General features: G+C 38.0%; 2 protein-coding genes across 2 annotated transcripts; one reads left to right on the top strand and one right to left on the bottom strand.

Annotated features, from left to right (window-relative positions):
* Positions 1-19080: 19080 nt before the first annotated feature.
* On the bottom strand, positions 19081-21222 carry LOC140166703 (uncharacterized). The gene has a single exon (XM_072190203.1). It carries the CDS (start codon positions 21220-21222, stop codon positions 19081-19083), a length of 2142 nt encoding a protein of 713 aa, XP_072046304.1.
* A 28505-nt stretch (positions 21223-49727) lies between these two features.
* LOC140165504 (uncharacterized) lies at positions 49728-121873 on the top strand. Its single transcript, XM_072188794.1, has 27 exons — positions 49728-51965; positions 52472-53459; positions 62269-62526; positions 66980-67095; positions 67675-67745; positions 71316-71509; positions 72448-72533; positions 73341-73545; positions 77205-77345; positions 78835-79083; positions 88892-89047; positions 95412-95711; positions 96985-97195; positions 97880-98037; positions 99178-99431; positions 101123-101293; positions 102235-102439; positions 104528-104676; positions 105878-106090; positions 108420-108540; positions 109562-109792; positions 112203-112347; positions 113964-114137; positions 115433-115548; positions 116370-116630; positions 118173-118229; positions 119685-121873. The coding sequence occupies exons 1-27, from the start codon at positions 49728-49730 to the stop codon at positions 119807-119809; spliced, it is 7593 nt and encodes a 2530-aa protein (XP_072044895.1). The 3' UTR covers positions 119810-121873.
* The last annotated feature ends 4167 nt before the right edge of the window (positions 121874-126040 follow it).

Raw genomic sequence — 126040 nt, 5'->3', positions numbered from 1 at the left:
GGTTTCATTAATGCATGATAGGTAAGTCACAGCGATAGTCAAAGTTTAATAAGCTTCAAAAGAAAGTTGCTGAGCTTGCTGTGTAGTCAGTATTTTACGTTCGGTAAACTAAAATTACTTTCAGGATTCAAAGTTGAAACAGCTGCTTTTAACAAAAAATAAGATAATCAACTTGGTTTTGTTATTAATAATGTTATAGTAAGTTGCATACAAATTCCCACCTATTTATAGGGTATTATGATTTTACAGGGTTTTTTTCTCAATATTTTGCGGGAATCGAAAGCCTAGCCTGGTTCTGGCAAAGGTTCTCACAAAAGCCATTTGCGAGAACCTAAACTGGTTCCCGCAATTGATTGCGAATTTGAACCCCTGCATTTTTATTCTCTGTAAATCCCATGTTGTATAAAATCTATGTGGGGTGTATTCACTGATGCCTTAAAATAACCACACACTTGCCAACTGGAAAGAAAGAAAGAAAAAAAGAAATAGTGCGTCTTTGGTTTATTTCATAGTGTTGGTTTAATGTTCTTGCTGTTTGAGTATTGTTGTGTTGTTTGTTTTATTTGTCTCTAAATAGATAGTATACCATATTTACAAAAAGAAAACACAGTGTTGGGTCTTTGTATTCTTTTGTTTTTAAGTTGTTTGTCCTTCCTGTTTTCTATTTTAGTATGAAGTTGTTGTGTCCTATTTTGTTGTTGTTCGTTCCTTTATTTATCTGTATATTTAAAAAAAAAAAAGCACACAGTTTGGATAGTCTACCAGAGGTCTGCATGCCTTTTCGGATAACGTTGAATATCAAGTTGACATATTAAATTTTTAATTATTACATTTTAATGAAGGTTCACGCGAGAGTGGGCTGGTAGTCACCGAGATGTAATATTACAATACAGGACTTCACTTTACGTATAACATACGTTAACATTTCAGTTGGCGTACAATAAAACTACACAACCCGTCGTATGTAGGCTAAAACGACAGGCGACTGCAGTCGCCAAAATTTGACTTGCCGCTGATTACTCATAAATGGCTTCACTTATACGTCAAAAACATGCTGACATTTAAGTTGTAGTATCTTTAAAATACTTAACCCGTCTTATAATAGGTTAGCACGAACGGCGACTTCAGTCGCCGAAATGTTACTTGCTACTACTCTACTCAGAAATGACGTAAAACATACGCTATCAATCAAGTTGGCATACAATAAAACTACTCAAAACGTATCATGCGGACTAAAACAGCAGGAGACTACAGTCGCCGAAAAGTTCTGCACTGATTACTTATAAATGACTAAGTTATACGCCAAAATAATGCTGACATTCAGGGTGACTTTCAGCCTGCAGTACATCATGTGCAAAATACATGGCTTCAGCATTCCAGCATTCCTCACTCCTATAGGGCCTCACTAAAGACAATTTTGAGAAATATTATTTTAAGCAAAGGAAAATATAAAGGAAGATATAGAAATAAGGATCAAAGGCCTAGAAAGAAAGAAAGAAAAAGAAAGAAAGAAAGAAAGAAAGAAAGAAAGAAAGAAAGAAAGAAAGAAAGAAAGAAAGAAAGAAAGAAAGAAAGAAAGAAAGAAAGAAAGAATAAAAGAAAGAAAAAAAGAAATAGTGCGTCTTTGGTTTATTTCATAGTTTTGGTTTAATGTCTTGCTGTTTGAGTATTGTTTGTTTTATTTGTCTCAAAATAGATAGTACCATATTTACAAAAAGAAAACAAAGTGTTGGGTCTTTGTTTTCTTTTGTTTTTTTAAAAGTTGTTTGTCCTTGCTGTTTTCTATTTTTGTATGAAGTGGTTGTGTCCTATTTTTTTTTTTTGTTCGTTCCTTTATTTATCTGTATATTAAAAAAAAAATAAGCACACAGTTTGGATAGTCTACCAGAGGTCTACATGCCTAAAATTAGGATAAGTTGAATATCAAGTTGACATATTAAATTTATAATTATTACATTTTAATGAAGGTTCACGCGAGAATGGGTTGGTAGTCGCCGAGATAAGATGTATTATTACAAAATACAGGACTTCACTTTACGTACAACATACGTTGACATTTCAGTTGGCGTACAATAAAACTACTCAACACGTCGTATATAGGTTAAAACAACAGGCGACTGCAGTCGCCAAAATTTGACTTGTCGATGATTACTCATGAATGGCTTCACTTATACGCCAAAAACATGCTGACATTTAGGTTGTCGTATCTTTAAAATACTTCACCCGTCTTATAATAGGTTTATCACGGACGGCGACTTCAGGCGCCGAAATGTTCCTTGCTACTACTCGACTCAGAAATGACGTAAAACATACGCTATTAATCAAGTTGGCGTACAATAAAACTACTCAACACGTCGTATATAGGCTAAAACGACAGGCGACTGCAGTCGCCAAAATTTGACTTGCCGCTGATTACTCATAAATGGCTTCACTTATACGTCAAAAACATGCTGACATTTAAGTTGTAGTATCTTTAAAATACTTAACCCGTCTTATAATAGGTTAGCACGAACGGCGACTTCAGTCGCCGAAATGTTACTTGCTACTACTCTACTCAGAAATGACGTAAAACATACGCTATCAATCAAGTTGGCATACAATAAAACTACTCAAAACGTATCATGCGGACTAAAACAGCAGGAGACTACAGTCGCCGAAAAGTTCTGCACTGATTACTTATAAATGACTAAGTTATACGCCAAAATAATGCTGACATTCAGGGTGACTTTCAGCCTGCAGTACATCATGTGCAAAATACATGGCTTCAGCATTCCAGCATTCCTCACTCCTATAGGGCCTCACTAAAGACAATTTTGAGAAATATTATTTTAAGCAAAGGAAAATATAAAGGAAGATATAGAAATAAGGATCAAAGGCCTAGAAGGAAAGAAAGAAAGAAAGAAAGAAAGAAAGAAAGAAAGAAAGAAAGAAAGAAAGAAAGAAAGAAAGAAAGAAAGAAAGAAAGAAAGAAAGAAAGAAAGAAAGAAAGAAAGAAAGAAAGAATAAAAGAAAGAAAAAAAAAGAAATAGTGCGTCTTTGGTTTATTTCATAGTTTTGGTTTAATGTCTTGCTGTTTGAGTATTGTTTGTTTTATTTGTCTCAAAATAGATAGTACCATATTTACAAAAAAGAAAACAAAGTGTTGGGTCTTTGTTTTCTTTTGTTTTTTAAAAGTTGTTTGTCCTTGCTGTTTTCTATTTTTGTATGAAGTGGTTGTGTCCTTTTTTTTTTTTTTCGTTCCTTTATTTATCTGTATATTAAAAAAAAATAAGCACACAGTTTGGATAGTCTACCAGAGGTCTACATGCCTAAAATTAGGATAAGTTGAATATCAAGTTGACATATTAAATTTATAATTATTACATTTTAATGAAGGTTCACGCGAGAATGGGTTGGTAGTCGCCGAGATAAGATGTATTATTACAAAATACAGGACTTCACTTTACGTACAACATACGTTGACATTTCAGTTGGCGTACAATAAAACTACTCAACACGTACATGTATATAGGCTAAAACAACAGGCGACTGCAGTCGCCAAAATTTGACTTGTCGATGATTACTCATGAATGGCTTCACTTATACGCCAAAAACATGCTGACATTTAGGTTGTCGTATCTTTAAAATACTTCACCCGTCTTATAATAGGTTTATCACGGACGGCGACTTCAGGCGCCGAAATGTTCCTTGCTACTACTCGACTCAGAAATGACGTAAAACATACGCTATTAATCAAGTTGGCGTACAATAAAACTACTCAACACGTCGTATGTAGGCTAAAACGACAGGCGACTGCAGTCGCCAAAATTTGACTTGCCGCTGATTACTCATAAATGGCTTCACTTATACGTCAAAAACATGCTGACATTTAAGTTGTAGTATCTTTAAAATACTTAACCCGTCTTATAATAGGTTAGCACGAACGGCGACTTCAGTCGCCGAAATGTTACTTGCTACTACTCTACTCAGAAATGACGTAAAACATACGCTATCAATCAAGTTGGCATACAATAAAACTACTCAAAACGTATCATGCGGACTAAAACAGCAGGAGACTACAGTCGCCGAAAAGTTCTGCACTGATTACTTATAAATGACTAAGTTATACGCCAAAATAATGCTGACATTCAGGGTGACTTTCAGCCTGCAGTACATCATGTGCAAAATACATGGCTTCAGCATTCCAGCATTCCTCACTCCTATAGGGCCTCACTAAAGACAATTTTGAGAAATATTATTTTAAGCAAAGGAAAATATAAAGGAAGATATAGAAATAAGGATCAAAGGCCTAGAAAGAAAGAAAGAAAGAAAGAAAGAAAGAAAGAAAGAAAGAAAGAAAGAAAGAAAGAAAGAAAGAAAGAAAGAAAGAAAGAAAGAAAGAAAGAAAGAAAGAAAGAATAAAAGAAAGAAAAAAAAAGAAATAGTGCGTCTTTGGTTTATTTCATAGTTTTGGTTTAATGTCTTGCTGTTTGAGTATTGTTTGTTTTATTTGTCTCAAAATAGATAGTACCATATTTACAAAAAGAAAACAAAGTGTTGGGTCTTTGTTTTCTTTTGTTTTTTTAAAAGTTCTTTGTCCTTGCTGTTTTCTATTTTTGTATGAAGTGGTTGTGTCCTATTTTTTTTTTTTGTTCGTTCCTTTATTTATCTGTATATTAAAAAAAAAATAAGCACACAGTTTGGATAGTCTACCAGAGGTCTACATGCCTAAAATTAGGATAAGTTGAATATCAAGTTGACATATTAAATTTATAATTATTACATTTTAATGAAGGTTCACGCGAGAATGGGTTGGTAGTCGCCGAGATAAGATGTATTATTACAAAATACAGGACTTCACTTTACGTACAACATACGTTGACATTTCAGTTGGCGTACAATAAAACTACTCAACACGTCGTATATAGGCTAAAACAACAGGCGACTGCAGTCGCCAAAATTTGACTTGTCGATGATTACTCATGAATGGCTTCACTTATACGCCAAAAACATGCTGACATTTAGGTTGTCGTATCTTTAAAATACTTCACCCGTCTTATAATAGGTTTATCACGGACGGCGACTTCAGGCGCCGAAATGTTCCTTGCTACTACTCGACTCAGAAATGACGTAAAACATACGCTATTAATCAAGTTGGCGTACAATAAAACTACTCAACACGTCGTATGTAGGCTAAAACGACAGGCGACTGCAGTCGCCAAAATTTGACTTGCCGCTGATTACTCATAAATGGCTTCACTTATACGTCAAAAACATGCTGACATTTAAGTTGTAGTATCTTTAAAATACTTAACCCGTCTTATAATAGGTTAGCACGAACGGCGACTTCAGTCGCCGAAATGTTACTTGCTACTACTCTACTCAGAAATGACGTAAAAAACATACGCTATCAATCAAGTTGGCATACAATAAAACTACTCAAAACGTATCATGCGGACTAAAACAGCAGGAGACTACAGTCGCCGAAAAGTTCTGCACTGATTACTTATAAATGACTAAGTTATACGCCAAAATAATGCTGACATTCAGGGTGACTTTCAGCCTGCAGTACATCATGTGCAAAATACATGGCTTCAGCATTCCAGCATTCCTCACTCCTATAGGGCCTCACTAAAGACAATTTTGAGAAATATTATTTTAAGCAAAGGAAAATATAAAGGAAGATATAGAAATAAGGATCAAAGGCCTAGAAGGAAAGAAAGAAAGAAAGAAAGAAAGAAAGAAAGAAAGAAAGAAAGAAAGAAAGAAAGAAAGAAAGAAAAAGAAAGAAAGAAAGAAAGAAAGAAAGAATAAAAAAAGAAAAAAAAAGAAATAGTGCGTCTTTGGTTTATTTCATAGTTTTGGTTTAATGTCTTGCTGTTTGAGTATTGTTTGTTTTATTTGTCTCAAAATAGATAGTACCATATTTACAAAAAGAAAACAAAGTGTTGGGTCTTTGTTTTCTTTTGTTTTTTTAAAAGTTGTTTGTCCTTGCTGTTTTCTATTTTTGTATGAAGTGGTTGTGTCCTTTTTTTTTTTTTTCGTTCCTTTATTTATCTGTATATTAAAAAAATAAGCACACAGTTTGGATAGTCTACCAGAGGTCTACATGCCTAAAATTAGGATAAGTTGAATATCAAGTTGACATATTAAATTTATAATTATTACATTTTAATGAAGGTTCACGCGAGAATGGGTTGGTAGTCGCCGAGATAAGATGTATTATTACAAAATACAGGACTTCACTTTACGTACAACATACGTTGACATTTCAGTTGGCGTACAATAAAACTACTCAACACGTCGTATATAGGCTTCGGCGATAAAGCAGCACATCTGCTGAGATCACGGCTGAGATGTTATAATTTGAATGTATGACACTCTTCCATGCCAAATTTGCTAAGCGATTTTCACGACTAAGAGTTACACAAGAGTTACAGTGACGTCAGCAGCATCTTACTTACCATACTAATGATACGGATCAAAGGCCTAGAAAGAAAGAAAGAAAGAAAGAAAGAAAGAAAGAAAGAAAGAAAGAAAGAAAGAAAGAAAGAAAGAAAGAAAGAAAGAAAGAAAGAAAGAAAGAAAGAAAGAAAGAAAGAAAGAAAGAAAGAAAGAAAGAAAGAAAGAAAGAAAGAAAGAAAGAAAGAAATAGTGCGTCTTTGGTTTATTTCATAGTTTTGGTTTAATGTCTTGCTGTTTGAGTATTGTTCGTTTTATTTGTCTCAAAACAGATAGTACCATATTTACAAAAAGAAAACAAAGTGTTGGGTCATTGTATTCTTTTGTTTTTAAGTTGTTTGTCCTTGCTGTTTTCTATTTTTGTATGAAGTTGTTGTGTCCTTTTTTTTTTCGTTCCTTTATTTATCTGTATATTTTTAAAAAAAATAAGCACACAGTTTGGATAGTCTACCAGAGGTCTACATGCCTAAAATTAGGATAAGTTGAATATCAAGTTGACATATTAAATTTATAATTATTACATTTTAATGAAGGTTCACGCGAGAATGGGCTGGTAGTCGCCGAGATAAGATGTATTATTACAATACAGGACTTCACTTTACGTACAACATACGTTGACATTTCAGTTGGCGTACAATAAAACTACTCAACACGTCGTATATAGGCTAAAACGACAGGCGACTGCAGTCGCCAAAATTTGACTTGTCGGTGATTACTCATGAATGGCTTCACTTATACGCCAAAAACATGCTGACATTTAGGTTGTCGTATCTTTAAAATACTTCACCCGTCTTATAATAGGTTTTATCACAGACGGCGACTTCAGGCGCCGAAATGTTACTTGCTACTACTCGACTCAGAAATGACGTAAAACATACGCTATTAATCAAGTTGGCGTACAATAAAACTACTCAAAACGTATCATGCGGACTAAAACAGCAGGAGACTACAGTCGCCGAAAAGTTCTGCACTGATTACTTATAAATGACTAAGTTATACGCCAAAATAATGCTGACATTCAGGGTGACTTTCAGCCTGCAGTACATCATGTGCAAAATACATTGTTTCAGCATTCCAGCATTCCTCACTCCTATAGGGCCTCACTAAAGACAATTTTGAGAAATATTATTTTAAGCAAAGGAAAATATAAAGGAAGATATAGAAATAAGGATCAAAGGCCTAGAAAGAAAGAAAGAAAGAAAGAAAGAAAGAAAGAAAGAAAGAAAGAAAGAAAGAAAGAAAGAAAGAAAGAAAGAAAGAAAGAAAGAAAGAAAGAAAGAAAGAAAGAAAAAGAAAGAAAGAAAGAAAGAAAGAAATAGTGCGTCTTTGGTTTATTTCATAGTTTTGGTTTAATGTCTTGCTGTTTGAGTATTGTTCGTTTTATTTGTCTCAAAATAGGTAGTACCATATTTACAAAAAGAAAACCAAGTGTTGGGTCTTTGTTTTCTTTTGTTTTTAAGTTATTTGTCCTTGCTGTTTTCTATTTTTGTATGAAGTTGTTGTGTCCTATTTTTTTGTTGTTCGTTCCTTTATTTATCTGTATATTTAAAAAAAAATAATAAGCACACAGTTTGGATAGTCTACCAGAGGTCTACATGCCTAAAATTAGGATAAGTTGAATATCAAGTTGACATATTAAATTTATAATTATTACATTTTAATGAAGGTTCACGCGAGAATGGGCTGGTAGTCGCCGAGATAAGATGTATTATTACAATACAGGACTTCACTTTACGTACAACATACGTTGACATTTCAGTTGGCGTACAATAAAACTACTCAACACGTCGTATATAGGCTAAAACGACAGGCGACTGCAGTCGCCAAAATTGGACTTGTCGGTGATTACTCATGAATGGCTTCACTTATACGCCAAAACATGCTGACATTTAGGTTGTCGTATCTTTAAAATACTTCACCCGTCTTATAATAGGTTTATCACGGACGGCGAATTCAGGCGCCGAAATGTTACTTGCTACTACTCGACTCAGAAATGACGTAAAACATACGCTATTAATCAAGTTGGCGTACAATAAAACTTCTCAACACGTCGTATGTAGGCTAAAACGACAGGCGACTGCAGTCGCCAAAATTTGACTTGCCGCTGATTACTCATAAATGGCTTCACTTATACGTCAAAAACATGCTGACATTTAAGTTGTAGTATCTTTAAAATACTTAACCCGTCTTATAAAAGGTTAGCACGAACGGCGACTTCAGTCGCCGAAATGTTACTTGCTACTACTCTACTCAGAAATGACGTAAAACATACGCTATCAATCAAGTTGGCGTACAATAAAACTACTCAAAACGTATCATGCGGACTAAAACAGCAGGAGACTACAGTCGCCGAAAAGTTCTGCACTGATTACTTATAAATGACTAAGTTATACGCCAAAATAATGCTGACATTCAGGGTGACTTTCAGCCTGCAGTACATCATGTGCAAAATACATGGCTTCAGCATTCCAGCATTCCTCACTCCTATAGGGCCTCACTAAAGACAATTTTGAGAAATATTATTTTAAGCAAAGGAAAATATAAAGGAAGATATAGAAATAAGGATCAAAGGCCTAGAAAGCAGACTTGTAACGAGTCACGACTCGAGACTCGACTTTTCAAAAATGGAATGACTCGACTCGGATTTTCAAATTTTCCCCATAGAGATTGTACAGTGACTCGAGTCATTTGACTCGACTCGACTCGAGATATTGTCAGAAATGACTCGACTCGACCATGAAATGACTTGACTCGTTACAACTCTGCTAGAAAGGAAGAAAGAAAGAAAGAAAGAAAGAAAGAAAGAAAGAAAGAAAGAAAGAAAGAAAGAAAGAAAGAAAGAAAGAAAGAAAGAAATAGTCCCAAACAAAAATGTTTGGTAGACTCATAACCGGTGCGATCTTACCTTTCCGATGTTGATTAAGATACTTCTTGCATCGATCCCGAGATGCGGAAAAAACCAATAGTCATTTTGTCCCACATAAATGAATAAATAACAAAAACCCCCCGATCCCCCGGTGGACTCACCCAAAAGGTGACGTCACACCATATGATCGTCCCTTATCCGACTTGGGATCCCCTACTCGGACCAAACTTGTAGGGGGTGGCCGGGGTCCGGGATAATCAACATCGGAAAGGTAAGATCGCACCGGTTATGAGTCTACCAAACATATTTGTTTGGGACTAGACTCAGTACACCGGTCGATCTTACCGTTTCGATGTTGATTAAGATACTTCTTGCATCAACATCTGAAAGATCGATCTAGCAAGTAACCGACGGATGGAGGTACAAGATTGGTCAGCATCTGATCAGGGATCGGGAGCGGGTAACGATGGTTTTCGCGAGGTCAGAAAATATTTTCCCCCAACGGTCGGGAAACAAAAAAGACCACGCGATCACAGACATAAACCTCCTTACTTAATAAGTTTGGTGGTTAAGAATAGCGACACTGGTTCTTACCATGCTGAGTATTCTGTATAGTCTGAAAACCTGGTACCCGTACACCACCGTATTATGATCGCCCGAACAATGTCCCGGTAAACCTCCCGCCCCGTCTCTGATTACTAACGTAAACGGAAGTATCGTAGAGAAGGGCGAAGGTGGCTTCCGGGGACACCGCCTGCTAGATCTCCTCAAGGGACAACCGAACGGTATACCCAAGATGATGAGATAGCTCGTGTCGAGTGGATCGTGGGACGCGAAACCTTCGCGATCCCCCGGACCCCACCAACACCTGGACCAGCCATTGCGACAGCGGCTGGACCGAAAGGCTCTGTAAGGGTGATGAATGCGGTCGTGAGTCCCTCGCAAGGCTTGTGTTCGGAAGAAATAGTGCTGCAGCGCCTTATCGGACACCCCAGCCTATCTTTGGCTTCAGCCGAACCTTGCCCAACCCTGGGGATTGGAGAGGGACGAATGTCGGTATGCACCGCGCCCGTTCGTAGTCACGAGAACAGAGCGCCGAAACAGTGTCGCTCCAGTGTTTGTGAACACGGAAGCTAACCTCGAGACCGTGTGCAACTCAGCACCGCCGTCCCGAAGCCAACGCCAAACCGGAAAGCCATCTTGAGAGTTACGTATTTAAGCGTCGCTTTTGACGGAAGGTCAAAAGGGTGACCCTTAAAGTAATCTAAGACTGTGTTGGGATCCCTTAGGAGGATCACTTTCCTTTTGGTAGACACTCGTTGAACATACCGTCGTAGACTAATAAGGTAACCATCGGTTATGATAGTCGACCCGTCTCGAAACCTCGGTGAATGGAGAGGACAGCTGACTTATAGCTGGCCCCAGTGGCCTGCTGAAGTCTTGCTTGGAACTTTTCTGTCAGAAACTCCGGAACTAGCAGCACAGAGGCTCTAGCGGGAGAGCTATTTGTCTCATTGCACCAAGCGTAGTATGGAGCCAGACTCTGGCTATACGTACGGAGGGTAGACTTCCGTCTAGCCCCGGCGATGAGAAAAACAGCTTCTGATGAAAAGTATCCCTCCGCTGCGTGTTCCCTGGTAAGGGCCATGCAGCTAACTGCAGGTGCTCTAGTGATAGACTGGTACCTCCGCTCCGGGCATCCGGAGTAGATCTGGTACCTCGGGGAGTGCCAGCGGCCTTGCCGCTAGCAGAATGACAATGCAGTCTTCCCACCCGATCTTGGCCACCACCCTCATGAGTAGTGAGATCGGAGGGACTGCATAAGCTGTCATCCCTCCCCAGTCTATGGACAGAGCGTCCACGGTGAATGCTTGGGGGTCCGCGACCCTTGAGCAGTACACCGGCAGTGGATGATTGCGATGAGATGCGAACAGATCTTTCGTGGGGTGGTACATCCCCTTGAAGATCGTCTGAGCGACCTGCGGAGCAAGGACCATTCTGCTGGTCCCGACACCCTTCCTCGTGACAGATTGTGCGCGAGGATGCTGGTGACGCCCGCGATGTGTATCGCTCTCATCGTAATCTGCCTGAACTTGCACCACCCTATCAGGTGTCTTGCATGCAGGCTCAATCGTGGTGGCCCGGAGTCCCCTTGTCTGTTGGGGTAGGCTACCACGGTTGTGTTATCCGTCAGGACAACGGTATGTGATTCCACGATCACCTCCTCGTAAGCGAGGGAGGTTGATGTGAAACTCTGTCTCTATGGCCCCATAGGCCCGAGACGGAGTCTCCGTGGATGTGGACCCCCAGCCCCGTTTTGACGCTATGGTCGTCACTACGTGACATACCGGGGGTGCAGGAAACCTGACACCCTGGGTCAAATTGGGCTGATGGGTCCACCACCAGAGTTCCTCTCGCGCGATCTCCGACAACGGAACCGCGAGGGATATTGGGTGACGACTGGGCCTGCAAGCAGGCTAGAAGGTGTAGTTGGGTAAGCCTAACGTAGAAACGGCAGTACAGTACGAGGTCTACCATACTGGCCATTAGGCCTACCACCTTCATCCATGCCACAGCGGGTTTTGCCCGAGACTCGGCCAAGAGTCAGGCACACCGCACCATGTTCGTCACCCGCTCGGGTGAGAGCACCACGAACCCCTCCGTGAGGGTGATCTGGGCCCCTACAAATAGTGGTGTCCGCGTCGGGACCACGCTGGACTTTTTTGAGCTGATCAAAAAATCCAGGGTCCTGCACCCTACGGACTATCAACCCCATGAGACCCGTAGTCTTCAGTGGAGTGCGTCCGTATATGAGCCAAACGTCCAGGTAGCAACTGATGTTGACACCCCTGTGCTTCAGGTACGCTGCCACCGCTCTGACCAAGAGTGTTAAACACCCTGGGAGAGATGGACAGGCCGGATGGCCGGTATCAAAACTGGTCATTTTGATCCTGTACCTAGAAGCGCAGATGCCTCCGATCTTGAGAGGCGATTGGCATATGCAGATAGGCGTCCGAGAGATCTAGCGATGCTGTTCCCATGCCCCTGATGGGGCAGGCTAGCACCGAGGCGAGAGTCCCCATTCTGAACCTCTTGGGCCTGAAGAACGTGTTCAACAGCCTGCGGTTCCGGATGGGGCTCCCGTCGCCGGTCTTCCTTGGAGCCAATGGCTCCAAGATCACCCGTAGAACGGGGGGTAGACCGGGACAATCGCCCGCTTCGTGAGAAGCTGTGTGATCCCTGTCAGTAGTGCCCGACGCTGGGGGCCGTCTGACGGCACTACTGTGGACCTCTGAAATGTGCAGACGAATGTGGGGAGACTGGGTTGCCAGTCTGTAACCCCCACTCACCACTGACCATACCCAGGCGCTCAAAGAGATGGTTTCCCACCTCTGGGTGAAAGCCATAAGCGGTCGTCCACTGGGAGATCCCCCTGTGGAAAACCGCTGAGCCCCCCAGGAATGCTCTGCCTAGCTTCCCTTGGAAGAGCGCTTGCTCTTCTTCGGGGCTTGCCAGCTGTTCCTGTGCTACCCTTGCGCCTCCCAGAAATGGGTGCTGCAGAGGTAGTGGGCTCGGGTACTGTTGGTGGTGCACGGCCTGCTGAAGTCGGAGCTCCTACCCATGGTAAGGGCAGTTTCCGACCTCTTCAGAGTGCTCCGTTGGTAGCTTCTTTGCACGGTCCTCCACCGTAGCGCAGAAGCATCCAAAGAGAAAAAGGACCCTGCCTTTCCATCGCGTTGAGCGATTGGAGTGGCAGGCCCCCCCCCCCGGCGCTGAGTGGACACCCTATGGGCTAGGCCCATGGAGCTCTCGTTGAGGCTAGCTGTTAGCACCGCTAATAGGCTCACCTCGCGGAAGAGCTCAGATGTTGTCTGAGCGTGATACGCTTGACGACATCTGGGTCCCTCTCGGATCCCCTCAGGTAGGTCCGTGGTCCTCCGCGTTACACGCAGAGGAAGCGTGCAAGCACGCGGCGTCATAGCTCTACTGAGCTCGACAGCCCTACGATATCTACCCGTGAGGTTTGCCGGGAATGAGAGTGCAGGCGTCCCCTGTGAGGAAGCAGCAGCTGAGCATCCTACTGAAAGGATCCCTGGTCCTCCTCCATGGACTCCCCCTTAGGGGTGTCCGGAGGAAGATCAGTGCTGTTGCTCCCCTCGCGGGGCAGCGGGGAAGGAGACTGTAGTGATGTCACTACCGGACTCAGCTTCCGACTCCTTTCCCTCGCCCACAGTATCCGTATCATGCTCCGATGATGACGGTAACTGAGGACGGGCATCTGAAAGCGGGTAAGAAGGCATAACCACTGTGTGGCTCGCCGACTACCTGCCAGCAGAAGAGGGAGTACTCCCGCAAGACCCTGAGGTATCCGCCATGGCACCACTGGGTCCGCATGCTCTCGCAGCCGTCGTCCTAGCGCTAGCAGCACGGGGCCTACCCTGATCAAGATCTGGGTTAGCCCCATGCCGGCTGGCCTGGTCAACAGCTGATGTTGGTACTGCGTGGCCATCGCTAGGCGACACTTGCCACGGTGCTAGGCCGTGGAAGAAACACCCTGCGGCGGGTACCACGGGGCATACCCCGCCGGCAGCTGACCCTGAAAGGATCCGCCACCAGGGTAACCCCATGGTACTGCAGTACCAGCACCGCCTCCCCCCCCCTTGTTGCCACAGAGACTGTGGCGACTAAGGCGGGTGCTGCGGTACCGGTGCGGTATCAGCGTGGGTACCCGTGAGGGTTCCCAACTGTGGACCGCTGTACCCTCGCCACACTGCGTTCCCTGTTTGGGGGATCAAGCTGTGTGCTGGCGTGGTACAGGCGCGGTACTAGCGTAGGTGCCCGTGAGGGCTCCCGGCTGTGTACCACTGTACCCATGCCTCACTGCGTTCCCCGCAAGGGGATCAAGCCGTGTGTATGGGTACCCCGCTATACCGGCTGTCCCTTGGCTAGAGGGAGCTTGCCTAGTACCACGGGTAGCTGAGCGTGCATACCCCGATCAATCACCTCGCCACCTGAATAGGCAGCGTCAATCAATGGAGCTATGCCCTGTTGATTTGACAGTGATCGATCAAGAGAGGGTAATTGACCCATTGACGGTAATGGATCACCCACGCTCCGCTGGCTCTCGAGGACATAAGTGGGTTGTTGATCAGCTAGGCTGTTCAAGCTACTTACTGTACCCTCTAGAGCTTCGCCCAAGGTCGCTGTGTGTGGCGGACCACTCACGGCAGCTATGGGCGGGTGCATAGCGGCTACCACTGAAGTCAAGCCGTAGCTCGTCTTTGTAGCTGCCACCGAATGCACCTGGGTCGCTGTCCCGTGAGAGACTGCGAGCCCAACCCCTGAATAATCGCCAGCCAGTCCCTGTGGACAGCCAGCAGCTATTTTAGGGCCCAGGGTATCACTCGGCGGTCCCGCCATGGAACGCTGCCGTGTGACAACCCCAGTTGGTTCTGCTAAGACTACACCCACAGCGTTAGCCGCGGTATCGTCTCTGCTGAACCCATGCATGCTAGGGTTCAACCCAGGCAAGCCCGGGGTACCCTTGCATGCTGCCCGTCGCTGGCTACTACTGTGGCTGTTTGAGCCCGTAGACATGCCTGCAACAGACGGGTGTCCTCCTGCTAAAAACCCGTGAGGATTTTCGCTAGAGGGCTGGTATCCTCCTGCTACAAAACCCGCTAGGGTTTTCGCTGGTGGTTACCGCTCTGCTGCCTGCTACTTTGCTCCGACGTATAGTCAGTGCTTTCGCTGGCTGCTGAGCCTTTGGACGCGCTAGCAGTCCCCGAAGGAACCGCCTGCTTGTCCGGGGACCGGAGCTCCCTTAAGCAGACCTGCCATGACCCATAGGGGCTGTCACAGCAGAATCTACCGTATCGACTGGTATCCTCCTGCTGCAAAACCCGCTAGGGTTTTCGCTGGTGGTTACCGCTCTGCTGCCTGCTACTTTGCTCCGACGTATAGTCAGTGCTTTCGCTGGCTGCTGAGCCTTTGGACGCGCTAGCAGTCCCCGAAGGAACCGCCTGCTTGTCCGGGGACCGGAGCCCCCTTAAGCAGACCTGCCATGACCCATAGGGGCTGTCACAGCAGAATCCACCGTATCGACCTTACCAGTGCCCTTGGTAGATTTCTTCTTCGTCTTATGGCGATGACGGAGCCTATCCCAATCGTCAAGCTGGAACTCGGAGAGTCCTAAGCAAAAGAAAGACATCTAGAAGATCGTGAGCACTCCTGTGGGTGAAACAGAGCGGTGTGGGTCCCGCTCCGTCACCAGGGAAGGGCAAGCCCGACAGGGCCGAGGCGAAGCGAGGAGAAAGGGAGGGGCACTACCCCCCCAACACGCGACTCAAGCCCAGTAAGCAAACCTGAGCACGGAGGCTGGTCGCTAACGTTAGTGGTAAAGTAAGGACTGGCTAACTTTATTACTAAAATGTCAGACGGGTCCCTACCAATCCCCACCGTATGAATATCTGATTAACTCGTCTTTATTGGACGGTAATGAAGACATAACGATAGAGTAATCACCCTAACATAGCAACAATAACCTACCGTACATGAAATACAATGTGTATGTACAAACATCTATTGTAACTTACAGGCTGCAATGGTTGTTTTACGTGGGAAACAAAATGAATGGCGTCAACGAGCGGCCATTTTGAATTGCTCGTGTGTCCCGTATACAAACGGAGGCACGATATGTAGCTAAGTTTTGGATCGTTTGGAGATCGTTTTTTGTCACTTTTTCGCCAGAAAATGCCGTCAAAACTATCCTCAGCCGAACAATACCGGTTTGGTTTTACCTAAGGTGTGAAACTACAACCGTATATCTCGCCTTGGTCGAGAAATTGATACACAGTGCTATGAACAATCGATAGGCACGTCTGTGTCAGTCGGAGACCAAGGAGGATAAGGGACGATCATATGGTGTGACGTCACCTTTTGGGTGAGTCCACCGGGGGATCGGGGGGTTTTGTTATTTATTCATTTATGTGGGACAAAATGACTATTGGTTTTTCCGCATCTCGGGATCGATGCAAGAAGTATCTTAATCAACATCGGAAACGGTAAGATCGACCGGTGTACTGAGTCTAGTGCGTCTTTGGTTTATTTCATAGTTTTGGTTTAATGTCTTGCTGTTTGAGTATTGTTCGTTTTATTTGTCTCAAAATAGATAGTACCATATTTACAAAAAGAAAACAAAGTGTTGGGTCTTTGTTTTCTTTTGTTTTTAAGTTATTTGTCCTTGCTGTTTTCTATTTTTGTATGAAGTTGTTGTGTCCTATTTTTTTTTGTTCGTTCCTTTATTTATCTGTATATTTAAAAAAAATAATAAGCACACAGTTTGGATAGTCTACCAGAGGTCTACATGCCTAAAATTAGGATAAGTTGAATATCAAGTTGACATTTTAATGAAGGTTCACGCGAGAATGGGCTGGTAGTCGCCGAGATAAGATGTATTATTACAAAATACAGGACTTCACTTTACGTACAACATACGTTGACATTTCAGTTGGCGTACAATAAAACTACTCAACACGTCGTATATAGGCTAAAACGACAGGCGACTGCAGTCGCCAAAATTTGACTTGTCGATGATTACTCATGCATGGCTTCACTTATACGCCAAAAACATGCTGAAATTTAGGTTGTCGTATCTTTAAAATACTTCACCCGTCTTATAATAGGTTTATCACGGACGGCGACTTCAGGCGCCGAAATGTTACTTGCTACTACTCGACTCAGAAATGACGTAAAACATACGCTATTAATCAAGTTGGCGTACAATAAAACTACTCAACACGTCGTATGTAGGCTAAAACGACAGGCGACTGCAGTCGCCAAAATTTGACTTGCCGCTGATTACTCATAAATGGTTTCACTTATACGTCAAAAACATGCTGACATTTAAGTTGTAGTATCTTTAAAATACTTAACCCGTCTTATAATAGGTTAGCACGAACGGCGACTTCAGTCGCCGAAATGTTACTTGCTACTACTCTACTCAGAAATGACGTAAAACATACGCTATCAATCAAGTTGGCATACAATAAAACTACTCAAAACGTATCATGCGGACTAAAACAGCAGGAGACTACAGTCGCCGAAAAGTTCTGCACTGATTACTTATAAATGACTAAGTTATACGCCAAAATAATGCTGACATTCAGGGTGACTTTCAGCCTGCAGTACATCATTTGCAAAATACATGGCTTCAGCATTCCAGCATTCCTCACTCCTATAGGGCCTCACTAAAGACAATTTTGAGAAATATTATTTTAAGCAAAGGAAAATATAAAGGAAGATATAGAAATAAGGATCAAAGGCCTAGAAAGGAAGAAGAAAGAAAGAAAGAAAGAAAGAAAGAAAGAAAGAAAGAAAGAAAGAAAGAAAGAAAGAAAGAAAGAAAGAAAGAAAGAAAGAAAGAAAGAAAGAAAGAAAGAAAGAAAGAAAGAAAGAAAGAAAGAAAGAAAGAAAGAAAGAAAGAAAGAAAGAAAGAAAAAAAAAAAGCACACAGTTTGGATAGTCTACCAGAGGTCTACATGCCTAAAATTAGGATAAGTTGAATATCAAGTTGACATATTAAATTTATAATTATTACGTTTTAATGAAGGTTCACGCGAGAATGGGCTGGTAGTCGCCGAGATAAGATGTATTATTACAATACAGGACTTCACTTTACGTACAACATACGTTGACATTTCAGTTGGCGTACAATAAAACTACTCAACACGTCGTATATAGGCTAAAACGACAGGCGACTGCAGTCGCCAAAATTTGACTTGCATCAATACAAATTAATCATCATGCTCCAAATAGTGAGATTTGAGTTGAGATTTAAAAGTAGACTTGTTACAGGTGAGATATGAGTCTCTGACATCGGATGGAATTGAAGACCATAACACTGGGAAATTAACTAAAAGACAGTTTTTGTAAGCATCTGTTTTAGGAGTGATTGATTGTTTAAAATCAAAGCTTCATGTCTCGTATTAACACACCACCTGGAAAAAAGAAAGGGATTGGCATTAGTAAGACATGAACAAGCGAATGAAACAGACAAATAAGTCCTTCTAGTTTTCAAAGTTGTGAGATTTAGAGTTCTGAGTCTGTCCTCATATGATTGATCCCCCTACGTTGACAAAGAATTGACCTAGTAGCACGATGCTGTATTTGTTCCAATTTATCAATATTACATTTCTTGTAAACATTCCAAACAGGCGAGCAGTAATCTAATATTGGCAAAATGAGCGACTGGTAAAGTTTGAGTAGAACATAGGAGTTCTTACTTCCCGCGACAATTCTGGTAAAACCAAGTAATTTATTGCACTTTTTGACAATGTTGTTGACGTGAGAATTCCACGAAAGATCACTGGAGACTGTTACACCCAAGAGACGAAGGTTATCAGTAGTAGCAAGACTAGTATTATTGACGTGGTAGGCAGGAACAGGTTTGTTTTTGCGCCTGCTAATGCACATGACTTGGCATTTAGATGGATTTAATTGAAGAGCGTTATTGTTTGACCACCAGTTTAATTTATCCAGATCTGATTGCAATATAGTAATATCCGTGTCATCTTTAATGATCCTAAAAATGAACGTGTCATCAGCATAAGCGTACATGGGAGACTGAAGATGAAGATGAAGATCGTTAACGTATATATTAAACAAAAGTGGGCCCAAAACAGATCCCTGAGGGACCCCAGATAATACATTGGTCCACTCAGAACTAGCACCGCGAAACATGACACGTTGTCGACGGCCGGTAAGGAAAGATGTTATCCATTGCAATAAAGGTCCGCGAATGCCGTAGGTCTTATGAAGCTTTTAATGAGCACATGGTGTGAAATAGAATCAAATGCGCGGCTGTAATCCACGGATATAAGATCGATACGCGCAGTTGGATTAGTCCGACGATCAAGGGCACCAAGCCATTCTGTGGTGGCTTCACAAAGGGCCGTGGTGCATGATTTGCCTGGAGAGAACCCATGCTGATTTTCGAACATGAGACCATTTGTGAGCAGGTGACTTCTCAGCTCATCGCAAACGAGAGCCTCAAGCATTTTACCAACCACGGACGTTAAGGCAATAGGTCTATAGTTAGACAATGTAGAACGGTCACCCTTCTTGTACACAGGGACTACATGGGCTATTTTCCAACCTATGGGCAATTTGCCTAATGCAGCAGACATACTAAAGATACGCGCAAGAACTGGGGCTATGCTATGAGCACACATCTTTAACATACGGCCCGAGATGTTATCAGGCCCGACGGCCTTATCAGCAGCCAATTTTTTAATTCTGTTTAGAACCATTTCAGAATTAAACCTGGTGTTGGAAAAGGGTTCAACTATGAGTTCTGGAGATGTAATTTCCACAGTATCATCAGTATGTGTGAAAAAAAAAAAAAAAAGATCATTGAATCTCTGAGCGATTAAGTCTGGAGCAGTACATGGTAGGTTATCAATATTAAAAGAGATATTTTCAGGTTGAGAGCGTGATGACTTAACAAAACTCCAAAATCTTTTCATATTGTCATTTTTGTTAACCATGTTGAGCCAGTGATCTTGATACGATCTTTTGAGAGCGTACTTAACCTGGTTTCGGAGAGATTTATATTTGTTCCATAGTAGATTGCTATCAGACATTTTAGCTTTATTGAAAGCCTTGTGTTTCTTAGAAATTAGCTTTTTAATGTCAGGAGTAACCCAAGGTTTGGCTCTAGAACGCCTAACTGTACTAGGTATAGCTCTATTGACACAAAGAAAAAAGGTTTCAACAAAACCATTCCAAGTATTATCAATATCATTGTCAATGATGATATTGTCCCAGTTGGTTTCCAGAATAAGAGCATTAAGCAAGTTGCAATCGGCTTTAGCATATTGATAAACCTTGCGGTAAGGGGCGACAAGTTTCTTGGTTTTGATTTTAATATTGAATGTAACCATGTAATGGTCAGATGTGGCCAACTTTTCAGAGGCGGCAGCATCTGCTATATGATCAGGGTTGGTGTTGAAAACAAGGTCCAGGATTGAATCTGGATTATTTCGGGTGATGTCGTTTACATGTTGGTGTAATCCAAAAGAGTCGGCAATATCAGATAGGCGAGTAACATATATACTATTGTGATTTGATTGAGATTGGTCGACATTGAAATCTCCCATAAGGAGTGTGCCAGCATAGCGTTCAGGGTGTAAGCTGTACAAGGTTTCTTCAAGGCAGTCTAGTGATTCCATGTCATTTCTACGAGGACGATAGAACACTCCACATAGCCATCTTTGCTTACCAATAACTACTGAGGCCCAAACGGATTGAGAATCTGTTTTTGGAAAGTTATGATTTGGAACAACATGGATTGGCTGGAGTTCTGGGGCAAAAGCCAGTAAGACACCACCACCATGTGTGTTCCGATCATTTCTTATTATGGTAAAATCTTGCAAAATGCAACTACTGGGGACGTGATCTGCCAGCCAGGTTTCAGCCACGCCTATGATTTTGAAGTTGAAATTATAAACATGAGCTTGAAAGTCCAAGAGTTTGTTTTTGAGGCTACGAGTATTAACAAACAAGCATGACATCCCATTCTGAGCACGTAAGGAGCCTGAACTTGATTCAATGGTACTGAGATTTGATAAAGATAGGTTTCCATTCTGAGATGAACTATTTGGTGACGTCGTAGGTCCCGGGTTCAATTCAATGTCATTTGACAGAGCAATGTTATTGACATCGGGTTGAAAATAACAGAAATGGTTGACATATAGTAGGACAGGAGCAAGAAATTTCCGAGTTGGTGTTGAAGTAGGTCTACAAATTCTACGTAGATTTAAACTACAATCTTGGTTGGATGGAAGCCATAAAAGTAGAATAAAGAGCGACGCTAACACGATACAGTGACTGGTGTTGGCCATAACTCTCCCCATGATGTAACAAGGCCTATGAGCAGCTACGAAAAATAAAAAACGATCCTACCTCATAAAACCGACGAAAACGTGCTTTATTATAAGAAGAGCTGCTTCCTGGTTTCCCAAGTTATTTAGGATTGGTAATTGAGTAATTTAGCGAATTCCCTGGAATAATATAGACTGGTATAGACGGACAATAAAATATAAAACGATCTCACCTGTACAATCTGATGATATACGTGCTTTGTAATGGTGACCTTGTAGATCCGTGTGTATGTGGATACACGTAGTTGTACTACTGGTCCATAGCATGCCATGCAACTACAAACTGAATGTCCCGCCACTATAGACTGCACTATTACGTTCAGCATCAGTCAGTGGTTTTCAGTCAAAATTCTCGCAATTGGATGAAAAACATGCCCCAAAAGCAATATTAATATGATCCAGGTATCACAGTGTTCATCTGGTTTGAAGGATGCATGAAACAGATGATTTAATACCAACAAAAACGGTGACTTCTTTACGGACGATACGGATGTACACGAATTTGTTTGCCTTATTAAGAAATACAGTATAATATAATAGGTTTATCACGGACGGCGACTTCAGGCGCCGAAATGTTACTTGCTACTACTCGACTCAGAAATGACGTAAAACATACGCTATTAATCAAGTTGGCGTACAATAAAACTACTCAACACGTCGTATGTAGGCTAAAACGACAGGCGACTGCAGTCGCCAAAATTTGACTTGCCGCTGATTACTCATAAATGGCTTCACTTATACGTCAAAAACATGCTGACATTTAAGTTGTAGTATCTTTAAAATACTTAACCCGTCTTATAATAGGTTAGCACGAACGGCGACTTCAGTCGCCGAACTGTTACGTGCTACTACTCTACTCAGAAATGACGTAAAACATACGCTATCAATCAAGTTGGCATACAATAAAACTACTCAAAACGTATCATGCGGACTAAAACAGCAGGAGACTACAGTCGCCGAAAAGTTCTGCACTGATTACTTATAAATGACTAAGTTATACGCCAAAATAATGCTGACATTCAGGGTGACTTTCAGCCTGCAGTACATCATGTGCAAAATACATGGCTTCAGCATTCCAGCATTCCTCACTCCTATAGGGCCTCACTAAAGACAATTTTGAGAAATATTATTTTAAGCAAAGGAAAATATAAAGGAAGATATAGAAATAAGGATCAAAGGCCTAGAAAGAAAGAAAGAAAGAAAGAAAGAAAGAAAGAAAGAAAGAAAGAAAGAAAGAAAGAAAGAAAGAAAGAAAGAAAGAAAGAAAGAAAGAAAGAAAGAAAGAAAGAAAGAAAGAAAGAAAGAAATAGTGCGTCTTTGGTTTATTTCATAGTTTTGGTTTAATGTCTTGCTGTTTGAGTATTGTTCGTTTTATTTGTCTCAAAATAGATAGTACCATATTTACAAAAAGAAAACAAAGTGTTGGGTCTTTGTTTTCTTTTGTTTTTAAGTTGTTTGTCCTTGCTGTTCGGGATAGTTTCATCATTGTTTTCTATTTTTGTATGAAGTTGTTGTGTCCTATTTTTTTTTGTTCGTTCCTTTATTTATCTGTATAAAAAAAAAAATAATAAGCACACAGTTTGGATAGTCTACCAGAGGTCTACATGCCTAAAATTAGGATAAGTTGAATATCAAGTTGACATATTAAATTTATAATTATTACATTTTAATGAAGGTTCACGCGAGAATGGGCTGGTGGTCGCCGAGATAAGATGTATTATTACAAAATACAGGACTTCACTTTACGTACAACATACGTTGACATTTCAGTTGGCGTACAATAAAACTACTCAACACGTCGTATATAGGCTAAAACGACAGGCGACTGCAGTCGCCAAAATTTGACTTGCCGATGATTACTCATGAATGGCTTCACTTATACGCCAAAAACATGCTGAAATTTAGGTTGTTGTATCTTTAAAATACGTCACCCGTCTTATAATAGGTTTATCACGGACGGCGACTTCAGGCGCCGAAATGTTACTTGCTACTACTCGACTCAGAAATGACGTAAAACATACGCTATTAATCAAGTTGGCGTACAATAAAACTACTCAACACGTCGTATGTAGGCTAAAACGACAGGCGACTGCAGTCGCCAAAATTTGACTTGCCGCTGATTACTCATAAATGGCTTCACTTATACGTCAAAAACATGCTGACATTTAAGTTGTAGTATCTTTAAAATACTTAACCCGTCTTATAATAGGTTAGCACGAACGGCGACTTCAGTCGCCGAAATGTTACTGCTACTACTCTACTCAGAAATGACGTAAAACATACGCTATCAATCAAGTTGGCATACAATAAAACTACTCAAAACGTATCATGCGGACTAAAACAGCAGGAGACTACAGTCGCCGAAAAGTTCTGCACTGATTACTTATAAATGACTAAGTTATACGCCAAAATAATGCTGACATTCAGGGTGACTTTCAGCCTGCAGTACATCATGTGCAAAATACATGGCTTCAGCATTCCAGCATTCCTCACTCCTATAGGGCCTCACTAAAGACAATTTTGAGAAATATTATTTTAAGCAAAGGAAAATATAAAGGAAGATATAGAAATAAGGATCAAAGGCCTAGAAAGGAAGAAAGAAAGAAAGAAAGAAAGAAAGAAAGAAAGAAAGAAAGAAAGAAAGAAAGAAAGAAAGAAAGAAAGAAAGAAAGAAAGAAAGAAAGAAAGAAAGAAAGAAAGAAAGAAAGAAAGAAAGAAATAGTGCGTCTTTGGTTTATTTCATAGTTTTGGTTTAATGTCTTGCTGTTTGATTATTGTTCGTTTTATTTGTCTCAAAATAGATAGTACCATATTTACAAAAAGAACACAAAGTGTTGGGTCTTTGTATTCTTTTGTTTTTAAGTTGTTTGTCCTTGCTGTTTTCTATTTTTGTATGAAGTTGTTGTGTCCTTTTTTTTGTTCGTTCCTTTATTTATCTGTATATTTAAAAAAAAATAAGCACACAGTTTGGATAGTCTACCAGAGGTCTACATGCCTAAAATTAGGATAAGTTGAATATCAAGTTGACATATTAAATTTATAATTATTACATTTTAATGAAGGTTAACGCGAGAATGGGCTGGTAGTCGCCGAGATAAGATGTATTATTACAATACAGGACTTCACTTTACGTACAACATACGTTGACATTTCAGTTGGCGTACAATAAAACTACTCAACACGTCGTATATAGGCTAAAACGACAGGCGACTGCAGTCGCCAAAATTTGACTTGTCGGTGATTACTCATGAATGGCTTCACTTATACGCCAAAAACATGCTGACATTTAGGTTGTCGTATCTTTAAAATACTTCACCCGTCTTATAATAGGTTTATCACGGACGGCGAATTCAGGCGCCGAAATGTTACTTGCTACTACTCGACTCAGAAATGACGTAAAACATACGCTATTAATCAAGTTGGCGTACAATAAAACTACTCAAAACGTATCATGCGGACTAAAACAGCAGGAGACTACAGTCGCCGAAAAAGTTCTGCACTGATTACTTATAAATGACTAAGTTATACGCCAAAATAATGCTGACATTCAGGGTGACTTTCAGCCTGCAGTACATCATGTGCAAAATACATGGCTTCAGCATTCCAGCATTCCTCACTCCTATAGGGTCTCACTAAAGACAATTTTGAGAAATATTATTTTAAGCAAAGGAAAATATAAAGGAAGATATAGAAATAAGGATCAAAGGCCTAGAAAGGAAGAAAGAAAGAAAGAGAGAAAAAGAAAGAAAGAAAGAGAGAAAGAAAGAAAGAAAGAGAGAAATAGAAAGAAAGAAAGAAAGAAAGAGAAAGAAAGAAAGAAAGAAAGAAAGAAATAGTGCGTCTTTGGTTTATTTCATAGTTTTGGTTTAATGTCTTGCTGTTTGAGTATTGTTCGTTTTATTTGTCTCAAAATAGATAGTACCATATTTACAAAAAGAAAACAAAGTGTTGGGTCTTTGTATTATTTTGTTTTTAAGTTGTTTGTCCTTGCTGTTTTCTATTTTTGTATGAAGTTGTTGTGTCCTTTTTTTTGTTCGTTCCTTTATTTATCTGTATATTTAAAAAAAAATAAGCACACAGTTTGGATAGTCTACCAGAGGTCTACATGCCTAAAATTAGGATAAGTTTAATATCAAGTTGACATATTAAATTTATAATTATTACATTTTAATGAAGGTTCACGCGAGAATGGGCTGGTAGTCGCCGAGATAAGATGTATTATTACAATACAGGACTTCACTTTACGTAGAACATACGTTGACATTTCAGTTAGCGTACAATAAAACTACTCAACACGTCGTATGTAGGCTAAAACGACAGGCGACTGCAGTCGCCAAAATTTGACTTGCCGATGATTACTCATGAATGGCTTCACTTATACGACAAAAACATGTTGACATTTAGGTTGTCGTATCTTTAAAATACTTCACCCATCTTATAATAGGTTAGCACGGACGGCGACTTCAGTCGCCAAAATGTTACTTGCTACTACTCTACTCAGAAATGACGTAAAACATACGCTATCAATCAAGTTGGCGTACAATAAAACTACTCAAAACGTATCATGCGGACTAAAACAGCAGGAGACTACAGTCGCCGAAAAGTTCTGCACTGATTACTTATAAATGACTAAGTTATACGCCAAAATAATGCTGACATTCAGGGTGACTTTCAGCCTGCAGTACATGATGTGCAAAATACATGGCTTCAGCATTCTAGCATTCCTCACTCCTCGGGCTTCACTCAAGACAAATGTGAGAAATATTATTTTAAGCAAAGGAAAATATAAAGGAAGATATAGAAATAAGGATCAAAGGCCTAGAAAGAAAGAACGAAAGAAAGAAAGAAAGAAAGAAAGAAAGAAAGAAAGAAAGAAAGAAAAAGAAAGAAAGAAAGAAAGAAAGAAAGAAAGAAAGAAAGAAAGAAAGAAAGAAAGAAAGAAAGAAAGAAAGAAAGAAAGAAAAGTAAAAAAAAAGAAACAAAAAAAAAAGAAAGAAAGAAAGAAAAAAAAGAAAGAAAGAAAGAAAGAAAGAAAGAAAGAAAGAAAGAAAGAAAGAAAGAAAGAAAGAAAGAAAGAAAGAAAGAAAGAAAGAAAGAAAGAAAGAAAGAAAGAAAGATTATAAGGAAAGAAAGAAATAGTGCGTCTTTGGTTTATATCAATTAATGTTCTTGCCGTTTGAGTATTGTTGTGATGTAGTTCGTTTTATTTGTCTCTGGATAGAGAATACAATATTAATATTAAAACAAAATGTTGCGTCTTTGTATTCTTTTGTTATTAAGTTGTATTGTCTTTGCTGTTGTGTATTATTGTATGTAGTTGTTTTATCCTATTTTGTTATAGTTCGTTCCTTTATTTATCTGTATATTTAAAAAAATAAGCTCACAGTTTGGATAGTCTACCATTATTAGGATAACGTGAATATCAAGTTGACGTATTAAATTTATAATTATTACATTTTAATGAAGGTTCACGCAAGTGTTTGCTGCTAGTCGCCGAGATTTATATAGGACTTCACAGTTCACTTTAGACCCATTCCATGTCAACTCCAGGGATGTGCACCGCAGCACCTCATCAATTTCTTTCTTTTTCTGTGTGGTGGTAGATATTGATGAGAAAGTAAAATCCCGAAAATTTGAGCTTCATACTCCATTTCGTTTTCCCGTGGCATCAATTTGAAATTTAGGGGTTTCAGCGTAAAAAATGTGTCGCAACACGAAAGACGACATAATTATTTGAAACTTTTAAACTAATTCACACAAGCAAAATGAAAACTCACTCAGAAATTTTCGTGACTCATCCGAGTTCACTTCTTCAGCTGTTGTGACTGCTGGTAGACGTTAGCGGTACTGGAGTCACGAAAGACGACGTTTGGAGGTCCATAAATGTATAAAGGGAACCCTTTACAACTTTGAAAAGTATGTATCCTGGGGTACTTAGGGGCGCACCATTAGATTTCCAGGGGGGCATGGGAGTTTTTTGAAAAAAAAAAACTTTGCCCACAAGTGAGAAAAAAAAAAAAAAACTTTGCCCACTAGTGAGAAAAAAAAAAATTTTGCCTCACTGATGAGTAAAAAAAAAAAATTTCCCCACCCAACTTTGTATAAAATGTAAAATGTACATACGTTGACATTTGTCGTATGTAGGCTAAAACGGCAGGCGACTGCAGTCACAAAAATATAACTTGCCACCGATTACTTATGAAAGGCTTCACTTATACGTCAAAAACATGCTGACATTTAGGATGTCGTATCTTTTAATAGGTTAAAATAGCATGAACGGCGACTTCGTACTTGCAACTTTGCCATTATGTCAGCAGAGGATATGAAGTTAGACGCTAGCAGCATTAGACAGTTGACGTATTGTGCGCTGGCTGTCAGCAGTGGATTGTTGATGGAGTTGGACGCTATCAGAGGTAGACAGTTAAGTATTGTGCACTAGCTGTCAGCAGTAGATTGTTGATGGAGTAGGACGCTATCAGAGGTAGACGGGGAGGTAGACAGTTGAAGTATTGTGCACTAGCTGTCAGCAGTGGATTGTTGACGTTATCAGAGGTAGGGAGTTGAAGTATTGTGCGCTAGCTGTTAGCAGTAGATTGTTGACGTTATCAGAGGCAGACAGTTGAAGTATTGTGCACTAGCTGTCAGCAGTAGATTGTTGACGTTATCAGAGGTAGGCAGTTGCAGTATTGTGCGCTAGCTGTCAGCAGTAGATTGTTGACGTTATCAGAGGTAGACAGTTGAAGTATTGTGCACTAGCTGTCAGCAGTGGATTGTTGAAGTTATGAGAGGCAGACAGTTGAAGTATTGTGCGCTAGCTGTCAGCAGTAGATTGTTGACGTAATCAGAGGTAGACAGTTGAAGTATTGTGCGCTAGCTGTCAGCAGTAGATTGTTGACGTTATCAGAGGCAGACAGTTGAAGTATTGTGCACTAGCTGTCAGCAGTAGATTGTTGATGGAGTAGGGCGCTATCAAAGGTAGACAGTTGAAGTATTGTGCTCTAGCTGTCATCAGTAGATTGTTGACGTAATCAGAGGTAGACAGTTGAAGTATTGTGCCCTAGCTGTCAGCAGTAGATTGTTGATGGAGTAGGACGCTATCAGAGGTAGACGGGGAGGTAGACAGTTGAAGTATTGTGCGCTAGCTGTTAGCAGTAGATTGTTGACGTTATCAGAGGTAGACAGTTGAAGTATTGTGCGCTAGCTGTCAGCAGTAGATTGTTGATGGAGTAGGACGCTATCAGAGGTAGACGGGGAGGTAGACAGTTGAAGTATTGTGCGCTATAGCTGTCAGCAGTGGAGTGTTGACGTTATCAGAGGTAGACAGTTGAAGTATTGTGCGCTAGCTGTCAGCAGTGGATTGTTGATGCAGTATCAGAGGTAGACAGTTGAAGCATTGTGCACTAGCTGTCAGCAGTGGATTGTTGATGAAATAGCACGCTATCAGAGGTAGACAGTTGAAGTATTGTGCGCTAGCTGTCAGCACTCATGGCAGTAGACTATTGATGAAGTAGGACAGAGGTAGGACAGAGGTAGGCAGTTGTAGTATTGTGCGCTATCAGAGGTAGATAGTTAAGTACTGTGCACTAGCTGTCAGCAGTGGATTGTTGATGAAGTTGGACGCTATCAGAGGTAGACAGTTAAAGTTTTGTGCGCTAGCTGTCCGCAGTGGAATGTTGAAGTAGGACGCTATCAGAGTCAGTTGAAGTATTGTGCGCTAGCTGTCCGCAATAGATTGTTGGTGAAGTAGGACGCTATCAGAGGTAGACAGTGGAAGTATTGTGCGCTAGCTGTCAGCAGTAGACTGTTGATAAAGTAGGAAGCTATCAGCAGTAGACATTTGAGGTATTGTTGTGAGCTATAAAAATATTATTGTGGGCCAGATCAGAAGAAGGGTCAGTAGAGAAGCTTAGAGAGAACAGTTAGCGCAGGGGTTAAGGATATGTTGTCTCATATCCATGGTTTGCGTTCGTTGCTTTGATACAGCATTGGACATGAAGTGTCACAATCCACTCACTGTTTTAAAAATCATGTAAAGTAGTGCTTGAAACAATACGAAGACCTGTTTAAAATAAAAACCTAGCAACTGACAATAGAGGTTATCCACGTTACACATGTGCGACTTCTAACAAAAGGCGCTGGTTCCTGTAGTATTCCTCATTCAAACCAATTCAATGCACGACCTCGGAGTTACTTGCATGACTTTGGCGGGCTATTTTGAAACAGGCATGGTTGCACATGCAGGTACTTCTTTTGAAAATCCTAAACAAGGTATAGCAGTCGCTGATATGATATGCAGCTTATAGAACACGGATAACCTCTATTGTTTCAAAATGCACGTCCTTTGCAGTGTTTACAAAAAGATTGGTAAAATGTTATTGTGTAAGAAAAACATTTTTAGCTGTATATTTCAATATCAAATTTACCAGTTTTCCTATTTTGTTCCTGTACAAATTGAATTGAACAAACAAGTATGATTCTATTATTTTAAACTTTTTGCAATATCCCGTGCATGTGTCCACTTTTGACATTAAGTCCTTATCAAAAAACACACATCTACTCTTATCTATTATTAAATTAGAGCATTGATATTTTGATTAACATTGGACATTGCTCGACCTATATATCAACGACGCGTGGTCTTAACCATTGCTTTGGCTGGACCACAAATACTGTAGCCAAAAACAAAATATAGCTCAGCCGGGGTTTCAGCAGGCTCCAACGTTCCATGCAACGCCCCATCAGGACTAGGATGTTTCACCACGTCGACATCTTTACTGCTTTGGCTCGACCACAAATACTGTAGCCAAAAACAAAATATAGCTTAGCCGGGGTTTCAGCAGGCTCCAACGTTCCAGGCAAACGCTCCATCAGGACTAGGATGTTTCACCACGTCGACATCTTTAACGTCTTAACGATCACTGCTTTGGCTCGACCACAAATGTAGCCAAAAAACAAAATAGCTTAGCCGGGGTTTCAGCAGGCTCCAACGTTCCATGCAACGCCCCATCGGGACTAGGATGTTTCACCACGTCGACATCACCATGATCACTGGACATAAAAAAAACGGGATTTTTCTATAGTATAGTTGGTATATGAATAATTCAGCATTTGGTCCAAGAAGTATTGTTTACCAGTTTACAGTTATATAACGCAGTCTTTATAAACAATAGGTGTATTTGATATGGAGAACATGTGACTTCCTAACATCCCGCCTAACATACCACGTCAACGATAACGCCAATAATATGGAGGTTTTTAACATTACTAATGGAACTGGAACATGTGATTTGAATCTCACTGTAGAGGACACAATGGAACTCTTTGACTCACTGCCCTTCGTCAAATACTTCGTTGTAGTTATTGTACCTTTAGTATCTGGTTTGGGCTTATGTACCAATATCAGCTTTTTGTACGTGGTTTATCGCAATCATAGCATGAGAACTATGACCAATGTTTACCTTGTCAATTTAGCTATCGCTGATGGATGTCTGTTAGCGGCTGGGAGCTTCCAATGTCTATGGAGTTACATTGCTACATCGGATGAACTCTATTATGGACAGATCAAGACCTTTGTTCGACGGTCAGCAGGTTGTGTGATACCAAACATGCTAGTCTATATCTCTTATTTTGCTTCCGTATTTCTGATAACGTTTGTCACCACGGAACGATATCGTGCAATTTGCCATACAATGCGTTTTCGAAACTCATCAAAACGCACCGTTTTCTTGAATTTTCTTGCATGGTTTAGGGCTTTAGTACTTGCTGGATTTGAAATACCGTTTTTCGTTCGCCGGGAAGTTTGTATATCGTGGCCTCCTGAAGACGAATACAGTAAATACCAAACTGAAATATTCTTATGTGCCCATGGATGTGATTGGTGCCATAAAGTTATCATATATGCTGATTTAATTCAGTATCTTCTTGCAGTACCAGCAGTAATCTTCATGTCCCTGGCAATGGTACTACGATTGAGACAGAGCTTAAGACGCAAAAGACGTAAGGGTGCAACAATTGGGTCATCAAAAGTGATCCATTCACTTACTCACCTTGTTCGCATGTTGCAAATGAACGCTTTTGTATTTTTCATCTGTTTGACGCCTTTTGAGATTATGAACTTGAATAAGATTTCTGCAATGCACGATGCGGAGTACATTTTAAGCGCACGGCAAGCAGCTTTTATTACATGGACTGGAAGAATTACAATGCTTATTAATTCCTCAGTAAATCCTCTCATATATGGCATCGTTCACCCAGCTTACAGGAAGGCCTTTCAACAAGAGTTCTCTTGCTATTTTCCAGATCAGAAGAAGGATCAAGGGACAGGGTACGAGTTGGTCCCGGAGTTGGTTACCAAACGCCAAGGACGTGTTTGATCTGTGCGTTCATTAATTGCATGGATGGTGTTGAAATATATACTACACTCTCAGCAAATCGGACTCTAATGTGAGAAGAAAACACCGATGGGTTAATTCAACAGAGTGAACAGACACACAAAATGTTAGTGAAATTTGCCAGATATCGACTAGACCACTTTTAAGGGTAATTCCTAATTATGTTCTTATTTTAAGCAATGGATGCACTTGAATGAGCAAGTAAGATGAAATCTTTGTAAATTTATACAAAAACTATGCATACGACACATTTGATTTTAACTTATGAACCAATTATATACAACTTGAACCAACAAGTGCTTACCAGATCGAAGTCAACTACATGGAAAAGGGTCAATATGAAGGCTATTCTGAACATGTGTCGGTTTTGTTGTGCAAACTTAAGATATGATACCCAGTAAAACAGATTACTGTACAATCTGGAAGCCTTTGATATTGATTTATTATTTGAATGTAAATAAAGCAATAATATTTAATCATTTTCATAAATAAATCTGTAATGATTTCCACATAGATGTGGGCAACCTTTTTAATCAAAATTAGTCTTTCTTTTCAGACCATTTCTGACGAACCAAATCTGTATTCATAATATTAGTGTATTCACTTTAACCAACAAATCTTAACAATCAAATATCACATTTTAATCAAATACATGTTTTATTTTGTTTTGAAGTCCCAAGGCATGTCAGGGAGCTCAAATATAGTGTCGAGTTCTCGTAGCAATGGCAGTCATCTGGGTCACACGGGATTCTGCTTAGACTGTCTGCATTTGTATGTTTCTTGCCACTCCGATGGACTATCCTGAAGATGAACTGAGTCAAAATCTCAATCCATCTTGCCATTTGATCTTCTGGTTCCTTGAATGACATAACCCATCTCAAAGCACTGTGATCAGTTCGTACGAGAAATTCTCTGCCTAAGAAACAATGCCGAAAATACCACACATAGAATACCACAGCAAGTAATTCACGGCGAGCTGTACAGTAGCGTCGTTGAGTTTTAGTCATGGTTTTACTCAGCATATGTGCCAATATCAGCTTTTTGTACGTGGTTTATCGCAATCATAGCATGAGAACTATGACCAATGTTTACCTTGTCAATTTAGCTATCGCTGATGGATGTCTGTTAGCGGCTGGGAGCTTCCAATGTCTATGGAGTTACATTGCTACATCGGATGAACTCTATTATGGACAGATCAAGATCTTTGTTTCGTCAGCAGGTTGTGTGATACCAAACATGCTAGTCTATATCTCTTATTTTGCTTCCGTATTTCTAATAACGTTTGTCACCACGGAACGATATCTTGCAATTTGCCATACAATGCGTTTTCGAAACTCATCAAAACGCACCGTTTTCTTGAATTTTCTTGCATGGTTTATGGCTTTAGTACTTGCTGGATTTGAAATACCGTTTTTCGTTCGCCGGGAAGTTTGTATATCGTGGCCTCCTGAAGACGAATACAGTAAATACCAAACTGAAATATTCTTATGTGCCCATGGATGTGATTGGTGCCATAAAGTTATCATATATGCTGATTTAATTCAGTATCTTCTTGCAGTACCAGCAGTAATCTTCATGTCCCTGGCAATGGTACGACGATTGAGACAGAGCTTAAGACGCAAAAGACGTAAGGGTGCCACAATCGGGTCATCAAAAGTGATCCATTCACTTACTCACCTTGTTCGCATGTTGCAAATGAACGCTTTTGTATTTTTCATCTGTTTGACGCCTTTTGAGATTATGAACTTGAATAAGATTTCTGCAATGCACGATGCGGAGTACATTTTAAGCGAACGGCAAGCAGCTTTTATTACATGGACTGGAAGAATTACAATGCTTATTAATTCCTCAGTAAATCCTCTCATATATGGCATCGTTCACCCAGCTTACAGGAAGGCCTTTCAACAAGAGTTCTCTTGCTATTTTCCAGATCAGAAGAAGGATCAAGGGACAGGGTACGAGTTGGTCCCGGAGTTGGTTACCAAACGCCAAGGACGTGTTTGATCTGTGCGTTCATTAATTGCATGGATGGTGTTGAAATATATACTACACTCTCAGCAAATCGGACTCTAATGTGAGAAGAAAACACCGATGGGTTAATTCAACAGAGTGAACAGACACACAAATGTTAGTGAAATTTGCCAGATATCGACTAGACCACTTTTAAGGGTAATTCCTAATTATGTTCTTATTTTAAGCAATGGATGCACTTGAACGAGCAAGTAAGATGAAATCTTTGTAAATACAAAAACTATGCATACGACACATTTGATTTTAACTTATAAACCAATTATATACAACTTGAACCAACAAGTGCTTACCAGATCCCCGGGGGGCACTCCAACTTTGGCAGAGGTGACGCGTATGTAGGGCTGTTAAGACCCCCTTTTTCAGCATGGCTGTCACCCAAAGACCCCATATTTTTTTACGAACACATGTTCTGTCCACCCAAAGACCCCCTATTTTTTCATTTTATCTGTCACCCAAAGACCCTTACAAGTTCAATTTTAACAGTAACTTTCTTTTATCACTGATTTTGTCACTTATTTTGTTGTGCCGGTTTTGTTGTGCAAAAGATATGATACCCAGTAAAACAGATTACTGTACAATCTGGAAGTCTTTGATATTGATTTATTATTTGAACGTAAATAAAGCAATAATATTTAATCAATTTTAATCAAATACATGTTTTATTTTGTTTTGAAGTCCCAAGGCATGTCAGGGAGCTCAAATATAGTGTCGAGTTCTCGTAGCAATTGCAGTCATCTGGGTCACACGGGATTCTGCTTAGACTGTCTGCATTTGTATGTTTCTTGCCACTCCGATGGACTATCCTGAAGCTGGCGATCAGATTCTTTCACTTCAATTTGCCAGTACCCCTACTGCATGTCCAAGAGTAGAGAAAAATTTAGCATCTCCCAAGCAGTCAAGACACTCGCTAATTTTGGGCAAAGGGTACGCACACTTTTTACTCAAATCATTAACGCAAGCGCGAACTCCTCCGCATTTCTTCCGAACATAGACAAGTGCTGATGCCCATGGGGACGTTGAAGGTCTGAATACCCCTGCATCTAGTTGCTGTTGAATAACCTTTTCTTCTTCACCATTGGGGGTCTGCGTGGTGCTGATTTGACTGATAGAGCATCTCCAGCGGGATCTCCAGTGTCAATTTCATGTTGTATGACCGAAGCTCTTCCCAAGTCAGTAGGTGATTTAGAAAAACAGTCAATTTTTTTATGCAGTAACCTTGCCAAATGAGCTTGCTGTTCACTATTGAGATCTGTACAATTTCTCTTGTATAACTCTTGGAGATCCTCACACCATGAACTGATTTTGAAATCACAACTCTCCATATTATTACTCCCTAATCCCATTGCCTCCACTTCTGACTTGTCGGTTGGGTGCACATGTACATTACAATTCCATCTTTATTCGCTTCTTCTTCATGTGTGTTCTATTGACTCAACTTCATCAACATATCCCAGTGTAGTTCCCTTGTATAAAACAATATCCTCATTAGTCGGATTCATTACTCTCACCGGTATTCCACAATATCTTTCCTTTGGGTATCGATAAGGGAGTTGTCCAATTATCAGGCTTACATCATCATCATCCTTATACATCTTATTAACAGAATAACGAGAGCTAGGTTCGACCACTCCATGACGGGTTCCAAATTGCTTAAAATCGGATTTTCCTTCCACCACACACTCACTTAGTGCTGGTATCTGTGTCTGCTCCGACAGACTTACTCTTGTCGCTTTCGGGGGTCCCATCTCAACTTCACATGTGGTCCACTGACCATCTATTCGAATTCCTCTTCGTGCTTCAAACATACTGCAGTTACTGTCCGTTTTCCTATACACAATACACAGTGCTCTCACCATTGACGCGTGACCTCTACAAATGATGTATGTTGGAAGAATGGGCACTTGCCTAGTTAACATCACTGTGTGAAAAATAACCAGCCAATATTTAACTTATTCTCCAAACTTCTAGCAAATATATTTCTCTAACATGACCTAAAATTACAGCTAGGTTAGATGTTCAGAAATAGTCGCACTTTTGTAAAATATGAGTGAGGGCAAGGCATAGCTAGCCAACTCCCCGTGTTAATTGAATGGAGATTTGACCGAAAATATTGGTATCGGACCGCTCACTTCTGAAGGATGCCACAAAAAAACGGTACAAGCTACATTTAAACTATTCTCTGGCAATCATCATGATGAGTTTCTTATATAGTATGCCGAAATTGGGTACTGTAGGTGATTGACAAAGGGTCGCACTTTTGTGTTTTAGGAAGGATATGTAAACGACAGATAACACCAAAATATGAAGAAATTATTTCCAAACCGTGTTAAGTCAACAATCATTATGATGAGTGTCCATTAAGCATTGAAACATGCCAAAACTTGAACTCTTTGAACATATTGCGCAACCCATGTCCAATTCATAATAACTCGATGTCGCTGCCTGATTACAACGAAATTAGGAAGCAACCAAGAAGACGTTGGCGACATAGGGGCAGCAGAGGTGGCAAGCGTTTACATTTTAGACCTAACCCTGAGCTTCAAGAGGTTTTCTCAAACTTGTCCCAAACCACATCCCAGCCTTATGTTGTTGACTTGAACAGATACCTTCATCTGTCCGCTTGGAACGCTCGGTCAATTAGATACAAAACAACACTCCTTGCAGATTTTCTGATTCAAAATGACATTGATGTAATGTTCCTTACTGAGACCTGGATAAATGAGAACGATGATTCAGTCATTAGAGAATGTACACCACCATTTTACTCTTTCTCCAACTTTCCAAGAGGCACAAGCAATCATGGCGGAATCGGTATAATAAGCAAAGACTCTGTGAACCTTCGTACTGTACAAACTGGTTTTACTACTGTAAATTTTGAACATGCAAGTGTTGTTGATTTAACAAGTGGAATTCAGTATATTGTAATATATAGACCACCCCCTTCTTCCGTAAATCGTTTACGTACTTCAAACTACTTAACTGAGATTGATGATTTTATTGGTGAGGTATCACTTTTCCCCAATAAAGTGGTGTTATTAGGCGATCTTAACATACATGTAAATGAGCCTTGGAAGTCTGAAGTTAAGAGGTTCATTAGATCTTATGAGACTGCTGGTTTTTATCAGTATGCTGAGGGTCCTACACACATATCTGGTAATACCATCGACCTTTTCCTGGCTCGACTTGAGGATGGGATTATTCTTATAGATGTGAGTCCCAAGTAAATCTCTTTTCTGACCACTTCATGATGCATTGTTATGTAAACAGAAATAAACCTACTCTAACCAAAAAATCTGTCAAGGTCCGTAACTTCAAACAAATGCAGTGGCGTAACCAGTGGGGTGGCCGGGGGGAAAGCTGCCCCCCGGGCACAAAAAAACTGGGAAGAAGAAGAAAAAAAATTGGGAAGGGGAAAAGGGCAGAAGGAGAGAAAAAGAGGGAAGAGAAAGGGGAAAGAAGAGAAAAAGAGGGAAGAAAAAGGGAAAGAAGAAAAGAAAAAGAGGAAGAAAAAGGAAGGGTGAAGAGAAAAGGGGAAGGGGAAGAGAAAAGGGAAAGAAAGAGGGAAGAAGATCTATAGGGTCCTACTACTTTCATTGTGAAATTTGTTCTCGGAAACACTGATTTTTTAGCTTCTAATATGCCAAAAACCAGGAGCTTCAAGGGGCTCCGCCCCCTTGACCCCCGCCGGGGCTTTGCCCCTGGACCCCACCAGGGGCCCTAAGGCGGCCCCTGGACCCCACTAGTTTAATGCTTCGCGGCAAGCCGCTCGCACATAAATACTACGATTTTTTTTCAGAAATTGGGAAATTTTACAATCTTGCCCCCCCGGAAGGTCAGGTCTGGTTACGCCCCTGAACAAATGGACCAGGTAGCGTTTCAGGCTGATGTCACTAAAGCACTGTGTACTATCTCAGATGAGTTAACTTTAGATGAGTTGGTTACTGAGTATGACTCTAAAGTTCTAACAATTCTTGACCAACATGCCCCTACGAAGGTGAAGGTGCGTACAAATAGACCCCGTTTTCCCTGGTACAGTAGTGAAATCAAGACTGAAACACAGGTTCGCAGAAAATATGAACGTAGGTGGCGAAAATCTCGAACGTCTGAAGATAGGAAGGCGTACATTGATCAAAAGCAAAAGGTTAATCAACTTATTGAAACTAATAAAACCAAGTATTACAAAGACAAATTATCTGATGCTGACACAAAGGGTGTGTTTAAAACTGTAAACAATCTGTTGAACAAAGATAACCGTACCTTACCATCATGTGACTCAACTAAGTCACTGTGTTATCAGTTTGCAAACTACTTTGAAGAAAAGGTCTCGAAAATCAGAAATGATCTGGACAGTATTGAGTCTGAAACTAATGAATGTACTTTTTATGATGTTAGACCAAATCATAATGTTCATAGTTTTAATGAATTCACCATTATGTCCCCTGATGAGGTACGAAGACTAGTGAGGGATTGTAATAGCAAGTCTAGTGTCATAGACCCCATTCCCACATGGTTATTGAAAGAAAATCTTGAAGTATTTCTGCCAACACTCACCCGTATCATAAATTCATCTTTGAGTACTGATATATTCCCTAAATCACTTGGAAGAGCTGTGATATCTCCGATCTTAAAGAAGCCATCATTAGATCGGAATAATTTAAAGAATTATAGGCCAGTATCAAATATTTTGTTTGTGTCAAAAGTTATTGAAAAGGTTGTGACAAACCAACTTAACGACCACATGGCGAAATATAATCTGGGTGAAGTTTACCAGTCTGCGTATAAGTCAAATTGTAGCACAGAAACAGCGTTACTCAAAGTAAAAAGTGATGTACTGAATGCTGTAGACAGACAAGAACTGGTTTTCATGGTCCTTCTGGATCTGTCTGCAGCATTCGATACAGTGGATCACGGTTCGCTACTTGATCGTCTGAAAAATGATATAGGTGTGTCTGGTACTGTACTTAAGTGGTTCGATAGTTATCTGAGTTCTCGATGTAGTAGTGTAAGTATTGATAATGTTTTTTCTGAACAGTCAAAGCTATTTTATGGTGTCCCACAGGGTTCCGTCATTGGACCAGTTCAATTTGTTATATATACACAACCGATGGGAGCTATTATTCGTAGTCACAGTGTTTCTTTTCATTCATATGCTGACGACACTCAGCTTTATGTATCATTCAACCCAAAGATAGCAGGTGCTGCTGAAACAGCACTTGCGAAACTTGAGCAGTGCATCGCCGATATAAAGGAATGGATGAATCAAAACAAACTCAAATTGAACAATGATAAAACTGAATTCTTTATAGCCTTCAAAAGCTCCCCAAAGTACAGTTAAAGATCGCCGACATCCATATTGAACCATCATGTAACATCCGAAACCTTGGAATCATTTTTGACTCGAATATGACAATGTGTAAACAAGTTAACAGTCTGGTATCATCTGGAAATTATCAATTGCGCAATATCCGCCGCATATGCCGTTATCTTGACACACGTCACCTTGTCGTCCGAGCATTGTTTCTCTCCCGTCTTGATTACGGCAATGCCCTCTTGTATGGCGCAAACTCACAAGATCTCGTTCGCCTCCAGTCCCTTCAAAATCGAGCTGCAAAACTGATCTTCTATGCATCCAGACTCGATAGTCCATCACCTCTTCTGAAAAAACTGCACTGGTTACCGGTCACAAAACGTATTCAATTTAAGATATGTCTTCATGTTTACAAATGTCTCAATGACTGTGGTCCTGAATATCTTGCCAACTCACATGCTCACATAATTCGTCCTTCAACGCTCCGGTTACATGGTCTGCAACAGACAAGACTCTTCTTGCAATACCATTTAGTAAGAAATGTATAGGTGAACAAGCCTTCTCTGTTGCAGGCCCATCACTTTGGAACTCACTTCCGCAGCATGTAAGAAATGCCGGTTCAATTGCAGTTTTCAAAAAACTCCTGAAAACTCATTTGTTTTAATCTGATTTTGTATTTTTGCTTTGTATTATATTTCATGTGGTATTATTTGTTGTATTTTGTATGGCGCCTTGATCATACTGGATATTGCGCCTTATAAGAATTAAATGTATGTATGTATGTATGTATGCTCATTTTCAAGAATGCTGGTTAACAAAAAGCAGGCCATTGTCTCATTTCGTTAACAAAGGTCCACTACCATTGTTTCCTTGCGTTTCCTTTATAATCGGTTACCCAACTGAAGCTGTATTATAGCAGCTCATTGCTATATCGCACATATAAAACAGACACATGTGCACAGCCAGAGAAGATCCGATTTAATCAGTTGAGCTGTTTCAATGAGTATTATCTTGGTTTAATAGCTTTTAATGAGGTTTAAGTCCTGCAAAGGTCGAGGTGAATTCTACTGTAGACATGACTGCATGCATCATGAAGCACAATCAAAATAATATAAGAAGTCAAATCCCAATAGTCCCTATTTGCCACTGAGTTTTGGATTTTTTTACATGAATTGGAAACAAATTCCATTCCTCTGCGGTGACATCCCGCTATCTCTTAAGGTCCGCTGTCTCTAAGGTTCGCTATCTCTAAGGTTCGCTATCACTAACGTGTAAAGTCTATGGAGATCAGAATCCCGCTATCTCTAATAGAGAAAAGTGTTCGCTATACCTAAAAAAAGGTCCGCTACTTCTAAGGTTCGATATCACTAATTTAGAATAAGGTTCGCTAGTTCTAAGGTTCGATATCACTAATTTAAAATAAGGTTCGCTATCACTAATTTCGATTAAGGTTCGCTATACCTAAGGTTCGGTATCACTAATCTTAAATAAGGTCCACTATCTCTAATTTTAAATAAGGTCCGCTATCTCTAATTTCAAATAAGGTCCGCTATCTCTAATTTTAAATAAGGACCGCTATAGCGAACCTCATTTGAAATTAGAGATAGCGAACCTTATTTAAAATTAGAGATAGCGAACCTTATTTAAAATTAGAGATAGCGAACCTTATTTAAAATTAGTGATAGCGAACCTTAGAGATAGCGAACCTTAGAGATAGCGAACCTTAGAGATAGCGGACCTTATTTAAAATTAGATATAGCGAACCTTAGGGATACCGGGATTGTTAAAATTAGAGATAGCGGACCTTATTTAAAATTAGTGATATCGAACCTTAGAAATACCGAACCTTTTTCAAAATTAGTGATATCGAACCTTAGGTATAGTGGACCTTTTTCGTAATTAGTGATAACGAACCTTAGAGATAGCGAACCTTAGAGATAGCGGTCCTTAGAGATAGCGAACCGTAACCAGCTTTTGGTACCAAACAATTTGTTGCACTGACCCTGGTATGGTAATTGGGCCTCAAAAATTGTTTGAAAGGCGTAACATAAAAACAATAGAGTAGGTAGCAGGGTAGGTAGGGATTTTTTTTTATACTTTTAAAGCTGTAAAATGCTAGAAAAAAGCATTGGAACTTGTTTTCTTCAATTTTTTTAAATTTAATTTAATTTTTAACCCTACAGAAAAAAGTCATGGTCGAGGCCCAAAACGTTGAAAAACCACGACTTTTATAAGTTGAAATTATGCAAAGTTGAACGATTTTTGGTGATGGCAACAAATCTATGATGCCCATGAAGTTGAAAAAGAGGCGAAAATAGTAACTTTTTGCACAAGATTTGCAATTTAAACAGAATTGGCCATTGCTCATTGAAATGAAGCTAGTATAATGGACAATATAAGTGTTCTCTTTCATTTAATGATATAAAATCTGAAAAATATTGTAAGGATCACTTGAGGTTTTGACTTTCAAAACACACATTTTGATATATAATTAGAATTATTAGATCGATTGAGCCCATATTTATTGGTCGAGCTATGAGTTTTAAAATATTGGACGAGCCGTAATGGAGTCCAATATTTTAAAACTCATAGCAAGGCCAATAAATATTGGGCGTAAAGCATCCAATTTTATCACTATTATGTTTTGGATCCAATATTTTCACACACTTGGATTCATCAAAATATAATATTGGTCAAAAATTGTGGTTGGATAGGTCGTTTTTAACAGATTTACCACATTTGCCTTGCTATAAACATTGAATTGCGTTATCTATTGACGTAATGAAACAATGTTTTTTAGGGGGAAGTGTTAGCTTTCGTTCGATATAAAAAAATTCTGATTGGATGAAGGGAACACTTGAGGTTTTAACAAAAAACAATCACAGATGCCTATTTTCCACTAGTCACCAGCTAGAAGCTCAGACAGCTCTTATGATGCTATGCACTCAAAACCGTGTACACAAAGACTGTGTATAGAGATAATTCACTGCTTGCTTGGAAGCTCTTGGACGAAATTGTGTGCTCAGGTGTATCGAGGCGGAAACTGTGCATAGATGCGTTTATAAGAGAATCGTTTTGTAGCCAAACCTTTCCATATGAGGTTATATGTTAGGCCGTGTTAGGGTGTCCCTTATTGGGTTTACGGACTACTCCTCGGACTATCGACCTGTAACCATTCGTTTTTACAGCATGCAGGCCACTTATTTGCTCATACCATCTAAAGAAAACATCTTTTTACCTAAAATATTACTGGGGTTATGAAAAAAAATCATCTTTTTACTAATTGTACAGATACCAAAGTGTCGATGGACTGCCAATCGGATTACCCACCCCACCACATTGGGCTATTCCAGTTGAAATCCATATACCCCTTATGGAAGACATGCCCTTAACCTTCAACATGTCTTCCATAGGGGGTATGGATTTCAACTGGAATAGCCTATATCATATTTGGTTATGAACACGGAATACTAATAATAATGCATTATTAATTAAATAAGTATGTCAATTAACCACTATTTTTCGCAATTAATTATTTTAATAATAATTGTTAATTAAAATTACTCTAACAACCAAACTCGTTTCCGGAATGGGTAATGATATTTAATCAATTCAGAAAATTATTTATTCATTTACTGATTAATGATAGGCGCCTATGTAATTCTACATTTCCAGTATCCAATTTACAAACATCAGTACAAAATATTTATTCATACACTCATCTTTTATTTCCATAACAACATTATGCATAAAAGCAACATCACATTAGGAAACGAATTTGGAGAAAACCTTCTGTTAATAAAATACTATGCTAAGCCACCAGCCTGGGTGGCTCACGCTCCAGTAATACATCAAAGAATGTCTTCCAATTCATGAAAACAAATAGATAATCAGCTTTTCGGATTAAAAGCTTAGAGGGAAGGTCTTGCTGCTCAGCGAGTGTTTGTAATTATCAGAAGGTTTTCTCCAAATTCATTCTCTAATGAGCCACGTTAAAAATCAAAAGTACATAAGACATTAAAAATATTTATCATATTTATGGAGGAAAATGCTGAGTTGTCAAGCAGTTCCCTGAAAATATGAGTAGGCCTATTATAGACAGTGGTGAAGCCAGGACGAACCGGTTGGGGGCAAACTGAGCTCCACACAAATTTTCAGGGATGAAAATGGCGACGGTAATGGAGTGTCAAAAAATGACTAAAACTGGGACTACAAATTGACAAATGCGGACAAAATTTGGCTTTGCCCCCTCCTCACACTAAATGGCTGCTAAATTAAGACAACTGTAGTAAATGGTGACAAATATCAAAAAAGTACTGTACTGTATAGCAAATAATTAATTAATTAACACATGGTAGGCCCTATATAGGTAGGCTTACCGCTTATATGATGTGATTAAGGTGGTATTTGAGGCATTATGGAAGTGCTCTAAAGCATGTTTTAAACAGATTAATTAAGTAGAGCAAAGCACACTAGTCAATAGGCCTATGCCTTTTGTTTGAAGCAAATCGGACATAAGGTTTTCAAAATATATCAATTTATATTTTCTTTGTATCTTATTGTTTTATCAATAATCAATAAAGTTAATGAACTAAAATGACTGCTCATTAATATGTAATTTTTGCCAATATTTTGCTAAAACTCCATGCTAGTAATATTCAGGGTAGGCCTACTTTGATCATTGCATATACTTTTGCCTTGGAACTTGGTCAGTGTTTCTAATAGGCCTATATTCTAATGTCCCAGCAAACACAAAACGTTTTCGACATCATTCGCAAAAGGTTATAAAAGGTTGTCAGAAAACGTTTAAATGTCGGGTTATATAAAGGGTATATTAAGGGTATAAAACGTTTTCATAACATTAAAAATCATTTTTTGATAATCTACTGCTCAGCAAACAATAAATGTTTTAGAGAAAACATTTAAATGTCGGGTTATATAAAGGGTATAAAACGTTTTAATAACATTTCAAAAACATTTTTGAAAACTTGATACAAAACATTCTAAACAGAATGTTATTTTGGGGTTGAAAAAATATTTTGCGAAAAATGTTTGCCCAAAATATTTGCAATAACGTTTTAAAAACGTTTTCATAACCTTTATATAACCCGACATTTAAATGTTATTAAAACGTTTTGAAAAGAACATTTTAAGAACATTTCTTTGTTTGCTGAGTGCAAATATTTTAACATAATGTTATTTAAGTGTTGACAAAATATTTGGCAAAAAATGTTTGCAAAAATAGTTTACAATAACATTTTTGAAAACATTTTAAAAATATTGTTGTAGTGTGTTTTCATACAAAACGTTTTAAAACGTTTTCATGACCTTTATATAACCCGACATTTTAATGTTATTAAAACGTTTTTATGTAAACCAAAAGCCAAAATATAACTTATTAAAAACGTTTTTAAAACGTTTTTGTGTTTGCTGGGGTATTATATAGTGAAGCCGCCCACTAATTTGCATATTTTGACTAAATAATTAGCATTTATCTCATTAATTATGTAAATATGCAAGGGCAGCTTACAACACAATACACAGAACATAATTTATTACAAACACTTTGACCAAGTTTCAAGGCAAAAATATGAAAATAAAAGTACCCTGAACATTTATGCACCGATTTTCAGCAATATATTGGGAAAAGTTACATATTGATAAGCCTTTACAGTCATTTTAGCTCATTAACTACATTGTTTAGTGATAAAAACAATAAGATACAAAGAAAATATAAACTGATGTATTATAAAAACCGTATGTCCGATTTGCTTCCAACAAAGGGCATATTGATCAGTGTACTTTGCCCTACTCAATTAATCTATTGAAAACATGCTCAGAGCATTTCCTAATTTCCAGAAATATCCTCCTTTACCACCTTAATTACTTGCTATGTTAATCAATGGGCTATTACAGAAAAACAAATTGCCTCAGAGAAGATATATCTTACCCTTCCCAGAATCCTTTGCAACATGATACATCACCTCATTTCATGAAATGACACTCCCATTATATTTGTTACATGTTCCATTTATTTTCATTTTGAAACATACTTGGCAAGATCTCGATGTGCTCTGCATTTCGTCACTATTGACCCATGCACAGTGTCATCGCCCCGATATCTTCGTGTCAAAAATTGCCGTGATAGTACGGCGAATCCTCTCGTTTTTCAATAGCTACGCATGGCGATTTTGTTCGAGATAGGCCGAGCGACTCAGGCTAAGCATAGTACGACTATCATATGAGATACCACCAAGTTCTATTCTACACATTATTACGATTTGCGCATGCTCTAGTATCCCATATGGTGTTGCTATTACAAGGAAATTCGATTTGTTTTCAGGAAAAACCCAGGTTTTGTTTTTAATACACTAACTTGAAATTAAATACACTAATTAGCGGCCATTGCTGCTTGCTCTGGATACATTTTACTGCATTTTATGCGTAACGATTTTTAAATCGTAAGTTAAAATTGTGATATATTTAATTTTGAGAATTACAATTATATAAAGGAACACATTTAGCCCATTCACCTAAGATCCAGGTGCTTGTATAGAATATTCGATCACACGTGTATATCACAATGCATATGGGTCTTTCCATGAAGTTGAGCCACACACACATTATTGCTATGTGTAATCATAAAATTGGCTTTCTTAATAAGACCACACCAGCTGTGATAATGATTTTGAGTTTAACTTCCAGACTAAACCAGAGGCTTTCAAATGACACCAAACTTGGGGCAAATTATTTTTAATATATTTATTTTTTTTCCGTAAATTTGATGGTGTCCCGGGGTAAAATATGGTAAATTTTGTGACATGAAAAATGAACATTTTCCAAATAAGATTTAGAAATTGAATAAATGTATCTTTTAACTTCTACTATTGATTAAGTTGGTCAAAAACACATGTAAAATCATGGGAATAAATCACATTTTCAATATCTTTTCCCTATTTCATGTTATATAGCTAGTAAGTACAAGGATCAAGATGTAACGGTGCGGTGTCCCACTTTAAAAAAATTGTTACATCTTGCACATGTGTCTTGCTTCCATAATATCTTTCCCATGAAATCAAAATTAAATTAAATTCATAATATATGACTATGGTTATAATTTAAATACCCTTTAAAGACAATAGATTAGATCGTTTTTCAGATTTGGCACAAAATGGAGCAAGATGAGACGGCGGTGTCCCACGTTACATCCTGAAAATTTAAGGAACGTTCTTCCATAATTCACTGATAATCTGGATGCAAGATTTAAATACTATCCTGGTAAAAATACTTGTCCAGCACACTTTTCAAAACCCAAAAGAGATCACCCATTTAACTTCATTTTGTGTGAGTTTGCCACCTTTGAAATCATGGTGTCCCACATGTTACATCTTGATCGGTCGCCAAGCAAAATGTATTATTGGATGAAAATATTAATACATATAGTTAGCCAATGACAAGTTTGCAATGTGAGGACATTTCCTACCAACCATAAGGATTTGGATACTTTAAGCATGATATAAATACCATTATTAGCATGCATCAAATAAGATGATAAAACAGGTACACGGTGTCCCAGTTACATCCTGATTTTTCCCACACTAACTCTGTGGGAGTTGATGGGACTCTCTCCAAAATGTTCATTCACTATAATATTCTGTCAGAGTAAGTTTGGATAATGTTTAATAAAGTGTATGAAATCACTTGGAATGCAAGACATTTATTTTAATTCAATTTGATTTTTTTTTCATCATGTCACACTTTGTGGCTCAACTTCATGGAATGACCCATATGTAAACTTTCTTTATCTATGTCAATAATAGAATACCGTAAAATGGGGTAACTTTGGGCACTTTTCAGACTAAACCACTGCTTCAAAACAAAACCAATTATATTTCTAATTAACTCTTTTTTATGACATTAGGGTTCCCTTCGACACATTTGGGGCAACTTTGGTCAGAGTATTACATTCCATGAAGAAAAAAAAAATCAAAAAAATTGATCTTCGCTGTATATGGGCAAGTTGTTGTTTTTTGTTACCCCGCTGACCGAAGTTACCCCATTTTACGGTATTGATTTCACCAACGGAGTATGGAGCTGTATGAAAAAAAAATTTATAATATAGGGTGTTGACACTGTGACCCATGTGCACTAGATATCAAATCAGTACTGAAAATTGAAATGGGAGAAATGCATTATGGGAAGCGTAAGATATCTTCTCTAAAATTGCCTACTCCCCATCTCCGATGTTAGAATTCCAAACTTACTTTTAAGATTTGCCAATGTTTTTAGGTTTGAGGGCCGGAATGCAATAGATTCCCAGCAAACACACAAACGTTTTAAAAACGTTTTAAATACGTTATATTTTGGCTTTTGGTTTAGGTAAAAACGTTTTAATAACATGAAAATGTCAGGTTATATAAAGGTCATGATAACGTTTTAAAACGTTTTGTATGAAAACACACTACAACAATATTTTTAAATGTTTTCAAAAAATGTTATTGTACACTATTTTTGCAAACATTTTTGCCAAATATTGTGTCAATACTTAAATAACATTATGTTGAAATATTTGAACCCAGCAAACACAGAAATGTTCTTTAAATGTTTTTTCAAAACCTTTTAATAACATTTAAATGTCGGGTTATATAAAGGTCATGAAAACGTTTTTAAAACGTTATTGAAAATATTTTGGGCAAACATTTTTCGCAAAATATTTTTTCAACTCCAAAATAATATTCTGTTTATTATGTTTGTTTTCAAGTTTTCAAGAATGTTTTTGGAATGTTGTTAAAACGTTTTTATACCATTTATATAACCCGACATTTAAACGTTTTCTGTAAAACATTTTTGTTTGCTGAGCAGTAGATTATCAGAAAATGTTTTTAAGGTTATGAAAACGTTTTATACTCTTAATATACCCTTTATATAACCCGACATTTAAACGTTTTCTGACAACCTTCTAAAACCTTTTGCGAATGATGTCGAAAACGTTTTGTGTTTGCTGGGTTTTTATATTTAGACCCGATTTTCAGGTAGGTTTTTCCACCATTCCCAGCTTTTTTTTAAAATTTCCACGATTTCCTGGTATTAAAAAAATGACTGGACTTTCAGTACGTTTCATTTATATTTGTCCGCGGAATTCCAAATATATATTGCATCAAGTATTCACATCCTCTATGTGAAGTGGGCATCTTTTATCTGGAATAACCCAATTCGGTACTTGTACTTTGGATTTCAGTAAGTAACAAATAATATATCCTCTTTTTCCATTTGAAATAGTGTTTTAAAACAATAAATAAATAAATAAATAAATAACTAAATAAATAAATAAATAAATAAATAAATAAATAAATAAATAAATAAATTACTTAATTAATTAATTAATTAATTAATTAATTGTTTTAAAATTTCCTGGTGTAAATATAACAGGCCGTTTATATTCTGCGATTATCATGCATACAAATTTAGACGTCAAGTACAATTTTTTGCTGAATAATTTATGTCGTGTTAATAATATTGCTATTCTGGCTTGTTTCTGCTCTACTGGCCATGCAAACCATTCGTTGTTAGACTTTCTTTTTGTTTCATATCATTAATAATTTCTTTGTACTTCGTCTGTCCATTATAATCCATTATACCTTCACCTTCATACCGTTGCTATGCTTAAGGGCTGTGCAATAATTATGAGCCCCCGGGAGGGTAAAATTTCTGAACCCCGCCAAAAATCGCTTCCCCCCTCTCTCGGCCTGCCAAAAATGGTTTCCTCCCCCTCTCTCGGCCCGACAAAAATCTTTGCCCCCCCCCTTTGCACATGCCAAATATTTGGGATCCCCATTTGCAAACCTTAAATGGTCTAGGTATAAGTTGCGAGCGCAGCTAGCAGGAAAATTTGCATATTAAAGCGTTTCCGTACTGTTTTTAGAGCATTTTATTTAAAAGGCGCCCCATGAATGTGTGCCAAAAATCGCTTGCCACCCCCCGGGCTCCCTCTCGGCTGGCCAAAAATTGCTTGCCCCTGGCCAGTGGCGTAACTAGGGTTGGTAGCGCCCGGGACAAGAAACACAATTGGCGCCCCTACCACCCCCTCCTGAGAATATCTTGGACCGCGGGCAGTGACGTAGCTAGGGGTTGTGGCGCCCAGGACTAAGGATACATAATGCCCCCCCCCCCCATTCTTGAAACAATTTTGGACAAATAAGGCCTACCACTAATTAATTTTGGTTACTATATAGAAGTTGAATATTGGTCTAAAATGTTCTTTCAATTGATTTCGTGCTGAAATGCGCAAAAATTTTGACTTTCATCGCTTGGAGGGGCGCAGAATCGATGCCGAATTTGTCAATTTGGCGCCCCCCTAAGGGTGGCGCCGGGGCACGTTTCCCCCTAGTTACGCCACTGCTTGCAACCCCTCCCCTTCGGCTCGCCAAATACCCCCCCCATTCTCCCACCAGGGCTCATAATTATTGCACAGCTCCTAATATATAATGCAAGTACTTGGTTCAATAATGAATAGGTCTATCATGCTACCAGTTGCTGTGGGCGACGGCCACAAACACATCTTAATGTAATAAATTGCAGCAGCTTTTTACCAATATATTAAATCGATTATTAGAAACCGTGTATTTGTGAAATTTGGATGTGTTTTAAATTTGCTCAACGTAAACGGACTTGAACAATTTTTGTGCGGAGCTGCACGAAACCCAGGACTAAACCCTTAAGGGTACCTGATTTGAACTGGGGTGTGAATCATGTGGTCATCAGATATGTTGAATATTGGAATGGCACGAAAGAAATCGTTCAATGGTAGCAATGGAGTTTCCAGCAGATATGTAATTGGATTACTGTTTGTGACACTTTTGGTTGTTGTTGTTAATCGGCCGTTCGTTCAGTGTCAGGATAATCCAGGGGGTACAGGAGGAGGGGGCATTAGTGGAGCTGGAACAGGTGGCGGCGGCTCGGGAGGAGCAGGAACTGCAGGGGATGGTGGAACTGATGATGAAGTAGACGGAGCACCTGCTGATACACCTATAGGAGATCAGGATAATCCTGGAGATCATCAGGCAGGGGATACAGGAGCGGGTGACATTAGTGGAGCTGGAACAGGTGGCGGCTCGGGAGGAGCTGTAGGGGATGGTGAAACTGATGTTGGGGATGATACCGAAGTAGACGGAGAACCTGCTGATGAGCCTAAAGGAGATGATGATAATCCTGAAGATGGAGATCAAACAGAGGGTACAGGAGGAGGAGGCATTAGTGGAGCTGAAACAGGTGGCGGCGGTTCGGGAGGAGCTGCAGGGGATGGTGAAACTGATGTTGGGGATGATACCGAAGTAGACGGAGAACCTGCTGATGAGCCTAAAGGAGATGATGATAATCCTGAAGATGGAGATCAGACTGGGGATACAGGAGCGGGAGGCATTGGTGGAGCTGGAACAGGTGGCGGCTCGGGTGGAGCTGCAGGGGATGGTGGAACTGATGGTGGAGATGATACCAAAGTAGACGAAGAACCTGTTGATGAGCCTAAAGGAGATCATGATAATCCTGGAGATGGAGATCAGACAGGGGATACAGGAACGGGAGACATTGGTGGAGTTGGAACAGGTGGTGGCGGCTCGGGAGGAGCTGCAGGGGATGGTGACACTGATGGTGGAGATGATACCGAAGTAGACGGAGAACCCGATAAGCCTATCGATGACATAGACGATCAACATGACGATGAACCGAATCAAGATGGTGATCCTATCGGAGAAGGCGGTGGCACTGATGAAGAGGAAACGGACCATGAAGATAACCGATGTTTTCCATTTCAATTTAACCAAGAAGGCGATCCGGTACTGGCTGATGATGTTAGCCTACCTGAAGATTTGCAGATACAATTTAATCAGATTCGCGATGATTGGAAAGCTCAGCTAGGTGATGGTGTTGTTCCCAATGCAGATTATTTGCGAGTCCTTCTCAACGAAGCTTCAAGCTCAGCCATCGTAAAGATGTTAAAGGCTTCTTTGTATGCTGATTTTCAATGTGATATTGGTATGAGGTATTTGTCTCGCTTAGCTCATGCTAATCACCGCGATGACGACGAAGCAGACCAGGCAGGTGGAGATACGGGTCAAACTGATGATGAAGATCCAGGCCTAATAGATCCTGATCAAACTGGTGATGGTCCAGAACAAACAGGTGACGATCATGGACATACAGTTGAAGATATGGACCACACCAATCCAGAATTGGAACTAGACCATGTAGACCAGAATAATAGATATCCAGAAGGGCTAGCAATGACGCCTCCACGGAGATGTTATGCAAATGGCAAAGCACTACTTTTTTATGCAACTATCTTCAACCTAAGAAACGATGCAGGTTTTGATGATTTCCTTCATGAAACATTGATTGCTAAATTAATCAGAGAAAACTCTGACAGGTTTGACGTTAACATCAGGAATATAATAACACAATTTACCAAATCAATGGAAGAAATAGAATGGAATGGGTTACCGATGGTAACGGAAAATACTTTTGCAGATTTGTTTGATATTCAATGTGAAGTAGAGGACCCCGCAAGCATGACAAGATGTCACATGTGTTATACAGATAAGTTCAGAATGGAAATGCAGAAGTTGGGAGAATCAAATCTTAATAACAATGTACAGCAAGCTTTAGCAAGAGCTAGGGTGGAGGTAGAATGGCATAGTGATGCGGAGTTACCGTGTATCAATGCCGTTTGGCACCCATCGCCACGTATTATGTCGCTTCTACCTGAAGAGATGACTCAACGATTACGGGATCTTTTAGGAATGCAACCACCAGTGGGCGGAGATGGCAGTGGAATAACTGGTGAAGGTCAGGATGGTGGTGGTGGTGGTGGTGGTGGTGGTGCCGGTGGTGGTTCTGGTGATGTTGATGATGGTGGAGCTGGTACTGGTGATGGTGGTGGTGCTGGTGCCGCTGGTGGTGCTACTGGTGGTGATGCTGCTGGTGATGTTGATGTTGATGATGATGATGATGATGATGATGATGGTGGTGGTGGTGGTGGTGGTGGTGATGATGATGATGATGATGATGATGATGATGATGATGGTGCCGTTGACGGTACTGGCGATGGTGCTGTAGGTGATCATGGTGTACCTGATGAACTGCCATGTTTATGTAATGGGCATGCCCCTAATACTGGCATCTTGAAAGATCTTCAAGAACGTAGTTTGAAGCGAACAATTGGAAACCTGTTTAAATTGAGCGCATATGCTCGCTTAGCTTGTTTAATGTCGAATGAAAGAAGGGATGTTGATTCTAACACCGATGGTAGAATAAATCCTTTTGAAGATGTCGATGATAGTCATGAGAGAGAATCAGGGGAAGTCCCCCCATTGGGAGGAACAGGGGCTGAAGAGGCTGATGAAGACGACCAATTCGCCCCGCCTAGATCTGGTGGTAGTGGTAGCGGACGCGAAGGACCTGAACGTGAAGGAAGTCGAGATGAAAGAGCTAGTGAAAGACAAGGGAAAGCGGTGGCAGCGGCAGTAGTGGTGCTGCTGGTGGTGGTGCTGGTGGTGGTACTGGTGGTGGTACTGGTGGCGGCGGTGGACCTGAACGTGAAGAAAGTCGAGATGAAGGAGCTGATGGAAGACAGGGGGAAACCGGTGGCAGCGGCGGTGGTGGTGCTGCTGCTGGTGGTGCTGCTGCTAGTGGTGCTGCTGCTAGTGGTGGTGGTGGAAGACCTGAACGTGAAGAAGGAGCTGATGAAAGACAAAGGGAAACCGGTGGCGGCGGCGGCGGTGGTGGTGGTGGCGGAGGAGGCGGCGGTGGAAGGAGCAAACGACAATCGCCTACAATTCCGGATCCAGACCCACCAGTACAAATTGAGAACTGCAATTTCGCGAGAACTCGGAGCAACATTTGCTCTTCAGTTCAACAGCTTGGATTCTACGGTGTTCTGATGTTTGCTTCTGAAGTCGCAGACGTAACTGATGAACAATATAACTTTCATAAGTACATGGTTGAATTAATCGTCTCGCTCTTTGGATCTTCAGATTCAGAACATATTCGATTAGCAGCGGAGAAATTCTCTGATTCTTTAAAATCAGATTTTCCAGACCCACCTCTTGATGCAGACACCAGGTTTAATGATATTTATGATATTCAATGTGACACACCTGAGCTAACTTGTACGTGCTCAGTTTGTCACGCGAAACCAAGCCAGTTATCTGAATATAACAGACAAATCACCACTTTGGTAAAGAGTGCTCTTTCTGACTATCTTGTCGAAGCAAATTCGAGACGCAGTGAACATGAGGACGAAGAGGAAAGTGGCGAAGAAGATGGAAAAGACGCGGATGCAAGTGGTGAACGTGGTGGTGGCGGTGGCGGTGGCGGCGGTGGTGGTGGTGGTAGACCACCGGTAGACAACAAAGGCGACACAGACACATCTGGTTCAAGTGGTGAACGTGGAGCATCTGGTGGAAGCGGTAGACGTCCAGATAACGGTGAGTTGAATATAATTATTTATATTTTTATGATACTATTTAGGGCAATATTAGTTTTTGTAAATGAAATTCTATACCGGGTATCATTCTGTATGTTATATAGATGTCATTCTTTAACATTTTTTGCATGTTTGTTGCTTTTATCTTTGTAAATTTATTATGTAAATTGACCTTATCAATAAATTTTAAATTTTGGATTTTATAAAGTGCCTTTCTAGATCTTAGAGGACTCAAAGCGCTGTAATTTCTCTGCAATGGTCAGAACCAGATCGCACCAACTAGGTTGCTGCCGAATGGCGCACACCTATCTGCATTTAGATTGTAACATCCACCAATAATCTGTGCAGCTCCCCAAATTCCATTGGGTGAAGGAAGTTTTTGATAACCAAACAACTAACGACCTTCGGGTCACCTTTTGATAAATGTTAATAAAATTTGATAAAAATAGGACCATTTTCCGCTTAAGCTGCTTATTGGGTTGTGCAATATTTAGGGGCTGTGGAATAATTATGAGCCCGGTGCTAAAATTTCCAAACGGCTCGCCAAAAATCACTTGCTTCCCCCCCCCCCCCTCAGCTTGCCAAAAATCACTTACCGCTCCCCCTATAGGCCTAGGCCTGCCAAATAATCTATGCACATGCCAAATTTTTGGGATCTCAATTTGCAAACCATAAATGGTCTAGATAATTATTGCGAGCGCAGCGAGTTGGCCGCGCCAAAAAAACGTGCCTCCCCCTTGACATGCCCACACCCCCCCGTTTTTCATGACTGATCTTTGTGAAATCAAATTTAAAACCTTAAATTGTCTTATAATATCATGATATGATGAGCTATGATGAGAGCCCGGCCCAATACTAGCCTATAGGGCATAATACTGTAATGCTCAAAACATCTATGCCATCGCCCTCCCTCCTTCGACCTGCCAAAAATGACTTTTCCCCATTTTATGCCAAAAATGATTGACTCCTTTTGATCGGCCAAAATATCTTTGCCCCGGCCCCTATAATTCACCACCCCGGTGTACACATAATTATTGCACCAGCACCCCATCGGTGATGTTTATTGGTGAGAGACAAAACAGTCCCACAGTATACGCCTCGAACATGGAAGTTTTAGTTCTAAATAAATGGCTTTCAAGGCTCAGGGCCGGATTTGATGGGCCCAGGCCCAGGATCCTCAAATTGCCCTGTGCATCTTCCCTTTTAGCCCCGCTTCAGTAAGTGCAAATAATTTCCTTTTTTGTGATTTTTAATGTAAATTTATTATGTAAAAACTAATGTTTTTGATGTACTATTTCAATTATAATTGTAGGGCTATAATAAACATCTCAAAAAATGTAACTACCCCCCTTATATAATCGACATTATTCAAGAACGGGCTATTGTATTACAAATCTGTAAAATGTGTTGGAAGCAGAATTTATTTCTGCGCATTTTGACACATAAATATTGGTTTTCCCTCATTTTTTACTGTAACTCCACAACTGTTGTCTGTGCTGAAATAAAATTTCCAGTGCAGTATAGTTGTAGTCCTTGCCCCTATAATATACATATCTTACTTGTCACCAATTATGCGCTATAATTTTTGAGAAAAATGCAAAAATAGGTACAAAATTGGGCAGGGGTGTATGTAGTACCCCCTTAAAGGGAATTGGCCATTGCTCATTCTAGTGACGCTAGTATAGGCCTATGGACAATATAAGTGTGCTTTTTCAATTAATGACATACAATTTGTAAATATTGTAAGGAACACTTGAGGTTTTGACTTTTAAATCCTTTGGTCAAAAAATGTGTTTTTAACAGATTTTCCACATTCGCCTTGCTATAACATTGAATTGCGTTATTGTTGACATAGGCCTAGTGACGAAAAGTGTTTTAGGAGGAAGTGTTAGCTTTGTTGATATTATTTTTTTTTAAATCTGATTGGATCGAGGAAGGGGACACTTGAGGTTTCGACAAAAACCAATCAAAGATGCCCATTTTTCAGCTAGAAGCTCCACTGCTCTTACATTGCTTTGCACTCAACTGTGTAGTGTAATAAAGACTGCGGAGACAATTCACTGCTTGTTTGAGATCTGTTGGACGAAAATGTGTGCTCAGGTGTATCGAGGTGGAAACTGTTTGCATGATGGCTTCTAAGAGAATCGTTTTTGTATAGAAACTTTTCCACTGATGGTAGGCCTACTTTTGTTCTGGTTTTACTGGAACATTTGCGAATATTTCAGGCTATTTTGTATTTTTTCTTCAGGACTAATGTTGGTACACCTCCCCCCGCCTTCAACGTGCCAAAACTTTTTACCCCCCCCGTTCATACACCAACAACTTTTTAATCTCTTATCCAGAACTCCTAAAAAAAATTAACTCCCCTACCCAGAACTCCTACCCACCCCCTGGTTACGGGCTGTGTGTATTAATTAATGGGCTACGAGTTGCGAGCAAACAATGACGCACAAACTTGAAAATTAGAAATCGTCATCATCGCCGAGAATTCGCCTAACATTATGATTAAACAGGTAGTTGCTGTAAATTCTAATTTGTTATTAACAATGTCTAAGCTCGTTCATGTACCGATCGCCATCACACAAGGGTCAGAAGTTTCAGCTGATCTCAAAAACACAAATAAATTTATTGACATGATAAAGTGACATTTTTACGATCATGCACATGCCACGCATGGCGCGGGGTCATGGATATGGAGGTCTAGTCCGAGGTGCTCTGACGATAACACTCCGATCGCCAGGCAATCTACATTTATAAAAAGTAGGCCAGTGGGACAACGAAACCGCTACGTGAACGAGCTAATGGAGGTCATGAGTCGACGGTAACTAAGCTTATCTTCATACTCTGTCATAGGTCACTAGTTCGTAAAACTTAAAAAACCGGGCAAAACAGACACATCATTTATCGGTATGACATTTTTGTATTGGTGCTGCCCTATACTATTTAAGTTTGCACTGAAGTGCCATTGGGTGCGTCGATTTCAACGGATTTGGATCATGCGCTAAATGAAATTTTGTTTATTCTGGATAAATAATGATTGGAGTATTATTAACCTGATTAATAGGGATGTTCTTATTTTTCAAATGGTGATCCTGGATGAAAAACTTATTCTCTGAAATTTTCAGAAATATTGAATATGATTTAGAGGTAGCTCACGAGCCCTCAATGTGGTCGCGAATTGACAGAATATTAGCCATCGGACATTTTTGAGCAAGTTTACAAAGGTGTATTTTCAAAATTAAGTGTTTCTTGATACTCAATCTTTGTAATTGCATTAACAATAACTAAAAAAAACATACAAATAGCAAAAGATGTCTTGTATTTACTTCCATTGTTAATTTAAACCAGACCAAAAATGGCATTTCGTGCCCTGCACTGCTAAATAATGCTTGTCGGCCACTTTGAGCAATTATGAAGGCCAGTAGTTTTATAAAAAGAGAATATCATGATGCTCAAAACTTTGTAAAAGCATTAACATTAGCTACTTAAACATATAAATAACAAAAAATATCTTGTTTTGTCATTCATTATTGTTTTAAATTCAACCAAATATGGTACTTTGTGACATTAATACCCCGAAAATACTGTGTATCGGCCATTTCGGGCATTTTTACAAGGGTCTATTTTCAAAATACTGTGTCTCTTGGTGCTGAATCTTTGTAATTGCTTTAACAATAAGTAGTTCAACACAAATATAGCACTAGATACCTTGTTACTACTTCCATTATTGTTTGAAGATCAACCAAATATGGTACTTTGTGTCATTTGACCCCGAAATACTGCGTGTCAGTCGGCCATTTCGGGCTTTTTTACAAGGGTCTATTTTCAAAACACAGTGTCTCCTGATACTAAATCTTTGTTTTTGCATTTACACTAACTAGTTGAACACATTATAGTACTAGATGTTTTGTATTTACTTCCATTAGGCCGTGTAAAATTAATATTTTGGTTCTCGCCCCTCCCTCCTCAATTTCTGGGATTTGTCAGATTTTTTTTTTTTTTTTTAGATTTTTCAATTTTTTAGACTTTGGAATGATTTATGAAATCTTCATACATATAAATAAGTTTATTAGAGAACAAGCATCACTTCCAAGTCTTTTTTTTTTACTCTAAAGGGTTTAACACACAGAATCTCACATTTGAAAAAAAAAAAAAAGGGCCTCATCGCTTCCTCGAGCACTGTTGGAGAAGACCGAAAACTACTGACAATGCTAATTTTACATTGGAAAAAAAAAAAAAAAAAAAAACACCTCCTCCCTCATCAATTCATGAAAATCCTCTGGACGAGAACCAAAACATTAATTGTATACGGCCTTATTGTTTTAAGATCAACCAACTGTGGTACTTGTGCCATTTGGCCAAAAAAACTGAATGTCAGTTGGCCATTTTGAGCAATTTTTCAGGGCCTATTTTCAAAACAGAGTGTCTCTTGATGTACTAAATATTAATTTGTAATTGCATCAACAGCAACTATAGTTTAACATATTTATAGCAAAAGATTCCCCTTGGTTACTTTCATTTTAACTAGATAACAGGTCATACTTCTGTTATCTGACATTGTGACTGAGAATCTGCCAACGTTGACTTTCTGCTGTACTCAGGATACAACTAGCTTGCAGCAAGAACTGCAGCTGGCCTTCATCGTGTGTAATGTGTTTGTTAAACTCCTGCACCAGTGCCACTCCGCACTCTGCATGGTCATTTGTCACCTTAATGTTCTTAACAATTTCCATCCCTCTTCTGAAAGTCATCATTTCTGGACCAAGTTTCTGGGTCATCCTCCAAAAACTCTGTTTCAATGCCCAGCTTGTCAAATAGTCCCCTGGTGTTCTGGGTTACAAAATCCTCCAGCTGGCCATCTGGAACTAGCCTTGTGGCAAGTTTGATGCGCTTTAAGGGCTCAATCTCACCCTCACTTTGCAATCGACTTCACCATCTCACATTTTGTGGCTGCTGACACATCAAAGAACGCAAGGCCAACCAACTGCTCTGACCGATACCAGAGGTGGAGACTTTGGCAGATGTGGCCTTAGAGACATTTGCATGGTTGTCTTGATATTAAGCCTGCAAGTCCTTAAGTAGCTGGAGGTCATTATGTGGAGCACAGGCAGCTAGGGGTGCAGTGAACCATGCTTTGAGGTAGAGAGTCACAGAAAATAGGCAAAACTCGCACATGTCCTGAATATGCCTTTCTCCTCATAGCGTGTCAGTTTGAATTGCCCTCGGAACATCCACACCTTGAATGAGTAAATGATCTTGGCCATCCAACGTGCATGATGCATGGGACCCGGTTTCATGAAGTGGGTACCACGAGGGGGAATGCCTCCAATGCAGTTACAAAGATTTAATATCAAGAGAAAATAGGCCCCTGTAAAATTGCTCAAAATGGCCGGCACTGACACAGTTTTTTTTGGCCAAATGGCACAAAGTACCATATTTGGTTGATCTTAAAACAATAATGGAAGTAAATACAAAACATCTAGTACTATATAAACTAGTTAGTGTAAATGCAAAAACAAAGATTTAGTATCAGGAGACACTGTGTTTTGAAAATAGACCCTTGTAAAATTCACGAAAATGGCCGACTGACACGCAGTATTTCTGGGTCAAATGGCACAAAGTACCATATTTGGTTGATCGTCAAACAATAATGGAAGTAAAAACAAGACATCTAATGCTATATATGTGTTGAACTACTTATTGTTAATGCAATTACAAAGATTCAGTACCAAGAGACACTGTATTTTGAAAATAGACCCTTGTAAAAATGCCCGAAATGGCCGATACACAATATTTTCGGGGTATTCATGTCACAAAGTACCATATTTGGTTGAGTTTAAAACAATAATGAATGACAAAACAAGATATTTTTTGTTATTTATATGTTTAAGTAGTTAATGTTAATACTTTTACAAAGTTTTGAGCATCATGATATTCTATTTCTATATAACTACTGGCCTTCATAATTGCTCAAAATGGCCGACAAGCAGTATTTAACTGTGCGTGGCACGAAATGCCATTTTTGGTCTGGTTTAAATTAACAATGGAAGTAAATACAAGATATCTTTTGCTATGTGTATGTTAAACTAGTTATTGTTAATGCAATTACAAAGATTGAGTATCAAGAAACACTTTATTTTGAAAATACACCTTTGTAAACTTGCTCAAAAATGTCCGATGGCTAATATTCTGCTAATTCATGACCACATTGAGGGCTCGTGAGCTACCTCTAAATCATATTCAATATTTCTGAAAATTTCAGAGAATAAGTTTTTCATCCAGGATCACCATTTGAAGGGGTGAGAAAATTGTATTTCAGACTTTTGAAAAATAAGAACCACCCTACTGATTAATTATATACAATTTCAAGCACCGGACGTTAGCAAGAAGTACAAGAAGTTAGACTTGCTTGCCAGTCCTACGACGTACCTACGATACATACCATACCTAGGACTGGCTCACATCATTTTGTCTGTCTATGGAAAATACACACTTAACAGTTTGCGCAGGTCAGATATATTCGAAAAATTTCTTCAAAATTTCATCAAAGGTATATAAAATTGGTACCCACCTTATTGTGCTTGCTAAATAAGACTCGGCTGAAACAAAATTAAGGATCAAATGCATTTTAGTGTCCAAAAAGGCAAAATTATCGTCAAAGTTCTGCCGAATTCTCTACCCTTGCGAAGAGTGCAGAATTGGAATCGGGAATAAAAATATCCGATCTTTGCGATCAAAAACACAAAATTACAACTTTTGACGTACTATTGGCAAAAGACATTATTGCCAAACAATATAGAATAGAACATTTGATGTCAACTTGTCAAAATATTGAAGAAGTATGTGCTCCCTAAACTTGTGGCGAGTAGGCAAAATAATTCCCATTCAAACACATGGGAAACTGAAAGCGCATTAAACACCAACTACAAGAAGCTGTGTAATTAATATTATGACAAACATGCAACTATTTTTAAGCTACAGGAGCCTTGTACTTTTTAGTGCAAACTCCATTGAAATCATGAATGCGGTGTGACACTAGCTTTTTGTATTTATCCCATACCGTTGTGCAGTCGAGCTACTACGGTATGGGTTCCCTGTACTACATGTACTAGTTCACCACCATGTCAACTTGTAAAGTTGTATGACTCAAAGTTCGGACCGCTCGCCATTAAGTTTACTGTCATTATTTGACATTATACATTATGTATAAAATTTGTTGCCCATTTTTCCGGTGGATTAATTTTAGCTGTACCGTACTGTGTCACATGTATGACACTTGTAGGAACCAGCCAAACTTCGGAAGAAAAAACAACAATCGGCGCAATCGCCGATAGCGAAGTGATGTGGGACTTGCATAGGATTGTAGAGTGATCAAATTTACCAAAATTTGACCTACAATGTAAGTTCTGGGTTAGTTGACCAAACTTTATGTGTGTAATATGATAAAAGACAGGTCTAAAGTAAGTATATTGTGCAGCGCTTTTGGTGTTTTGATGTTTAAAAAAATGTGTCTCTGTTTTAAGAGGGGGTCGTTGAAGTTGACATTAAATTTTGTCAGTCCCTCACAAAATTAATCGCAAAAAGTTTTTTCTCGCAAACGTTCTTGAATAAATTACAATGGCACGTATGCCCCATCTATTGACATTGATGTCCAGGTATCCAGTCTAGTCATAAAAATTAGAAACATTTCAGTCGAGTCCAGAGTTACGCAGCCTTAATTTCAAAAAATGTGAGGGACGGACATGCTTTTTAACCAAATTGAATGAAAAACCCAGCATGTACGTCTCTCACACCCAACTTGTCTGTCCCTCACACACACTAAAAATAATCAAAGCAACATTGTATTAGTTAAAACAATACTGTAAAAAAAGAGGCTAAGGGATCAATTTTGAGGCAATTTGAAAAAATTCCACTAATTTCAAAATGGAGTCGCATTTTGTCCGTCCCTCACACAGAAAATGTCCATCCCTAATGTAAAGTTTATGTTTGGTTTAAAGAACCACTAAAAGTAAATTTCAGCTGTTTCTTGTATTGATATGATAGAGACAAGATTCAAATTACATATTATATGTTACAAGTGCAAAAGTTTCAATAGAAAAATAAAGATGTAACTATTGCCATGGTTTGTAAAATCTATTGATTTCCGTCCCTTACAAGTCAAAATGCAACATTACGACAAAAGTAATTGTGATACCTTCAATTCATTTGGCATAGATATTCACCTTATTAAGGTACGCTCGCAAATTGTGATATTTTGGGACTTTTTAAGATTTTAGACTTTTGCGAATTGGGGGGCGTGCGCGTGCGACGCATCATCGCACTCCCCCACGGACCTGAGCTTAAACATGCATGGAAGTGGGGTTCTGATTGGCTGATTCAATGTTCTGACAATCATATAACAACAGACGAGTTATCTGATTGGTCGTTTACAATATTTATTTATGCATCAAAACATTGATCAGCGCAAACAAAGCTCCGCATATGTTGCTCATTAACAGGGTGCTCGCATCAATCTGAGCAAGGGACTGCCGTTCTTCTTTGAAACCGAGTTTACACAGTTCATTTCATGAACGGAACTGGGGTGGCTTTGGACAAATTTTCTGTATTTTCCTAATAATTGGAGTGATTACATGTAGGCCATTTTAATTTAATTGTCTCACAGGCCCGTGAGAGTTGACAGCCCTGCTTTGAGACGAACTATTAAATTAAGATGGCCTTAGTTGTTTTAGATTTATTCCTTAGGGAAACTGGACAAGACACTTTCAAATCTTTTTTTACAGTTCATTTTAAGCTTTGCTCTTTCCATCTAGATCCAGCATCAGTTGAATGTCCTGCAGTAGTTGACTCTCCTTCAGCAACAGTGTCTTTCCTCATCCCCACTGTAGACAACTTTCGACAAGATCATCTTGTTGTGTTTCGTTACCACTGCAATGAGTGTAAGGTCAAACGTGGTAAGGATCGACATGAGCTGCAAGATATGCAAAAGGGTGTCAACAATATTACAGTGGTGGCATCTGACAGCTTTGACAACGAAGCAGAATGTACGTTCATTTACAAACGAGTTGAAGGTACGTGTATGGGCTGATTATGAAGGGTGCAGGTCTATATTTGGAAGGGTTTTTGTTCCCAATGATTTTTGCTTTGAACAACTCTATTTTAATACTCTATTCCGAATGGTATTTTATCCTAACAGTCATTTATCCAAGAGTTCTTTCTTCTGACAGGTTTTTAACTCCCGAAAGGTTATTATTCCAAAGGGTTATTGCTCCAATATTCGCAAGCATGTTTTTGCTCTGAGGGTCTTTTCCCTGAAAATATCATTCAGAACTGTTTTTGCTTTTGGAGAAATGGATATATTTTTGGACTACTCTTTTTTGTAAGGTCCCTTCAAAATACCTTCCAGAAAAAAATGACACTGAACCTTTTTCAGGCTAATGCCCTTTCAGAGTGATAAACTTTCGGAGAGATAATCTTTCAGAACAATAACCATTTGGATTTATGGCAACAGCCCTTTGGACGAAACACCTTTCACACAAATGATCCTTTGGAGCAAAAACCTTAGTGGTTTATGATCTTCCATAGATAATCGTGTTCGGACAAACAACCCTTTGGAATAAAAACCATTAAGAAAAATACTCTGGAAAATCGCTCTGTTTGGCTGAAATGTTTGTTTTATGAAAAAAAGTGTAATTGTAGTAACAGTAGATTTTTTTGTTGTCTTTTTTAAAACAGTTCTCATTACTGTTACGTATGTATAAGGAATCAACAATCATACTTCATTTTGCAGGACAAAAAAACTATAACAAATTGTTCAAAGAGAGTGACTTTGATTAGTTTAGTGTCCTTACAAAATGAAAATACTGGTAAAAAAATCTGACTTTGTTACTATTCCATACTTGCCAAATGGGTAATAGCATTTACATATATGGTCGAATCCAACCAAAAGTGTCCACGGGCCAAAAATAAAAGTCCGAAATAAAAATGTCTTCACAATTTTTTCCTTTTGCCCATTGATTGATGACATATTGGCCTTACAGGAACCAAAAGTGCCATTACTAATCTTGAAAAATAAATCCAGGACGTGTGATAGTAAATGTGATATCAAAACCCAATGTTACCTACGAATACCACTAGGATGCTTTCAATATCGCAATACTAATCAACCTAAAACAAATGGAATATTCCCATTAACGCTTTTTTCGTGTAATGTAGACCACAGGGTGTCAGGAAAATGTTAGCTCAAGCAGAAAATATTTGTTTTATTTTTATAACGCGATCAATATGATCTTAGTCAATTTATGCTAGTTTATTTTTGAAAATGAAGTTTAGGTAAGTTTCTGTATTTTATTTATTAAATGAGTATGAATCAATTTACACATTGTATAAGAACGAGTAGGATATATGTTTTCAAGAATATTAGGAATTATACGCATACACCTAACGCTTTATGCAATGAAAAGGTAAAGAAACCCGGGTATTCGTAGGTAACATGAGCGATTTAACAATATCTATATTGAATTTAGAGGTTTAAATTTTGCTATTATGGTAATGAATTAATAAAATGGTAGTTGTTAGATCGCTGTCAGATGGTACGTCCAAATAAATAAATGCTATTACCTTAGATCAAAAATTTTTTGATGCTTTTAGCAAGATTTTGACCACTTCATTTTGATATACAAGTAGTTTTTTTTTACATAATAAATAATTGTTGAATGAATCCGTATATGGATAATAATAGTGTCCTGGGGTACCGCTTAAAGTTTTTGACAATTAATTTCCATTGGTAGGGACACTTCATTACACATGTCATGTATTATGCTGTATTCGTAAGTAACATTTCAGTATTTGTAGGTAAGAATTAGACTTTTGGTGGATATCGCAATCAAAACTTCATTTTATAAAGCACTTTGAATGTATTATTTTTTTATGTGCGTTTATTGATACTTTAGACCCTATCATGTATTAATAATGTCGGTTCACAGTGGTTGAAAGAGGATTGAAGTAAAAAACAAAGGCACTAAAGTGACTTTAATTTGCTTTTGCACACAAATCGCTTTAAACCGTTATTACAGACTTGTGAAGTCCATCTTGGAGTCAGTTACGTCTTGTGGCCTTTCGTTTGAGGGCAACTACAATTAGCTTTATACCAGGGTCCATCACTGTGTTGTCTAGATCATGAGACAATGAGAAGAGTCGTTTTTTTCCATGGTATTCGTAGGTAACCTTAGCGAAAACGTCAAAAGTTACCTTCGAATAAATCAATTTGGACACAAATTACTCAGAAACCAGAAGGTCGGTAAACATTTAAAATGAAGCACACATGACAGTTGACAAATCCAAGTATTTATCCCTTCTAATCTTCTTTGAATCTGATTTTTCTTTCAAATGAGCAGACCGTCGTCTATTTCAGTACATATTTTTCAACAATTAAGCCGTATTCATTTTTGCATGGTGGGCATGTATGTGAATTCGCAACTTTCATTGACATATGATTTGATAGCAAACATACAGGCCTTCGTTATGTACCAATATGGGCATTGGCATGAATGGCGGTGTTTCACAATACTGTCATGATGTCAAATTGTATTCAGAGGTAACATTCGGTTACCGAAATTTACCTACTGAATACTTGCTTTTATTGTTGACATCTCAGAAATATTTAAACGCAGGCTATTGAAACTTGGTAGAAATAAAGAGTGTATTACCCTGCACCTATTGCTTAACTATTGTTTACTATTCTCTCACTTTGTGGAAATGACACAGCTTTTAACATGTATTCGGAGGTAATGCATATTTTTACCAAACCTACCTTTGTGCCATTTAGAATTTCTGGCAGCTAAACACAATAATAAAGATGTCCGAATGCAATGCATTTCAGTATTGGACATATCAAAGCTTGTATCAATTATGCATTTATTAGTGATTTCCATTTTTAAGATATATCTAGAGCTATGAAAAATTGTATTCGTAGGTAATGTAAAAAATACCACTCAAAAAATTATCACAAAAATTCATAATTATGTACAAATATGTGAAAAATTGAACAGGCAATCTTTGAATACACACCTTTCAGGAAATCAATTTAGATTCAATCCAATGACTTCTTTTCATAACTGATTTAGATGTTTTTAAAAATACCTTAACAAATATTTTGAAAAAATGGGTAAAAATAGCATGTTTTGGGGTCTCTGTGTCTAAGTTTTTCACAGAATGGGGTCTTATTATATATGGCGCAAGCGTATGATCAAGCGAATAAACACAATACAAAAACGAATGCCAATTGATTAATACTTTTAAGTTATGGCCCTGAACATGCCGTGTACACTTTTGGTTGGATTCGACCATATATTTAAAGAGTACAGTCTGTAACATATTCGTTCCATTAACTGCCCATGCCCCGAGATGCGCCCACCCAGCGACTTTACAACAAGCAAGTAATGTGATATAATAACCTGACTTCAAAATGGCATTTTATTTGCCGACGGCCGCCATTTGATGCCATTGGTAAATGGACATATCTGGACACCATTTTTTAGGGTACACTAATAAGTTAGAAAATAAACTTGGTTTGTATTATTCTGTGATATATTGGCAGCAAAATGAAACTTAAAACTTTTATATACAACTGCTATAAAGGAGAGAAAAATCAGTTTTAATAAAATCTTTGTTTTCAAAAATGTTGCTATTTTGAGAAATTGGCAAAGTGCCAAAAGCCCATCCCTGTAGTAATTCAATGGGATTTTGAGATGACAAAAAATTGCGTAACTCAAAAACGCTTTGTTGGAAAAAATTAAAACTTGGCAAGTAAGGTTTTCTCATCAATACACACATCATATATCATTTTCAAGGAGTTCTGAGCATAACACCATAGCCGATACAGCCACCTTAATGCTGGTTTCATACTGCTGAGCCGCATGAGCAGTGCAGCTAAACGTACACAATCAAGGCTTATGATTGGCTGATACATCATGCCACTTGCCACAGTGGCATGCAAGTATGACAGGGACATAATTTAATTCTCGATCATGAGACCAACTTGGGTACACACTGATATTTTCGTCGAGCGACTACGCCAGACCACACGCTTACAGAGCAAGCACATCTTTTGAGAATTGACCAATCACGGTCTGAGGTCGTGTGATCGTGTTCTTCCACGAAAAGTACGCGGATGCAACCATTCGCAGAAGGCACAACTTCTCATGATAGAGCATTGTTTATATTGCCCATAAATACTATCAGATGTTTATTGATGACTATTCAACAATGTAAAAAATAAGCGCCCACCCAAAATGACTTTCTTAAGCACCCTGGGAGGTTAATGGAACAAATACGTACAGTACATGTGAAGGTAGTTAACTAATCATCCTTTTTGGTGCATGGTCTGCGTGGGTACATTACAGAGTAGGTCCTTTATCTGATTGGAATGGAAATTTGTTGCACAGCCCAAATCTGTAAATCCAACTCTTAAACAGTAAGGAAAAAAACATGGATTTCTTATAATTTGTCTTTTTCTCTCAACAGGAAAAATATCAGGAGATGTTTCATTCACATTACAACTTGACCAAGGGAATTCTGAGGAGCTTGCAAACCCAGAGTCTCCAGCATATCAAGAACTGGAGGATAATGTGAAGTCTGTTGTAAGTAAATGTATTGGGCTTTTCTATTTAAAATCAACATTACCCCTGTGTGTAATTAATTGCTGTATTCTTTTAAATGTTTGACTGTATATTCAGCTACTTCTATGTACATGTACATGTATTTGTGCAGTTTTTGCCACACTTTTTGCCAATTTTACAGCAAAAACAGGTTTTTGTCGAAAAAAAAAAACAACCCTGCACCAAGGGATGAAAATCAATGTTTATTGTGGAAAAAATCCTGTATATCTTTTACAGGTACATGTAGGTGACCAGATGACAGCCTCCTACATCAACTTCTATCAAATTGGCATCAAAGAAAGCTTGCATCAATTTTTCGTATACCCCAGTAAAATTTTGTCCAGAGATATGTTTCCTTTAAAAAATATATGAACAAATAGGTAGTAGCCTCATCCCTGCATGTCCAGCACCTCCCCCTCCCTTCCCTCTCCCTCTCTGCCCCCAAAAGGCTCAGAGTTAAATTGTTGCACTTCATAATTCTGTGTGTACTTATTAAAATCCATTATCTATATTATTTATTCAAAGACATGCTGGATTTGATTTTCCAAACTTTCTTTTCAGGTTGGTGAAATACTGGAGAATGCACAATTTGAAAGTGGCTATGTATATAAAGGCCTGGAGGTTAAGTTTAGGTAAAGTATAGACAGGGTTATAGCTACGGTGGGCGGCGCCGGGCGGCCCCGCCCGGGACTGGCGCTGTCTGCCCGGCACCAAAAAATAAATAAATAAAAAAAAAAAAAAAATTAAAAAAAAAAAAATTTAAATTTAATTTTTTTTTTAGTAAATGATTTTTTCACCATAAGAAGAGCAAAAAAAAAAAAAAAAAAAAATTAGGGGGGTGATACCCCAGAGCTTATTCCCAGATAACTCGCGTTCACTAAAAAGATTGTACCCCGAGCCAGCGCTCTAATTGGATAGTAAAATTACCCGGCACTCAACTTGGGCTAGCTATAACCCTGAGTATAGACTAACTCCTACACTGCGCATGTATTTGTGTTATGCTTGTAGTGACGACTGAAAAACTTTATACCACTTGTATCGTGTTGGACTCGACCTACTCAAAATATTCTTGTGTGACTTTAATTGGTTGTGCGCCATAGTGCGACTGACTATCGACTCCCATGTACCGCACCATTTTACCACGCCGATGTGACACAGATGTGCGCTGAATATGTGTTCAATAACAAACACGGTTAAAAGTTCAATTTGGACACAACTGCGCAGTATCAGATCACCAGAATTTGGTGGTAAAGTCGGACACATAAGTTTCTCAGTCGTCATAATATGTAGTTCTTAATTATGCTTTTCGAAAAATAATATTTCTTGAACTTTTGTTTCTTATTTTGTGTGCTTAAATCTTCAAAAAGAATTAATCTATATTCATAACCTCATAAATATATGCGATGTGTGTGATCCGGTTTAGGTTTAGGTTTGATTAACAAATACATCGCAGCCAAAGGCTGAATTGGGTACGGTATTACAAAAATACAAATATCCAATCATATTATTTCTAAAACCACAAATGCAAATTGAGGTCATTAATATCTCACAATTGACCGCAAAGTACGTAGTTGTTCCAATATTAGTAACCTCTGCGTGTGCTGCGTTGAACAAACTGCGCTTGCGTTAGCCGCCATATTTGGATTGCACGCTACCATATTTGCACAAATTGATACACACTTTTGTCATTGGTCGTCCTCTTTTAGCCTGTTCGATTTTTGGAAAGGGAAAATGTAAAAATTGTTTATTTTTACCAAACTTTTGTGGAATATTGTGTGAGATGAAAGTGACCGTTAATGAATGAGGTTAATAACTTTATGTCGGGCAATATGAAAAATCTTAACATTTTGCTTTGGACCTCTTGCGTCTCGGGATATTCCTTGGTTCCAAAGGCAAAATGTTTAGATTTTTCACAATGCCCTCCAAATAACTGATGTTCAGTTATTAACCTCTATGTATAAGATGCGAACGTCAGTTTTTTTGTGGGCCAACTGACCACTTAGCAAACTGTTGCATGTGAGGGCCATATGTCCAGGACCCAGAAAGTTGAAGAATGAAAGCAGTAGTGTAGGTAAATTATTGGAACATTTGAATTTAGTCTCAACTCTTGAGTGATAAATGCTTGTCACATGGGGGCTATTCCATTTAAAATCCACACTACCCCTGTGGAAAATTTTGCCACAGGGGAGTATGAATTTTTTTTTGATTTGATTTGTTCGGGTTGTGACAACCCTGGATAACCCAAGAAAGCCTCTATTGAAGCTTATTTCCATTGGGGTCCATTTGACCACCGGGACGGGTTGGGAACAGTCAGGGGTTAACACCCTACTCTTTTCGAAACTGACTGCGAGATACATGTACAGGTATGGCTCTCTGCACACGGGACCGACGGCTTAACGTCCCCTCCGAAGGACGGAGTACTTTCATGATTCATTTACCCAATTCTAAATGAACCATGGGGAGAGCGGAAGTCTAAACTTAATCTACAGATGTTGCCAATTAATTTCAGACTTTTTTTTTTTTTTCCAAATCAATATCCCAGCAAATCGCCACCGCCGGGAATCGAACCCGGGACCTCATGCACCAAGGGCAAGTACCCTAACCATTGCGCTACACTCTCCCTAATTTGAAATGGAATGAATACATTAGCAGGTCCATATGAAACTCACCCTCCATCAGTGGAAGATTCAGGTTGAATCTTTCTCAGCAGGAGTATGGAATTAAATTGAAGCTGCATACCATTTCCAAAATCTTCCCCAGGGGTAGTGTGGATTTTAAATGGAATAACCCAATGCATTAACCAATAATTTCCTATCAATTGGATCTATTGTTTTTCCTATAAATAATTTACCTTTCTGTATTACTAACTTTGATATTAATTAAGCAATGATTATTGACAGCAATTAATGGACGTTCTAAAAATGTATTTTGTGTCCTTTTGAATATTTTAATAGTTTGAAAATGTTTATTAATGGTGACATTCATATCCTATGGTAAATTCAATGCATGTTCAATGTCTCTATTCACTAACATTTCAAAACTATTACATGTAGAATAATGTCAGTTCAGTAAAGATATTTTGTTCACTTTTCAAAATTAGGGTGCACTTTATTTTAATAATTTCATATTTTATTAAAAGGGTCCAACCTTTGTTATCAACTATTGTTTACTTGTTTTTGACCTCCAATAGTTTGATTTTTTTGGGCCAAATCTTTTTTGATTAAAATATTTGTTCTTATACTTTTATCAGTGGATCTTTTTACAATTTAAACATTTAGCCCATTAAACAGAAATTGTCAGCCATAGTATGTGATAATATGTATAAAGTATTTACATGTTAATTCCAGAAAAACGTTCAGACATGCAGCTTTTATTTTCAGCAACTTGGGTTTGGTTTTTTTTAGAACGGATAGAAAAATTTGTCCACAAAATTAATTGTTTTTCCTACCTGCTGCCTCTCTTTTTTTCAGCATGTTACAGGAAACAAAACATTATTTTGGTTAGGCCTTTGTATAAATGCAAAAGCAGTGAATGATGCATTGCAAAATTCTGCGATTTCCCATCGCTTTCCAAAGGCAGACCGGTGCATCCCCGGGGTGCATCACAATCATTCTGTGATTGAGTAAAAATTCAGCTTAACATATAAATAACTGCTTTGGAGGATTGGTATGGACCTTTGTGGAAGGTTGCAATGACAATTAGGCCTGGCATTTTCGGTAATTTTGTACCCGGTACCCGCACGTTTTTGGGCGGGTAAACCGGGTACCAAATTGCAAAAAAACCAAAAAACTAAATGCTAGGATCATTCATGGTTGACCTAAAAACAAAAAAATTTTCAAGATGTTTTGTATTTTTAATATGAAAATTGATAATTTGTATTCATGTCATACTCTATTAATGATTTCAAAATGCATTGAATTTGAATGCATTTTGAAATCATTAATAGCGTATGACATGAATACAAAATATCAATTTTCATATTAAAAATACAAAACATCTTGAAATTTGTTTTTGTTTTTGTTTTTTTAATTTGGTACCGGGCAGGGTATTTCCTGCCGGTAATGTAATCTCGGCGGGTACCGAATACCGCCGAAAATGCCAGCCATAATGACAATAGAAATATTTTACACAGATGCATTATTCTCTACTAAGCAAATTCTTAACTATACTAATGTTTTTTCCTCCACCCTATTTACATGTAGAGCTGGGCCAGCTGGCAGTGTTATTCCTGAAATTGTTGCTAAGTTTGGAAATGTTCCAGGCAAGTGGGGTAACAATGCACATGCTTTAGCAAGCTTAAGGAGGGATGTTATTATGGTTCTTGAGGATGCAGTGACTGGCAATCAGCTAGGGACTCTCAACCTTGTATCTGGATCAGTGCCAGAACTCTCAACTGGTAAGCTGACTGTGGATTTGGTTAATTTTGACTAAAATTTAGGTGATTTACTACACTAGTGGTTTCATCAGACTGGCAACTCATCACATAAGACTTGTTACCTTATGGGCAACAGGAAGCACCATAGAGGTGTGATGACAGGCCTTGCCTTTTTGAGCATGCTCGCACCGCTCACCCAAACTCAGTTGAGCGATTTTCTACTCGCCAAAGACACTTAATATCGCTTGTTGTGAATCCCCAAATTGAATCCAAATATCAATTTACATTCAAGTTTCAGCACTTTCATGGATATGAAAGATAGGGTGTCAACAGTGTGTAATTATTTCATATTAGTACGATCTGTCATCAGACCTAGAGAGTGATTTGACCACAACATATTTATATAATGCAGAGAGTGATTCAATCACTCGCCTAGCATCATGCTAGCGAGTGATTGACCACTCGCCTTTAAAATCTAGATGGCAAGGCCTGGATGAGTTGGTCAAAGATGTTGTTGATTGGGAAGGCCTCCTCGATCGCCCTTTTAGTGTCTTGTCCTAAGTTCATCTAGACTGTTAATTTATTTACTATTGGTAAAGTATATCTTGCTATAGTAGGAATTCCAATTGAATGAACGCAGCGGTCAACAGCTGTTCTCGACCCAACCGCGATCATATATCACATATTTCAAACTACAACGCGAACGCATAACCTTGGATACAATACTAACCAATCATGAATGCGTTGGCATGGTTGGATTCACTTCCTACTAGTATTAGTTCAGTAATTTACCCATGCATTAGACATTTCTTCTTCTGATTGGAGACGTCATCTTACGTATGTTTGTGACAGCCTCTTGACATCATGGGCAATCCCATTATTAATCACACACCTTTCCATTAAGAACACCCACTCATGCTTAAAAAAAAAGTCACTTTTGTTTTATATTTTCCATACAGTGGATAGATTCTTTGATATTACCTTCATCTTACCCAGAAGCAGGCAGGATGAGTATAAGAAAATACGTAATTTTTTCATTGATTTGGTAAGTTGCTAATTTCTTTGACTTATGTGATTTCCCCCTTCCCCGTAAGGAATTTTTTTTAATATAAAAGATTAAATTAGCATGCACAATTGAAATCTGCCACTGCGAAATCCAACATAGCCTGACTCAACTTGAGACAAGACATATATAGTGCCCTTTTCCCACAAGGGCGTTAGGCTATCAAAATAACATCTTGAAATAATAAAAACATGCTATTCCAGTTGAAATCCATAACACACCCTATGGAAAACATAACCTTAATCTCCCACACAGGGAGTGTGAACAGGGGTGTTGCTAGACCAATATGATTAGGGTGTGTGTGTACAGCATGTTTTGCCGACGGAAATCAATTTTGCCGCTCCTTCCTCAACAGCCCGAAAAGATTGACCCAATTTGTTTTGGTGGTTTAAAAAAAGTGGGGGGGGCCTCTGGAGGGGGGTAGGAGTCAAAAATTTTCATTTTAAACAATAGCTATATTACGTAACAGCATCACAATTTTGTAACCCTTTAATGTTTTATATGACTCTTGCAATTTGCAGACAATCACACATACCTTTGACTACATTTGCTGACAATCACATGGTTTTGACGGCAACAGTCAATATTTGCCAACAAAATTGTGTATGGGGGTGTCACCCCCATACCCCCCTTCTAGCGTCGCCCCTGAGTGTGAATTTCAATGAATGGGTGACTACATTTGAAATCTACATACTTTGCGTGGGAGATTAAAGTCATGTCCTCCACAGGGGGAGTATGTATTTCAACTAGAATATCCTGGCTAATGTGTGATTCTTGCTTTTTTGACAGGAACCTGTTGAAGAGTTTGGAGAGGGTCAATCTTGGGGTTCACCAGAGGTCATTGACACTGGCCGCGGACTTCTTGTCCATGCCCAATTCTTCTACCTACATGTACCAGAGAGTGGTGGGACTGCTGACCATATTTATCAACATCTCCTTGCAAAAATAAGACCTAGGCATTTTCATTATGAGTCAAACTCACTCAAAGTCTCAAGTAAGTGCAATGTAGATTATTCAAGTTTGATCTGTCAAATTGGTTTGATCTGTCGATCAACCGTCAATGCTTATTATTATTTATGAAATCAATGCAATGACTATTTGTTAATTGTGATAACATATGAATCTTTGCCTTTATTGATATAAATTAACATTAATTCTGATTAATTAGTCATCATTTCATTAATAACAAGCATCGATGCAGCACATCTGTGGTTGATCCAAAGATCGATCAAATTTGTTTCTGGTGCCTAAGAGGATTTTGTTGGTGTATCCTTCGTGTAAAAGAATACCAAACAAATCCCAACTCTAATCCTAACCCTGACCCTAATCCTACCCTAACCCTAACTCTAATCCTATTAGTATTTCATGCTCTTTACACTAAGGATAAACCATTTTGTTGCACTGGAAATGTCAAATTAATCCATACATATGTACATATAAATCATTGCCTATATTACAAAACTGAAATTAAAGCAGCTAGAAAATCTATCATTATCAGGCCACGGCCTCACCTGCAACGACACACACGCAGCTATATTACTTTGCAGGTATGCAGATATATGTGTATACACCGTAGAAGTGACATCCTAATCGGATTAACTACCATAGCAATGGATGCAATACAATTTTTGAATATACCGCGCTGCACTACAGGCAGGTTGCACTCATCACCTGTGTATGCCTGAAATCATAGATTGAATACAATACCGCTCTTTTCAATGATACTAATCTGACAGGTGCGAGTGATTAGCATTTCTTTGACATCTATGGTTCAATGCATCGGCACCGCATGAACATTGTAGTGCGGGCGATATATAGTCAGAATGGTATTTAATCCGATGTCACTTCTATGGCATATAATATGTTTGAAGTTGTACATGTGTACCTGACAGTGCATTGACAAATTGCATGGGATACACTGTTCCTTTACCAGTTTGCATTGGTTCTTTCATGTCATGAGTTAATGGATTTCAGCTGCACTTGTGGATGATGTGGTTCATTCAGGCATAACCATTTAAGTAATTAATACTCTCCCTAATGGAGGCTGTCAGCATGTTTCAAGCGTGACTAATGACAATAGTACATGATTCGTACACAGGCTCCTCATTCACTTGCTTGATAATCCAGACCGGCCAACCATCCCTCATTTTGAGGGACTGTCCCTCATTTGTGGTTTTCTAAAGTGAAAATGAGGGACAGTCCTGCTTTCTGAAAATTTCAGTGATGGCAAATATAAATATAAGAACAGCAGAAAATGATGCACATTTCACTTTAAATTTTTGCTATAACATTCTCTTTAATCTATTGTGATAAATTTAGACCTGTAAAACCTTCCCAGAATTCTGAAAGTATTGCACACCTCAAGTCTTTGAATTTGTTGGTACCTGATTTGTGTACATGTACAAGGTTCTGGCCTCGATGCCCCTACTCTTTCTGACTTCGGTAGGTTGACAGGTCTGTTGATATGATTGACCTCTATAGATAATCTAACTGGTAGTTGCTCTATAATTCACCTGTTGTTCATGCCCTGAAACTTTGAACAGAGTTTACTAGTACCCACAAGAAGGCCACTGTGACGTCACAGATGACAGGTGTGTTTTCATTTGATATGCCCTTTGTTGGTTATAGATTAAAATTGGGGGTCAAAAGATGCTATATTCTATGTAGGAAGTTGATTTTTTTTACTAACTTTTGTTTTAAAGCAAATAATACCAAAAACCTTAACAAATTTGCTTCCAGCTGCTACAAGCTACATAATATCATAACATTGGGACAACAATGATTTTGCAAGATATTTGGGTTTTGAAAAGACTCTATATGTTACACGATCAAGAGAAATGAGTCGGATGTCGCTAATATTGATTCTGAGATATTGGCAAAGACAGTGTTAAAATTCTTTTGTTTTGTATTGTTTTCAGCGATTGATAAATTGATGTAGATTCGTAAATAAAAGTCGAATCGACATGGGGTTTTCAGTTTCTGAAAGCTCTAAATTATCTCTTTAGAAACATATGTAAAACATAATTTTGACCAAGGTCGACATGTGACTCTTTCCCCTTGATCATGTCACATATGTGGTCTGCCATAGACACTGCTGTATTATTTTGTAGGGCGTGAAACAACAGGCAGGGGACAAACAATAGGCCAACTTATCTGTATGTGACCATCCATAATGACCCCAGTGTAAAGTCGCAATTTTGAGTAACTTCGATTATTCAACAGTTGAAATCTCCATAAAACAAGCTTTAATATTATATACATGTACCACCTGTCATAATTGATTGGGGAAATATGTGGCGTGATCAAGCTAAATCATTCTGAAGTCAGGCGTATTTTATTTTTAGTTTTCTATATTTGCAGAAAATCCAAATGAAACTGAATAGTTCCAAAGATATGAACAGTTGAAATGTTTCTGAAACAATAGGCAACAAAAGAAATTATTTCCTTTGTTTGGCTATATCTGAAAATCAATATTTCCCTCTGATTTTGCTTGATCACATCACATTTGTGATGCGATCAAGCAAAATCAGTCGGAACTCGGAAATATTAAATTGTCAGTTTCTTATAAGATAGTAAAAAACATTTACAATGCTGCATTTTGCAGAAATCCCCATTAAAAAATTGAACAATCAGTTCCAAAGATATGAGAAATTAAAGAGTTTCCAAAACAACAGGAAAGAAAAGGAAATATTTCCTTCGCTTGGCTATATCTCAAAATCAATATTTCCGAGTCCCGACTGATGTTGCTTGATCACATCACATATGAAGGTGCTCAAAATGTATTTTACTCTTGATATTCCTTTGTTTTTATTCTGTACATATGCTTACCCATACCCGCACTGTTGACTTTACACTGGGTTTGTGGTGGATGGTCACATAATGGTCCTAAGATCGTACATCATGGCTTTAAACCAGAATTGTGTAGTGGCCATCTAGGTCTTATGAAGTTGATATAAGCATGTTTTTTGTACACAAATTGGCCTATTCATTTGAAATCAATACATCTCTTATGGAAAACATTACCTAATACCTATAATCTTCCACACAGGGAGTGTGAATGGGGTTACCAAAATGGGAAACTCCACTTGAAATCTACACTAGAGTGGCAAGTTTTCCGTGTCACGGAAAAACGGACAAATTCACGGAATTTAAGAAAAAAACCCGGAAAACACAAAAATTCACGGAAAACACATTTTTTTTCCTGAGAAAAATAAAAATGAAGAAAAAATAATGAGATGTGAGGTAGAAATATGAAAATCAAGTCAGTCTTCAAAGATATCAGGCTTAAAACAACTAAAAAGATAATGCGAGTAACTTCTTTTTACCCCAAATGTGAACACAGAATTGAAATTAAATCACGGAATTTAGTATTTAAAACCACGCACGCGGAAAATCACGGAATTCTGTGTTTTAAATCACGGAAAACTTGCCACTCTAATCTACACCCCTGTGTTGGAGATAAAGATCATGTCTTCCTTAAAGGGAGGGTATATGGACGGTACCTGGAATAGCCCATTTGAGGGTCTGTGTTCCTTGCATATTTTTAGGAGGATTCTGGCTAACGGCCTGCCATATTTCAGGGCCTATAGCCAACTAAAATTATGACACAAATCTAAAAATAGAACTCGCTACCTACATCTTTCACAATTTCAGGGCCAATAGTTGTGTCGGAGTGTACTGTGGTGAATGAGGAATACAGAGATTTGACAGATCCACGGTTTGAGTTGTCGTTAACCGGACAGGGCAAATTGGACCAGCTAGCAGATGGAGATTTACATGCAATATTTGGGAAGAGTAAGTGTGTGTTCTATTTATAATTTTCTTTAATTCATTATTAAGCTTTTACTTTTAACATTTTGACCCAATGTGTATTTGGATTTTCATAGACAAAAGTTTTTAAAAAAAGCGCAGTGATTTATAGTGCGCTACGCTCAGGCACAACACCTTGACTTTGATCCACAAGCCTCAGCACACTTTACAGGTTGTCGCCGACATCTATGGCCCCACATCATTCCATAAACCATTGAACAACAACAAGGGACTTCACTGCTTTTAGAGCGCACACCCTAGACATTCCACAAATGACCATCTCAAACAGGATCAGCTCCCAGAGTTTTGTACAGGTTATAACGAGACAATTAGCAGTAAGTTCCTTGTCCAGGGTAATTTCAAGCTAACTCAATTTTTCCACAAGATCGTACTAAACCACCGCTAAGGTTTCGAACACTGGCACCCCCTGGCTACAGCTTTGCATCTTAGTGTTTGCACCAAGGTGAGTCAAAAAAAGTGCAATAGAGGAGAGAATCAATATTAATGTAAGAACCAAGTTGAACTTTCCCATTATTGAAAGTTTCTATAAATGCCACACTCAATATAGTCACCTTCTGTGAAAAAATGAAGTGACTCGCTTCTACCGTTTAATTTTTATGAGTCCTTTTGTTGCGATACCCAATTTCATTATTTGTCTACAAAGTACCATGTATTTTGAATGGGAGCACACAATGCACGATAAATGCACCAGCTCTGAAACTAACTTAAATAAGGTTGATTTTTATGCTATTTTTATTTCTTTTTTTTTGTTCAAACAAACTTTCTAACATTACTTTAAGTCCTTCATACCTCAGTCGATTCCAACTCCATTTTTTAAAAATCCCAATATGTCCAACTTACTGGATATTTTGAAATTCACTCCACTTCAATTTGCGCGCATTTCATTTTGACATTTGAAAAACCTGCCTACAAATTTATATGGTTTTGGTAGAGAATAAACATCTTTAAAATAAAGGGAAAATGAAAATAACAACAAATAATGTGTCTCTCCTTAAACAAGACCAAGGGCAATAACACTTTGGGTGCTCCAATTTATTTCAATGCCAATGAGGTTAAGAAAATGGCAGTGGTTCCAAATCTACCTTACACAGAGTGGGCTGACATTCAAATTTTAGATGTCTCTTAAACATTAAAATTGAGTATCGCTATAAAATGTGTCATAAAAACAAAACAGTAAATGCTAATTCCTTGATTTTTTCACACAAGATCACTAATGGATATGTTAATTATAAAATGTTTTAAAACCTAAAAGGTTAAACTCGGTTCTTAAATAAAAATGGATTCTTTTCTCTATTGCACTTTGTTTTTACTCACCCTGTTTATGCACCAATTCTTTAGTTCAAAATAAAATGATTTTATATTGAGGCATTTGTAAATCTGTTAAACTAGACACAAAATAAAAATAAATTTTGATATTAAAAGGTGTTTTCTTTTCCTTATATTAATGATGCAGTGTTTTCCGAAGGACGTCAGATCCCTTTCCGCGAGGCATTTCGTGAAATAGACATAACATGGGCTAACAACAAGATCACCGTGGCAACTGAATACAAACTGGATGAACATGTCTCTGGACAGGTAGTTTTTATACCAACTGTAGACGACCAACTGATCTATGCAAAGGGCCCAGATGCACTATGTCGTGGAACATACAATTTTATTGTGCCATTCTTTGAAGTCACAAGTGCAAAATTCAATGATGCAGGTAAATAAAAATTATAATAGTTTTGTGACATTTTTATCTCTACCTTTGAGAAATCGGGATTTATGTGTATGGGACTATGGCGCACAGTGTCATCGCCCCGATATCTTCATGGCAGAAATCGCCATGGTAGGCAGAATGCACAGCCACGCATGGCCATTTTGTTCTGACCTGTTTAATAGTTTTGAGATGCATAATGAGCCGAGGGACATCCAACTAAGGCTGTTGACAATAGCCTGGTGACTGACCTCTGTAGATGTCAGTGAGCGGTGTCAGGACGTTTCGCCCCACACCAGTACATACCACTACCAGTTCGCCCCAATACACGTACATACCGCGACCACTTCGCCCCAATACACGTACATACCACGACAAGTTCGCCCCAATTGACTCACTGTGTAAACTGTAAAGTGCCGTGAATGCAGTGCATGCGGTCATATGGCCAATCAATACAACTTCCAATTGTTTGCATTTATATTCATGTATTATGGAATAATCAATACGACCTATTCATATAATAATAATTAATACGGTATTATAGTAAAAATTATAGTATTATTATTATTTTCTTATGATAACAATAAAAAATAACTATCATTTTAATATTATTAATAGTACTAGTATATATTAATCATATCTTAATTATTATTATATTATTGAATCACTTTACATTGTGTTGTTTAATTTGTTTATTTACTGTAGGCCTATGTCTTTGTAAACACATTTGACGGTGTTCTATGAATTTTATGCCATTAAAATGTATTTTTGTATGTTATGAATTTGTCATGTTTTTACAATCCATTGTTCGTAACTAATACAATTTGTATTTTCAGTAGACAGTATATATGCAGTGCTGTTTTTAAATAAATGTTGAGTATTTGTAACAATTTGGCTGGTGATATAAACGTGTAATGCTATGAATTTGTTTAGAAACCCATGTGATTCAGCCCCGAGATTCAGTTGAGCTGACTATGTTTATGTTATGAAAACATTTTATTTTTGATCATGTACTTTTCCATCCATATGGGTTTTTGTTACTTATCTATTTTATCGAGTATGTTTTTACGACCCGAGAATTACGGGCCATGTTTTGAAATTGTGACGTAGGCCTCATATTGGGAGGCACGCGAAGAAGAAAAAGTTGGGATTTTGTTTGCAAAACTGATTAAAGCCCAGTAGGCCTATTAATACGATTTCGGTCAAATTTTAATTTGGTTATCCTTTGGCAAAATATTATTAGTAACGAGCTCCTTTATACCCACATCCAAAGACCCGCCCTTCTTTTTTTTTTCACGCTTAAAAGGCAAATTTTTGCTCCCAAGACCATTTTGTGGGAAAAGTCCTATAGGCCTATGTTCAGATCTGCAGGCAGCCAAAAGATTTAATGGTGTCTTGCAGTGCATGCAGCATGCGTGTGAACGTACATACATGTACATTATTATATATCATCATGCATGGTTACGGTACTGTATACTTTTAATGTAGGAGTGGGATTTTTGATGCTCTAGGCATATAACGTTTAACAATAACACCCCTTCACACCCTGCCCCGCCCCCACGCCCCCCCCCCCCCACACATACTGAAGCTCACCTTCACACATACTGAAGCTCACCTTCATTTACCATAACTCCACAGCTACATTTCGATATCGCCTACTGATTGCTGGCGATGTGAATCCAAATCCTGGCCCACATTTTGATAATAGTGAACTATTTATCCCCCTTGTACTGCAACATCTGATCAAAGCAAGCTTCCTATTAAATACACTAGGGAAGCCCTCTTGAGTTTCAACACATCCCATCTCCGTATGTCAACTGAAGACTGGCAGAGGGTGAAAGAACTGAAATTAAATGCCACACGCCTCACTCAGTAGGGAAGAATCGTAATCGTGAAAACCAGTAACATCAGAGCCTCATCAAGTGAGCCTACATATGATCATGACGACCTAAGTGAACATGTTTCAAATAATAATCATGAAGCATCAGAATCAGATTTACAAACTTTATTTGATACTGACAGTTATAATCATTTTCGCACAAAAGGCTTTCACTGCATCTACCTAAATGCAAGATCCATGTCTCCCAAAATGTCTGAAATCAAACTTTTGGCCTCTGAAATCAAGCCCAGCATTTTTGCCATCAGTGAGAGCTGGCTTGATGACTCAATTAGCAACTGCGAAATTGAGATTCCAGGTTTTTCTGTGATTCGAAATGATCGCAACAGAGATGGTGGTGGGGTTTGCATTTATGTGAATTGCAGTCTTGCTTTTAATGAAAGAACTGACCTCCAAGACTCTAAACTTGAAGCAGTATGGGTTGAAATTCTTTTCCCCAAGTCTAAACCTGTTATCATAGGTGTTTGTTATAGGTCACAGACACATTCTGAATTTGACTTTACTGATAGGTTGGATAATGTCATAACTAAAATTCCAAATGATAATGATGTTATTATTCTTGGCGATATGAACATGTGCAGTATTCGTTTTGATTCCTGTTATAAGAAATATCAAGAAATGCTCAGCCAATCTGGTTTTAAACAGCTCATTTTTACACCTACTAGAGTTACTGCTACTTCTAAATCAGCAATTGATCATGTGATATGTAATAACATGCAAAAAATCAAGAAATATGGTGTTATCAAGTATGGTGTCAGTGATCATTATATAACCTATTGCACAAGGAGTAGTATGAAACAAAAGTCATTTTCTCACAAATGTATTCAACTCCGTTCTACAAGGAAGTACAATAAGGACAGTTTTGTTGAAACTTTAAACAATGAGAATTGGTCTTGGTTTACAACTGTACCAATGTTGATGAGGCATGGATGTCTTTCTGTGATCTATTCACCACTATCCTTGACTCTGTGGCTCCTCTTAAAGAGATTAGAATAAAAAATCATTCTGAGCCCTGGATCACAGCTGAAATTCTTGAGAGTATTCGGGAACGGGATAGTTGGTTGCGAGATCACGGAGAGACAAACATGACCCTGAACACTACAATATGTACCGTATGTTGCGTAATAAATTACACAATGACATCAAAAATGCAAAACGAAATTATATTGTTGATAAACTTGAGGAAAACAAGGATAATCCAAAGCAATTGTGGAAACAACTTAAAACCCTTGGGTATCAGAAAAGTACTAAGGAATCTAACGGTATTGTTTTAGATGTTGAGGGTGAAAAGCTTTTTGACAAAAGGGATGTTGCGGATCATTTCAATCATTTTTTTACTGAAATTGCTTCAAATCTGGTTGGTAAACTTCCCAAACAATCTACTTTTGATTATAGTGTTGCTACAGACACATTTAAAGATTTTTATAAGAATGTTCCGCTGACTCCTTTGAACTTCAAGAGGTTTGCGAGGAGTTTATTTTTGAGGAATTAAACAGTCTTAATACAACCAAGAGCACTGGACTTGACAACCTTCCAGCCCGCTTTATCAAAGATGCGGCAGAGGCTATTAAAGGGCCAATCACTTTCATTATCAACCTTTCTCTTCGGTCTGGCATTGTTCCAACTCAAATGAAATTGGCAAAAGTCATCCCTCTCTACAAAAAAGAAGAGTAGGCTGGATGCAGGTAATTATAGACCTGTTAGCATTCTCCCAGTTGTCTCCAAAATTTTAGAAAAGGCTGTTTTTTCCAATTGAACAAATTCCTGGTTGAAAATAAACTTCTTTATGAACTCCAATCTGGCTTCAGAGGATCATACTCAACTGACACTTGCCTCATTCACCTTCAAGATCATATCAGAAAGAAAACTGCTGCTGGCTTCTATACTGGGATGATTTTATTAGATATCCAGAAGGCTTTTGACAGTGTTGACCATAAAATCTTGTGTAACAAACTGTCTGCCATGGGTGTTAAGTCCACAGCCTGGTTTGAATCTTATCTTTGTGATCGTAAACAAATTGTTCAAATTGGTGGGGTTGAGTCTGATCCTCTTGTCATAACATGCGGAGTTCCCCAAGGCAGTATTTTAGGTCCTCTTTTATTCCTATGCTATGTTAATGACATGTCCACTTCTATTAATTGTATTATGTTGCAGTATGCTGATGATAGTGCTTTGATATATTCCGACAAAGATCCAGAGAGAATCAGTCATGTTCTTCGTGATAACTTGGAGAGCTGCAATAAATGGCTTATAGAAAATAATCTCTCTCTGCACAAAGGTAAAACTGAACTGATTCTCTTTGGATCAAGCGTAAGGTCAATAATGTTTCTGATTTTTCTATCATTCTTAACAATGGTCAAATAATTAAGTCTAAGCATACTGTTGTTTATCTTGGTCTAGAACTTAATCAGTTTCTTGATGGTGAGGAAATTGCAACCAAAATTGTGAAACAAGTTAATTCTCGCTTGAAATTCCTCTACAGACAAGCAAATTTTTTTAATCAAAAAGTGAAGAAAATGGTCTGCTCAGCTCTTGTTTTGTGCCTGTTTGATTATTCTATTTCCTCCTGGTATTGTGCCATTTCTAAATATCATTCAATCAGATTGCAGCGAGCTCAGAACAAAGTTATCAGATTTATCCTGGGAAAAGATCACATGTATCATATTAACCAAGCTGACTTTCAGGATCTAGGCATTTCGAATATCAGAACAAGGGCTGAGCAGCTCCGCTTGAACCATGTTTTTAATATTTTTCATGATGTTTGCCCAAGCTATATGAAAGAAAACTTTGTCAAATTATCTCATCTTCATCGTTATAACACTAGGGGTAGCAATTTTAACTTCCAAGTTCCAAAAATCAAAACAGCAGATTCTGCTTCCTTTTTTTACAATGCAATCCATGATTGGAACAAACTACCCGAAAATGTAAAATTGTGCAATATAAAATCAAGGTTTAAAAAAGATGCTAAAATTATCCTCTTAGACCACATGGTTATATAGTTTTAATATTGTAATTTAGGTGTTTCATGTTTTAAATAGTTGTAATATATATATATTTTCATTGTTATTTATAAGGACCCCTTTGGAAATAAGTCTCTGACTTTAAGGGATATCCTTGGCGATTATCGTGTCAATTTTTATGTTTTAATTTGTATTTTATAATAACTATGTTCTTGTATTTATGTTCTGTGCAATATGTTATTTGACTCTTACGATGATATGCTTAATAAACTCAAATCAAATCAAATCAAATCAAATCAAATCATATAAACACACTGAAATACTAGAAGAATTGAGCACGGAAATGGAAAATGTCACTTTTGCGCACATAAATCTGAATTTGAGTTTTCTTTCTCCAATAATTCAAAATGGAAAATCTTTCCAAAATAATTTTGTTTCTTTGCTTGGTTAGCTATTCTCTATAAACCACACCCGGTATACCCCCCCACACCCATCCCCACCCCCCACCCCACACACACACAACACACATCGTCATGATCGGTCACCCATATACTCAAACTTGAAATTTGGCGCAGAATTGGAAAATCACTTTGACACTTTGACAAATGTTATTGAAATCTAAAACCAAAGAAAACAACAAGATATTTATTTTAATTTAAGACCAGAGGAAAAAGCTGAACTTCTGGTATGGAAGAATGGAGTTTCCAACATTAGGCCTACTCATGATATTAAATGGTGTCTTCCATGCATGCAGCATGTATTATAGACATTATTATATCTTCATGCATGGTAATGTATCCGTAATGTATAGGCTACTTTTCATGCAAGAATGGGATTTCTGACGTTGTAGGCATACTAAACCTTTTAAAAACAACTATTTTTATACACCCTCCACCCCAAGTTACACAACGCACACCTTCATGAACAGTATTGAACAGAATAAAAGAATTGAGCGCGGAATTGGAAAATGTTACTTTTATGCGCGCATAAATCCGAATGTGTTTTCTTTCCGCTTATAATTGAAATGGAAAATATTTCCCATTTAATTCTTTTACAACATAATATAGGCTAAAGCCACGATTTCTCCGTGTTACGAAATTAAAATTCTGTGTTACAAATTGGACGATTTCCGTGCCATTTTCCAATAATTATAAAGCACTGAAAATTGAAAACAAACATGTTTTATAAGTGTATTTTGTATTACCCTTTACTGTAGTAGGCCTAGAATTAATGCTAAAATGGGTTGTTTAATGGTTGATTACTGCCAAATAATCACTTTTCTTTGTTTTATTTTGCAAATCAACACAACAGTTAGACATTTTACACAGTCTTTTACAATTTTGTGGCATTTTCAAATTTCCGTGGGCAAACCCCGATTTCCGTGAATTGTTCCGTTTTTCCGTATCACGGAGAAATCGTGGCTTTAATATAGGCCTAATACAATATTTCACACAAGAGATATTCAATTTATTTATTTTCTGAGAACAAACTTTTTCTTCTTCAATTTTGTTTTTACTTTAAAATGTAAAAAAAGGCGATAGCCTATTTAATGTTTAAAAATGTCAAAGCTTACATTGAACTCTGCCAAATTAATTATGTTTTTAAGATATTGGAGCTACCATGGGTAAAAAATCCAATTAATGGAACAATTTTGTGTAACATGTTTAGGGCTGTGCAATAATTATGAGCCCCCGGGGGGGGGGGGGTAAAATTTCCAAACTTGCTCACCATAAAATCGTTTTATTTAACAGGCGACACAAGAAAAATCGCTTGCCCCCCCCCTCTCGGCTCGCCAAAAATTCTTTACCCCCCCCCCTTGCACATGTCAAATTTTTGGGATCCTAAATTGCAAACCTTAAATGGTCTAGATGTATGTTATGCGAGCCCAGCGAGCAGGAAAATTTGCATTTTAAGCGTTTCCGTACTGTTTTCCTAAGCCTTTTAGAGCGTTTTATTAAAAAGGCGCCCCATGAATTCGTGCCAAAATTGCTTGCCCCCTCTCAGCTTGCCAAAATTGCTTCCCCCTTTCGCTCGGCAAAATTTCTTGCCCCCCCATTTTACCCTCCGAAAATGGGTATTTCGGGGGCAAAATTGTGATATAAAATTGGATCGATTGAGCCCATTGGTCGAGCATGGTACCAAGATTTTCAAACGCCGCGGCGTTTACTCAGAACAGCAATTTTGCGTATTCGCACTCTGTCGTGTTCATAACGATATAATCATGATATTCCGGGAATAATTATGCCAGCTTATGTATTAGCGTATGATATAAATCAATAAAATAAGGCCGACATTTGTATTAACATCATCGAAGTTAAAACATCCCGCCTTAAAATTGTTGGCATATTGAGAGGATTAGGACACATCGTACAATGTAAGATGTCCCGTGGTGTTTAAATCAATCATAATTAGTCTGTGATTGACAGGCAAGTTGCAGAAATTAAGAACAAAATGAATCATGATAACTGTCAATTACAATGTACAATATATCTGAAACATTATAAAATTATGATTATATAATTAAAATAATAGCATTTCAATTAAAGATATATATATAATAATAAGTTATTGTAAAGAGTTGTAACGCGCATATCAAGCTATATGAGGATGAATATATAATTATCTGAGACTAATATTTAAAAATTGTTATATCTTTGATTATTTTAGAACATCACAGTTTAGAATGACCAGAAAACTTTCCTGACAGTTGTTACTATAATAATATTTGGCAAAGAATAACCAAAATAAAATTTGACAGAAATCGTATTAATACTGGACTTTAACCAGTTTTGCAAACAAAATCATTGCATTTTTCTTCTTTGTGGCACTACCTCCGGGTCTTAATCAAATTGAGAGCATACTAGGCCTACTTGTCAAGCAATCGATCGTACATCAGTGTGCAAGGCACACGGCCGCTGGCCCGGGGACTTGTCAAGCAAGGTACGCCGTCGGTGTGTTCTGGCACTTTTGCGTGCTTTGGTCACGGTACCATTGATTGAACCAGGATTGAACACATATCACACCCGGCGTTTTTCGCGGAAGTGGCAGCAAATATCCGCCGCTTACACGCCGTGCAAAAAGCGGCAAAAGTCAGTGCACAGCCCGGTGCACAGCACGGAACCCACAAAACATCTCAAAGCTGCTGCTGGCGCGTTTGTTTTGCTAGTTGTACATAAAATTGCCAAATATATTTTTTTCAGTCCTTTTAATAGTTTCATTATGTCAAAGAAGATCTTCTCTGATTTAATATGTTTATAGGACTGCAAGTTTTGAAAGTTTTGAACATCTCAAACTTATTTTAACTCAGTTTGAGTCGGTAAAATAAAAATACACAAAACTCGCAAGAGTAAGAGTTTTTTGTTGTTTTTATTTTCTTTTATATAATGTTTTGTTTTGCCATATATTATATAAATTATTACACTGGCGATTTATAAGTAATTTACATCATGTTTAACACTACTAGTACTATGCACGCACGGCAACGTTATACACGGTGAGTCAATTGGGGCGAACTGGTCGTGGTATGTACGTGTATTGGGGCGAACTGGTCGTGGTATGTAATGTGTATTGGGTGAACTTTTTTGGGGCGAATAGGTTTCGGGGTGAGACGTCTCGCATTCCAGTGAGCATGGTATACGCCATGAGGTCATCTGCTTTTAGACTGCCTCCACCAGTGGCCTACACTGCGCTATAGTTTGGCACATATAAAATCAGAATTTGTGTCAGTTTTTGAGCTCAATATGCACGGTTCTTTCTCAATACGCAAGCTAACAACTATCATATCCTTTCAAGACATATATTCAAGTGCAAGCTTCAAAAGCGGCTTCTTTAGAATAACACAATTACAGGAGATATTCATCATTTTCTACCCCGGTATCCAAAGATTTATTGTCTGAATATCAAATTGTGCATAGCACATTCACATGTATCGATCCCAGGTATTGATATTAGTGTCTCTGCTGTACAATGTAATTATTTACCAATTGATGTCGGTGTGTGGCGGGGAAGGTGTGGTGAACAATAGCAAACGAGGACACACACACTAAGGGTGGACACACATGCAAACTATGTAACAGCCCGAGAACAGCAGACACACAGGAACGGCGGGTGAAATTCCGCAGTTCCTGGACAGTGTTTCTAGATCAAAAGCAGCTGCATAAAACAAAAACACATTCTTAATCATGACTGCAATATCAGTGTAGGATCGATTGGCACTTGGATTGCAATTTTAAAAAGGGTGTGTTGGCTATGTCCACAGTTGGATATTGAAAACACCCAAGTGGAGTCTGAGAGTTGTGAGTATCACTTAGCATGTTTGCCAGTGTTTACAGGTGTGGTGTGTAAAGAGGATATACATGCAGGGGTATATAAAACTTGCAAATTCTGTACTCTTTGGGTATGGGGCAAAATAAGCACTGTTGAAAGTTATGGAAAAAAAAGCCCTTTAACCCATTGAAAAAAATGTACCAAGTCATATAGAAAAGTAAATATCTCTTGGAAAGAAGATATGTAAAAATAATTCCTCCCCCATTTACAAATTAACTCAATTTTGGAATTAGATGGTTTTCATGATGTTCAGGGTTATCTTGGTAGTGTTTGTGACATCCCGGAGAATGGCCTTGTATGAAAATCAGATCATCCATCCTTAGCACTTCCTGAGTATAACAACCCATAAATGGAACATTCTCTGTTCCTGGCGCATCCAAGATGGCCGTGATAGCATTAAGCAGCCATTTTGGATGCACAGTAAATGTGAATTTAAAAAGTGTTTATGAGGAATAGGGAATAATCATTTAGTAATTGTGTTTTCCCTCACTTGTCAAGATGGCTGCCATGGGCCTGTGTGCCATAAGTAAGGAGTATGTGGGATTTTTCTGTTGATGTATTTATGACATGCACCATGAGCAAAGGAAGTGTTAAATATTACGTAATCCTTGTGATTTTTATCTATATTCAGAAACAGCGATAGTTGTCACCTTCTCCACTCCAGTCGGCTTGCCAGATCCCCGAGACTGTAGCTCTGTAATTCCTGATTTGGACTGTGCACGATGTGTGGCTGTGACAAGGAAGTCTCAATTACATGTGATAGTGACCAGATGTGAAATACCCCCAGGTAAGGATTGAAATTCAAATCACAATAAGGCCAAAAAAAAAATATTGTTGTGTTGCCCTCAAGTGGAAAAATGGGAAAGTTGGGTCGGGCGGTCGGATTTCTTTTTTTTTTTTTTTTTATATTTTTTTTAACCTTCAGATTTAAAAAAATCCCTCAAATATTAAATAATGCTTCTTCAATTAGGGACATTTGTCAATTTTGACTTCTGGATACCTGTTAGACATCAATTAAAGACTAGTCTTTCAATATAATATTAATTTTAAGTGAAAAACATTGATTTTTTTATCAAATCTGTAAAAATCATCATTCCAAAAAAAAAAAAAAAAAAATTGCGACCCTGATTTTTCAGGATTTAGGACCGGACGGTTGAGGGCAACACAACAATTTTTTTTTTTTGCCTAATGGAAAGATGTAGGCCAGAGAAGTTGTACATCCCATGTCGGGAATGTATTGACCATGGACAAAAGATATAACAGACGGTGTCCAAGCAGTCAAAGTCCCAGCATCACCCGATGATGAGGGCAGATTGTTCCATGAAATGCAACAGGTGATACTGCTACGCACGTACCACATTTTTTACGGTTTTTCACTTAAACAAGCTCTAACGCGAATACGCGTAACGCTGGCGTGATTGTTAGACATGTCACAATCAAACAATTGGCCCTCATGCATATGCGAGAATTCACAGCATACAATGCACAATGACTGTTGATACATGGTTTGTAGTAGTCTGTGGGGTTGACCCATTATCCACCTCTGTGAAAACAGCCCATATCACTATTTCAACAGGGCATATATCATCAGCCATATGATGTATTTGCAAAATGTGTATTTCGAAAACAAAATGGAATTGAAATTTTTGCGAGATGTATTGTTACTGTACTTTTAAAATATACCATCTAGTTGGCAGAAAACCATTCCAGTCTAAAGGAGACATTGGTCAAGTTAATGTAAATGCTATTTTAGTCAAAGAGTAGTCAAGAGTATTCACCAAAGAAACAAATATGTTGCAATGTGAAAGAGCAATAATTGCACATTGTGAGATATGATGCAATGCCATTTTATTTCAATGCAACAATATATATGTCATTATGTGAAACAGCAAAAACATCCAATTTTTATACAATACGACAGCAAATTTGTCATCAGGGGTAGCGCTAGGTTGCTTTTTGGGGTCCCGGACCCACCAAAATAGAGTTTGGACCCCTGTTTTTGTCTCGCCTGAACTTTGTTCAGGATGGGACTTAGTAATCACTAATTCTGTCTGTCCGTGCGTGTGTGGGGGTGGGGGTGTGTGCGTACGTGTTTGCCGACAAACGAGGACACACACAAGATTTTTCACCCTAAACTGTGGACCTACTTCCAACCGAGGACTGTCCTCGATCTCAAACTGCTGCAAAAGACCTGAAATGCATGCTAGATGCTTTAAGGGGTATAGTCCATACAAGATCCCACCGAACGATTTTTCTTAAACTTCGTACCAATTAAATTTCATCGATATACTTGAATATCTAAAATAAAAAGAGGGGTCACGGAGTTAGTTTTGAGAAATAACCATTTTAAAAATGCTGTTTTTGGGAAAAATTAGTACAGGCGTCTATGGGAAAATGGCAATTTTAGACATGTTTTCGATTATAACAAAAAATCTACCCGAACAATTTTGCTTATTTTTTGATATAATATGCGCACTGATGGGCTATTTCATTAAAGCTAATAAAAAATAGGGTCACGGAGTTACTTTTTTACATAATTTGAGCATAAATGGCATATTTTTTGGTTCAAAATACCAGTCCGATATCATAGCGCGTCACTCGCAAAAAACTTGTCGCAGCTCATACGCTAAATTGTCCAGCGTATGCAGGTAATATCGCAAACACCTGCAACATGACAGTGGGGTGATTTTCTTCGGTTTTATTAACCCTCTTGATTCTAAAGTTCTTTATAAATCGAAAACCAAAAGTGGTTAAGCCATGCGCCAACAAACAAAATGAGATATTTTACATAAATCTGTAATTTCAAATTGAATTGAATTTGAACTTTGTTGCCGTTTTTTCTCGTTGTTTTGCATAGCAAAAATACTTGTAGGCCTACCTATGACAACTTTAATGACTTATTCTTCACTCCTATGCAATTTATAAACAATGTTAATTTTTTGCAGGCTATCACTGAATAGGCCTTTAATTATTAACTTAAATATTAGCGGATCCCGTTATTTATCATTGTTTAGAATGAAAATATTACTCAAAAATCATCTCATTTTAGGCATGTACCCAGCAAACACAAAACATTTTCGACATCATTCGCAAAGGTTAGAAAAGGTTGCAAACGTTTAAATGTCGGGTTATTTAAAGGGTTATAAAGGGTATAAAACGTTTTCAAAACACTCAAAAACGTTATACTCCAAATATTCTAACATATTGTTATTTCAGTGTTGACAAAATATTTGGCAAAAAATATTTGCAAAACATATTTTTTACAATAACACTTTGAAAACATTTTAGAGATGTTATTGTAGTGTGTTTTCATACAAAACGTATTAAAACGTCATAAACTTTATATAACCCGACATTTAATTCACTTAAATCAAAACCCAAATGTTTAAAACGTTTTAACGTTTTTTGTGTTTGCTGGGATAACTTTGTTCGATTTTTTTTATCATTAAGTTATAAAGTCAGTTGCAAGCGAAGTAAGTCAGATGTGAAAATAGACATTTTATTGAAAAAGTAAAATTGACTTCATGTGATATATATTTCAAATTACAGAATTTTACCTTAAAATACTATTGAAATAATTTCATTATATTAATAATCAGTAAAATAAGAAACTACTTTATAATAAATAAGTTATATAATATTAGCTAAGACAAATAAAAAAGGCCGTTTGATATCACCCCTTTTATATATTTTTTCGTAGGCCTACTGTGCCTTTTTAAATGGACAGTATGCCAAAGAAACAAATATAGACCTAGTTCTATTTATATAATACATAGACCCAGCCGATATTATTTTTATGTATTATTGATTTCCTCTTGCCCAACCTTTACCAAAATTGAGTTAAATTGTGTTACATTACGAAGTTACACTTTATAGGTAAGGTAAGCAAATGAGAGATGTGTAACGCTAATACCATTTATTATAATTTTCTTTTTCATGAAATAATACATTTTTTGGATTTCTGAAATGGCTAATTAGGCCTAGGTCTATATATTTTGTTATCTTGGTTATTATTTCATTTATCTTTCTTTTCTTTAATTCTGTCTTCCTTCTTTCTTCCCTTTCATTCTGTCTTTGTTTTGTTTTCCTTTCTCACTTCATTCTGTCGTTGTTATTCATTCGATTGATTACATTAATTTTTTCAGTTTCCTTTATTCTTAAATTTTCTGTTATTTCACTCTGTCTTTCTTTGTTTATCTTCCTTTTATTCTTTCTCGTTTCTTTCATTCTTCCTTCTTTCGTTTTCTTTCTTTTTTTCTTTCTTTCTTTCTTTCTTTCTTTCTTTTTTTCTTTCACTCCTGAACTTTTTCCTTCTTTATTTATTTATTTCTTTAGTCATTTTTTTTCCTTCTTTTACTCTTTAAATGGCGATGAAAACACAGTAGGCCTACTCAGCAGTAGCTGATCTTTCTTACCAGCGCCTGGCTTACACTCCACTTGCAGTTTTTAGTTTGACGCTGGCGTGGCGGCAAGAACTGCGCGGACAAGATTTCACAGAAATTTCAGTTAGAAACGAGTGCGTACTAGACGCGCGGATTATACCCCTTAAACGCTATTTGCCTGAAACCGAGGACCACACGCAAAAACTACCGTCCGCAGGGTGATAGCTAAATGCCGTTTCGTATTATACACACAAAAAATCCGCCATTTTAGTCCACGGTTAGGCGATGAAAACATCATACACACGTCCTCGGTCAGATAGCAAAACACAATGTGTCCACGTTTTGGAGGCAAACACAGACAGGCTAGGGGGGTGGGGGGTGTGTGTGTGGATGTATGTGTGTCCGTCCGAGCTGTATCTGGGGAACCGTAAGACTTACGGCGACGCTACTTGGTGGGAGGAAGGGTATCCAAGTTTGCTCCGTAACCGTATGTTTTCGGTGAAAAATATGCAAATTAACATAGCTAATTTGCATAATTTATGCGAAAATCAGCGCAAATTGATAGTGGAGTTTGTGGACAGACTATCTCAAGATCCGTCGGGCGCATGGTAACGAAACCTGGTGGCAGCTATGATACACATCTGCTGATCACCTGATTAGTTTTTCGGCGAAAAGTTTGCGCATTTAGTTGTTAATTTGCATAATTTATGCGGAACGCTTCTATAAATATGGTTGGAAATCTGAAGAAATCCGCTTTGTGGAACTGTGTCTGGGGTTATCTGGAGATCCGTATGGGGTACAGTGACGTAACTTGGTGGGGAGTAGCGTGGCCAGATGTTCTCGATCTGATTAGATTTTCAGCGCAAAATATGCTAATTAAGTACCTAATTTGCATAATTTATGCGTATTTGATGCGTATCAAGCAAAAATACCCTTGTGAACAGCTTATCTAGAGATCCGTATGGGGTACAGTGACGTAACTTGGCGAGGAGTAGCGAGGCCAGCGGTTCTCGACCTGATTAGATTTTGAGCGTAAAATATGGTAATTAAGTACCTAATTTGCATAATATATGCGTAATAAGCAAAATACCTTGTGAACAGATTATCTGGAGATCCGTATGGGGTACAGTGACGTAACTTGGTGGGGAGTTGCGTGGCCAGAGGTACTCGACCTGATTAGATTTTCAACGCAACATACTTTATCCAATTTTGTGAGTATAGCAAAGTAGCACTTTCAAGGAGTGATAACTCGTAAAGTAAGCATCTTTCTGTTTTGATTTATTAGTTTGATGAAATAATTCTTTGGTATTGCCAAATTTGATTTTTCAGCGCAACATACTTTATCCAATTTCGTGAGGTCAAAGGTCACATACAAGGTCAAAGGTCAACTGAGGTCACCAAATCTTTTAATAATTATTTTTCAACTGTGCATCACATATCCAAATAACAGCTTGATCGGTCATGTAATTAAGGAAATATGACGACTTTAAGATAGTCGCTTTCCATGTAAAGTATAGCAAAGTAGCACTTTCAATGAGTGATAACTCGTAAAGGATGCATCTTTCTGTTTTGATTTATTTGATGAAATAGTTCTTTGGTTTTGCCAAATTTTTGGAAGGTCATTACGGGGTTCCGGGTCACCAGGGGTCATCTGAGGTCAAGTTATTAAAAACTGTCGTATGGGCATGAAACTTGATGGGTACAGTCAACATTTCAAGCCAAATTTTTGGAAGTTCATTTTGGGGTCACCAGGGGTCATCTGAGGTCAAATTAGTAAAAACTGTTGTATGGGCATGAAACTTGGTGGGTACAGTCAACATTTAAAGCCAAATTTTTGGAAGGTCATTTCAGGGTCACCAGGGGTCATCTGAGGTCAAATTAGTAAAAACTGTTGGATGGGCATGAAACTTGGTGGGTGCAGTCAACATTAGAAGGAAAATTTTTGGAAGGTCATTTTGAGGTTACCAGGGGTCATCTGAGGTCAAATTAGTAAAAACTGTCGGATGGGCATGAAACTTGGTGGGTACAGTCAACATTTAAAGCCAAATTTTTGGGAGGTCATTTCGGGGTCACCAGGGGTCATCTGAGGTCAAATTAGTAAAAACTGTCGTATGGGCAAGAAACTTAGCACGAGGGGTACAGTCAACATTTAGAGCCAAAATTTTAGGTCAAAACTGTTGCATGGGCATGAAACTTGGTGGGTACAGTTACCATCAGCCAGATAATCGTGCCCAGCCGATAACCGCCAAATTAATTTACCTCTCTACCAACAGTTATCGCAAAAGCAGGCAGTCACAAAAGCAGGCGAGACTTGTGGTTCGAGAACCGCATTGTTAAATTATCTGTAAGTTCAGGTGTCCCTGCAAACCCCCCAGTTATTCAATCTAGTGCTATTGCAGACATACTATTTATGCTGCATTTGTGCAACTCGGACTCACCAAACTCTACTCCGGACCCCACACTTTTTAATTTTCTGCAAGTTCGGGGGTCATGTGGACACTGGAGTGTTTAGTTCTAGCGCTACCCCTGTTTGTCATTATGTGAAACAGAGATTTTTAGGAACAGCAAGATACATCACTATGAAAAACACATAAATAAATTTTTTTGGAGAGTGTAGTCTTTACTCTGCCAAAACGCATCATAAATGTCAAAAATATTGAATATGTCATATGCATCCGACAATATGGCAGCTAGATTAAAATCAAAGAGAAAGTTTTCGTCATGTTTTACTGTTACTAAAATCTAAACATAATATTTTTGGTTTTGTAGATTTTGAGATTGGAGTCAACACTGCTGCATTAACTAGTACCCTTGAAGACTTCATGGAAAACCCACCAGACCCTCCATTACAGATCCTTCGTGTAGAAAATGCAGATAATCCTGTCAGGGCAACGGGAGAAATCAGTAGTAACGGAGGAGCTAGAGTGCAGTCCTGCTCTGATGAGAACGACATCGTCTTGCGTGGTGATATCCGTGGTGGTGGTGGTGGTCGTGGTGGAGTGACCTGCATGTGGTCTGTTACTACAAGCGGGGTTCCTGTTGAGGCCATTGAGTTTCAGCAAGATACAGGTTAATAATTGAAGTGGGAATAGTATTACCATTCCAGAACAATAGCCACCCCTGATGAAAATTTTCCATTTGGGCCCCTGTCCCCTCCCTGCAGTTGTTATAGAACTGTTGTCTTAGTAATATTTGCATCTTAATTGTTATAGGTCTTTTAGGTCTTTGTCAAGCCAATGTCACAATATAGCAGATTGAGCTAACCTGACTGCTATGCAAAGGTCTTTATGTGAGTTTAGCATTTTTAACTCTCCACACAGGTGTCAACTGCAGACTACAAATTCAAAATGTTCTTGAAAAACAAGCCAGTATTGGTTCAGTGGTTCTTGAGATAGCTCTTGATATTTTGAGAAAATTTGGAGAACAAATTGAATCGTCATGTTGAAGCCTGTATAATTATGTATAGCTGGCCAGCTTGCAAAGCATTAAAGTTGTCTGTTTGTGATGTAAACTGCTCAACAAAGGTTTGGAAAGTTTTTTCAAGCATCTATATCTCAGATTATTTGTGACATGTTAATGTCATGTTGCATATCAATGGATAGCTACAATACTCCCCTTTAGTATGACACCCCATTTGAAACAATTACCTTTTTCACGCCTGAGTGCACGTCTTGTGAATGTAGTGGGGTCTCATACCGAATGTGCCAAGTTGACCATTATCCTGTGCAGCAAGCTGCAATCCCATATCTTCACAATCTGGGACCCAATGCAATCCTCCAAAATGACAACGCTCACCCCCACAGAGCCAGGGTAGTCCACGACTACCTACAGAATATGGGAGTAGAGAGAATGGAGTTGCCTGCAATCAGCCCAGACCGCAACCCGATTGAACACTTGTGAGACCAGCTTGGTTGTGTGTGCGTGCCAGAGTAGCCAATGCAACCATAACGCAGGCTGCGAAGAATCCTGGTTGAAGAAAGGAATGCCAATCTACAGCAACGTGTGACAAGGTTGGTGAGCAGCATGAGGAGGAGGTGCCTGGCTGCTGTGGCTGTGTATGGCTTTCCACCCGCTATTGAGCTTATTGACTAGTGTTTGAGCACAGAATAGTGTTCAATTTGGCACATTCTGTTTGAGACCCCACTACATTCACACGACGTGTATTCAACCGTGAAAGGGTGATTGTTTCAAATGTGGTGTCATTGTAAAGGGAACTAATGAAGCTATCCATTGATATGAAACATGATATGAACATGTCACAAATAATCTGAGATAAATATGCTTGAAAAAACTTTCCAAACTTTTGTTGAGCAGTGTATATTGTGGATTGCTTTTGTTACAGATACAGATGGACATGTCTGCAGGAAACAAATCATAATGAAAGACCAATTAGAAGTTGATACAAAGTACACATTCCAGTTGGCAGTCACATCAAGATCTGCTGATACGCCAGATATTTCAACCTTTGACCTGGAGGTTGAAAGTGCTACCAGACCCCAGAGTACGCTTACCCTCACAGGCGCTGAGAGAGACAATGTTCCACCTGGAAGGAAGTAAGTTGCAGGACTAATCGGGCAGGCAAGAAACATTGCATAAATTTGGTGCCTGGTGCTAATTTCTGACATGAGTATAACTAAAGAGATAAGAAGCAAAATCGAGTAATGCACTTTTACCATCGTCCACTGTGAGCCATGCATTACGTAGCATATTATTCATTCTTGTCACACTATTTATATTGTCAAATCATTAAAAATATGCTCATCAGGAGCTACGATCATGCTGAGTATTCCACATTTGCGAAGAATTATTTAAAATACGTATAAACATTGCTTTGCATTACATTACGTTACGTTACGTTACATTACGTTTACATTGCCAACATTGCACTGTTTTTGTCCCATACTTGACAATTACCCATAGGGGTTATAACATCTTTGGTTTAAACACGAAAACATGAATTTACTACTCTGCAAGCACGCTTTAAAGAAGAAGCCCTGCTAGAGCAGTTCTTCTGGGGTGAACCAAACCTGCCTGGTTATCAAATTAATCAGTGACAAGGGTATCTCTGAATTTAAAGGTGCTAAATTGATGTCAAATTCAGAGATAACCATGTCACGGATTAATTTGATAACCAAGCAGGTTTGGTTCACCCCAGAAGAACTGTCCTGGCAGGGCTTCCTCTTTAAGACAAGCTATTTTTAAGGTGGTCTAATATTGTTGAATTTCTATCCTTACAGAATCTTTCTTCAATGTAGTGTAGAGTTTCCATCTGGTAGTGAGTGCTTGCAATCTAGACGTGTCGAGTACTCATGGGATGGTGGTGATGAGCTTGATTTGAGTAATTCGAGGACTGATAGGAGGAGTCTTCAGATACCAGCAAATACACTCCCTGCAGGTAAGGCATAACTTCAGTGGAAATTGCTAACTTTCTAGAAATTGGGCCATTATAAAATGTGGGAAATGTAAAAAAAACTTTAAAGAAACCTTGTTATTCTTACGAGTACCGTAACCACCCAGGTATAAGCCCACCTTCGGCTATAAGCCCACCTTTATTTTTCGAAACATTCTGGGAATAAGGGTGCACTTAGGTATAAGCCCAGTACTAAATTTTGGCCAAGTTCTTAAATCAAATCAATGCTTTGCTCTCATATTTAAGAACAAATATAAAAAAATATCAGTTGATAATTCAATTCAATTCAAAGTAGTTTATTCACATATGCTTTTCCATCTTACATAGCAACAACAATAATAGAAAATGAATAATATATAATACAGTATAATAAATTAAAGCTTGATACACTTTGTAAGATTGCATTTTAAGAAAGTACACTCAATATGAGTTGGGTAATAAAGTATAATTAACATTCCACACTTATAATTTTAAGAAATTGACATAGATGATAGAAATTACTCTTGGTACACTGGGCATACATGTACATGTATACAAATGGGGGATGATTGTTCTTATTTTTAAATTCGTGCACTAGCCCTTCCCTGGGTATAAGCCCACCCCCATTTTTGAAGTTAAATCTGCCATCTAGGGGGTGGGCTTATACCCGAATGGTTACGGTATTAGCTTGCTCCCATTAGCTACGCCACTGTTATAGTGTAAAAAATATATCCCAGGGGAAAACAGGTCTGTTCCAATAATAGTGTGCATTGTATCAGAAACATGTATGTAAATGGTGCAGTATATTTGTGGTACAGATAGAAACTTCATATGGGGTGACTTCATGTGTGAGGCCAGATCCGCATTAGTATACATCTCTGTGATGCGTTTTAATCTCTCTTGAATGCTACACATGCATGCATATGGCATTGCGCCATGAGCGCCCTATACATGCACACGCACATGTAACACACTTACAAGAAATGCACTCACCATGCTCACTATGCGACCATTTACCAGATGCGGATTCGGATGTCATGTAGATCGCATTGAAACGTTTCAATGTGGATCTGGCTCTGGTGTGGAGTCACCCAATATGTAATAACATGTTTAATCCAAAACCTTCTCATTTTAATAACCACACAGAAGAAGGCAAGAAAGTAACCATAACCTGCACTGCCAAAAGAAGCGGAGATGATGACAGCCAGGCGGCCCAGGCATCCATGGAGTTGACCGTACATGTCCGGGATCTCATTGCCCGTATCCAGGGAAGCAGTACTGTAGGTGTGGATAGTACAGAGCTAGTTCCCTACGCCTCTGAATCAAGGGATCCTGATGACCCAGACAATAAGCCATTGTGTGAATGGAGCTGTGGAGATATCACTCTGGAAGATGAATCGGTGAGTATACAGTGAAATGTGTCGCACATGCCACACAGTAACAGATAAGATTTCCTGTAATACCCCATCCAGTGACATCATTATGATCATAGACTGCTGTACGCTATATTAATTGCTTTGGGGGTTACCTAATCTTACTTGCACATATACTCCTGCACACCACACACACAAACATCCAAGTGTAGTGTTTTTGTGAGTTTCCAACAGTAGCATTTCACACACACCCCCGCCCACCCCTACGTGCAATCGCCTCCCTTTAGGACTATGCAAGCGTGGACATCCGAATCTGTACTCAATCGACATACCGAGGATATTTTCCGCCATTTTTTTTGTGTGTATTTTTGTGGTTATGTAGAAACTGTGGACATTAAATCTAATATAACGATAGTGGACATATTTCACAAATAAGTCATGCATGCATTTGCGGTAATTTGCAGACCTCCATAAAACCGAGGATGGTCCCCCATTGCTGAGTGGGCCACAGTTGGAATGTGGAGTGTGTGTCCTCAACTGAAGACGTTTTCATTTTTCACACACACACCCCCACACCCCTACACAATTGACTTAATATGGAGGTGTTTGTATCACAAAATGGGGGTGTTATACCCCCTCTATGGCTCAAAGACACTGTTCTTGATGCTATCCCAACCATGGAGCTCCACGGTTGCAATATAAAGGCTCCACAGTAGTACGTGTATAATATGCACCCTTCCACAGTTTGAATGCGAACGCATACACGTGCACCTCATCACGCTGATTCGCTGAGAAATAAGAATACATTAAATTTAGCATGGATGCACCTATGTGATATCTTGCATTCCAAACACGCATCAATAAATTTTTTAAATATGCATTTTAATAACTTTCTGCCAGGTCACTTAAAGGTCCGTGACCCGATCGACAGCATCATCCCCGATTTTTTTTTTTCATTGTTGATGAGGTTTTGGTATCACATAATAGATACTATTTTTCTCATTACTATCCTGAAATTTGACGCTCCAAGTCGATGTATTTCGGAGAAATCATGAATCACAGCGGTTTTACAGGTATACCAGTTTGTAAACAATAAAATTACTTCGGATCATGGGAAGAAAAAAGCGAACCACGCTAAGCGCTGAGGAGACGGTCCGCCGTATATAATTAAAACAATTCCTTGAATATTTCAGTTGGTGAAATAGCTCAATTGGCTAGCGCTACCGTTCTTTTACCAAGAGGTACCCGGTTCAAAACCCGTAACGGAAGGTTTTTCCTCTCCATTTTTAACCCAAACTTTTTTATATTCATTTGAAATGTACATATTGCAAGGGGAAATATATTTTGTTTCCTTTTTTCTGAAAGCGGTGCGAAAAAAAAAAAAAACAAATATTTTCCGTTCAATACGGGCCGGGCATTGCAGCATGTCAGCATTCGTCATCTGAACGGGAATTGTTGTTGTTGCATGCCTACCCAGAATGCAATTCACGTATACAAGGTATTGGATTGCAAATTTGGCTATTTATTCACATTTACGCTGAAAATGCTCTCGTTTTTTCACAAAGCAGCATAAAGGGGGAGATATTTGATATTATTATGTAATTTTAAAGACAATCCATATCCAAAACCAATAGGGTTACCCCCCTTTAACCTTTAATCAGGGCACTTTATAATTATGTTGAATCTTAACCTTTAACCTTTACCCTCATCTGTTGCAGGTCACCAATCTAGAATGCCCTTTAACTACCACCAATGAAGAAACAACCATGTTTGATCCATCAAAGGCTTACATTGGTTCCTATAATATCATTCTGACGTGCAGCAAGACTGGACGAGAAAGTCAAACGGCAGAGAAAACCGTGACTGTGACACCTGGAAACCCTCCTCAGGTAAGTAGTAGAAGTTGCTATAACATAATTTTTAGGGCCATATAATTTTGTTAAATTTTTATTTTTAATGAAGAAGGGAAGCAAAGAAAATTTGGCTGAATTTCCATCCTTACAGAATGTGGGCATGAACCTCAACAGCACGGTTTTATGGCTCTGACTAATTAAGCGTTCGAACAAAATATAGATATTGATGAGGGCCAAAAAAAAATTGTTGTGTTGCCCTCAACCGACCGACCCTAAATCCTGAAAAATCAGGGTTGGCATTTTTTTTTGAATGATGATTTTGACAAATTTGTTCAAAAAATCAATGTTTTGCACTTAAAATTAATATTTTATTGAAAGACTAGTCTTTAATTGATGTCTAACAGGTATCCAGAAGTCAAAATTGACAAATGTCCCCTAATTGAAGAAGCATTATTTAATATTTGAGGCGATTTTTTAAAAACTAAAGGTAAAAAAAAGGAAGAAAAAAAATAGAAATCCGACCGTCCGACCCAACTTTCCCATTTTCCCACTTGAGGGCAACACAACAATATTCTTTTTTGGCATGATTGGGATCGCTGTTCATCATAGGGCTGGATGACTCCTATTGTATAGCACTGGACTGGCTGGTTCAAATCCCACATCAGCCAAATTTACTCGCTTCTCCTTCAATTTTTTCTTTTGCTACTCTTTCACAAAAATGATAAAATAATGTGCAAGTAATAATGCCAGAGAGGTTTTTTATTCAGTTTAAACCAAAATAATGATGTAAAAAAGAAAAATCACTTACTATCTTGGAGCTTGTATGTGAATCTGTATTACAAACACAATAAATTTGACTGATTCAAATGAGATATTTAAGTTAATAAAACATATTTCAACATTGACATACATGATCATGATTGTGTAAATTTTATAAATGTTCTTACAATTAATTAATTGTGTTTCGTTTTCTCCAGGTGAAATTTGACACCAATTTTGTCAATAGCGAAGGTTGCTTTCCTGCATCAAAAACTATTTCAATTCTCGCTGAGATTGAGATCTCAACGGGCAACACACAACCTGAAATCTACTTGACATTGAATGGGGTGCTATTAGATGAAACGGAGTATGATCTAGCAGGGGCAGAAGGACAGTGGCTACTGTCCAAACGCATATCAAAAGGTATTCAGCACCAAAATTTCAGTATAATAAAAATATTATCCTCTTTTGCCAAATGAAACATATAACCCATTGCAATCATAAATGATAATTTAAAAAAAATCATTTAATCTTGATATGTTTACAGTTTAATTAAATTTAATAACATGAAGCATTCATTCATTCATTCATTCATTCATTCATATTTATTTCCATACAAATCAGAGACATTACATAAAAAATAATATATACAAACACGGTACATATGGAGGAAAAGGCTTGAAGACCAAAAAGGTCTGAAAGTTAGCTTTTCCCTAAAATCAAATGAAATTAGCCAAAAAACTTAAAGACAAAACACGGGAAGGGGGGAGTGCTCGCGGAAAAGATTAATTATATTTAGAGATAAGTTTTGTTTTGAATTGATTGTGGAAATGTTTAAAGGATTTTGAAGCTTTCAGATTTTTATCTAAAGAATTCCAAAGAATGGGATCTCTTTTACATATGGCATGATCAGAAAAGACTTTCTTATTTTTGGTTAGATTTAGATCATTTACATATCGTGTCTTGCTAAATAAATCTAGTGAAAAAGAGGATGTTTATAATAGGTTTTGAATGCAGAACCTTCTGTGTGAACACCTAACATGTCTGCTTTGAGCTACATGGATAAATCAGTGCACTTCTATTTGGCTGATTTGTCTTTCATGGGTGAAGTAAAAACATGGTGGGAGTATAAGAGTTTGAAGAAGCAATCAGTTGGTGTAATTTAGAGATGGTTGGTCACGAGACCTCTGATCACTGTTTTTGTTTTTTATTCTGAGATTGCAAGTTTTACACAATAAAATGAGCCGACATGATAGTCTCTAGTGCAGAAGTCAAGCTTTTAGCTGTCGCTCTGTGATAAAGATACATAGGCATACACATCACACCTTTTGCGTAAGCGACGGAAAAGTACAAAATAGACTACGTCTTAGTTGTCCTGCTCTATGTAGCTATAAGGCAAAAAAAAAAAAAAAGGTTTGTCTCAAAGCTCGCGCGCGCATTTGTAAAATCGTGAGATTTGGAAAAAAAAATGCGGAAATTTTTTTATTTCAAAAAAAATTCGCGAAAATCCGCTTTTTTTCTCCAAATACCATGAAAAAGTCGGGAATAAAAAAAAAAAAAGTCTCATTTCGCATTTGTTTTCAAACCACTTGTGAGCTTTGAGACAAACCATTATTTTTTTTTGCCTAATAGCAGTGTGTAGCGATAGGGCGTACTGCTGTACATATATTGAGTTGAGTTATTCAACATGGAAGCCACCAGAGAGGGTCGTATCCTGCAAGTGAAGATATTTGGGTTCGAAAAAGACCTGTACCGGATGGTTTTTACATCAAACCAAAAGTTGTTAAGAAACATTGTTGTGGAAATATTTTTCTGGTAGGAATTCATGCATCGCTAACTCCAAATTGCAGAATTAGCCAGCTTAGTGCAGAAGGCAGAATCGGGTGCAGAATTCGACAGCTATGAGAGCATTGATGTGGATGATGTGAATAATGCTTGCTATCAAAAAATAAATAAATAAATGCATTCCACATTAGGTTTTCAGAAACTGAAGAGCTTTGAGACAAAGTATTTTTTTAATATAGCCTTAGTTGCATCACTTAGGTTTCATTATCATTGAGGTATATAGGGCTTCTTATTTTTTGCGGAAAAGAGCAGGTAGGGTACTAGTAACTACTTGATTATATTTCTACATGTTCATACTACAAACTTTGAAAATTTTAGAAAATTCCCATTTTTTTTTAATCACATTTTTGATTCCTAAAATGGAGGTTATAGCGCCCTCAACAGGCACTCTCTCCATAGGGCTACATGTAAAGACCATTTATAGACAAATGGCCCTAAAATAAAACGGACTTGTTCATTTTTCCTCAAATTTTGCATATGATGTAGATTTAACCTCTGGAATGTAATGCAAGTGGTATTGTTGCTGCTCTTCTAAATTCATTTTAAAAATGTCCGCCCCAGACCAAGGTGTGCATGGCTATAAAAGTGGAAAATTATGGCTCCTGCCATCCTACTCACCCTAAAATACAGTTAAGTGCCACCTATTTTTCTGTGTTTTTTTTTCAGAGCAAGTTACAGTTGAAGCAGCAGAATTTAATTTTGAATTGAAAGTCATTGATGGTTCAGATGCCACAACTGTAAATTATGTTGCGCCAGTATGTCCCGGCGTGATTGGTTGTCAGATAACGATGGGTGATTATCGTGTGGGGCAGGAGGTAAGTTGCAAGATACAGGGGTCAATCATGTATCAAAGGTCAAGTGTGGCTGTTATTTTTATTTGATTTGTTCGGGTTCTGACAACCCTGGATAACCCAAGAAAGCCTCTATAGAAGCTTATTTCCATCGGGGTCCATTTGAACACCGGGACGGGTTGGGAACAGTCAGGGGTTAACACCCTACTCTTTTCGAAACTGGCTGCGAAATACATGTACAGGTATGGCTCTCTGCACATGGGACCGACAGCTTAACATCCCCTCCGAAGGGGAGTACTTTCATGATTCATTTACCCAATTCTAAATGAACCATGGGAGAGCGGAAGTCGAATTTAATCTACAGAAGTTGCCGATTAATTTTTCCCCAAGTCAATATCCCAGCAAATCGCTACATGAGAATTGAACCAGGGACCTCATGCACTAAAGGCAAGTATCCTAACCATTGCGCCACGCTCTCCCTATGCCATGGTGATATGCAACCATTAGGGCTTGCTCAAAGTCATGGTAAAAGCCTGCTGTCAAGGGGGTATAATGGGAACATGGACAGAGACCCACCCCAGAGATGTCAAGAAGCCTGGGTGATTGGAAAAAACACCGGCTACTTGACCCTATAGCACCGGGTAATTTTGTATTCAGCCAATTTTAACATTAAAAAAAAAAGGAAGCTTAGTTTTATTTCAAACTCTAATGGTGACCCGCAGGTCAAATTGCTAGAAGTGTACATTCACACCTAAACAGACACAATACAATTTGCAGGCAGCAGCTTAATCAGCGCCAATATTGCAACATTGAAACAAACAACTATACAAGCATCCAATCCAACCCCACTCCATCCCCCAGTACAAGGCAATGAGGATAAAGTGCCTTGCCCAAGGACACAACACGTTGGCACGAGCGGGGCTCGAACTCGCAACCTACCTATGAATTATGAGTCGGGCGCCTTATCCACTCGGCCACACATGCTCCCACATTTTCTTTGGATGATTTCATTGTGAAAATACATTTTTATGTGTGTTTATTGTGCTGGTTTCCAAAACAGAGGTGTAATATTTGATGTATATCTAAATTATCATACTTATTTCAATTCTGAATATTTTCTGTGTTGCCCCTCCCTCTTTCCCTAGGTTCTGCTCGCATCTACGCCCAACTGCAGCAGGTTGAAATACTAAATGCCTGTGAATCTTGTTTGACATTACTTTTACAGCTTGATATCGAAGCTGACTGTCAAGTTGACGGCGAAGGTGCCTGGCCATTGTTGTACACAGTCTTTGTGAATTATCCCAGAAAGGATGGTACCAGGGGAGAGGTCCAACTGGGTGAAGAAACAAGAAGGAATGTGATACGTGGTGCGATAGCTACAAATAATCTTCACGGTATTAAGGAAGGAGATAATGTCATGGTTGATGTTATTGTACAGGTATGTACAGAGACTTGTTTAACTCTTAACTCTCCTCACGCGGGTGTCGACTGCAGACGACAAGTTTCAAAAAAATCTTTAAAATTCAAAATTTCAGAAATGAAAATTTCATGACTATATCAGCCTGAAAAATGCATTAAAATTAGTACAAACAAGCCTAGTATTGATTCAGTAGTTCTTTTGATATTTTGAGAAAATATTTCAAAACTTGAAATTTTTCCATTGAAGCGCATGGCTAGCACGTAGAGCAATGCCCAGAGGATGGTGTGGTTGGATGTGCCCAATGTGTTACCTGCCTCCGCCCATGAACAGGAGGCACCCTGGCAGCAGTGTTTTGTATTATTCAGTAGGGATATGTATATGCTTGCTGCTGGTCACTCTTGTTATTACTGAAAAGTAACAACCATGTCCTAGGTCAAAGTGTCTCCAGTTCACCTCAACACACATGCACTGTGTATAATTACTCTATGAGGAAAAAGCTCTTCCAGACAGCAATGAATCATTCTCACATAGTTAACCTGATTTAACCCTATTTTGTCAGGTTGATTCAATGATCTTGTCATATAGAGTGTATGCAATAAACCAACCGGAACGGTATAACAATTGAGATGGCAGCCATGTTGGAGGACAGTTCTAAAATAGCTTAAGATGACAGAGGGACAGGTCTCTAGATCGATTCCACATCCATTCATACCTATCACCTGTTTTAATGTATTAGCATGCGATTTGCCCCGTGGCACCTTATGGAGGACAGCATTTTATTTAAATGAGGATGACTCTGTCATGAGTGACGTCGTATTGCATACCCTCTATAGGGTTTTTTTCTAATTATTTGATTGTACATTTTTTCTATAAAAACTACTTTTTGTAAACAGGCAATACTATCGCCATACTGCGACTTATATGATATACGGCTCATTTGTCAACAATTAGGGTATAATAACATCATATGCTGATAAATTAATTTAGTCTATGAGCATGTTTATAGTGAGAAAGAATTATCCGGTCTCTAGTGTTTGATAGCGCATAAGTACTTCAAAAGTTTTTGCAGTATAATCTTTCCATTTACATCCTCTATAAACACGCGCATTAAAGACCTCTCTACATTGTCTGTTGATTGATTACCGCCATCCCCATTTTTTTTTCAATCTGGGTTTCCACTGTAGTATAAAGTTTAATTGTTATTATATTTCTTTTCTAAACGGGCCATTTTGTGCAATTAACCTGGTACATCCCGCCATATCATGTACATAATTATTATTATTATCATGTTATTCCTATTAACAGGATTTTTTACTATTATTATTATATTGGTTATTTATTACCATGATTTATATTATTATCATTATCACTATTATTGCTTCTGCTAATATCATTATTGAATTACATTTGTACATTGTATTATTGATTGGTGATTGGCAAAATAAAATATGAATGAATGAATGAATGAATGAATGAATGAATGAACATAGTGTGTTGACACTCTGTCTTAGACAAACCAGATTTGAGTTACGTCTCCATTGTTCTGCTGTCTGAAGGTTCTAATTAGATGGCCTCGGATCCATCAATTATGATCCGAGACATTTATACCGCCACATAATTTTTTGTATCACAAGAGAGCCTCGACAGCTACAACCTGTATAATCGAGTGGTTAAGTATTATGGTGAATATCGAACATCATTAGCCCATGTTTTTTCAGTGTAATGTCACCGCCCATTCCTATTTGGAGGTGATAGTGCCAGCCTATAGTTTGATCAGCTTGAGCTGTGTTTGCATCCGAATATACAGTTTTATGCCTTCCAGATGCAGCTGATTGTCATTTCAGAACCATTCCATATATGTATCAAATTTCTTGACTTGACACGAGGGCTTAGTGAAGCTTTGACCCACCCCTCTCAGTGGTACCTCCCAGGGTTCTCCCACTATAGTTAAAGGAGTATTTCGTGATCCTAGCATCCTCTTTTTGTGACATTTTTAGTAGATATCCACGAAAAAAGCTTATTTCCAAAATTTCAGTTGATTCCGATTTTGCGTTTTGCGAGTTATGCATGATTATGTGTATTACACTGCTCCATAGACAATGTGTTGTAATTTCATTCTGGTGCACCAGAACGAAATTCAAATTTAGCGATATTTTTGCTAAACGAATCAATCTGCAAGAAATATTTGGTACATAAACATTATGTAGCCAGAGGTATCCAGTGGTGTAAAAATCTCAACTTTTTTTGGGAAAAGTGGGGGGATGAGGCTGTGGATCACGAAATGCCCCTTTAATGCAAATATTGTTTTGAATCTTATGATTTCTTTTCCCTTTGATTGTTGTTGTAGATCATGGATAAATCTGGTGGTTCAATAAGAATACCTATAACTAGACCAATCCTGAATCCTGAATTGAATTCTGATGACATTGAAGCAATGGTGGAGCAGACCAGGACCTATGATGATACAGGTAGGGAAAAAGATTTTAATGGAAATAAGTGTATAGTGGAACAGATGTAGGGCTAAGATCTGTAGGGTATGCAACAAAGTTGCCTATAGCAGTAGTCACAGCCAGTGCTCAAAATAAACCCAGATCTTCAAAGGTCATTTGGGCACCTGTGAGTTTGAAATCTACGGTCCATCAAAAATTTTCACAGACTCAAATTGTACAATTTTAATGTTACACTGGTCCACATTGTCATCTACACTTTGTAAGATTTCAGGCTCGTAAATCAAAAACAGGCAATTCCATATATGGATTGATATTGATTATACAGGGCCTGCAGTATAGCGTATCGGTGAACCTAGTGATTTTGACAATCTTTGGGCCAGCCTTATTTCAAGCACTGGTCATGACTGAGTTTTGGAATTAAATTTAATACTGCAATTTTGTGCAACTATTGCAACATTGCATGGGTCTGGAACCACCAGACTGCATCAGGCAACTGACCTGTTGGGCTGGTCACATGCAATTATTGCTTTTAGCAACGTTATTGAGTATTTTGTAGATGTAGATAGACAGCTAGGTATCGCCCCGATGGCCCGGTCCCATACATGAGATAAGTTAAAACGGAGTTGCCCTTTCTTGTTCAGTGATGGTTGCTCAATGCACTCCCAAAAATGGCTTCTTTTATGCCTCTCTTAGCCGTCTATCACATGACCAGCCCATCGGGTCAGTTGCCTGATAAAGTCTGTCTGGTGGTTCCAGACGCAACATCAAAATAGTTGCAAAAAGTAAGTTCCAGTATTAGATTTAATTCCAAAACACTGTTTGAAACTACTGGATGACTAAGAAAATTTACTCACTGGTCATGACTTTTAAAGTTTGTTCGGCTTAAAATAGGCAAATTTATTTGCTTTTTGTTACTTTTTTGTTTCATGAAGCATGCAAAAGCGTTCGTCACGTTGTGTTCGTTCAAATGAAATTTTGACTCTGGTATGAATTGTTATGTTAATATTAATTACCCCAGTATAAAATTTCATTCATGCAGAAGTATTTGGACCAGCTCTATCCCTTTCTATGATCGGAGATAAGATCACTGGTGGTGATGATGAAACTGGACGCGAGAGACGAAATGTGGATGGGCTTCTAGACACAATGTCTATTATAGAAAATATCGGGGACATTGTGGATGTTTCCATGCCAATAGCTGAACTGGACATCCTGTTGTCTGCTGTGTCACAGATGGATTTAACTTTCTATACTGACCATACTGACCAAAGTAAGTTCTTTTGTGGATGAAAAAAAATTGTCTAATCCTGGGGAACACTGACCTTTCGAAGTGATGGGGTGTGCGGACAGCGATTTTAAAACTAGGGGTCTTGGTGAGAGATTTCATGCCAAAAGAGGGGTCATTGGGTGAAAAGCCCCTAAAATGGGGATCAATGGGTGAAAAGCCACTCAAAATGTGGAGGGGGTAATGAGACATGGACAGTTGTGGGCCCACAACAGCTGTGAAATACAAAAATGTCAAAAAATTACAGGACTGACGCGAGGATATAGTTTTTTTTCTTAAGTTATTTATTTTTTCGGCTTTGGGAGTGTCCCTAGACCTAGACCTAAATGCTAGGATCATTCATGGTTGATTTAAAAAAAATTGTAGGCCTATGTGTTTTGAATAAATTTGTACTCATGTCATACTCTATTAATGATTTCAAAATGCATTGAATTTGTATGCATTTTGAAATCATTAATAGAGTATGACATGAGTACAAATTTATTCAAAACATATAGGCCTACAATTTTTTTTTTTTTTAATCAACCATGAATGATCTAACATTTAAATCTTGAAATCGAAAGTATAGTCCCACCCCCAATTTTGAAAAAATGTTCACCCAAAAACGGGGTGGGACTATACTCGAGTCAGTATGGTAGTACATTTTTGTAAAATAAAAGGAGGCATTCGGTTAGAACTCATCTAAAGTCTGTTCAACACTATTTATAAAGCATGTTATTGGGTGACAGCAAAACAAGAAAGGGGGTCATTGGGTGAGAGGGAGTTGAAAAATGGGTGTCAATATGGCCGCACGCCCTTGTCACCTAATTTCTAGGTGTAATATTGTTTTTGTTTTTTATTGGGATGTTTTCCATATATCTGAGCACCTTCAAGGAGCTCTGTCTAGCAAGCCTTGAATTAAACAATTACAAGTTATAAAATCAAAAATACATTTATAGGATAGGAAAACATCCCTTTGTATTTCATCGCCCCTTATTTCTTACATAAACAGAGTTGAGGAAAGAAAAAGAGCAAGGTACACCAACTTGATGTGGGGAAACAAGTAAAATACAGACTAGACAGTATGCAGGGGGATTTATATGCACAGCGATTTTAATCACTTGTTCTGGTGCATTTTTGTATTCCCATTGACCCATATTTTTGCTCATATATCTGAGCACCTTCAAGGAGCTCTGTCTAGCAAGCCTTGAATTAAACATTATTATAAGTTAAAATAATTAAACATTATTATAAGTTATAAAATCAAAAATATAAAAGGATAGGTAAACATCCCTTTGTATTTCATCGCCCCTTATTTCTTACATAAACAGAGTACCGGTATAGAGGAACGAAAAAGAGCAAGGTACACCAACTTGATGTGAAAAAAGAAGTAAAATACAGACTAGACAGTATGCATGGGGATTTACATGCACAGCGATTTTAATCACTTGTTCTGGTTCATTTTTGTATTCCCATTGATTTGTGTTGTTTCTACAGGTTTAGCACTTCTGTGGGCCTTGATGGAACTGGTAATTTTGGGCTATCGATCTGTGCCTACTTCTAATGCCTACATTTGCTGTCTTTGCCCCCCCGGTGCGTACTGCCAAGTCTGTATTTTACTTGTTTCCCCACATCAAGTTGGTGTACCTTGCTCTTTTTCTTTCCTGTTTTTCATATTCAAGGTATCCTCTCTTGTATCATTTATTGATCCTTGATGTGTTTTGTGTCCTCGTCCATTGGATTCACCATTACCCACTTCTACAGAGTAGTCATTTTCATATGGAAAAGTTTTCCTATGAAAGTCTCTTTAGATAAATTATACTCGACTCCAGTGTGTGCACACTGTGTGTACAGAGGCGTTCGAGGTCAATGCACAATGCATACATTACCACACAACACACTAAGCAGGGATGTACGGAAGAGGGTATGGTTTTTCCTACGGTACGACGGCATTTTGTAACCAATCAGATTCCTTTTTAGAGAGTAGAATCTGGCAAAGTATTTCTAGGAAATACCGTTTGAGCCAAGTCAATCGGACTGACTATTATCAAGTGAGGGCTTTCTATAGCATGCTACTTTAATGACATGGGGTGCATGTCAGTGTATTTCGCCATAAATCGAGTGAGAGTTTGGGAATACCTCGCGGTGTTTAGTGCTCCTGTACGACAAGGTCTTTCATCCAATTTCCTTGAAAATCGGGAAAAGTAAATTTAATATATACATAAGACAATTAAGAGTGAGCCAGAAAATAAAAAACTTTCCCTTTATAATAATTGAAGTTGAAAGTGAAAAAAGACAATTTTCTCCCATTGCTTAACTGTGGGACCCCTTTTATTTGAGCAAAAGAGACTACTTTTCCATATGAATAGAATCTTATAACTCTTGCATAATTCTTCTGTTTTCCCATTCATTGTAGATACTGTTCTTGGGACCATAGATAATTTGCTTGAATCCAAGAAGACATCTGGTAGCAGACTTGATGATGGCACAGCACATAGTATACTAGAACAGGTCTTCAGTTTCATTGATCCAACTTCTTTTGAGGATTTACAAGGCGAATTGTAAGTTAACCCCATGAGAACTACTTGCCGATTAGCCAAAATTAATATTGTGTTCAATTTTGAACCAATTAAGGAGGGTATTATTAAGGTCATCTGCAAATGCAAGTTTGACCATAAATAGTTTAAAGCCTAGTCATAATTGGCAATTGAAATGAGCATTTCAAGTTATCAACCAATCAGAAATGCTGTTAGATGACCAGTAGTGTCCAGGAGGTTAACCCTAACGCTCCTGAATGCTACAAAATACTACGTGATATGTGGGCGGTTCGTGCATGCATCCCACGTGGTGTGATGACGCATAATCGCCCTAAGTGATATATAGGCGCGGTTTCGCTGGCCAGCGAAGCCCAAGACCCGTGGCAAAGTGTCGCCGACCGAGTGCTTGGCATGCGAGGGGTCTCGGGTTCGAATCCCACCTTCTTTTCTCTCTGTATTCTTTCCTTCTTTCCCTTCCCGTCGCCAAAAAGCCCTTAGGCGGTTAGGGTTAAGAAAGAAAAAAAACTGCTTGTCTCTGGTCACTTGTACATATAAAATCATATTTTTTTCCCTGTTTTTTGAGAATTTTTTTTCAATTTCCCATGAGAACCAGACACAAAGGTTTTGTTTTTTGCCAATAGAATGAAGTGAATGAACGGGAAAGGGTGTGGCTTTGAGGGTTCAAGCCACCTCCCTTGGCACCATCAACATGAAAATCTGTCTATTGGGCCGGCACAATTCAGCCACGAGTATGCTTTCAGGTAGATACGTACCATGAAAAAGATCATCAGTATCACCAATAGTCATTGCAATAAACCTTTATTTTAAAAGAAAAACAATTATCAACAAAGCCAATTAAGTTTGAGCTATAGTCTTAATGTCTTTGTGGGCAAATTATACAGTGACTTTGTTCTTCTCACATTTTTTGCAGCGGACGATGCTGCTAAATTAAATTATTCCCTGTTCCAGAAAAATACAGCAATAATTTTTTTGAAAATAGCATCCTTTTTGCTAAATGAAACATACAGTAAGTAAGTCATCATCCAAATTTTGATATTTTTCTAATTTGAAGGAAAATGGGACAAAAACATGCAATTTTGCATGTTTTCTTACAATTGTAGTCACAAAATTCCAAGACTTAGCACAAGTCTTAAGCATTCAATAGGCTAAGAGTTAGCTCATAATAATGTTATTTTTGATAATTGGTTGTGAAAAAGATTAGAAAATTTGTTTTCCAAATATTAGACTTCATAACTTGAAATTAGTTGATACAAGTCTTTGGTCTTGCTTGATTAATATTGTCACAGCATATGAAAAACATGCTAAATATGCATGTTTTTGGTGGCCCTTATTTCCAAAATTTGAGCAAATATTAAAATTTTACTTTCATTGCCAGTAAGAACTAACTAAAGGATTAGGATTTAGCTATGTTTCATTTGGCAAAACATAATGATATTTTTAAATCCCCAAAAAGTAGCTTTGTTCGTCAGTGCTTTGTTTTTCTCAACGTATTCTGCAGCGGAAGATGCTACTAAAAAAATTGGGTGTTAAGTTAGTTGCAGCGAAAAATCACCCACAAGACATTGGACCATTGACTGCCCATACAAGCATAATTTCACAGGACTTTGTCATTTTTACAGGGACAGGATTCGTGAGACATTGCTGGCTGCAGCCAATGGAGACACTACTGGAGACTCACATGAGTACACCATCGATGACATCTGTTATGCCATTCAAACTACTAAACTGTCGCAGTCTGTTAGTCCTTGTGCTGGAGACGTCTCTGTGGATTTCGGCAGTGAACTCAGCGACATGTAAGTTATACTTTAACTAGGCCTTTAAATTGACACCGTACTTTGAAAAATCCAATGTATATTTTTGAAACTATGATCAAAAACAGCCCATCATTTTCTTATCATGTTTTTTATATTTGATGAATGATAAGTAGACAGGCTTTGTCGTCTGGAATGCATAATAAGTTGTAGTATTTATACGAGTACGCTGTCGGTTAGTAAGCTACAGTACCGGTGCAGCCGGTCCCTGTGTGAGTGGTTGAGCTTTCGTCAGATGTGTCTCCGACTTCATGAGGACTAGTCCTGAAGTCAGACACATTTGATGAAAACTCAACCTCTCACATAGGGGTCAGCTGCACCAGTACTCACAGCGCACTCATAGAGATACTACAACTTATTGACGAGTTATATACATTTGTATCTCAAATCAAGAAGAAATGGATATATCACTTTTTGTATTTGAACTCTTCTTATGCTTTCATATACCTGTAAATAAATTGAAGAGTTTGGATCCAAAAGGTGCTAATTCCAAAGAGTGCTTTGTGTAAAATTCATTTGAAGATATTCATAAGAGTAGCAGTAACCTTCATAAGAGTAGCAGTAACCTTGCCAATCTAATAACATTGGACCACTAGAATAGTTATAACAATTGTTTGATTATATTAAAAAAAATAATTGCAAATCTTTTGAACCTCCCACATGCGAAGAAGAAAATAACTGATATAAAATAAAATTGGTTTTTTGTTCCAAAAGGAGCTAAATCCAATCGCAGCCATATTTAAACTTTGCACTGGAGAATTTTTAGGGGACAAAATAATGTTGAAAATAGTTAGAAAATAAAGTTACAAACATAGAGTTACAAACATATCCATTCCAATCGATAAATGTCATTTAAACTTTAAAATGTTAAATATACCAGAAAAATGTAACACAAGGTAGCAAATGGATTTAGTGCCTTTTTTCAAACAAACTCTGTCAAACAAATACAATACATTACATTACATTACATTACATTACATTACATTACATTACAATTACAATTACAATTACAATTACAATTACAATTACATTACATTACATTACATTACCGTGAACATACACATTTGGGCTACTTTAGTTGAAATCCATACACCCCAAGACATTACCGTAATCTTCCACACAGGGAGTGTGAATTTCAAATGGCATTACAAAAAAGGTGTGACTCCATTTGAAATCTACACTTCTTTGTATGAAATAAAGGTTATGTCTTGTGTTGTATGGATTTCAACTGGAACTGCTCATTTGATAATCATAGATCTTTGCATTTTTCAATTCAGATATGACACAGAAGAACGTCAACATACTGGTATGGAAGTGATATTTAGTCAAGGGGGACCGTCACCATGTCCACATGGTTTTGTAAAACCTGTTAACCTGGACCTCTATGCAGAAGGTGAGATAGAATTCTTGTGTGCAATTTGTGCACTATTCTAGTACCCTGCCCCTGCCCATCAGGGAAATATGGGTAAATCTTGGGATGGAGAGGGGGCTGGCTGATGTGACCCTTTCATAAGCTTTGTCCCGTCTGATTTTCAAGCCTGATGTTGTATGGACAAATAAAATTTGATATTCCAAAGACATAATATTCTTTTTCTTTTTTCAATCACTTTTTCAGAAGAAACCTTAAAATTGTACTTTTTTTTTTTTATTTGTTTATTTTATTTATTAAATGCATATTTCATTAAAAACCAGGCATTATTTCCATTTAAATTCACTCCAAAATGCACAATTATTTACCATAAAATGATCAAACATTTGTCAATACTTGCCTTTTCAAAATGGAGGAAAAATGAAGTTAGAGCCCATAAAAAAAAAAGGATCAACCTACCGACCGACCCTCCAAATTTTTGTCTTGGAAGGGCAACCAAACAATTAAATTTTTTGGCCTTATATGTGTACATCCATATCAAAAGGATGCACTTGTCGGCTGCTACAAGTGTCTCATTTTGCGTAATAGCTAGGAATAAATACCAGACTCATATTAAGTGGTATTCAATTTTAATGACTTATCCTTCACTTGGAATTTATACACAATTTTATTTTTTTTACACTTGCGCTGGGATCACTGAATGGGTCTTTAAAGTGGCCTCCACTTGAGATGAGTCGGGTATTTATTCCTAGCTATTATGTAAAATGAGACGCATCCTTTTGATATGGATGTACACATATAACATAAAATGATAATATTTGTCCTGTTACTCTGTCAACCATTAGGTAAGAAGCAAAATGTCAAGGATCTAACGAAAAAAGTAGACATCGCGTTTGCCAACACCCCTGCCGTCTGCCTGACCCCAGGCATGTGTGTATGCGTCTACTGTAACCATACCACAGGGGAGTACAGTGATGCAGGGGTTGCTACAGAGATAGAGGAGGGTGTCATCAGGTGTGGTACTTCACATCTGAGTGAGTTTAATCTCTACAGTCACAACGAGACGGTGGTGGGATCCGATGATGTCATCATTAATGGTGATGGAGGTAGGTCACTGTAAATTAAATTTTAAAAGTAGGGATTTATCTAGGGCTTCAAGGGATCCCTATATTTCCTATTATTCCTATGTTGTTGAACTCTTAATATATTTTACTACAAAATGTCCTATAAATTTTTTTTTTTCTTTGAAATTTAGGAAATTAACATGGTTTTTCTTTGTCACTTGCACTAGTGAATTTTATGTAAAATTTCTAATATCTATGCGCGAACAGGTCAGCGGTCATAGCTCATGCAAAAATTTTGGACTTTTCGATCCTTTCTGGTCTCTGATATCCACTGAATTTATCCTAGTATATTGTCATTCAAAATGTTTGTATATTATTCTGGAATTCTTGCAAGGCTACAACCCAGGAAAAAAAGGTTGACACAGTTTGCCTGTCTTTTGGTATATCTCTGCCCCCGCTCCCCCAATTCAATGTTGGACCAAGCCATGTTGTCAACAGGTCCGTGAGACCCTCCAACATTGAATGATGGGGAGTGGGAAGGGTGAGATATAGGGGGAGTCTGTACTTCACATATATTGCATGCATGTTTCCCTCGTCTCCCCAATTTTAATAGGGCACGCATTTCCATTGTTTAGTGCAGGTGTGCCAACTATTAATTTCCTGGGTTGTAGCTTGAAGCCCTGCTTATCTCAAGGTGCTGAAATTGTGAAGCACATCGTGTGAAGAAGTCCTATTCTAGATGCGACCTATGGTCATGTGTCACATTTTTGCTGTCCTCAACATCGGTATAGGCTGAGTGTCTCATCTCATTGTATAGGATTCCTGTGTATACCATTGGTGTAATAGAACCTGATAATAAGGCCAAAAAAAAAAATTGTTGTGTTGCCCTCAACCGCCCGACCCTAAATCCTGAAAAATCAGGGTCGGCATTTTTTTTTTTTTTTTGAATGATGATTTTTACAGATTTGTTCAAAAAATCACTGTTTTTCACTTAAGATTAATATTTTATTGAAAGACTAGTCTTGAATTGATGTCTAACAGGTATCCAGATGTCAAAATTGAGTAATGTCCCCTAATTGAAGAAACATTATTTAATATTTGAGGGATTTAAAAAAAAAAGAAAAAAAAAAAAAGAAGAAATCCGACCGTCCGAACCAACTTTCCCATTTTCCCACTTGAGGGCAACACAACAATATTTTTTTTTGGCCTAATTGTGATGCTGTCAAGTGAAAAAAGTCATTTGTTGGACAAGTTTTATACTGTGATACATTAGGGTACAAGTGTAACACCCTGTTGGATTCAAATTGTCTGTACGCTGGTGATGCAACTACCTAAATGCACTGATTCGAATACTTACCTTGTATGATTGGTTACAAATTGATTACTTGCCTTCTTGCTTGATTGGTTATAAATTAATTGATCAATTTTGTCCGTCTTTCAGTTCAAAGACCCTTCCTACATGTATGTAGGATTTATGATAAACTGATTTATTGATTAAGTGCCTACAATGATTAAGTTACTGATCGACAGAACAATTGATTGATTGATCGGTTATTGAATTGATTTATTGATTGGTTTTTGCAGGCACAACAGAAGAACCATCCACTGAACAATCAGACCTGGCAGAAGCTGCTGTTGTCGGTAAGAGCAAAAGTGTTTTCAATCTTTTGCTTAAGGGCTCATATAACGATATTTCCAAAGTATTTTTATGGGACCTGAGTGTACATCAGACACACGGAATTGCATTCTGAATACAAGGAATATCCTTCTGATATCAAGTAATTTTGATTTTTTTAAATCTATGTACTTAAAGTGTATGTAGCTGGGATGAAAAGCCATCCATCATATGAACATTTTGACCTTTCATATTAAAGATATACATTTTTGTACTAAATTTTGTGACAAAAAGTCTTCAATACGAAAGGTCAAAATTTTCATATGATGTACGGTTTTCCCCCCAGCTACATGCACTTTAAGTACATATGTGACATGATCAAAGGGAATGAGTCACATGTGGACCCTGGTCGAAAATTTTACATGTGATTCTAAAGAGGCCATTTAGAGCTTTCAGAAACTGAAAACCCCACGTTAATACGACTTTTCTGTCCGAAATTATTTAATCACTCGCTGAAAACAATAGAAAACAAAAGAATTTTAACACTTTCTTTGCCAATATCTCAAAATCAATGTTAGCGACATCCGACTCATTCACCTTGATCGTGTCACATATCATTAGATTTATAAAGGACTGTTAAATGTCAAAAAATGTCATTTTTTTAATGATTTGCCATAAAATATGTATTATGTCTCAAATTAAAAAAACAAACAATTATTTGATATCATCAGGACATTCCTCGCATTCAAAATTTGAGGTGTCTGATGTGCTCTCAACTCAAGCCCCACAAAAAATACTGTGCAAAGGTGGGTGACCAACCCCTTATAATATATTTTTGGGTTATGCAAAAAGTGTGTGGGGGTGCATTGGTGTTTGCCTGCAAACAAGGACACAAAGACATTTCACATTTAAACTACGGACCTACCTGCAAATGAACACTATCCTCTGTTTGGGAAAGTCTGCAGGTTGGTGCAATTTATGTGCCAAATGCACTTTAGAGATATGTCTGCTATATTGTGCATAGACAACTTTCCTACTGTATCATACACAGCTATACACACACAAATTTGTGATTGCTGTTGAAGGGTTGCATATATGTCTTTGCCATCAAACACAGACATTTCTATGAAACTTGACAATTTTAACCAGGCTACTAACTTAAAGTAGCTTTTTTTATATCTCTATAACACTCTATGCATATGTATTTGTCTGTTTTGGTTTCCAATGTTCATTTTTCAAATCCAAGTAGAATTTTAACTAACCTAATAGTTTCGAATGTCATGGTGAGTACTACGCCCTCTACAGGTCAAAGTTCATCAGGGAAGATGTTGGGTCAAAGTTCAACACTCTGAGGAAGAATATCGACCATGACTTTTGAAATTGTCACGTTACAGTTTAAAAATCTGCTTATTTTTGAAAAATGAACATTTTTCTGCAAACCTGATGAATCTATTTACATACTCTTATGTATTTGCTTTCAGTTATGAACGCCGGTATTGTCATTGGCGTAATTGCGGCTGTGGTGATGCTTATTATTATCATTGTTGTTCTGGTTTTCGTTGTGCTCAAGTTGGCTGCCAGGAAGAAAGTTGGCCCCGAAGTGTAAAATCAACAGAACTGCTCAGATAAAAAATCTGCTATGGTAAAGTGTATATTCAAATATCAACATTACAATAATTTGCTTTTGCATTAATATTGTAATGTTAAATATATTAGTAAGCACATACGAGACAGCGAAAGTTTAGTAACATCAAGCTTTGGAGAGAAATTTTCAGATCTTTAATTTTGATCAAATTAGTAAAACTTTAAAGTTGTTTATTTAAGGCAATACATGTATAATATAGAAAAATAAGAAGAATAGAGAAAAGAAAAAAATAGAAGAAAATAGTTAGCAGCAAAATGTTGTACATTTAGGCCTAAAAAAAGTTGTTTGATTAGCGTAACCCGACCTACCCTTAAATTAGGCCCGACCCAAGAGTTTTTTTGCGAAAAATAAATAAATAAATTAAAAAAAATTTGAAAGGCCTTTATCAAATGCAATTTACAGCTTTAAAAGTAATAATAATAATAATAAAAAATCCCGACCTACCTACCCAAATTGTTTTTTATGTTACGCCAATCTAACAATTATTTTTTTTGGCCTTAGCTGTCAAAAGTGCACTCTAATATGTGACAGGATCTGGTCAATAGAGGCCGACCAAAGAGAATTTTGAAAATTTAGTTACCATAATTATTACCTTATACAAACAATAGGCTATCATATACTGAAAACATTAAAGGTCAAGCATACTTGGTTCTAAAGTTATGAAGTTTTGTGATGTCTATTTTCTTGGTGTTTAAATCCATATTTTTGCCTTTATCTCAATTTCAAATTTGCCGCTTTTGGCATCCATGGACCAGATTGTGTCACATATCGGAGACCAGAAGAATGCACTTATAGTTTTGACAAAATGTGCAAATAACACAAATAATTAATTTTAAGCGTACTCTTCATGAATTTTAGATTTTCAAGCGTCACCCAATTTCTTGTTTATTGATTAACAAAATTAGTTATATTACAGAAACAATTATAAAAAAAAAATTAGGAAAAAAAGAAAGTGTAATTTTAACACCAAAACACAGATTTTAGCTGAAAAACAGAGTACTGTTAAATTGGAAATTTTAAGACTATTATTTTTGTTCTTTAAACATTTTAAGCGGCTACTGTAAAAACAATTGTGTGAATATATTCCCTTTGGGTATCAGTCAATGTAAGGAAACTTACACAAATTTAAAAACAAGCGAAATAGTCCAAAAAAGGCAATGTGAAAATTTAGTCATGTGAAAATTTAGTCATGTGAAAATTTAGTCATGTGAAAATTTAGTCATGCAAAAATTTCCACTTTGACTTTAGTCTGATATGTTTTGGTTACTGTAGTGTTATGTGGCTATGTGTAGACAAACTTACTCATAGTCATTGAGCTTAATATAATGATTTATTCAGTGTGGTCTTTGCGAGGTTGGGTTGGGGGTAACCCCCCCCCCCCCCCCAATGATTTGGTTTACCAACCCAATACCTAAAAATGAAGTTTCAACCCAGTCAAACCAACCCCCCAAAAGAAAATTTCGACCCTCCCTCATTGAAAATTGGCTCGGTAAACTCAAAATTTCACTTTTATTTTGGGCTGAAATATTGAAAATTGGCCTAGTTAACACAAAATTTTGCCTTTATTTTGGGCTGAAATAGTGTAAAATTGACGCATTTTGCACATTTCAACAGTGGCATACCCAGGCTACTCCTATCCGGGTACTGGAGAAAAGGTGAATATTGCCATTCCTCTTCAACAGCCTGAAAAGGTTGACCCATTTTTTCCCAGTGGTTTGAAAAAGTGAAGAGCAAAAAAGACTACACTGGATTTATTGATATCTTCTGTGTGTATTAGACATACCTAGATATTTGTATGTTAATTTTACTTAATGCAAAGCCCACCTCATACTTCATATGCAATTTAAAAATATATATATATATACAGACAGCAAAAGAATTAAGGGCGAGGTGGCCTAGTGGTCTAAGGCAGGCCTTGAAATAAGCGGGCACGGGAGCAAATTTGCTCTTGTAAAGCCACCAATTGCTCCTGTCCTTATAAAATTCATATGAACCAGGAGCAATTTTTTAAAACGAATTGCTCCTGGTTCCCCCTACTATTGTATGCAGAAAAGTATTACTTTTTGAAAATTGCTCCTGTTTCTTCAGAAATTGCTCCTGGTTCTGGAACAATCGCAGTGAACCAGGAGCAATGTTCAAAAACAAATTGCTTCTGGTTCCAGTCTGCTTATTTCAAGGCTTGGTCTAAGGCGCTGGACCATTAGGGAGAGTTGAGCGAGGGGTCCGTGGTTCGAAACCCCATCCTGCCCGATCCTTGTTGCTCACTCTAAATAGTTCCAATAGGTCAGAAATTTCATAATCATATTCTCATTCAGTCTAGTAGAATATAATTGTGATTAAAAGGGTAATAAAAGGGTACAGGTATTGGCCCCTGGCCATGTTTTTAATTTTGACATGTTTGTCTTTGTTTAGGATATAGGGTGAACATAACTGGTACCTTAATACTTTTGCTGTCTCCATATACACTGTACATATTTATCATGTACCAATCAGCTCTGGGTCATAACCCTGTAGGTTTCATCTACAAACCACACAAACAGTCGGAAACACAGAAGCTTTGATGTAGCACTACTTTCGGGCTCTGTTGCTTTAGTATCCAGAAAGGTTGCGTCAGCTACAGACTCGGCTGCTTGTGATACGTGCTCACTAAGTCTGTAAGGGCCACAGACTGCGGCAAACTTTATAATGCTTAATGGTCATTATAGAACTGTGATCAGAACTACACTCAGCACTGTTTGGCCCCAGATTGTACAAACTTTATTTATGGTGAACACCAATTATATTTCTGGTGCGGACATTGTACCTAACATACGGTAGATGACATATTTGGCAAATGTATTAGGCCAAGTAAAAAATAAACATGTTTCACGTCCCCTCCCGCTTCCTTTTTTGAGGTTTCTTCAATTATATTTTTATTTTTTGAAATTCAATGAAAAATATGTCTAGGAAGTAGAGATGCTTTCTATATAGGCTGGCTAATATAATATACATGAAACACTTTTGGCAGGTTTTGTGATGATTAGAGGGGCCTAACAACAAATAAAAAGAGGCCTCCTCCTTTTTCCAGGCATTATTGTAGACGCTAAAACAGCTCTAATTATGGATATTTACACCAATTTTGCGATAAAAATACAAAAACCTGGACGTGAAACATGTTTTTTTTATTTTACTTGGCCTTATACATCCTCACCATTGTTAAAACAAAATTATTCTGTAACAACTTGTAACTGGAGTGAATCATATAGTTAAAGATATTCTATTTATAAAATAAATAGGTAAACATGTATAAAATATTTAATATAGAGAATTATATTTTAGAATGCAAATTTTATCAGTACTATGCATAGGACAATGTGTGTGATATTTTCTGCTCATATCCATTAACATAAAGTCAGGCCCATAGACAGGGTACAATCCCCCCCTGACAAAATGTCAACTTTTCAGGGGAAAATGTACAAATCGTCGGCCGTATCACATACTGACGTATTTGCAAAATACGCATTTCGAGAAAATCAAACGCGATTTTCATTTGCTGCATAATCTTGATTAAATTATTATTGGCGAATAAAACCAGGTTAACAGTAATGCAAATATACCATATTTTCAATATATTTCTCTTATCACTATCAGAGCACAACTTATTCTGGAAAAAATCAATATTAAATAAAATACGTCACTATGTGAAAAGGACTAATGTCAATTTCACCGTTCAAATCACAAATACGTTGCGCAAATACGTCAGTATGTGAAACAGTTGTGCAAATACGTCAGTATGTAAAAAGGACAAAACAGCAATTTTGTCGTGCAATGACAGAGTCGCGCAAATAAGTAGCGCAAATACGTCAGTATGTGAATCTGCAAATTCTTCAAATTGCAGATACGATATACTGGGCTTGCGCAGTATATGTGATCGGCAAATACATTGTTATGTGATGTAGACATTTCAAGGTTTTGTAAATACGACATAATTAAATTAATTAATATTAAGCCACTTTGAGGCATGGTTTTTGGTGAATATATAGAGTAGAACATAACAAACTAATATACCAATTTTCTCAAAAATGTTAAATTGTCTAATACGTCAGTATGTGATACGGCCGACGAAATGTACCCAAGAAGATCAAAATTATATAATTACAAATTGACAAAATTACCGCTTTTGGTTATTTATCTTTCAAATTAGCCTAAAAAGTCTGGTTTTTTTTTTTTGCATGTAAGCAAATTTATTTAGGAAAAAGCTGCACATATTGGAAATACAGCAGTACATGCAAAAATCCTGACTATGGGCCTGTATAAACTGACATGCAGATCTTGTATCCGCTTTCATACTTAATCATAAAGGCTTATTCAGTGATCCCAGCAAAAATGTGAACAAATTTAAATTGTATATTTTAAAAGTGAAGGATAAATCATTAAAATTGTCATTTTGGAAATGAAAATTTTTTCAAAAAACAAGGAAAACAACATTATTGGTGCCAAAATCTGAATTTTGATGATTTCTATGATCCTGTGGATGAGCAAATCACTGAATAGGCCTTTTAAGATAAATTGACAGGGCCTCAGTTTGATCTTGTATAACAATACATAAAATTAAGATTTACGATATGATTATATTTTTCTTCTTCTTTCTTATGAGGGGGTGATTCCAGGGATGTTTGGGAATGATAATTATGCAATTTGTTTATCTGTGCAATAAATCTACCTTTTTCATATGATATGTGTGTAATACAGGCATAAAATTAATATTTTCATGTGTTATTTTTTTCTTAAAATCTGAATATTTATGTATTTTCAATGACTTTTAATTGTGTTTTGATTGTAATTTAAGTAAGCAATTCATAGCATGGTGGGAACAGGGCTGGAAAAAGAAAGAAGGCATCTAAGAGAATGAGTATTTACCAGCAAATGTTTTTACATCCATGTAAAGTTGTTTTCTTTAAACTTCCGTGGTCGGGGTACGCGCTGGTGAATTGCGATCGCGTAAAAGTGACAAGGTCGCCTTACTACGCTACCGAACAGACAACCAATGGGTCAACCGACTTGTTGTCAAGTGCATTGATCAGCCAATCAGCGTGATTGCTTATTTTTTCTGTGTGTACGCTCGTAGACGCTTGGCGCACAGCTCGGACCACAGAAGTTTAAAGAAATTAACTTTAGAGCCTTTTTTGGAGAGAAGTTGAATCTTCAAGAATATTTGGAATCAGAGATAGCTTACACTTCCCACAATGCATTTTTTGCCTGTATTGATTTGCTATTCAGTGCAACATGGGGTCAATAGTGACAAGAAATACCTCAATTGCAAGGACTTTATCCCATGGCCTGGATGAGCTCTGTTAATTAATGTTTTTTATCACTATCAACAACCCATATTGCACTGAATAGCAAATCTATACAGGGAAGAAATGCATGGTGGGAAGTGTAAGATATCTGCTGATTTGGAATGGTTAAAAAACTTTGCAAGAAGTCCAGATTATCTGAAAAGCAGTCATTGGAATGAGCGCTTTTACTGGGTGAAGAAAGGAGAAGAGATCCAACGTGGTTTCACTTTCCCATCAATTAAGAGCTGTTTGTGTCCCACTTAATTACAAGATCATAATTATGCACAGCATATTTAGTAGATTTGTTCTAAATATGAATAGTTCATAGTATTAGTGGTCAGTGGTTATAATCTTGCTTACAGCTATATATATTTCCTTTTTGTTTAAGAAAAAAGAAGAACAAGAATGAGCGCTTTTACTGGGTGAAGAAAGGAGAAGAGATCCAACGTGGTTTCACTTTCCCATCAATTAAGAGCTGTTTGTGTCCCACTTAATTACAAGATCATAATTATGCACAGCATATTTAGTAGATTTGTTCTAAATATGAATAGTTCATAGTATTAGTGGTCAGTGGTTATAATCTTGCTTACAGCTATATATATTTCCTTTTTGTTTAAGAAAAAAGAAGAACAAGAAGTAAGCATTCATTGCTTGAATGTGATGTTCAAATAATTTCATTTAACCAAAATTTTGACCCAAATTTCATTAAGTATTAGCTTTGTCTTACTCTCAATATCAATATAGCATTATTGTATAAAACCAAGTGTAAAAAAAGAAGATGAAATTCTGGTCTCATTTTTAAATAATGTCTCTTCTCGAAAGAGTTAAAAGGACTTTTTTTTGGGATTGGTTAAATTTCACTCCAGAAGGATTG

The sequence above is a fragment of the Amphiura filiformis genome, chromosome 12 (assembly GCF_039555335.1).
Source record: "Amphiura filiformis chromosome 12, Afil_fr2py, whole genome shotgun sequence".
Classification (NCBI taxonomy): domain Eukaryota; kingdom Metazoa; phylum Echinodermata; class Ophiuroidea; order Amphilepidida; family Amphiuridae; genus Amphiura; species Amphiura filiformis.
Note: the sequence above shows the minus strand (reverse complement) of the source record. Positions and strands in the feature narration are given on the sequence as shown.

Excerpts from the sequence above, each read along its gene's own strand:
- LOC140166703 (XM_072190203.1), bottom strand. The coding sequence starts at position 21,222 with ATGGGGAGAGTTATGGCCAACACCAGTCACTGTATCGTGTTAGCGTCG.
- LOC140165504 (XM_072188794.1), top strand. The coding sequence starts at position 49,728 with ATGTGGTCATCAGATATGTTGAATATTGGAATGGCACGAAAGAAATCG. Across the intron at positions 95,712-96,984 it reads TGAGTTTCAGCAAGATACAG|ATACAGATGGACATGTCTGC; the intron begins GTTAATAATTGA and ends CTTTTGTTACAG. Across the intron at positions 112,348-113,963 it reads GAGGATTTACAAGGCGAATT|GGACAGGATTCGTGAGACAT; the intron begins GTAAGTTAACCC and ends TCATTTTTACAG.